Here is a 144,179-nt window from a genome sequence, read left to right as displayed (position 1 = left end):
GTGGGTTGGACTGCAGTCCTGCTCTCCGGTGGGTCTGGGGTTCTAGTCCCGCTTGGGGTGCCTTGCGACGGACTGGCATCCCGTCCTGGGTGTGTCCCCTCCCTCTCTCCAGCCTTACGCCCTGTGTTGCCGGGTAGGCTCCGGTTTCCCGTGACCCCGTATGGGACAAGCGGTTCTGAAAATGTGTGTGTGTGTGTGTGTGTGTGTGTGTGTGTGTGTACATGAATTTGCTGGGTAGTTTCAGTGCTGGATAAATCTGTAATACATAACTATAGGCTACAAGACATTTTAATGTTATTTTTTAACTTCAAGTTACACACACACACACACACACATTTTCAGAACTGCTTGTCCCATACGGGGTCACGGGGAACCAGAGCCTACCCGGCAACACAGGGCGTAAGGCCGGAGGGGGAGGAGACACACCCAGGACGGGACGCCAGTCCGTCGCAAGGCACCCCAAGCGGGACTCGAACCCCAAACCCACCAGAAAGCAGGACCGTGGTCCAACCCACTGCGCCACCGCACCCCCCCAAACTAATATTTAGTGTCAACTATTGAACATAAATATGTACACCATTTGTCATCTTGTTATTAATCAGGACTCACAAACGTTAGTTACAAGCTGGGACATCTGGCAGTGTAGTAGTTAGAGCTGCTGCCTGTAGACCCAGAGGTTTGAGCCTCTTCTCCACCTGTAGTACCCTTGAGCAAGGTACTTACCCTACTTTGCTCCAGTAAAATTACCCTGCTGTGCAAATGGGTAAGTAATTGTAGCCACTACACTGTAAGTTGCTTTGGAGAAAAGTGTCGTAAAATGTACAAGCTTGAAACCAGGTGAATTATTCTAGTCTCCCTTCCTGTTGTCTTTTCCTGCTATTTACTGACAAATAATGTCTGCTTGCGAAAACCCAGCTAACATTAACTTAGCAAACAGGCAGTATGGTGCCACAGCAAGTAGCGCTGTTGTCTCACAGCTGCCTGGGTGGTTGTGAGTGGACATGGGTTTGATCCCCACTCAGTCTGTCTGTGTGGAGTTTGCATGTTCTCCCCATAGGGTGGGTTTCATCCCACAGTCCAAAGACATGCTGTTCAGGTTCACTCATGTTATGTAAGAGACAGAGAGAGTGTATTTCAGTGATTTATGGAGGAGTGACACGTTGTAAGTAATGCATACAGTAATGTAAGCCACCTTGCAGAATAAGGTGCGGGCTGATAGCACTACATAGAATTGAGCTGAATACTTAATTGTCATTGTACTGCTGTGCAATACAACAAAATTATAGTGGTACTCCCTGAGTTCTTTAGACAACAATATAAAACACTTCACCTAAATAAAAAAATAAAAATTAAACAGTTGAAACATAACAGATGACTCCCTGTTAATTTTGGAGGCTCTGCTCTGACATCTGGACAGATAAATGTCCTTGACTGCTGGTAGCTGTGTGCCAATGATGTTCTGAGCTCTCCTGATGACCCGTTGCAGAGCCTTCTGTTGTTCTCCTGTGCAACTGGCATACCATGCTGTAATGCAGTACATCTGTACATTGGTAGAAATTCACAAGATCCCGGGCCAGTCTCACTCTCAGTCTTCTCAAGAAACAGAGGTGTGTCTGTGCCTTTCCAATGACAGTAGAGGTGTGTGTGGCCCAAGAGAGGTCTTCTGTAATGTTCACGCCCAGGAATTTGAAACTGGGGGCTTTCTCCACAGCCTCGTCATTTATAAGCACAAGACTGAGGTCAGTTCTCCTTTTCTTCCTGAAGTCCACCACAATCTCCTTTGCCTTCCTGGTGTTAAGATTGAGATGGTTGGTGGAGCACCAGACTGTCAGGTTTCGTACCTCGTCCCTGTATTCAGGCTCATCATTGTTTGTAATCACACCAATGACTGTCGTGTCATCTGCAATGGTGTTTGTTGCATGCGCAGGTAGACACTCATGGGTGAAGAGTGCATACAGCAGAGGACTCAACACACATCCCCGTGGAACACCAGTGTTCAGGGTGAGAGTGGAGAATGTGTGCTTCCTTAACCTAACGTTGTGGGGACGGTTGGCCAGGAAGTCCAGAGTCCACCAGACGGCTGTAATTAGGTCTAGGTTCTGGAGTTTGGACACCAGTACGTTGGGGATGATCGTGTCGTCCCCTCCCCTTTCGCTCTGTGTTGCTGAGTTGTCTCCGGTTCCCTGCGACCCTGTATGGGACAAGCGATTCTGAAAATGTGTGTGTGAGTTCAGAGTCTATTTGTGCACCAAGCATTGTTCACGTATATACAAAGTCTGCCACCTGTTTTCTTGCTGGCGAGGAACAATGCGCAGCCTGTTAACTCCACTGCAGATTCGGGAATGTTGTGGTTTAACCATGTCTCTGTCAAGATCAGGATACAATAGTTCTTTGTACCTCTCTGCATTGTTATCCTAAGTTGTAGTTTGTCCATCTTGTTACAAAGGGATCGAACATTTATGACAAATATGGTTGGGAGCGGTATTTTGTATGGTTTAGCCTTTAGCTTTGCTTGTAGCCCCTCTCTCTTCCCTCGCTTCTGCTTTCATTCCCTTCACCGCCACCGGCGCCTTCCTGATGGAATAGTAGCCAAAGTTAATCCCAGCAGTGTGGCAATCTCTGCTGGTATTTGTTTACAGTCAAGCCTGAGGTGATTGAATATAGTTCCAATACTTAGAAGATCAAGACGGGTATACAATAAGCGTGTCGCTTTGGAGAAAAGCGTCTGATAAGTGAAATAAAATAAGTAAGCATATCCATCTTTCTATCCATTTTCAAGAACCGCTTGTCCTTATCAGGGTCAGAGTGATCCCAAGCCTATTCTGGAAGCACCGAGCACAATGACTCGACAACCACAATTAAAAATAAATCAATAAAGTGAGAATGTCGTTATCCTCAAAAATTTGTAAATGTTCATAATGCAGGGCCCTGTTGTAAATGACCAATAACCTTAATGCTACCACATGCACTGTTTTATGTAAATTCATAAGCATTCCACCTCTGCTTCTGTTTTCTGCAAAAGTGTCCCTTAAAAGGACACACGAGAAAGTGAAGGAGTGGATGAAATTCAATATGTATTATAAAAAACAAACAAAAAAACAAAGATGTGAAAAAAATCTGTTGTCTTTTTTTTTTTCTCTGTTGATCCTTTTACTTGAATAATAAAAGAAAAGACTTTAGCTGCCATGTGGTAAGGCAGAATTTCCCCATTCACATATTTCCCCATATACCGCACCATAAAAAAATATCATGTACAGAAGTCAGAAATATAAGTCTATCAGAAATATCTTCTTGATAATAGGGAAACAATGCATTGGTGTTTCTCCTATTGCACACACATATTTCATACCCTGTTCTAAAGGAAATCACTTTAATCACCAGTCATCTTTAAAAAATATCTTTCATTAAAAGAAAGAAATACAGGCAGACCCCGAGCTACGAACATTCGACTTACGCACAACTTGTACTTACGAGCCACCCCCTTACTGACGAGAAGTAGATTTTTTTGTCACCCTTAACTAACAATCAAATGAAAAATTCTTAATTAAGCCGATTATATAATAAATTGAAGTTACTGTATATACACTGGTTCATAATAAGAAACAGGCAATACTTTGCAACGCGCATCAAAACACTGCGTGTCTACAGTGGTTTGTCGGCTCGTGGGCGGGGCACATGACCCCAAGTTAGGACAGACTTCCTTCTTGTCCTGTTAAGAGTGTCTAGTGTGTTATTGCATTTGCCTGAATTTTTTTTTTTTTGGTTTTCCGTCCTAACCATGACACCAAAGCATAACTGTGATGCAGGTGATGGTGATGCATCCAAGAAAAGGAAAATGATCATGACTGAAACTAAAGTGGAAATAATAAAGTGAAAGGTGAAATGCCAACAAACATTGGAAAAGCAAATATGAAAATTTCTTTAATGTTTGCGTGCACCCACAAACACACTGTCCCTCTCTCTCTCTCAAAGAGCACTTGGCTACAAAAGACACTTTTTTCCAGTTGCGGAATCTCACTCCAGACAACCCCCCCCGGCACATTCTCAAACCTCCTCCTCTCTGCTTTTCCAAGTCCTGTCCCTCATGGTTCCCCAGTCCTGTTCCGCATGTCTTTGATAATGACCTCTCGCCTTGTCTCTTGACCCCGATTTCGGATCCTTGCCTCTGTTAGTTCACCGATCAACCGACCAACCATTAGCCCGTCCCCGACAACAAGAACATGTCTAGTCCTTTGATTCTGAACAAACAACCCTGCACTTGGGTCCAGCCTCCTCCGTGTCCTCTTTTCATCATGGCATTTTTATTATTATTACTACTGTACTGTTATATTGAATATGTTTTAGTGTATCCGAAATGTTTCTTTAATGCTTTTTATGCATAGCAAGATACATGATATACTATGTACTAAGACAAACATTTGACAAACTGATGTTAGATACCCATTGTACCTAACTGTTCCGACTTCCGTCAAAATCCAAATTAAAGACAGACTGAGGGCACAGAACTCGTTTGTATTTCGGGGACTGCCTGTACCATGATCACCATCCTCAATATCAGATTTGAAGTGACTACAATAATAACATTCCACAATGACATCATCAATCTACTTAAGATCATGTGACAAGAGCCTTATCATAAAGCTTTGAACTTCACACCTTCTCAGTCTTAAAGACAAGTTTCTGCAAGTCCCACAACTACAGCCAGAAACCTGTTGAACTTCAGAAAGGCGAAAGCTAGGTATGTAATATTTGCCTTCATAAAACTCATATTCCAAATTCTTTATTGCATTCAATTTTTCAATTTCAATGAAAGAAGCTGATTTTTCAGAAAACAGAATCATAAAAAAACAAACCTAATATGATTTTGATTACTGTTTAAAGTCACAAACTTTCACTGAATCTCTTCATTAACTTAGTTAATATCTTTTGTTATCATAAAATCCATCTTTGACCATAAGGTAGTCTTGGATGGGAGGCATTATAACCTGCACCATCCCTTACCTCTTACAAGGCTACCATGTATATAATACGATGAACTTTGAACATCTACACTGAATATAATTACACCAAGTATGTATGGATCTATCTGAGGACAGTCTGTTATGCACTTCTCCATTCCTACCTCCTCATATACTTTTCTCACCTCTGTCTTCATTTTTCCTTAGCCCTTCTGTACAGCCTCAACAATGACTTAGTCTACATGCTACAACATGCTTTGCACATAATTTTAGGACAACTTCAACTGCATTTTAATGGGCAGACCTGTCATAAAATGTTATACAGAGAAAGGGTCAGTTTCTAAAAAAATGCAAACAACCAAAATAACTTTCTTAAACTTGAACAAAATGCAAACTATTAAAGAAAACTTGCTTCAGAGAAGAGAGCAGCTTTTCATCACGAACAGTACTAAGATTTACTGAGATTCCTGTATTTGATTTAAAAGTTAAAAATTCTTTTTAAAGCAGGGAAAATAAATTATGTGTGCTTTAACTTTGTTTTCACATTGAACCAGAGAATATGGATAAAATACCAGTAGTGACGACCTTCATATTCAGTCATAGAATACATGAAACTAATACATGAAATACATGAAAACTGAAGATGACCTAGCTTGGCAGCTTAAATATGCTGTCAGTATATTTTATATGTTTGTCACATAAAGGCTAATAAACCGTGACACAATGCTTTTGATGTTAAGTGTTAAATATATATATATATATATATATAGCATTAAATAAATATAATAAATATAATATAATAAATATAAAGGTATACATATTAAGATTTATGTCTTTATATAAATTTCAGGTTTGTGGCAAAATGCAGACAGTCAAAAGTACTTTGCAGTACTTACCATACATTTTATAAAACGTAACCAGAAGATGAATTTGATAAAGTAAAAAGAGTCCAAGAAGAACACCCAATAATCTTTCATAGTTTTAATGAAAGCCAGTTGTTTTAAAACAATTCTTTTTTGTGGCTTATTTTTGTTTTTTGTATCAGTACTTTGAAAACAGTTGCATATGGTGTAAAAATATTAAAAAATGGGAGAAAATGAGATAGGGAACACAAAGGAATGGTAATTAAATCAGAAAAGAAAATAATAAAATCACAAACTCCTTTGCAGTTTTTTACAGTGTTCCTAATACAACCAGAAGACAATGGAAAACGTTTCAGCAGTGACCTCCTTCATATTGATTGAATACATAGAAATGGAAGATCTTAAATACCTGTACTTCATAGTATTCATTTTACTTTACATCCTGATATTATGTCTAAACCTACTTCTCATTGGTGTAATTTACTTTGAGAAAAGTCTCCATGAACCCATGTACATCTTTGTGTGTAACCTTGCAGTGAATGGAATGTATGGAAGCTCCATATTAATTCCTTCCTTTCTTGGGCAGTTGCTGTCTCGCTCACATGAAATCTCTCTGGGACTCTGTCTGGCACAGATTTACTGTTTGCACACATACGCTATTGCTGAGTTCTCTGTTTTAGCAGTTATGGGCTATGACAGGTTCATTGCAATTTGTCACCCGTTACACTACCACATTGTCATGTCCCCTCAAAAAGTGATTGGTCTTATTGCCTTGTCCTGGATGTATCCCCTTATTGCTTTTGGAATGTATTTTATACTTACAATTAAGCTTACTTTCTGTAGCAGGATCATACCTAAAGTTTACTGTATCAATTTTCTATTAGTTCGACTGTCATGTTTTGATACCTCAGTTCATAGCATTGTTGGCCTAGTTGCAACTGTATTCTTAATTGTTCCTCAGCTCTTGATGGTAATGTTTTCCTATGCACAAATACTCAGAGTCTGTCTGCTTGCCTCCAGGGACTCTCGTGTCAAAGCTCTGCAAACATGCACTCCTCATCTACTGGCTGTTGTAAATTATTCAGTTGGAGTCTTTTTTGAAGTTATTCAAAGCAGGTTCAACATGAGTCATGTACCTTATGGGTCTCGAATGTTCATGTCCCTTTATTTTCTAATATTTCCTCCTTTGCTAAACCCTGCTGTGTATGGAATAAGTGTTCAAAATATAAGAGTTCGGATTTTAAAAATTTTTCTTGTTAGGAAATAAACTGGGATTCATGAAATAGACAAGAAATTTTGCATTGTGACTTCTTGCTTTACTAAATAATAGATTTTTATAAGTAAAACATTCATTGAAATTTATTGAAATATGGCTATTATATACCTAATCAAAATAGTAACATATATCACTAGGTTTCTTTCTAGCCAGTCAAAATGCACAATCTATAACTTAAGACCATTGCAAATATAAGTATAGCTATAGGTACAGATTTAAATTTAATAAATACGCCAATCATTTTTAGCCTTTGGTTATTTGTATAAGTAATTTTTGTAGTATGTTGAATGACTAACAAAATTCTGTGTATGCATTTATTGTTATATTTTTGACAAAACTGATGAGATGCTAATCAAGGATTGTGATCAAGATTGTTTCCAATACCCTGTGGTTGTCAAAAATGTCCCTGATTATTTCTGTTTCATTTATTAATTCAAAGAAACATTTGAACTTAGAATGTAAATTTGAAGATGTGATGAATAATGTTTTGTTACATATTCATTTTCAGTTTGAAAATATATTTGAAAGGGATATGGAAACAAATGAATAGAAATAAAAAAGCTAAATTTTTAATGACAAGCAGTATTCTTTCACAGGTAACGCTGAATATTCAGGGCATTCAGATGACTTGCTGCCTTAATTTACACTTCATTACTCCTTTGTACAATAGCTGGGCAGAAACCGGAGCATGAACTGACATCACAATGAAAATTTCACAAGGTCACTGAAATGAAGGAAGAAACACAGAAAGCCTATGTTCCAATGAACCTGGATAAGTTCATTAAACCCCATTTCTTTTGACTTTCTGTTTGTTAAAAAAACAGTTGCAGAAGGCAGGGTTACATTTATAAACAAAGTATGTATTCAGTTCAACCATCCCCTCTCTCTGCTTCTGCAGCATGACTTCACTTATCCGTAATGTAAATATTTTATTTAAATATTCACATATAACCACATATTACTTTCCATGGTGAATGCAGAAATGGGGTTATGAATCATTTTGTGTACTGGAGTTTAACTAAACTCTGTTGGAGCTGGAGAGCTCTCTTTCTGTTGCCTATATACAAAGAGAAACATTATGACATTTAGATGTATAAATCTAATATCAATCTTTAAATAAATGAGCCATTTTACGCCTCATTCTGCAACCATTGCTAAGGCTACAGCTGTGGTTCCTCTTTGAAATTGGAAAGGAATTGAAAGGAGAGGAGTAAAATGTATTGGTGAACAAACAGGCACACCCCAGAGAATCCACAATGGATTTGTAGTGTGAAGCGACACCCACGGAAATACAGAATGAGGAGCACAGCAGGGCATGGGAGAAGGATTGAAGAGAAAATGGACTAAAGAGCATGGCTGCGCATGCCTGCCAGGCCCTCCTACTTTTGTCTGCAGCCTGTTAAGTGTTTCACATCAATTGACATTGGTTTCTTCAATTGTCCTGTACTTACAGTTTACCTTTATTCATCTAGATGCTATTGTCCAAAGCAATAACTTACCAACTAATGAACATAATTCTCTTCCCATAGGGTTAGGATCAAATTAAATCTGTAAAAGGCATGGGGTAAAAGAAGATACCAACGAGCCATGAGTTTACACCAGCTACCTTGTCTAGCTCTGCTTTATTGGGATTTCCTGTTAGCAGGTCAGCAAAAATACAATGCCAGAGGTCCAGAAACACTTAAGAAACAAAAATACAAGAGCTGACTCAGTCTCAGACATGCTGTTTGCTCAGATTCTGTCTCAGCTTGCCAGAGGGAGTGTCCACCTTGATGTCAGCATCCCCTTTTTTCGCTGCTATTGGTGCTGCTGGCGCTTAGGAAGAACAGTGGAGAGAAACAATTTACTGTACCACTCTGATCACCCATGAAGCTCTGATACATCCCTCAAGTCCTTTTATTTGTCCAAATAATGAAGTAAACTTTGTCAGGTGTGGCACTTCACACACTACAGTGTCACATGGAGTCCCCCTCAGTGGCAGGCCAGCAGTCACTGCTATCACAACCCAAAACCACCACCCAAGCTATGCTTTTATGAGGTCAGGAAAAGTAGGTTGACTAATGTTGCACATCAGGCAAATTAAGGTGTTATGCGGTGCTTGAGTTCACAACAGAAGCTTTGTCTTACATGCATTTGGTTGCCGAAAGTCACTATATTTTTTTTCATTAGAATAGTTAAGGCTTGAGCTGCATGACAGTTCAGATCAATTTTGCTCACCCTCTTGGAATTTCTAAGACTGTCTTACATGACTTTCTCAGCTAAATATTGTACCCTTCTTACCCTTGTTTGGCATAACGTATCACATGGATTGTATACCTTATTTTAAATAAGATTCTTAAGTCTGATTTTAAATAAAGTATAAAAAATGTAACGGGGGCCATGGTGGCGCAGTGGGTGGGACCGGGTCCTGCTCTCTAGTGGGTCTGGGGTTCGAGTCCTGCTTGGGGTGCCTTGTGGCGGACTGGCGTCCCGTCCTGGGTGTGTCCCCTCCGGCCTTACGCCCTGTGTTGCCGGGTAGGCTCCGGTTCCCCGCAACCCCATATGGGACAAGCGGTTCAGAAAATGTGTGTGTGTGTGTGTATAAAAAATGTAAAAGGTTATATGTGAATATTTAAATAAAATATAAATATATATATACTACATTTATATATAAATATAAAAAATTGCCTAAAGTGTAAAATGAATTTATATAATGAAAAATAACATAACTACCATCATCAACATCCTCAGCCTTATCTATGAAATTATTTCATGCATTTACATCATCTTATCATGACATCACCATTTTACTTATGATCATGTGACCAGGACCTTATCAAAAAGATGCTGAACTTTCCCTCTTAACAAGGCAGTTTTTGGAAAGACCACTAATACAGTCAAAACCATCCTGACATCAGAAGATCACAAGCTAGGTATGTAGTACACTTTACAATGTTCATCATCCCTTACATACTTATTACAGTAATTGTATGAAGTCATATCTACATGCAGATGTTTTCTTTTTTAACAAAGTTAAGGAAACTTAAAACATATGAGATTTCTCTCACATATATAACAAATCTATTGATTATTCTGATAAATTCTGATAAACTCCTGATAAACTTATTCTGATGAATTCTGATAAACACTGTATTTACAGTGTATTTACTTGTATTTACTTGTATTTACATAATTGTATAAACAGGACATCACTGCAAATAGCTTAAGAAATCATTTATGAAAAAACCATCAATTAAATTAACGAGAAGTTCTAATACTTGAATCTAATAGGTGGTTCAGTCGTGGATAGAGATGTCAACTCTGTACATCTGTCATAAAACAATTGTCTGATACAAGCAATTTTACAGAATAAAATACCAACTGTGGAAGTAAAATAACCATGTAATTAAGCAAAAGGCTGTTAGTCTGAGAATTAAGTCTAGCTGTTTGAAAAATCGATACGTTTTTTGATAAGCCCCTATAATGGCTCTCCATTATAAAGGAACCTGTAATATGAAGGCTGAGTGTACCTCAGTTCTGGGTTTCTTAGTCTGGGGCCATTGTTCAAATATTTCAACGGAGAGGTCTGTGAAATCACAATTTTATTTAGATAATACCACTATCAAACGAAACAAAATTAAAATATCACTGCACTACTACTATTTCCGATATGTTTCTATTTCGATTCTCGAGATTGTTAGCTGTTATTAAATTCTGAAAGGGCCCCATGGCCTAGAAAGAAGTCAAGATTCTCTGATAAATTAATATCTTCAAAAATAATTTATTTGTGTTTGAAAGGAGGGTGCCATAATATCCCTAACGTGTTATAATTATCACTACAAGGCTAAGGTGGCCAGTAGGGTACAGATCACAAATTTTCAATTTTTTTGCCTTAATGCTGAAAAGAACACTAATGAAAATATATGAAACGGGGCATGGTGAGTAAGCTGCAACACACTGGTTCACTGTGTACGCAGAAATCTGTTGAGGGCAAACATGTGTGCTGTGCATTTTTCCTCTTCTTCTTGCTTTCTTTTCACATCTCTGCCTTTCCTTTCCAAAATTCTGTATCCTATTTTATAACTTCTGCAATGACCAAGTCTCGGAGCATAAACATGATTTCAAGATAATTTTATATGATCATCCTAAAGGTGCCAATAAACCAGTGCTTGTATTTTTTAATGTTAATTAAATATAACTTTCAGTTTTATCAAGAAATGCCAGAATCCACAAGTACTTCACATTTCATAAAATTTGAACAGAAGATGGATTTGATAATGTAAAATGAGTCCAGGAAGAACATTTCATAAAAATTAACGGTATTAATGAAAAATCTGTTACTTGTTTTTAAAAAAGTCTGCTTTGCAGCTTATTTTATTGTGTCAGAATTTTGAAATCTGTAGCATATGGTATAAAAAGACCTACATTCTAATGATTAGTACATTAATTATTTAATGATTAGTACAATTCTAATGATCAATGAATTCAGAAATCAAAATAATTAAATCACATGTCCCTTGCATTTTTTTACAGTGTTCGTAATACAACCAGAAGACAATGGAAAACGTTTCAGCAGTGACCTCCTTCATATTGATTGAATACATAGAAATGGAAGATCTTAAATACCTGTACTTCATAGTATTCATTTTACTTTACATCCTGATATTATGTCTAAACCTACTTCTCATTGGTGTAATTTACTTTGAGAAAAGTCTCCATGAACCCATGTACATCTTTGTGTGTAACCTTGCAGTGAATGGAATGTATGGAAGCTCCATATTAATTCCTTCCTTTCTTGGGCAGTTGCTGTCTCGCTCACATGAAATCTCTCTGGGACTCTGTCTGGCACAGATTTACTGTTTGCACACATACGCTATTGCTGAGTTCTCTGTTTTAGCAGTTATGGGCTATGACAGGTTCATTGCAATTTGTCACCCATTACACTACCACATTGTCATGTCCCCTCAAAAAGTGATTGGTCTTATTGCCTTGTCCTGGATGTATTCCTTCATTGCTTTTGGTAGTTATTTCATACTAACAGCTAAGCTTACTTTCTGTAGCAGGATCATACCTAAAGTTTACTGTGCCAATTTTCTGTTAGTTCGACTGTCATGTTTTGATACCTCGGTTCATAGCATTGTTGGCCTGATTGCAATTGTTTTCTTAGCTGTTCCTCAGTTCTTGATGGTAATGTTTTCCTATACACAAATACTCAGAGTCTGTCTGCTTGCCTCCAGGGACTCTCGTGTCAAAGCTCTGCAAACATGCACTCCTCACTTACTAGCTTTTGTTAATTATTCTATAGGGTGCTTTTTTGAAATTATTCAAAGCAGGTTTAACATGAGTCATTTCCCGTATGGGTTTCGTATGTTCATGTCACTTTATTTCTTGATATTTCCTCCTCTGTTAAACCCTACAATATATGGAATAAGTGTCCAAAACATAAGAGTGCGGATTCTAAAAATTTGTACTGCTAAAAAGTAAGTTCACCGAACTTCATGACAAGATTGTATTATGATTTATGAAAACTTGTATGCTATTCAAGATTTCATAATGATTTTTGTTAACAGACTTGTTCTGAATTGCATACAACTGCCACTTTACTCTCCGAATATCTGATCTTTTAATTAACAGAAACATTCCTGTAATTCCAGTAATCGTAATCAAGTAAAAATTTTAAAATATTATGTATACCATCCGTCCATCTTCTGACCCGCTTGTCCTAAAAGGGTCGCGGTGGCAGCAGGGAGAGCAGAAAGGCCCATCCGCCCCTGTCCCCCCGCAACTTCCTCCATCTCAACCTGGGGGATCCCCAGCCGTTCCCAGGCCAACTGTGAGATATAATCCCTCCAGCGGGTCCTGGGCCGACCTCGGGGCCTCGTCCTAGTTGGCCGTGACTGGTATACCTCCAAAGGGAGGTGTCCAGGGGGCATCCTTATCAGATGCCCGAACCACCTCAGCTGGCTCCTCTCAATGTGAAGGAGTAGCGGCTCTACTCTGAGCTCCTTCTGGATGTCCAAACTCCTCACCCTGTCAGGGAGCGTGAGTCCCAGCACCCTGCGGAGAAAACTCATTTCAGCCGCTTGTATCTACGATCTTATTCTTTCGGTCATCACCCAGAACTGATGACCATAGGTGAGGGTAGGGTTGTAGATCGACCGATAAATGGAGAGCTTCACCTTATGGCTCACCTCCCCCTTCACCACCATAGTCTGGTACAGCGACCGCATTACTGCTGCCGCTGCTCCCAGTCTGTGGCCGATCTCACACTCCTTTCTTCCCTCACTCGTGAACAAGACCTCAAGATACTTGAACTCCTCCATCTGGGGCAAAAACTCTCCCCTTACCTGGAGGGGGCATACCATCCTTTTCCGTAACAGAACCATGGATTCAGACTTTGAGGTACTGATCCTCATCCCCACCACTTCACACTCGGCTGTAAACTGTTCCAGTGCGTGCTGGAGGCAGCCATGTGACGGTGCCAAAAGGACAACATCATCTGCAAAAAGCAGAGACGTCACCTTCCGACTCCCACACAGAATGCCCTCCTGACCTCGACTGCACCTTGATATCCTGTCCATGAAAACCACAAACAGGAGTGGAGACAAGGCACAACCTTGGCAGAGTCCAACACCCACACTGAACAGGCTTGACTTAATGCCGAGTATACGGACACAGCTTTCGCTCTGTATGTACAAGGACCGAATGGCCTGCAGTAGTGGCCCCGGTACCCCATACTCCCGAAGCACCTGCCACAGAATTTCCTGAGGAACACAGTCATAGGCCTTCTCCAAGTTCACAAAACACATGTAGACTGGATTAACAAATTCCCATGCCCCTTCAATGATCTGTGAGAGGGTAAAAAGCTGGTCCACTGTTCCACAGCGAGGGCGGAATCCGCATTGTTCCTCTTCAATCTGAGGTTCAACTATCGGCCGGAGCCTCCTCTCCAGCACCCCAGCATAGACTTTCCCAGGGAGGCTGAGAAGTGTGATGCCCCGATAGTTAGCACACACTCTTCGGTCCCCTTTCTTAAAGATAGGGACCACCACCCCGGTTTGCCAATCCAAGGGCACTGTTCCCGAGGTCCATGCAACATTGCAGAGGCGTGTCAACCATGACAGCCCTGCAACATCCAGGGCCTTAAGCATTTCCGGGCGGATCTCATCCACCCGTAGTGCTTTGCCACTGTGTAGCTTACCAACTACCTCAGTGACTTCCACCAGGGAAATGGACTCTGACAGCCTGAAAGCCTCTGGCCCTGACTCCTGTAAGGGAGTCATATCACTCAGGTTTAAGAGTTCTTCAAAGTGCTCCTTCCACCTCCCGACAATGTCCTCATCAGAGGTCAGAGTTTCTTCACTCCTGCTAAACACAGCCTGAGCGAAACTCCTTCGACCCCTTCTGAGCTGCTGGATGGTTCTTCAGAACCTCTTTGAAGCTGACCGATAGTCGTTTTCCATGGCCTCTCCAAACTCCTCCCATGTCCGGGATTTTGCTTCTGCTACCGCAGCCGCTGCTGCCTTTTTCGCCTTCTGGTACCTGTCTGCTGAGTCAGGAGTCCCCAGAGCCAACCAGGCCCTAAAGGTCTCCTCCTTCAGCTTGGCGGCTTCCCTCACCACCGGTGTCCACAGCGGGTTCTCGGGTTGCCGCCCTGGCTGGCACCAACAAGCTTTTGGCCATAGCTGCGCCTGGCTGCTTCCACAATGGAGGTTTTGAACAGGGTCCATTCTGACTCCATGTCCCCTACTTCCTCTGGGACATGGGAGAAGCTCTCCCGGAGGTGTGACTTAAAATCATTCCGGACAAGGTCCTCTGACAGTCGTTCCCAGCACACCCTCATTAAACATCTGGGGCTACCGGGTCTGTCCATCAGTTTTCCCCGCCATCTGATCCAGCTCACCACCAGATGGTGATCGGTTGACAGCTCAGAACCTCTCTTCATCCGAGTGTCCTAAACATGTGGCCTCAAGTCTGAAGAAATGACTACAAAGTCGATCATTGACCTTTGGCCCAAGGAGCTCTGGTACCAAGTACACTTTTGAGCATCCTTGTGGTCGAACATGGTGTTTGTTATGGACAAACCATGACTAGCACAGAAGTCCAATAACATTTTACCGTTCGGGTTCAGATCGGGCAGGCTGTTCTTCCCAATCACCCCCCGCCAGATTTCCCAGTCATTGCCAACGTGAGTGTTGAAGTCCCCCAGTAGAACAATGGAGTCTGTAGGTGGGACCCTGTCCAGAACCCCTCCTACCTTCTCCAAGAAGGCCGAATACTCTGAACTGCTGTTTGGTACATAAGCACACACAACAGTCAAAGTTTTCCTCTCTGCGATCCTAAGTCGCATCGAGGCAACCCTCTCGTCCACCGGGGCAAACTTCAACTGTATGGCAGCCAGCCGGGAACTTGTGAGTATCCCCACACCCGCCGAGCACCTCTCACCTCGTGCAACTCCTGAGTAGGAGAGGGACCACCCCTTATCAAGGAGTTTGGTTCCAGAGCCAACACTGTGAGTGGAGGTGATCCCAACTATATCTAGTTGGCATTTCTCAACCTCCCGCACCAGTTCCGGCTCCTTCCCCCCAAGTGAGGTGACATTCCATGTACCAAGAGCCAGTTTTCATCGCGAGGGGCCATGCCGCCATGCACCACCCCGCCCCCTCCAACCGCTACGTATACATTGCACCCAACCTCCATGCTGGACCTTGCAGGTGGTGGGCCCACATGGTCCCCCCACGATGCCTTTTCGGGCTGAGCCCGGCTGGGCTACGTGGACTACCTGGCCACCAGGCGCTTGCCTAGGAACACTATCCCCAGGCCTGGCTCCAGGGGTAGGTCCCGGTGACCATAATCCAGGCAGGGTAAACGTTCTTCTGTTTCCATTTTTCATGGAGGTTTTTGGATCGTGTTAGTCTGGATCTTCACTCCAGACCTGTTCGCCTTGGGAGACCCTACCAGGAGCGTAATGCTCCCGATGACATAGCTCTGGAGATCCCTAGATCACGCAAGCCCTTCCGCCACGCCAAGGCCCCGATCCAGGAAGGGCTGTATACCATAGAAATGAAAAACACTACAGCCACAGTTTTCAACTTCATCATCATCATCACCATCATGTATGAAATAATGTTTGAAAACCTTTCTATAATAATGTCATATTTTCATGATATCACCATTTTATGATCATGTGCTGAGAACCTCATCATTAAAGCACAGAACTTCATGTGATTTCATTCTTATGTTTACATTTACATTTATTCATTCAGCAGACACTTGCTCCAAAAGGACGTACATCTCATAGAAATACAATTTGTGCATTACCTTAGGAGAAAGAGACATAGGTGCAGATCTGTGACTCTTAAGTACAGTTAGTTTGTTTCCTTCACAATATGCACTGACATTCATCACACAAGTAGCTGCATAAAACTTGACCAGAATATCGCTGATTCCTAATCACCTTCCTAGTATTTTTTTTTTAATTGTACAAAAATTTTAATTAATGTCTTGAATATAGCGGGGGGCGCAGTGGCGCAGTGGCGCAGTGGGTTGGACCAGGTCCTGCTCTCCAGTGGGTCTGGGGTTCGAGTCCTGCTTGGGGTGCCTTGCAATGGACTGGCGTCCCGTCTTGGGTGTGTCCCCTCCCCCTCCGGCCTTACGCACTGTGTTGCCGGGTAGGCTCCGGTTCCCCGTGACCCCGTATGGGACAGGCGGCTCTGAAAATGTGTATGTGTGTGTGTCTTGAATATACAGAAATAAACATGCAGACTTCTAATTTGCACAGCATTTATTATTTAATCTTTTTTTCTGGATTGTCACTTAGATAAACATGTTCTTCCTGCGTCTCTGTGTGTTTCCTCCAGGTGCTCTGGTTTCTTCTCACAGTTCAAAGTCAAGCTTTCAAGTGAATTTGTGACTAATTTGCGAACAGTGTATGTGTGAGTGGGTCACAGAGTGTGTGTTTTACTAGTATATGGATGGGTGACTCATTTTAAGTAATGTATCTAGCATTGTATGTCAAATTAGGTGAATAAGTTGTGGAGAGATAACACTAAATAGTATTCTTTGGAAGTCGCTCTGGAGAAAGGCTCCTGATAAATCGATACATTAATAAACAAAAAGTATGAAATGTCTGCAACATGCAGAATAGCAAAAACTGTAAGAGCAAATCTGTAGCAGCAAAAGTTCTGTGGATAAATAGTATAAGGCTATGAGCACATACACCATACAGACCATCCATCCATCCATCTTCCTCCGCTTTTATCCGGGGCCGGGTCGCGGGGGCAGCAGTCCGAGCAGAGTACTCCAGACCTCCCTCTCCCCGCACACCTCCTCCAGTTCCTCTGGGGGAACCCCAAGGCGTTCCCAGGCCAGCCGGGAGACATAGTCTCTCCAACGTGTCCTGGGTCTGCCCCGAGGCCTCCTCCCAGTGGGACAAGCCCGGAACACCTCCCCAGGGAGGCGTCCAGGAGGCATCCGGAACAGATGCCCGAGCCACCTCAACTGGCTCCTCTCGATGCGGAGGAGCAGCGGCTCTACTCCGAGCTCCTCCCGGGTGACTGAGCTCCTCACCCTATCGCTAAGGGTGCGCCCAGCCACTCTGCGGAGGAAACTCATTTCTGCCGCTTGTATCCGCGATCTCATTCTTTCGGTCATGATCCAGAGTTCATGACCATAGGTGAGGGTAGGAACGTAGATCGACCGGTAAATTGAGAGCTTCGCCTTACGACTCAGCTCCCTCTTCACCACAACAGACCGGTACAATGACCGCATTACTGCGGACGCCGCACCGATCCGTCTGTCGACCTGCCGCTCCATTTTTCCCTCACTCATGAACAAGACCCCGAGATACTTAAACTCCTCCACTTGAGGGAGCAACTCCCCCCTAACCCGGAGGGAGCAATCCACCTTTTTCCGACTGAGAACCATGGCCTCGGATTTGGAGGTGCTGATTCTCATCCCCGCCGCTTCGCACTCGGCTGCAAACCTCCCCAGTGCACGCTGCAAGTCTTGACTTGATGAAGCCAACAGGACCACATCGTCCGCAAAAAGCAGAGACGAGATCTCGCGGCCACCAAAGCAGACACCCTCCGTTCCCTGACTGCGCCTAGAAATTCTGTCCATAAAGATAATGAACAGAATCGGTGACAAAGGGCAGCCCTGGCGGAGTCCAACATGCACCGGGAAAAAGTCTGACTTACTGCCGGCAATGCGAACCAAGCTCCTGCTCCGGTCATACAGGGAACGAACAGCCCGTAGCAACGAGCCCCGAACCCCATAATCCCGAAGTACCCCCCACAGGATGCCACGAGGGACACGGTCGAATGCCTTCTCCAGGTCCACAAAACACATATGGACTGGTTGGGCAAACTCCCACGAACCCTCCAGCACCCTAGTGAGGGTATAGAGCTGGTCCAGTGTTCCACGGCCAGGGCGAAAACCGCATTGCTCCTCCTGGATCCGAGGTTCGACTATCGGTCGGATTCTCCTTTCCAGTACCCTGGCATAGACTTTCCCAGGGAGGCTAAGGAGTGTGATCCCCCTGTAGTTGGAACACAATCTCCGGTCCCCCTTCTTAAAAAGAGGGACCACCACCCCGGTCTGCCAGTCCAGAGGCACCGTTCCCGAACTCCACGCGATGCTGCAGAGGCGTGTCAGCCAAGACAGCCCCACAACATCCAGAGACTTGAGAAACTCGGGGCGGATCTCATCCACCCCCGGAGCCTTGCCACCGAGGAGTTTTTTGACTACCTCGGCAACTTCAGCCAGGGTAATGGACGAGTCCCCCTCCGAGTCCCCAGCCTCAGCTTCCTCGCGGGAAGGCGTGTCGGAGGGGTTGAGGAGATCCTCAAAGTACTCCTTCCACCGCCCGAGAACATCCTCAGCTGAGGTCAGCAGCGCACCACTTCCACTGTAAACAGTGTTCGTGGAACACCGCTTCCCCCCTCTGAGTCGCCGGACGGTTTGCCAGAATCTCTTTGAGGCCGACCGAAAGTCTTCCTCCATGGCCTCACCGAACTCCTCCCAAGCCCGAGTTTTTGCCGCGGCGACTGCCAGAGCCGCGCTCCGTTTGGCCCGTCGGTACCTGTCAGCTGCTTCAGGAGTCCCATGAGCCAGCCAGGCCTGATAGAACTCCTTCTTCAGCTTGACGGCATCCCTTACTTCCGGTGTCCACCACCGTGTTCGGGGATTGCCGCCGCGACAGGCACCGGAGACCTTATGGCCGCAACTCCGAACCGCCGCACCGACAATGGAGGAGCGGAACATAGTCCATTCGGACTCAATGTCCCCCACCTCCCTCGGGACCTGGTTGAAGCTCTGTCGGAGGTGGGAGTTGAAGACCTCTCTGACAGGGGCCTCCGCCAAACGTTCCCAACAGACCCTCACTATGCGTTTGGGCCTGCCAGGTCTATCCAGCTTTTTCCCCCGCCATCGAATCCAACTCACCACCAGGTGGTGATCAGTTGACAGCTCAGCCCCTCTCTTCACCCGAGTGTCCAAGACATATGGCCGAAGGTCAGAAGAAACGACTACAAAGTCGATCATCGACCTCCGACCTAGGGTGTCCTGGTGCCAAGTGCACTGGTGGACACCCTTATGCATGAACATGGTGTTCGTTATGGATAAACCGCGACTAGCACAGAAATCCAATAACAACTCACCGCTCGGGTTCAGATCAGGGAGGCCGTTCCTCCCAATCACGCCCCTCCAGGTATCACTGTCGCTGCCCACGTGGGCGTTAAAGTCCCCCAGTAGAACGACAGAGTCCCCAGTGGGAGCGCGTTCCAGCACGCCCCCCAAGGACTCTAAAAAGGCCGGGTACTCTACACTGCCGCTAGGCGCATAAGCACAAACGACAGTGAGAGACCGTTCCCTGACCCGAAGGCGTAGGGAGATGACCCTCTCATTCACCGGGGTAGACTCCAACACATGGCGGCTGAACTGGGGGGCTATTAGTAAGCCCACACCAGCCCGCCGCCTCTCACCTTGGGCAACGCCAGAATAGTGGAGAGTCCACCCTCGATCGAGTAGAGTGGTTCCAGAACCCAAGCTGTGAGTGGAAGTGAGCCCGACTATATCTAGACGGTATCTCTCAACTTCCCGCACCAGCTCAGGCTCCTTCCCCGCCAGTGAGGTGACATTCCAAGTCCCAAAAACCAGAGTTGGCGCCCGAGGTTTGGGTCGGCCGGGCACTCGGCCCCAACCACCGCCCAACTCACAATACAGACCTGAAGTGAAAACATGCACATGTGCAAAGTTATGATTAGAGCACAACAAATGTGGTCACAGCAAAAGTACGAGGACCTGTAGAAGGGAGGAGGCATTTCATTTGGTGAGTCAACCGGGATAATGGTGTATGGGAGCTCTCTCCTGTAGTGTCCTCCCTGTGAAAAAGCTGCAACGCCAGCATCGGCAGAACTTGGTTAACTCGCTACCCAGCAAATCCTTCCATATCATGTGCTGTCTGCTGCTGTCCAGGGTGCTGAAAGCTGTCTCAATGTTTAACAGTGTGGCAATGGGCCAATAACATATTTCTGAAACATTATTGCAGTAAAAGGTATTGATAGTGACAACGAAGAGACCTGGTTGATCGCCCGGTGAAATGTATTAATTAGCACCCAGAGGAGTAGGGGAAACAGCCTGGAAGAAGAAAAAAAAAAATGAAATATTGCCCTTTCAACACTAGGAATTGTTCTGAATGAATTCCTTTTAAACAGAGAAGCCAGGATTGAAGCAACCCCTAAATAAAGTTTTGTTTTTATTTATTTATTTTTATTTTTTTTTAAGGTGTGCTCAATTTAAAGTCAGTGTGGAAAAAAAAAGTTTTCCCTTTCCCCTTTCAGCCATAGGAGACACTGAAGAAACACACTCAGACACACAAAAGACTTTTCACGACAACATCGGCCGATGGGAGAACTCCGGATGGGTGTCTCCCCTATCAGCCTTTATTACCTGCTTTTATTTGTCATGTTCATACATAATTCATTACAGGGTGTTACAAAAGGTGTGTTCAGTGTTTTCCCGCCTTTTTTGCCTAGTAGCTTTCCACTTCTTTTGTTCTCAAAACCCTTCACCCTAAAGCCAAACCATCCAACCCCCATCATCCAGCTTACCTTAAACTGACCTCACTCCAGGCATGGCAGGATCATCAGCCCTGTATGACATGCTCTTGGTGTCCACAGGTTGCCTTTCTCAGATAACCTCTAACCTGGTGCCTGGTACAGCCTGCTTCTCCTACAATCGTCTTACATTCCACAGCACAGAGCACAGCCCTTTAACCCAGTACAAAAATATCTCCAGTTACAATGCTTAACAATTTCTATAACTATTAAGTTTTAACACCACAACAGCAACCAGAATTCTAACCTGGGCACACCTTTACTGTGAGACCTGAAACTGATGGTCAAAGTCAGCCTTACCAAGAACGAAGCTGGCACTTCTGCATTAGGTGTGCATGTCTCCTGCTTTCCTGTTAGTAATTAATCCATATAGCTGAAACATAAGACTCACCCATTGTAAAGAATATACAAAACTCCGTCATATTTCAACTCAAGCAGGACCACAGCAATAAACTGGTGCTTATCTACCTGACATTCATGGTAGACATGGAAGTTGATGCCAGTGTGTGTGATGTGTAATGTGTGATGACATTTCCAATATGCAGATACCAGAGAGACTGCTTCAATCATCAGCCATCTCACACAGCAGCTTGGGTAGTCTTATCCATTACCTGGAGCAATTTTAACTATATCTTGGAAAAAGGAATAAAGGAATGCTGCATTCTTTGCAAATCTATGTGGTCTGGGGTAGGATCATGCTCGACTGAATATGTCAGTTCACTTTTTTCCATGTAACACACACACACACACACACACACACACACACACACACACACAGAATCACTACTAGAAACTAAAAAATGGTCAAAGAAGTCAGTGATCTCCAGTAAGCCTTTTGATTTTGAGAAGCTTGAGCGGGTTATTAGTACGGCAGCAAGAAGGTGGCTGGGAGTGCCACGCTGTTTAAGTAGTGTACCGTTATATGGTAAGAGTATGTTGGAGCTGCCGGTGACAAGTTTCGTGGAAGAGTACAAGTGTGTGAAGGTGGGTCTGGAGCTGACTTTAGCAGAGTCAAAAGATGAGGTCGTCAAAAAGATGGTGTCGTTGGTGAGGACAAGTAGGGGGTGGAACCCCAGAGATGCGGTCCAAAGCGCTAAAGGGGCGCTAATGTTGTCGAATGTGGTTGGACACATGCCGGGGGGGGGAAGGCAAGATTTGGCTCAGGCCGTAGGCAGCAGTTGTGAAGTGCTGCACCAGAAGCAGACAAACAGCAGCTGGTCATTGCGCAGGTCTGGGGGCAGGAAGAGGAATTGAGGCATGCAAAGGTGGTCACATTAGTTAAGCAGGGAGAATGGGTTAACGGGTTACTTCATTGCATCCGTACATGGTGTTATATTCGGAATGTGAGTGCCATCTGAGGATGCCATCAAGGAGGCTTATGAGCGGAAGCTGTCAAAGTATGCAGATCTGGTGGCAGAGGCAAGAGACCATGGATGGTGGGCTCAGGTGAGATCAGTGGAGGTAGGTGTTAGAGGACTTGTGGCTAATCAGTTACATCATTGTTGGGGGAATTTGATATTAGAGGCCACTCATTAAAGGCAGCTGTGAAGGAGCTCTCTGAGGTAGCAGAGTAGGCAAGTCAGTGGTTATGGTGGAAAAGAGAGCAGAGTAGTTGGGGTTGCAGGTTGGATGGAGGTGAGTAATTGTGGAAAATTAGTGGCAGGTGGGTAGTAATGGGAAGCAGGTGGCAGTGATTAAGGAGGTGTGGCCTTAAATTAGAGTAGTTCAAGTTGGTGGAGTGTTGCATTAGCAGTTTCTGCTGCTGGGTATGAAGGTGCAGTGTCTAGAAGTTATGTATGGAGCTGTTGTTTCAGTGCTTGTTGAGTTAGTGGAGGTGCAGTATTGGTTGAGGGTGAAGGGCATCTAACATGTGTATGGAGTGGGGTGGGTCTGGGATGCCAGACCCCACCGTTGAACCTCCCGGAGGTGTTATAATTCAACAAAACACTGACGAAGAGAGGTGCGCACTTGACAGCCTCAATGAAGTACTCATGTTGGTACCCTGCTGGTTTGGCTGGTAGATTTCTTGGTTTGGTTTGTGGGTTTGTGAGGGGTGCGGTGGCGCAGTGGGTTGGACCACAGTCCTGCTCTCCGGTGGGTCTGGGGTTTGAGTCCTGCTTGGGGTGCCTTGCGATGGACTGGCGTCCCGTCCTGGGTGTGTCCCCTCCTCCTCTGGCCTTACGCCCTGTGTTACCGGGTTGGCTCCGGTTCCCCGTGACCCCGTATGGGACAAGAGGTTCTGAAAGTGTGTGTGTGTGTGTTGGTTTGGTTGGGGGGCATGTTAGCTTGGGTGGTGGGTTTGGTTTGGTTGGTGGGTGTGTTGGTTTTGCTGATGGGTTTGACATGTTGGGTTGGTTGGTGGGTTTGGTGTGGGTGTGTTGGTTTGGTTGGTGGGTGTGTTGGAGAAGGTAGCTAATCTTTTTGATCTTGGGTCATGTAGATGTCTGTTGGCTATGCTGGGTGTTCTTGGTGGCTTCATGTTGGTTGGACTTGGTCTTTGTAAAAAATACGCATGGGATATAACATCTTGTCCTGTGTATCTTGAATGTATGATCTGTGTGACTTATCTGAGATGTCTTGCTTAAAATTTCTACTGGAGAGCATATTGAAAATCAAATTACAGTGATAGTTTATTAATTTATTCTTTTTCTTCAGAAAAGACATTTTGCTCAGTTGAATTTTGAGATTTTGTAGAGCTGTAATACTTTCAACATGAGTATTACAGTCAGTTAAATTTATTTCTCATGTACAGATGCAAAGCTTTACATGTTTTAATAACTTACAGTTAATGAAGAACTGTGTGAAGTGTCAAAAATGTTAAATTGTCTTTAGGACCAATATTACAGAGATCCGTAGAAAACAATAAGAGATTTAATCTTTAATGTACAGTGTTTAGGAATGATCACAGTGAGCAAAAGTTTTAAAACTGATTCAAACATTCAATTACATATTTTAACCATTACAGGTTATGGACCATGATGATTGCAAAAAGTGAACTCACAGAGCTTCTTCTGTGACTAAATCCTGTACCCATCCATACGTCCATATTCACCCATCTGTACTCTGTGTTTCTCTTCTGTATTATTCCAAGGACATGTTAAAGACAAAGTGTTTACACCCTGCAGTGTACTGGTGTCCTATCCAGCATGTACCAGGCCTTCTGCCTTGTGTTTCCTGAGCATGGTTACAGATGTATATGATGCACAGTTTGCAAGTTCCAGCAGTGTTGATAGCTGAATTTATTTTAATTAATCTAAATTTTTTTTTATTCTACAATTTACAGAAGTGAGAATAAGTAATCCTGAAACCATACCTTATGTTTTTTTTTTTTTTTTTACACAGAACAGGTCAGTGTCTTTACTAGAGCAATTATTGAAAATGAGCTTTTTTTGTGATGACTTCCATAAATGCCATTATTTATATTTATTAATTTAGCCAACACTTTTCTCCAAATGAACTTATAATGTTAAGGTTACAATTATTATAGTTACAAGCTTAGAATTATTTTCCCATTTATACAGCTGGGTAATTTTCCAGGCACAGTTATAGAGTAAGCATCCCTTACTCAAAAGTACTACAGCTGGAGGTGGGGATTAAACCTCCAACCTTGGGGAACAGTGGCAGCAGTGCTAACTACTCTACCATGTACAGGAATGCAATTGTTATTACTATTGTTATTGTTTTTGCTACATACAGTAGTTTGTCATAGTATGTCCTTTATTTGTCCATAATATAGGACAGTTTATTTACTCACTGAAAGGAAAACACTTAAAATCTGGACTCATATGTTATGAACACTCAGTCCATAAACTACAGGTTTTAGCAAAGGAAGAAACATTAGGAAGAGACATGAACATGCATAATTTGTAAGGTAAATAATTCATATCAAACCGACTCTAGATAATTTCAAAAGGCTTCCAACAGAATAATTCATAACAGCTAACAGGTGAGTTTTTAGGTGCTAGTTTTTAGAGCTTTGAAATGAGATTCCTTCAAGGTGAGGAGACAGATTCTGACAATTTGAATACAGGAAAACAATATCATCAAGAGTAGGAGAAGAACAATTGCGATCAGACCAGCAATACTATGAACTGTAATGTCAAAACATGACAATCTAACTATCATAAAATTTACACAGTAAACTTTAGGAATGAACCTGCTACAGAAAGTGAGTTTATTTGTGAGTATAATTACACAAGCCAAAAGCAGTAAGGAGATAAGTCCAGGACAAGACGATCAGACCAACCACATTTTGAGTAGACACGAACATATGATAGGGTAACGGGCAAACTGCAATGTACCTGTCATAGCTCATAACTGCTAATATACAGAACTCAATAAATCCATATGTGTGTAAACAGTAAATCTGTGCCAGACAGAGTCCCAGAGCAATTTCATGTGAGCGAGACATCAGCTGATAAAGAAAAGAAGGGATTAAGGGATGCGATAGTATTTACACATAGTCTATAAAGATAATTTGAACTGGACACTATAATTTCCCTGAAAGCAAAACCAGGATTATGAAAAGTGACGTGACATACCTGGCTTCAGAAGCCGAGCAGCTTTAACCGTTGCAATGGTTCTTACGAAATCTCTTCCATTAAGAAGAGATTTCTGTCCTGCTAAAATTTAAGACCCTGGTTATGGCCTACAAATGCATCAGTAGTGCTACCAGCTATCTACAAGACTTTATTATTCAGTACAACTTGTCATAATGGGAAATCAAAGTCATTCATTACATTCGTCTCGTTGACTGGAAGACCTGACTCCAGTTAAATCATCATCTAAGTAGTTCATACAGAAATACAGGTTATTCTGTTTAAAGGCTTGTAAGAGAGACAGGAGACAAGAGGTGCAGTTATCTGTTGACGAAGGCTTTAATTTCCCCTTACAGCAGGGAGAAGGAAGGGGATGGAAAAGGGGGACCAGGGAACAGATAGGATGAGGTTTTATGCGGGTCAGGGGGGTTGGGAGAGTCGGGTCGCTCGGGACTCGGGCATCGTCTCTGGGATCGGTTTTGTCTCTGTCTCATTCTCCTCCTCAGTCTCTTTCCTCTACTGCTGGGTGCCAGGGAAGAAATAGGGAATGCGATCAGCCCCAGCTGTGGCTGCTTTGCCCCCGTCTCCGCCCCCTGCCTGGGTGGCCTCGGCGTGCTACAAGGCTTCATAAACATTTTTTTCCAACTGTAGCTTACACATCAAGGTGTTTATGCTGATGCCATTATGCACAAACTTAACACTGCTACCACAAGCAGCCACATGATCTGCAAGCGATCTGCAAGGGAAGCCCCGAAACCTCATGGAGAATTAAAAATGCCCGCTTAGCTTGGTCTTGTCATTACAAAATTGCAAAAAACATTAGCAGAAAGGATTAATTATAATGAAAACCAACTGAAACTGCTTGTCCCAAGTGGGGTTGCAGCAGCAGAGGGTTTAGGGCTAGAGGACACACCCAGGATGGGTTGTCAATGCGTTGCAGGGTACCCCAAGTGGGACTCAAACCCCAGACCCACCACAGAGCAGGACCCAGCCAAGCCTGCTGCATCACCGTGCCCCCCAGGAACAATTAAAATTATATATGTATGTAGGTACTCAGGGGGTGCAGTGGCGCAGTGGGTTGGACCGCAGTCCTGCTCTCCGGTGGGTCTGGGGTTCGAGTCCCGCTTGGGGTGCCTGGCGCCGGACTGGCGTCCTGTCCTGGGTGTGTCCCCTTCTCCCTCTGGCCCTATACCCTGTGTTGCTGGGTAGGCTCCGTGACCCCGTGAGGGACAAGTGGTTCTGAAAGTGTGTGTGTGTGTGTGTGTGTGTGTGTGTAGGTACTCATGTTTGTATTTTCTGGTATTTTCCTACACAAAAACATCCACATCCACCCTTCTGCGAAATACAGAAATACAGCAATAATAAGAATACATGAAATAATGACAATTGAATCCGAGGACTTCCAACATATGAACAGAGTAGCCACAAAGTCTCTGTCCATGCATTTGCATTCTTTGTTCATCATTTGTTCTTATTATTTTTTCCAATCTTAAGTGTGGCAGACACCAATGTATTTGGCAGAGAAAAATATAGAAAAATTTGTGCAGAGAATGGAGGGCAGCATACAGCCCCTTTCGAAGAAAGTTCATTTAGCATTCATAAGGTCTTTGTGACCACTCCATATATTACAATATATACATATGCAAAACCATAAATAGAAATGATGTGGAATTATAAAGACATAACAATGAACAAACCATACATTTACACGGCTAAACATTCTAGTAAATGTCACATGTGCATTTTGTTTTGGTCATGACCCTAATGTATTTAAGACCTAAAGGATACCCAAAGACTAAATCCTGTACATGTTTTGGAGGCACACTTTGGTGACTGAAGGAGGCTTATCCCAGGAGGACACATAGAACACCTGCAGCCAGACATTCACAATTTTTCCCTTTGTACACCCAGTATGTTCCAGAAAATCAGATAAATCAAAATGTTCAAACGTGACCCACACATTTTGATTCTTCTTGCGTTTGAACCATCATAATACAAAGGACTTACAAGTTATAAACTGGAACCTGACATTCACCTGAACAGTATCCAAAGATCCAGTGAAAACTCTTCTCCTTATTATTTTTTGCAATGCACTGCCCTTTCTGACAAGTCCTGAAGCCCTATATTAAAGGATTCAACAAAGGTGGGATAAGGATGATAGAAACATGCCTGTCATAGGCCATTGCAGTTAAAATTGCATATGCACTAGACGGATAGAAATTAATAAAAAACATCTGCTCAAGGCAGTCTTCATAGCAGCTCTCTTCTGTGTTCGAGATTAGAAGGTCCATAATTTTTGGACAAACACTTGTGCTTCCAATTACTCCATTTATCGCCAAGTGGAGCAGAAAAATGGGCTTGTGAAGGTTTGGTTTCATACTGATTATCAGAAGTTGTGATAATGTGAAACCAGCCAGAGCCCCTTGAGTGAACCTCATGAAGGAATTTACATTTATTCATTTAGCTGATGCTTTTCTCCAAAACAGCTTACAATGTTAAGGTCACAATTATTACATGCTTACAACCATTTACCCATTTTTACAGTGGGGTAATTTTACTGAAGCAATTTAGGGTAAGTACCTCACTCAAGGATACTACAGCCAGAGATAAGGATCAAACCAGCAATCTTTGGCTCTAAAGGCAGTAGTTCTAACCACTAGGCTAGTAGCTGCCCCCGTAACAATTATTTCCACCACTGGGTAACTCTACTAGAGCAATTTAGGATAAATACCAGTCTCGCATGTACTACAGCCAGCGGTAATACTTGAACCTGTAACTTTTGGGTTCAAAGGCAGTAGCCTGCAACACAATACTACCACCTTTAACACAGGTGGTTTGAACACTGCTTGGAGAGAAATGCTTTTTTTTTTTTTTTTTGCAGGTTGATATGAAAGGGTTCTTTGGGTTTAACTAAATCGTGGTGCTAATTATTAAAGCTGCTGTTGAATGTAACTTTTAGATACATGGCAGCAGTTCATAGTGTAGTGGAAAGTGCTGCTGCTTTTGGCTACAAAGTTTGCAGATTCAAAGCCTGAGTACTGGTGTAGTACACTTGAGCAAGGTACTAACCCTGCATTGTGCCCATAAAAATTACCCAGCTGTATAAATGGGTAAATAAATTACAGTTGCTTAAAATTGTATGCTGCTTTAGAGGAAAGTGTCAGTTAAATTAGTAAATGCTGTGAACACATTTTCCTAATTTTATATTAAAGATGGCTTTATTTTTCATAGTAGTTCAGTAGTGATAGACAACTATATCTTATTGGAACCAACAGACTGGTTATTTGACGTGCAAGTTACAGCGGCTAAACATCCATAACCATAATTCCGAAAGCATCCCCGGATACAACCTTTATTCAGCCATTACTCTGGTATTGTACTGCTCATTTGTGTATCTTATAATATTTAATTAAAAAAAATGTAAAAAAAAAATAAATTTGGTGTGGGTATCAGGATTGTCTATCCTGTGTCTTAGGCACCTTCTTGAATGATGAACCTCGGTGCAGCAAGTGGTAGGCGACAAACTAGGTTTACCTGAGTCACATGTCTGCAGCCATGTCTCTTTCTCTTAATGTAATGCATAAATTGTACTTTTGCTGAGATGTACGTCACTTTGGAGTGTCTGCTAAATTAATAAATATAAATGTAAATAACAAACAGATTTCTCATTCCTCCCTCCTTCCCATTTCTACCAAATTGCTCTTTAAATGTGCATCCTGCTGGTTATTAATTGCTATGTCTCTGAGTTTTTGTATTTGTACTTTGTTTTCTCTATTAATTGTCCCAGGGTTACTGGTTCTCATAGGGTTTAACTATATTGTGGATAAATGAGGGTGACAAACTGGAGTATGCCTGGTGTGATCAAGAAGGTTGGTCAGTACGATACCCGCTTCATCAGAGAGTTGCACAAATTGAGCCATTATATTCCTCAGGTGAACTGTTGTACCAGGCACACAGGCATGAAATGTGGTTGGCAGAATCTATCTGAAATGGAGAGGAATTGGAGAGGAAAGACCACTCCAAACGGGCAGCTGGGTTTGCCAAAAAAAAAAAAAAAAAAAAAAAAATCTTGGTGAAATGTTTCCTTCAGCTTTTTCTCGCAAATCCACTATTTTGAAATTATTGCTCTAGATTTTATTTTGAAGTTAGTCAATTTTCTCTTTGAATTTTTTCCTTCTATTTTTAGAACAGCATTCAATTTAACTGCGTGTCAAAAGCAGTTAAACTTTTCTTCAGTCTTGTAATTGAAGCTCAATTAAGCTCGCAAGTCTTGTTTCTGTGACAGAGGTTTGGTGAGACCTCAGCTGAATAGTTACACTCTGAAGCCCAATCTTAACATCATCAAGCTTTACGAGCTGACCATCCATGCTATTCACTCTATTTTTCATCCACAGACCAAATTCTTTATTAAACGAAGGGTTCGCTGCACGCTCTCCTTTCACGTCCACAGCAATGTCCCCAGCAACATCCTCAGATGTTGGGACTTTACTCAATTTATTCTACACCCATTTTGGTCAAATTACCTTTCATTCAACAATTCAGATAATTTCATATTTTCCTAATATCCTAAGATAAAAAATTGGGATGAATTTAATACTTATTTAACACATAAATATTTCACACATAAAAAAACATTGGTTTTATAAAATGTTTCTGAAAGAAACATTATTTTATATTGTATTTTGCTGTAGAGGTCAAAGATCAAGGTAACTGAGGCTCTTTGTGTCTTTTTAAATCAGGCTTCTGTGAATGTATAATTTCCTTCAGTTTCTTTCTTTTGCAATTTTAATAATACTTTTCCTACTCAATATAGGTAACTTGGCAGCATAGCAGGTAGCACCGGTGCCTCACAGCTCCTGAGCTGTGTGTTTGAATGGGATTTTGAATCCATATCTGTGTGGAATTTGAATGTTTTCCATGTGTTGGAACAGATTTCCTCCAGGTACTCCTTTTTCCTTCTACAGTCCAAAGACATGTTTCAGGTGAACTGGCTGTGGTTTCGAATCTATTTCTGTCAGTTTCTTGTAGATTCTTTCCTTGCTCATATGGCTTTTTCCAGAGTGCCCTGGTTTCCTCCTGTCATGTGGGGCAGAGAGAAGGCAGGACCCAAGTGCGGAGTCATTGGTTTGGATTCAGGAGATCAGGCAGGTTCTCGGTGTCGGGGACAGGGGAATGGTCGGTCGATAGGCGGTTGGGGTCAGAGCGGGGATCCATGGGCGAGGTCAGGAGAGAAAACGAAGAGTCAGTCGATCGGCGGTCGGCGTTGAAGCGAAGATCCGTGGACGTGGTCGGGAAACAAAGCGAAGGGACGAAAATCGGAGGACGAAAACTGAGAACAAGGGTTACGAGTGAACTGGACGTCACGAAGGAGGGCAGCTGTCTCTAACGAGATTCCGCAAAGGTATGGGAGCTGAGGAGGGTCTTTTAAAAGGTGAGCAGTTAGTCAGGTGCTGGACCAGAATCAGATGCTGTCAGTTGAGTTGTGGGCATGGACGTGACATCTCCCTCTATGCAAAGAGCAATTAAACAATGTATTTTTATGTTCAGCTACCTTTCTTCTTGTAATTTTAATGAATGTTAAAGTCCATAAAAATGTTAAAATAAGCTCTCCAAAGTATTTTTATAGCGACATCTAAGAATTTTACAGAACTTTACCAGATGTCAGAATGAATTTATTTAGCTGGTGACTCAAGATTGTGCTTACTGCAAATTAGTAACTGTACAGCACACAGTGTATCCACTCTGCCCTGTGATGGACTGCTATCTCATCCACTGTGTACCCTGCCTTGCTCTCTGTGCTTGTGCAATAGGCTTCAGACCACCACCATCCTGTACAGGACAAACTATTAGTAAAAATTAATGGACGGATAGTTTTGAATTAGATTTTTTAGTGTTTAAAAGAAAAGGTTAGAATTTTGCATGTTTTGTGGCCCAAGAACACTATATATTTTCCCCATTTAAATTTTACACAAATTTTCTTCATGAGCAGACCTTCGTAAAGAAATTATGCCTCTTATGAGGGGGACTACAAAGTCACCATTTAGTTATGTTCTTTTAACGGAGTTTACACACCTAAGAGTTAAGAGTTGTTGACAGCAGATGAAGAGACCTTACATCCTTTGTAACAGGTGAACACTGGAAAAAAATGAATCTTTTAAATTATTTTTAAAAACCTGATGTCATCTTCAAGCTCTGGTATAGAATTACTTTGAAAAGCAACATCATGGCATAATGACCAACCTATTAACGATCATGTGATCAGAATCTTACCATAAAGGCACACAGCTTCATCCACTTTGACTCTTCATAGGAAGTCTTACCTAAGGTTCACTGCCACAGTCAAAAACTGTACAACTTCAGAAGCACAAGGACTAGGTATGTAAAAACACTCATTTTGCTTCTTTTCAGAAATAGTTGGTGTGTAAATGTACTTTCACTATAACTCTCTATGATTAATGAGGGGTGTATTCATATTTCAGTGAACTGAAATGAAAGAAACTTAATGAAACCACATCTACTATTATTTTTTTTACAGACTTCCTTACATATCCAGAGAACCATGGAAAATACATCAGTAGTTACCTCCTTCATACTGACAGCGTACAAAGAAATGGAAGATCTAAAATATTTCTACTTCACTGTATTCTTTCTGCTTTACCTCCTAACGTTATGTTTAAACATACTTATCATTGGAGTGATTTACTCTGAGAAAAGTCTGCATGAACCCATGTACATCTTTGTGTGCAACCTTGCAGTGAATGAAATGTATGGGAGCACTTCATTAATCCCTTCCATTCTTGGTCGACTGATATCTTCCTCACAAGAAATCTCTCTGGGACTCTGTTTGGCACAGATTTACTGTTTGCACACGTATGGTATTGTTGAGTTCTCTGTTTTAGCAATCATGAGCTATGACAGGTACATTGCAATATGTCACCCGTTACATTACCGCATAATGATGTCTTCTGAAAAAATAAGTTTCCTTATTGCTTTTTCCTGGATTTATCCCTTCTCTGCTTTTGGCATGTGTTTTATCTTAACAGCTAAACTTACTTTCTGTAGCAGGTACATTCCTAAAGTTTACTGTATGAATTTTGCATTAGTCAAATTGTCATGCTTCGATACTTCTGTTCATAATATTATTGGCCTGATCGCAACAGTTTTATTTGTCCTTCCTCCACTCCTGATGATATTGTTTTCCTATGCACAAATACTCAGAATCTGTCTGCTCATCTCCAGAGAATCTCGTATCAAAGCTTTGCGAACTTGCACTCCTCACCTCCTAGCTGTTCTCAATTACTCCATCGGAGGCCTTTTTGAAATTATTCAAAACCGATTCAACATGAGCTATTTACCTTCCACTTCACGTATGTTCATGTCTGTTTACTTCCTCGTATTTCCTCCTTTGTTAAACCCTGCAATTTATGGACTGAGTGTTCAAAGCGTAAGAGTTCGGGTTTTAAAACTTCTTCCTGTTTGGATGTAAATTAAAAATTTTTGTCTGAATTCAACCATCGGTTAGGATGTTTGATCACGATTTGATCTTGATTCTGTAAATTGTATATAAAACTGATTCAACAAAAAACTTATTTCTATAAATAGAGGCATTATATGGCTAACTCCAAACAACACTGGTTAAATCGATACAGAGAAATAAACCTCAGAAAAAGTATTCCTTTTAAGATATAATTCTTAAAGAAGCATATCGGAAGCAGAGTTGTAAAAAAGCAGGTCTGGAGTCAGGCAATTGCCAGTATTGCTAGTCCAGTGCAGGGTACTGATAGTCTATTCCAAAAGCATAGGATATGTTGCAAGGTACACCCTGGATGGAATACCATTTCAATGCAAGAAAAAATCATGTACTCATTCACGACACATACACAGCAAAAGCTAACATATGGAGTCATAATTTAACCTGATACTTGTTTTTGATTTCTGAAAGAAAGCCTGGAGGAAACCTATGCAAACACCTGCAATATCAGGCAGTCTCAGCATATACTGAGCCATATTCTAAGCCAGGCCCAACCCCACAGCTTAGGAGCTGTGAGATACCAGTGGTATCATCCCAACCAAATATAACATAAAGAAAAATCAAGTCAATCCAAAATGAAGTTACAAATACCTAAATGAATTATGCATAAGAAAGTATGAGTGCAACATTGAAAAAGTGATACATGTAATACTACCATATGTGATTTTTATTTTCTTTATTCGTAGCACCATACTATCTGATCTAAAAAACTGACAACCACTGTAGCCCTCTCTAAATCAGGGGTTCTGAACCTTTTCCTGGCCGCATAGCCCTTTAAGAATATAAAGAACGCTAAGGACTCGCTCCTTGAAAAAAACCACAAAACGATTTAAGGAAACATTGTGTTTAATTTATATTACCGAAATATGATTAACTTCACTTAAAAGTATGTCATAGATAGTAATAGCATAGTGTAATGCTGCTGAGAAGCGCTGGTGTAAACAAATGTAAATAGCTGGTGTTAATATCTGTTCTGGTACATAGTCCTGTGTTCTGTTCTGATTGGTTGTCACGTTATTGATGATCTCTTTGTCACTGGAGAATTCTGGGGGGTCCAACACCTGACCCACCAACCATTGTGTGGAGTAGGGGGCATCAGAGTGACCTAGGGGATCTCTTTGGTATTTACCAGACTATCACATAGTGTCTGTTGTAATTTTGTTAATGCTGCTATTGAAAGACATGTATTTGTTTAATAAAAAGCAGCTTTTCCGAAACCCTCTCTTCAATAGCTCTATGGGGTGATGTTATAATAGTAGTGTTTTTATTGTTAACATTTTTTTCTTTGAGTTATTCTTAAAATTGTCCAGTACTCAATGGGTCCTCTGAAGGCCATCTCACATTACAAACCCCTAGTGCAAATGAATTTAGATTTTTGAAAAAAATGATATTTTGCAGGGAAGTACTAGGCCAAATCCCAGACATGCCCAGCTGTCAGCCATGTTCCATATATAATATGTGTGTGTGTGTGTGTGTGTGTGTGTGTGTGTGTGTGTGTATGTGTTGCGACAGACTGGCGTTCTTTCCTGGGTGTGTCCCCTCCCCCTCCAGCCTTACGTCCTGTGTTGCCAGGTTAGGCTCTGGCTCCCCCGTGACCCCGAATGGGACAAGCGGTTCAGAAAGTGTGTGTGTGTGTGTGTGTGTGTGTGTGTGTGTGTGTGTGTGTGTTATGTTCCTCCTTGTATCACATTCCAAAAAATCAAATTATGAACAGACTTCAAGGTCAGCTGTGTTGATTAATCGAGAACCCAGTGTGCGTGTGTGTGTGTGCGTGGCTGTGTGTGTGTGTGTGTGTGTGTTTGTGTGTGTGTGTGTGTGTGTGTGTGTGTGTGTGTGTCTGACACTTGGGGGCTGTGGTGCTGTAGGTGGGAAGCAGGGTTGGTTGGGGCCTGCTCTATGGTGGGTCTGGGGTTTGAGTCCTGCTTGGGGTGCCTTGCAGTAGACTGGCATCCTGTCTGGTGTGTTTCCCCTCCTCCTCCAGCCTTGCACCCTGGGGTACTGGCTATGCTCCGGTTTGCTGCAACCACGCTTGGGACAGGCAGTTGTGTGTGTGTATCTGACACCACCAGCTTTGAAGTGTTTTACTGCTAAGAGCAATCAAACCTTGACTATGCAGTAAGATGATTAATTGCTTATTGGACAGCAGACTAAAAGGACACACGAGAAAGTGAGGGAGTGGATGAAATGCAATATGTATAATAAAAAGCAAACAAAAAAATAGAGATGTGAAAAAAATCTTTTTTTTTTTTTTCTGTTGATCCTTTTTCTTGAATAATAAAAGAAAGGACTTTAGCTGCCATGTGGTAAGGCAGAATACCCCATTCACATATTTCCCCATATACCACACCATAAAAATGTCATGTGCAGAAGTCAGAAATATAAGTCTATCAGAAATATCTTCTTGATAATAGGGAAACAGTGCATTGGTGTTTCTCCTATTGCACACAAATATTTCGTACCCTATTCTAGATGAAGCTGAATTTTTTTGTCAACCTTAAGTAAGAATCAAACGAAAAATTCATAATTAAGTCAATTATATAAAAAATTTGAGTTACTGTATATACAATGGTTCATAATAAGAAACAGGCACTACTTTGCGACGCGCATCAAAACATTGCGTGTCTACAGGGCACATGACCCCAAGGTAGGACATTTACATTTATTCACTTTGCAGATGCTTTTGTCCAAAACGACTTAGAACAGATACTGTATAGTGTTAGTAGCCCACACACATTATTCACCAAGGTGGCTACATTGCTAGATACACTACTTACAAGGGGTTACTCCTCCATGCATCAGTGAAACACACTCACTCTGTGACACTCACACACTATGGCGGAACCTGAACAGCATGTCTTTGGACTGTGGAAGGAAACCAGAGCACCCGGAGGAAACCCACGCAGACATGGGGAGAATGTGCAAACTCCACACAGACTGAGCGGGGGTCAAACCCATGTTTTCTTGCCCCACCCAGGTGTTGTGAGACAACAACGCTATTCGCTGTGCCACTGTGCAGCCCTGACTTCCTTCTTCTCCTGTTAACAGTATTTCGTGTGTTATTGCTTTAATTTTTTTTTGGTTTTACCCTCCTAACCATGACATCAAAGCATAAATGTGATGCAAGTGATGGTGATCCATCCAAGAAAAGGAAAATGATCATGACTGAAACTAAAGTGGAAATAATAAAGTGAAAGGTGAAATGCCAACGAACACTGGAAAAGCAAACATAAAAGTTTCTTTAATATTTGCGCGCACCCACAAACACACTGTCCCCCTCTCTCTCTCTCAAAGAGCACTTGGCTACAAAAGACACTTCTTCCCAGCTGCGGAATCTCACTCCAGACAACCCACCCTCCGCCCCCCCGGCACATTCTCAAACCTCCTCCTCTCTGCTTTTCCAAGTCCTGTCCCTCATGGTTCCCCAGTCCTGTTCTGCATCTCTTTGATAATGGCCGCCCGCCTTGTCTCTTGACCCCGATTTCGGATCCTTGCCTCTGTTAGTTCACCGATCAACCGACCAACCATCAGCCCGTCCCCGACAACAAGAACATGTCTAGTCCTTTGATTCTGAACAAACAACCCTGCACTTGGGTCCAGCCTCCTCCGTGTCCTCTTTTCATCATGGCATTATTATTATTATTACTACTGTACTGTTATATTGAATATGTTTTAGTGTATCCAAAGTGTTCCTTTAATGCTTTTTATGCATAGCAAGATACACAATATACTATGTACTAAGACAAACATTTGACAAATTGATGTTAGATATCCACCATATGGGGGTGCGGTGGCGCAGTGGGTTGGACCGGGTCCTGCTTTCCAGTGGGTCTGGGGTTCGAGTCCCGCTTGGGGTGCCTTGCGACGGACTGGCGTCCCGTCCTGGGTGTGTCCCCTCCCCCTCCGACCTTACGCCCTGTGTTGCCGGGTAGGCTCCGGTTCCCCGCGACCCCGTATGGGACAAGCGGTTCTGAAAATGTGTGTGTGTGTGTGTGTGTGTGTGTGTGTGTGTGTGTGTGTGTGTGTGTGTGTGTATATCCATCCACCATACCTAACTGTTCCAGCTTCCTTCAAAATCCAAATTAAAGACAGACTGAGGGCACAGAACTTGTTTGTATTTCGGGGACTGCCTGTACCATGATCACCATCCTCAATATCAGATTTGAAGTGACTACAATAATAACATTCCACAATGACATCATCAGTCTACTTAAGATCATGTGACAAGAGCCTTATCATAAAGTCTTGAACTTCACACCTTCTCAGTCTTCAAGACAAGTTTCTGCAAGTCCCAGAGCTACAGCCAGAAACCTGCTGAACTTCAGAAAGGTGAAAGCTAGGTATGTAATATTTGCCTTCATAAAACTCATATTCCTAATTCTTTATTGCATTCAATTTTTCAATTTCAATGAAAGAAGTTGATTATTCAGAACACAGAATCATAAAAAAACAAACCTAATATGATTTTGATTAATGTTTAAAGTCACAAACTTTCACTGAATCTCTTCATTAGCTTAGTTAATATCTTTTGTTATCATTAAATCCATCTTTGACCTTCTTGGATGGGAGGCATCATTACCTGCACCATCCCTTACCTCTTACAAGGCTACCATGTATATAATACGATGAACTTTGAACATCTACACTGAATATAATTACACCAAGTATGTACGGATCTATCTGAGGACAGTCTGTTATGCACTTCTCCATTCCTACCTCCTCATATACTTTTCTCACCTCTGTCTCCATTTTTCCTTAGCCCTTCTGTACAGCCTCAACAATGACTTAGTCTACATGCTACAACATGTTTTGCACATAATTTTAGGATGGCCTCAACTGCATTTTAATGGGCAGACCTGTCATCAAATGTTATACAGAGAAAGGTTCAGTTTCTAAAAAAATGCAAACAACCAAAATAACTTTCTTAAACTTGAACAAAATGCAAACTATTAAAGAAAACTTGCTTCAGAGAAGAGAGCAACTTTTCATCACGAACAGTACTAAGATTTACTGAGATTCCTGTATTTGATTTAAAAGTTAAAAATTCTTTTTAGAGCAGGGAAAATAAATTATGTGTGCTTTAACTTTGTTTTCACATTGAACCAGAGAATATGGATAAAATACCAGTAGTGACGACCTTCATATTCAGTCATAGAATACATGAAACTAATACATGAAATACATGAAAACTGAAGATGACCTAGCTTGGCATCTTAAATATGCTGTCAGTATATTTTATATGTTTGTCACATAAAGGCTAATAAACCGTGACACAATGCTTTTGATGTTAAGTGTTAAATATATGTAAGTAGCATTAAATAAATATAATAAATATAAAGATATACATATTAAGATATATGTATTTATATAAATTTCAGGTTTGTGGCAAAATGCAGACAGTCAAAAGTACTTTGCAGTACTTACTATACATTTTATAAAACGTAACCAGAAGATGAATTTGATAAAGTAAAAAGAGTCCAAGAAGAACACCCAATAATCTTTCATAGTTTTAATGAAAGCCAGTTGTTTTAAAACAATTCTTTTTTGTGGCTTATTTTTGTTTTTTGTATCAGTACTTTGAAAACAGTTGCATATGGTGTAAAAATATTAAAAAATGGGAGAAAATGAGATAGGGAACAGAAAGGAATGGTAATTAAATCAGAAAAGAAAATAATAAAATCACAAACTCCTTTGCAGTTTTTTACAGTGTTCCTAATACAACCAGAAGACAATGGAAAACGTTTCAGCAGTGACCTCCTTCATATTGATTGAATACATAGAAATGGAAGATCTTAAATACCTGTACTTCATAGTATTCCTTCTGCTTTACATCCTGATATTATGTCTAAACCTACTTCTCATTGGTGTAATTTACTTTGAGAAAAGTCTCCATGAACCCATGTACATCTTTGTGTGTAACCTTGCAGTGAATGGAATGTATGGAAGCTCCATATTAATTCCTTCCTTTCTTGGGCAGTTGCTGTCTCGCTCACATGAAATCTCTCTGGGACTCTGTCTGGCACAGATTTACTGTTTGCACACATACGCTATTGCTGAGTTCTCTGTTTTAGCAGTTATGGGCTATGACAGGTTCATTGCAATTTGTCACCCGTTACACTACCACATTGTCATGTCCCCTCAGAAAGTGATTGGTCTTATTGCCTTGTCCTGGATGTATCCCCTTATTGCTTTTGGAAGTTATTTCATACTAACAGCTAAGCTTACTTTCTGCAGCAGGATCATACCTAAAGTTTACTGTGCCAATTTTCTATTAGTTCGACTGTCATGTTTTGATACCTCAGTTCATAGCATTGTTGGCCTGGTTGCAACTGTATTCTTAATTGTTCCTCAGCTCTTGATGGTAATGTTTTCCTATGCACAAATACTCAGAGTCTGTCTGCTTGCCTCCAGGGACTCTCGTGTCAAAGCTCTGCAAACATGCACTCCTCATCTACTGGCTGTTGTAAATTATTCAGTTGGAGTCTTTTTTGAAATTATTCAAAGCAGGTTTAACATGAGTAATTTCTCTTATGGCTCTCGTATGTTCATGTCCCTTTATTTCTTGATATTTCCTCCTCTGCTAAACCCTGCTGTGTATGGAATAAGTGTTCAAAATATAAGAGTATGGATTTTAAAAATTTTTCCTGTTAAGAAATAAACTGGTATTCATGAAATAGACAAGAAATATTGTATTGTGACTTTTTGCTTTGCTAAATAATACGTATTCATATGTAAAAAAAACTGATTGAAATTTATTTAAATCTGGCTATTATATAACTAAATCAAAATAGTAAAATACATAACTTGGTTTCTCTCTAACCAAACAAAATGTAGAATCTGTAACTTAAATTGACTGAATCTACAACAATCTGGGCCACTGTAAATATAAATATAGCTAACGGTACAGATTTAAAACTAATAAGTATGTCAGTCATTTCTAAAAGTGGTTTCTGTAGTATGTTGAATGACTAACAGAATTCTGTGTATGCATTTATTTTAATGTGTTTGACAAAACTGAAGGGATGCTAATCAATATTTGTGATCAAGATTGTTTCCAGTACCCTATGGTTGTCAAAAATGTCCCTGATTATTTCAGTTTCATTTATTAATTAAAAGAAATATTTGAACTTAGAATGTAAATTTAAAGGTGTGTTGAAAAATTTTTTATTACATGTCCATTTTCGGTTTGAAAATATATCTGAAATGGATATGGAAACAAATGACTAGAAATGACAAAGCTACATTTTTAATTCCAAGCAGTATTCTTTCACAGGTAACGTTTAATTTTCAGGACACTCAAATAGCTTGCTGCCTTAATTTACACTTCATTACTCCTTCTCACAATAGCTGGGCATAAACCAGAGCATGAACTGACGACACAGTGAAGACTTCAGAAGGTCACTGAAACGAAGGAAGACACACAGAAAACCTATGTTCCTATAAACTTGGATTAATTAATTAAACCCCATTCTTTTGGCTTTCTGATTGTTAAAAAACAGTTGCAGAAGGCAGGGTTACATTTATAAACAAAGTATGTACTCTGGTCAAGCATCCCCTCTCTCTGCTTCTGCAGCATGACTTCACTTATCCGTAATGTAAATACACACACACACATTTTCAGAACCGCTTGTCCCTTACGGGGTCACGGGGAACCAGAGCCTACCTGGCAACACAGGGCGTAAGGCCAGAGGGGGAGGGGACACACCCAGGACGGGACGCCAGTCTGCCACAAGGCACCCCGAGCGGGACTCGAACCCCAGACCCACTGGAGAGCAGGACCCGGTCCAACCCACTGCGCCACCGCACCCCCCCGTATGTGAATATTTAAATAAAATATTTACATTACGAAGGGGGTGCGGTGGCGCAGTGGGTTGGACTGCAGTCCTACTCTCCGGTGGGTCTGGGGTTCGAGTCCCCCTTGGGGTGCCTTGTGACGGACTGGCGTCCCGTCCTGGGTGTGTCCCCTCCCCCTCTGGCCTTACGCCCTGTGTTGCCAGGTAGGCTCTGGTTCCCCGTGACCCTGTCTGGGACAAGCGGCTCTGGAAAGTGTGTGTGTGTGTATTCACATATAACCACATATTACTTTCCATGGTGAATACAGAAATGGGGTTATGAATCATTTTGTGTACTGGAGTTTAACTAAACTCTGCTGGAACTGCAGAGCTCTCTTTCTGTTGCCTATATACAAAGAGAAACATTATGACATTTAGTTGTATAAATATAATACAAACACATACACACACTTTCTGAACCTCCTGTCCCATACAGGGTTGTGAGGAACCAGAGCCTACCTGGTAACACAGGGTGTAAGGCTAGAGAGGGAGGGGACACACCCAGGACAGGACGCCAGTCTGCCGCAAGGCACCCCAAGCAGGACTCGAACCCCCGACCCACCAGAGAGTAGGACCTGATCCAACCCACTGTGCCACTGCGCCACCACACCACTGTGCCACCGCACTCCCATAAATGTAATACACACACACACACACATTTTCAGAACCGCTTGTCCCATACGGGGTCACGGGGAACCGGAGCCTACCCGGGAACACAGGGGCGTAAGGCCGGAGGGGGAGGGGACACACCCAGGACGGGACGCCAGTCCGTCGCAAGGCACCCCAAGCGGGACTCGAACCCCAGACCCACCAGACAGCAGGACTGTGGTCCAACCCACTGCGCCACCGCACCCCCTAAATGTAATATCAATCTGTAAATAAATTAACCATTTTACACCTCATTCTGCAAACCATTGCTAAGGCTACAGCTGTGGTTCCTCTTTGAAACTGGAAAGGAATTGAAAGGAGAGGAGTAAAATGTATTGGTGAACAAACAGGGACACCCCAGGGAATCCACAATGAATTTGTACTGTGAAGCGACACCCACGGAAATACAGAATGCGGAGCACTGCAAGGCATGGGAGAAGGACTGAAGAGGAAATGGACTAAAGAGCATGGCTGCGCATGCCTGCCAGGCCCTCTTACTTTTGAGTTACGTGCTTCACATCAATTGACATTTGTTTCTTCAATTGTCCTGTACTGACAGTTTACCTTTATTCATCTAGATGCTATTGTCCAAAGCAATAACTTACCAACTAATGAACATAATAAATGCTTTTATGAGGTCAGGAAAAGTAGGTTGACTAATGTTGCACATCAGGCAAATTAAGGTGTTATGTGGTGCTTGAGTTCACAACAGAAGCTTTGTCTTACATGCATTTGGTTGCCGAAAGTCACTATATTTTTTTCCACTAGAATAGTTAAGGCTTGAGCTGCATGACAGTTCAGATCAATTTTGCTCACCCTCTTGGAATTTCTAAGACTGTCCTACATGACTTTCTCAGCTAAATATTGTACCCTTCTTAGGCATAACGTATCACATGGATTGTATACCTTATTTTAAATAAGATTCTTAAGTCTGATTTTAAATACACACACATTTTCAGAACCGCTTGTCCCATACAGGGTCACGGGGAACCGGAGCCTACCCGGCAACTCAGGGCGTAAGGCCGGAGGGGGAGAGGACACACCCAGGACGGGATGCCAGTCCGCCGCAAGGCACCCCAAGCGGGACTCGAACCCCAGACCCACCGCAGAGCAGGACTGTGGTCCAACCCACTGCGCCACCGCGCCACCCTGATTTTAAATAATGTATAAAAAAATGTAAAAGGTTATATGTGAATATTTAAAAAAAATATAAATACACACACACACACATTCTCAGAACCGCTTGCCCCATACGGGGTCACGGGGAACCGGAGCCTACCCGGCAACACAGGGCGTAAGGCCAGAGGGGGAAGGGGACACACCCAGGACGGGACGCCAGTCCGTCGCAAGGTACCCCAAGCGGGACTCGAACCCCAGACCCACCGGACAGCAGGACTGCGGCCCAACCCACTGCGCCAAAATATAAATATATATATACTATATTTATATATAAATATAAAAAATTGTCTAAAGTGTAAAATGAATTTATATAATGAAAAATAACATAACTACCATCATCAACATCTTCAGCCTTATCTATGAAATTATTTCATGCATTTACATCATCTTATCATGACATCATCATTGTACTTATGATCATGTGACCAGGACCTTATCAAAAAGACGCTGAATTTTCTCTCTTAACAAGGCAGTTTTTGGAAAGACCACTAATACAGTCAAAACCTTCCTGACATCAGAAGATCACAAGCTAGGTATGTAGTACACTTTACAATGTTCGTCATCCCTTACATACTTATTACAGTAATTGTATGAAGTCATATCTACATGCAGACGTTTTCTTTTTTAGCAAAGTTAAGGAAACTTAAAACATATGACATTTTTCTCACATATATAACAAATCTGTTGATTATTCTGATAAATTCTGATAAACACTTGTATTTACATAATTGTATACACAGGACATGATTGCAAATAGCTTAAGAAATCACTTATGAAAAAACCATCAATTAAATTAATGAAAAGTTCTAATACTATTGAATCTAGTTGTAATATGAAGGCTGAGTGTACCGCAGTTCAGGGTTTCTTAATCTGGAGCCCATTGTTCAAATATTTCAACAGAGAGGTCTGTGAAATCACAATTTTATTTAGAAAATACCACTATCAAACGAAACAAAATTAAAATATCACTGCACTACTACTATTTCTGATATGTTTCTATCTGAAGGTATTCAGTTTCCAGAACAATAAATAGTGCAATATTTTCTCCAAATTTATTTATGAACAGTGTTCTAAGAGAAATTGTTAGCTGTAATTTGATTCTGAAAGGATCCCATGGCCTAGAAAGAAGTCAAGAATCTCTGATAAATTAAAATCTTCAAGAATAATTTATTCATATTTGAAAAGAGAGTGCCATAATATCCCTAACATGTGTTATAATCACCGCTACAAGGCTAAGGTGGCCAGTAGGGTACAGATCACAAATTTTCAATTTTTTTGCCTCAGTGCTGAAAAGAACACTGATGAAAATATATGAAACGGGGCATGATGAGTAAGCTGCAACAAACTGGTTCACTGTGTACGCAGAAATCTGTTGAGGGCAAACGTGTGCTGCGCATTTTTCCTCTTCTTCTTGCTTTCTTTTCACATCTCTGCCTTTCCTTTCCAAAATTCTGTATCCTATTTTATGACTTCTACAATGACCGAGTCTCAGAGCATAAACATGATTTCAAGATAATTTTATATGATCATCCTAAAGGTGCCAATAAACCAGTGCTTGTATTTTTTAATGTTTTATAAAGAAATGTCAGAATCCACAAGTACTTCACATTTTATAAAATTTGAACAGAAGATGGATTTGATAATGTAAAATGAGTCCAGGAAGAACATTTCATAAAAATTAAGGGTATTAATGAAAAATCTGTTACTTGTTTTTAAAAAACGTCTGCTTTGCAGCAGTAGGTGGGCACAGTGGGTTGGACCAGGTCCTACTTTCCCGTGGGTCTGGGGTTCGAGTCCCGCTTGGGGTGCCTTGTGGTGGACTGGCATCCCGTCCTGGGTGTGTCCCCCTCCCCCTCTGGCCTTACGCCCTGTGTTACCGGGTAGGCTCCGGTTCCCCGCCACCCCGTATGGGACGAGCAGTTCAGTGTGTGTGTGTGTGTGTGTGTGTGTGTGTGTGTGTGTGTGTGTGTGTGTGTGTGTGTGTGTGCTTTGCAGCTTATTTTATTGTGTCAGAATTTAGAAATCTGTAGCATATGGTGTAAAAAGACCTACATTCTAATGATTAGTACATTAATTATTGAATGACTAGTAGAAGGGGATGCGGTGGTGCAGTGAGTTGGACCAGGTTCTGCTCTCTAGTGGGTCTGTGGTTCGAGTCCTGCTTGGGGTGCCTTGCGGCGGACTGGTGTCCTGTCCTGGGTGTGTCCCCTCTCCCTCCAGCCTTACGCCCTGTGTTGCTGGGTAGGCTCTGGTTCCCCATGACCCTGTATGGGACAAGCGGATCAGAAAGTGTGTGTGTGTGTGATTAGTACAATTCTAATGAATTCAGAAAATAATTTAATCACATGTCCCTTGCATTTTTCACAGTGTTCCTAATACAACCAGACAACCATGGAAAACATATCAGCTGTGACCTCCTTCATATTGATTGAATACATGGGAATGGAAGATCTAAAATACTTGTACTTCATAGTATTCCTTCTGCTTTACATCCTGATATTATGTCTAAACCTACTTCTCATTGGTTTAATTTACTTTGAGAAAAGTCTCCATGAACCCATGTACATCTTTGTAGGCAACCTTGCAGTGAATGGAATCTATGGAAGCACCATATTAATCCCTTTCCTCCTTAGTCAACTGATGTCTTACTCACATGAAATCTCTCTGGGACTCTGCTTGGCACAAATTTACTGTTTGCACACATACGCTATTGCTGAGTTCTCTGTTTTAGCAGTTATGGGCTATGACAGGTTCATTGCAATTTGTCACCCGTTACACTACCACATTGTCATGTCCCCTCAGAAAGTGATTGGTCTTATTGCCTTGTCCTGGATGTATCCATTTATTGCTTTCGGTATGTATTTTATACTCACAGCTAAGCTTACTTTCTGTAGCAGGATCATACCTAAAGTTTACTGTGCCAATTTTGTATTAGTTCGACTGTCATGTTTTGATACCTCAGTTCATAGTATTGTTGGCCTGATTTCAGTTGTATTCTTAATTGCTCCTCAGCTCTTGATGGTAATTTTTTCCTATGCACAAATACTCAGAGTCTGTCTGCTTGCCTCCAGGGACTCTCGTGTCAAAGCTCTGCAAACATGCACTCCTCATCTACTGGCTGTTGTAAATTATTCAGTTGGAGTCTTTTTTGAAGTTATTCAAAGCAGGTTTAACATGAGTAATTTCCCTTATGGCTCTCGTATGTTCATGTCCCTTTATTTCTTGATAGTTCCTCCTCTGTTAAACCCTACAATATATGGAATAAGTGTCCAAAACATAAGAGTGCGGATTCTCAAAATTTGTACTGCTAAAAAGCAAGTTCACCGAGCTTCATGACAAGATTATATTATGATTTATGAAAACTTTTATGCTGTTCAAGATTTCATAATGATTTTTGTTAACAAACTTGTTCTGAACGGCATACAAATGCCACATTACTCTCAAAATATCAGATCTTTTAATTAACAGAAACATACCTAAAATGCTACTTTAACCCTCAAAATATCTAAAAAATTAAGCTATGAAAAAGCACACAATTCATTACTGATTTTCAATGTTTTGTATGCTTTTTACTAAAATGCATCTATTAAATCTTTGCGGTGGTCCTTTTTAATTTCCTGCTTTTCATTTTTAATCTTAAGAGTGCTGAGAAATCATTTCATATTCAAGAATGAAATAAATACACTACCACCTTATTAATATATAGAGTTCAAAATTATATTGTGTTCATTGGTATAGGGAACATCATTTCCAAGATAAAATACAGCAATAGTAAAGCCTTTTACAAATCTAGAATTTACTCTAAGGACAACGGCAGAACATGATATGCCTCCTAGATATTGACGGTAAAACCTGAGTTAACTACCAATAGTAGTCATCCAACAGCATCAACAGTATCTTTGGGGCTGTTTAACTCTGCTCGTGTGTGGCAGACCAAAGGGACAGAGGGAAAGCAAGTGGGAGAAAGTTGCAGTAAGCACTGTTAAATGCCAGAAAAACTCACAGTTAATTAACAAACACACACACACACACATTTTCAGAACCGCTTGTCCCATACAGGGTCACGGGGAACCGGAGCCTACCCGGTAACACAGGGCGTAAGGCCAGAGGGGGAGGGGACACACCCAGGACGGGACGCCAGTCCATCGCAAGGCACCCCCAGCGGGACTCGAACCCCAGACCTACCGGAAAGCAGGACTGTGGTCCAACCCACTGCGCCACCGTGCCCCCCTAATTAACAAACAGATACAGGAATTAATAAGTTACTTGAAAAAACCCAACACATCATCTTCACAGTATGTAACAACTGTCATAAGTTTTGTTTTTTTTTTTTTTTTTTGAAAGCCCTTAAAGAATAGACTCCCAGCCATTTATTCCAGGTGGCAACTAGTCTGTAAAATCCTGCTCTCCTGAGTATGAAGAGCAATGATGGATCAAGAATCGGGAGAGGAGGGAGTTTTCCCAATGGGCTGATGAGGTTTTCATTGAGTGGACTGAAGGTTACTGGCCACTAAAACCAGATGGATTTCATACTCAGCTTCTATACCATTCCATTCATTGAGATGCCAGGTAATTGAATTTAGTGGAGTGAGGAAGTCCACATATGAAACAGTATGCATAACATAATAATGAAAAACACTACACCTACAGCTGTCGACTTCATTGTCATCATCATCATCATCATCATCATCGACTATGAGATTAGGTTTTAAAAAATTTGTAGAATAACATCATATCTTGATGACATCACCATCCAGCTCATGATCATGTGATGAGAACTTCATCATAAAAGCACAGAACTTCATGTGATTTCATTCTTACTGGAAGATATTTTGTAAGAAGCATTTTAACAGTTAGAAGTACTCCGCTTCTGAAGCCAGGTAATGTCACTTTTCGTAACACTTGTTTTGCTTTCAGTGCAATTATAGTGTTAAATTCAATTTATTTTTATAGAGTATGTTTAAATACTTTCGCTATTGCTGTGTAATTATGACTTTCCCTGCAGGCATTAATACATTACCATCCAATCCAATGTGAGGTTAAAGGAGAATATCTTCCAGTGTAATTAACTATTTTATACTCTGCATTATTTTTATTTACTGTACTTGAACTCTGCCATCATTTCCTTGAATGTTTAATAAAGAAAATCATCCCAGTTTTACAGAAGAGTTTATTCAGAAATGAAACATAAAATGTATTTCTTACATATGAAAAAAATACATTAAATAAGAAGTCAACCTTCCTTGTTTTACAGTGTTCCATGTACATCTGGGAGAGGATATGCAGAATATATCAGCTGTGACTTCTTTCATATTGGTAGCATATACAGAAATGGAAAAACTTAAATATCTTTATTTCACTGTATTCCTTCTGCTTTACCTCCTAATATTATGTTTGAACCTACTTGTCATTGGTGTGATTTATTCACAGAAAAGTCTACATGATCCCATGTACATATTTGTGAGCAACCTTGTGGTGAATGGAATTTATGGGAGCACATCCTTAATCCCCTATCTTCTTTATCAGCTGATGTCTCACTCACATGAAATCTCTCTGGGGCTCTGTCTGGCACAGATTTACTGTTTGCACACATATGGATTTATTGAGTTCTGTATATTAGCAGCCATGAGCTATGATAGGTACATTGCAATTTGTCACCCGTTACACTACCACATTGTCATGTCTCCTCAAAAAGTGATTGGTCTTATTGCCTTGTCCTGGATGTATCCCCTTATTGCTTTTGGAAGTTATTTCATACTCACAGCTCAGCTTACTTTCTGCAGCAGGATCATACCTAAAGTTTACTGTGCCAATTTTCTATTAGTTCGACTGTCATGTTTTGATACCTCAGTTCATAGTACTGTTGGCCTGATAGCAACAGTTTTGTTCAGTGGTCCTCAGCTGTTAATGGTAATGTTTTCTTATGCACAAATACTCAGAGTCTGTCTGCTTGCCTCCAGGGAATCTCGTGTCAAAGCTCTGCAAACATGCACTCCTCACTTACTAGCTTTCGCCAATTATTCTATAGGGTGCTTTTTTGAAATTATTCAAAGCAGGTTTAACATGAGTAATTTCCCTTCTGGGTCTGATACGTTTATGTCCCTTTATTCCCTGATATTTCCTCCTCTGCTAAACCCTACAATATATGGAATAATTGTTCAAAACATACGAGTGCGGATTTTAAAAATATATACTGCTAAATAGTAAGTTATCTGAGCTTCATGACAAGATTATATTGTTGATTCATGAAAACTTTTATACTTTTCAAAATTTTCTAATGTTTTTTTTTTCTTAAATATGGACTTGCACTAAATAGCATACAAATGCTACATTACTCTGATAATTTCTCATCTTTTAATTAACAGAAGCCTTCCTCAAATGCTAATATAACCCTCAAAATAGCCCAAAAATTAAGCTATTAAAAAGCACACAATTAATTATTGATTTTTAATGTTTTGGATGCTTTTGTTGTACTGTATCTATTAAATGTTTGCAGCTGAGTTTTTTAAATTTCTTGGCTTTAATTTTTAATCTTAAGACTGCTAAGACATCATTTCTTAATCAAGAATAAAGAAAAATACACTACAACCTTATTAGTATACAGAGCTCAACAATATATTGTGTTCATTGGTATAGGGAACATCATTTTCAAGATTAAATACAGCAGTTGAAAAGCCTTTGACAAATTTAAAATTTACTCTAAGGACAACTGCAGAACATCATATGCCTCCAAGAATTTGACGGTAAAACCTATGGTGACTGACAGTAATAGTAATCAAAGAGCATTAACAGCATCTATGGGGCTGTTTAACTCTGCTCATGTGTGGCACAGCAAAGGGACACAGGGGAAGCGACTGAGAGAAATTGGTGCAGTAAGTACTATAAAATGGCAGAAAAAAGTCACAGTTAAATTATTAAACAGAAACAGGAATTAAGTTACTAGAAAAAACCCAACACATCTTCTTCACAGTATGTAACAATATTATACTACAATATTTATTGAACTATATCATTTTTTTTTTCCGCTTTTGGATAGGTCAGCTGTTCTTTAGTTAAATTTCTGAGGTATTTCTTTTGTTGGTATTTATCCAGTTCACTAACTTTATGCTTTAACCTAAAGGGGAAATGTCCTTTTTTTCGTCTGTTGTCTCCATGGCAATAAGAGTCTTACGTTGTGCAAAAGCATTAAGTGTCCGTTCTCGCTCATGTGACCAGTGCACAGCATAATTCACCCTTCATTTCATTAACCCTTTGCCCTGATCAAGGGCCTGGTGGTCTGGAGCCTTTCCTGGGATCACTGAGTACAAGTTTAAGGGGGTTATGGATGGACGTGGTGCAAGTCCATCACAGGGCAACATAATTCATATTATTTTGAAACTTTATTTGATATTGGAGCAGTGCTTTTATCTGATTTGTTTTTTGTTTTGATAAAAGAAGAAAATGTCAAGGGTTGACGGAACAGAATTCCCTCATTCCGCTCCAAAAATGTCGAATACAGAAGAGAGAAACTTGAGTGCTGTGGCTATAAGACCAGTGAAATGATTTCTTTTGTATTTTTCTCAGTAAGCTTTTCAGAGTCACAAGGAAATGTGATGTTTCATCTGGGTTAAACAAAGGACTGTAAAAGTTAAAATGTGGTGTTCAATATCAGAGTTTCTTAGATAAATAAAAAAAAAGTTTTGAGATATTATTCCCGCTTCTGTCAGAAGTTTTTTTTCCTTTTCAGAAAGTCCTAAACTACAGGCAATCACCGAGTTATGAACGTTTAAGTTACGTAGAACCCACAGTTATGAACTACTGACTTGCTGACCGGAAGTTGATTGTTTTGTCACCCTTAAGTAACAATCAAATGAAAACTTCATAATTAAGCCTACCATATTGAAAATTCGAGATACTGTACATACGATGGTTCATAATAACAAATGGGTGCTACTTTGCCACACACATAAAAAAAAGTGCTCACCTACGGTGGTTCGTTACCTTGTGGGTGGGGCATGTTACCCCAAGGTCGGACAAACTTCCTTTTTTTCCTGTTAAGTGTCTTGTTTGTTACTGTATTTGGCTTTTTTTTTTATTTTTCTTTTTATTACCATTAGGGGGTGCGGTGGCGCAGTGGGTTGGGCCGGGTCCTGCTCTCCGGTGGGTCTGGGGTTCAAGTCCCGCTTGGGGTGCCTTGCGGCGGACTGATGTACCCGTCCTGGGTGTGTCCCCTCCCCCTCTGGCCTTACGCCCTGTGTTGTCGGGTAGGCTCCGGTTCCCCGCGACCCCATATGGGACAAGCAGTTCTGAAAATGTGTGTGTGTGTTTTTACCGTTCTGCATCATAGAAAAGGGAAATGAAAAATAAAGCGAAAGGTAAAATGCCAATGAACATTGGAGTGCCTTTAATGTTTTGAACACACACATAGACACACACACTCTCGCTCTCTCTCTCACTTCTTCCCATTTGCGGAATCTCACTTGAGACAAACCCCCCCCCGACCCCTCCACCCGGCCTTCTCAAGCCTACCTTGCTTTGCTCTTTCAAGTCCCTCATTGTTCCTCATTCCCGTTACATGTCTCTGTGATAATGACTGTCATTGTATGTCAAATTAGGTGAAAAAGTTGTGGAGAGATAACACTAAATAGTATTCTTTAGAAGTCGCTTTGGAGAAAGGCTCCTGATAAATCGATACATTAATAAACAAGAAGTATGAAATGTCTGCAACATGCAGAATAGCAAAAACTGTAAGAGCAAATCTGTAGCAGCAAAAGTTCTGTGGATAAATAGTATAAGGCTATGAGCACATACACCATACAGACCTGAAGTGAAAACATGCACATGTGCAAAGTTATGATTAGAGCACAACAAATGTGGTCACAGCAAAAGTACGAGGACCTGTAGAAGGGAGGAGGCATTTCATTTGGTGAGTCAACCGGGATAATGGTGTACGGGAGCTCTCTCCTGTAGTGTCCTCCCTGTGAAAAAGCTGCAACGCCAGCATCGGCAGAACTTGGTTAACTCGCTACCCAGCAAATCCTTCCATATCATGTGCTGTCTGCTGCTGTCCAGGGTGCTGAAAGCTGTCTCAATGTTTAACAGTGTGGCAATGGGCCAATAACATATTTCTGAAACATTATTGCAGTAAAAGGTATTGATAGTGACAACGAAGAGACCTGGTTGATCGCCCGGTCAAATGTTTTAATTAGCACCCAGAGGAGTAGGGGAAACAGCCTGGAAGAAGAAAAAAAAAAATGAAATATTGCCCTTTCAACACTAGGAATTGTTCTGAATGAATTCCTTTTAAACAGAGAAGCCAGGATTGAAGCAACCCCTAAATAAAGTTTTGTTTTTATTTATTTATTTTTATTTTTTTTAAGGTGTGCTCAATTTAAAGTCAGTGTGGAAAAAAAAAGTTTTCCCTTTCCCCTTTCAGCCATAGGAGACACTGAAGAAACACACTTAGACACACAAAAGACTTTTCACGACAACATCGGCCGATGGGAGAAATCCGGATGGGTGTCTCCCCGATCAGCCTTTATTACCTGCTTTTATTTGTCATGTTCATACATAATTCATTACAGGGTGTTACAAAAGGTGTGTTCAGTGTTTTCCCGCCTTTTTTGCCTAGTAGCTTTCCACTTCTTTTGTTCTCAAAACCCTTCACCCTAAAGCCAAACCATCCAACCCCCATCATCCAGCTTACCTTAAACTGACCTCACTCCAGGCAAGACAGGATCATCAGCCCTGTATGACATGCTCTTGGTGTCCACAGGTTGCCTTTCTCAGATAACGTCTAACCTGGTGCCTGGTACAGCCTGCTTCTCCTACAATCGTCTTACATTCCACAGCAGAGAGCACAGCCCTTTAACCCAGTACAAAAATATCACCAGTTACAATGCTTAACAATTTCTATAACTATTAAGTTTTAACACCACAACAGCAACCAGAATTCTAACCTGGGCACACCTTTACTGTGAGACCTGAAACTGATGATCAAAGTCAGCCTTACCAAGAACGAAGCTGGCACCTGTGCATTAGGTGTGCATATCTCCTGCTTTCCTGTTAGTAATTAATCCATATAGCTGAAACATAAGACTCACCCATTGTAAAGAATATACAAAACTCTGTCATATTTCAACTCAAGCAGGACCACAGCAATAAACTGGTGCTTATCTACCTGACATTCATGGTAGACATGGAAGTTGATGCCAGTGTGTGTGATGTGTAATGTGTGATGACATTTCCAATATGCAGATACCAGAGAGACTGCTTCAATCATCAGCCATCTCACACAGCAGCTTGGGTAGTCTTATCCATTACCTGGAGCAATTTTAACTATATCTTGGAAAAAGGAATAAAGGAATGCTGCATTCTTTGCAAATCTATGTGGTCTGGGGTAGGATCATGCTCGACTGAATATGTCAGTTCACTTTTTTCCATGTAACACACACACACACACACACACACACACAGAATCACTAATAGAAACTAAAAAATGGTCAAAGAAGTCAGTGATCTCCAGTAAGCCTTTTGATTTTGAGAAGCTTGAGCGGATTATTAGTACGGCAGCAAGAAGGTGGCTGGGAGTGCCACGCTGTTTAAGTAGTGTACCGTTATATGGTAAGGGTATGTTGGAGCTGCCGGTGACAAGTTTCGTGGAAGAGTACAAGTGTGTGAAGGTGGGTCTGGAGCTGACTTTAGCAGAGTCAAAAGATGAGGTCGTCAAAAAGATGGTGTCGTTGGTGAGGATAAGTAGGGGGTGGAACCCCAGAGATGCGGTCCAAAGCGCTAAAGGGGCGCTGATGTTGTCGAATGTGGTTGGACACGTGCCGGGGGGGCAAGATTTGGCTCAGGCCGTAGGCGGCAGTTGTGAAGTGCTGCCCCAGAAGCAGACAAACAGCAGCTGGTCATTGCGCAGGTCTGGGGGCAGGAAGAGGAATTGAGGCATGCAAAGGCGGTCACATTAGTTAAGCAGGGAGAATGGGTTAACGGGTTACTTCATTGCATCCGGACATGGTGTTATATTCGGAATGTGTAGTGGAAAGTGCTGCTGCTTTTGGCTACAAAAGGTTGCAGATTCAAAGCCTGAGTACTGGTGTAGTACACTGGAGCAAGGTACTTACCCTGCATTGTGCCCATAAGAATTGCTGGGTAGCTGTATAAATAGGTAAATAAATTACAGTTGCTTAAAATTGTATGCTGCTTTAGAGGAAAGTGTCAGTTAAATTAATAAATGCTGTGGACACATTTTCCTAATTTTATATTAAAGATGGCTTTATTTTTCATAGTAGTTCAGTAGTGATAGACCACTATATCTTATTGGAACCAACAGACTGGTTATTTGACGTGCAAGTTACAGCGGCTAAACATCCATAACCATAATTCCAAAAGCATCCCCAGATACAACCTTTATTCAGCCATTACTCTGGTATTGTACTGCTCATTTGTGTATCTTCTAATACATACACACACACACACACACACACACACACGCACTTTCTGAACCGCTTGTCCCGTACGGGGTCGTGGGGAACTGGAGCCTACCCGGTAACACAGGGCAGAAGGCCAGAGGGGGAGGGGACACACCCAGGACAGGATGCCAGTCCGTCGCAAGGCACCCCAAGCGGGACTCGAACCCCAGACCCACTAGAGAGCAGGAACCGGTCCAACCCAGTGCGCCACCGCGCCCCCTATAATATTAAAATAAGCTCTCCAAAGTATTTTTATAGCGACATCTAAGAATTTTACAGAACTTAAGCAGATGTCAGAATGAATTTATTTAGCTGGTGACTCAAGATTGTGCTTATTGCAAATTAGTAACTGTACAGCACATAGTGTATCCACTCTTCCCTGTGATGGACTGCTATCTCATCCACTGTGTACCCTGCCTTGCTCTCTGTGCTTGTGCAATAGGCTTCAGACCACCACCATCCTGTACAGGACAAACTATTAGTAAAAATTAATGGACGGATAGTTTTGAATTAGATTTTTTAGTGTTTAAAAGAAAAGGTTAGAATTTTGCATGTTTTGTGGCCCAAGAACACTATATATTTTCCCCATTTAAATTTTACACAAATTTTCTTCATGAGCAGACCTTCGTAAAGAAATTATGCCTCTTATGAGGGGGACTACAAAGTCACCATTTAGTTATGTTCTTTTAACGGAGTTTACACACCTAAGAGTTAAGAGTTGTTGACAGCAGATGAAGAGACCTTACATCCTTTGTAACAATAATCTTTTAAATTATTTTTAAAAACCTGATGTCATCTTCAAGCTCTGGTATAGAATTACTTTGAAAAGCAACATCATGGCATAATGACCAACCTATTAACGATCATGTGATCAGAATCTTACCATAAAGGCACACAGCTTCATCCACTTTGACTCTTCATAGGAAGGCTTACCTAAGGTTCACTGCCACAGTCAAAAACTGCACAACTTCAGAAGCACAAGGACTAGGTATGTAAAAACACTCATTTTGCTTCTTTTCAGAAATAGTTGGTGTGTAAATGTACTTTCACTATAACTCTCTATGATTAATGAGGGGTGTATTCATATTTCAGTGAACTGAAATGAAAGAAACTTAATGAAACCACATCTACTATTATTTTTTTTTACAGACTTCCTTACATATCCAGAGAACCATGGAAAATACATCAGTAGTTACCTCCTTCATACTGACAGCGTACAAAGAAATGGAAGATCTAAAATATTTCTACTTCACTGTATTCTTTCTGCTTTACCTCCTAACGTTATGTTTAAACATACTTATCATTGGAGTGATTTACTCTGAGAAAAGTCTGCATGAACCCATGTACATCTTTGTGTGCAACCTTGCAGTGAATGAAATGTATGGGAGCACTTCATTAATCCCTTCCATTCTTGGTCGACTGATATCTTCCTCACAAGAAATCTCTCTGGGACTCTGTTTGGCACAGATTTACTGTTTGCACACGTATGGTATTGTTGAGTTCTCTGTTTTAGCAATCATGAGCTATGACAGGTACATTGCAATATGTCACCCGTTACATTACCGCATAATGATGTCTTCTGAAAAAATAAGTTTCCTTATTGCTTTTTCCTGGATTTATCCCTTCTCTGCTTTTGGCATGTGTTTTATCTTAACAGCTAAACTTACTTTCTGTAGCAGGTACATTCCTAAAGTTTACTGTATGAATTTTGCATTAGTAAAACTGTCATGCTTCGATACTTCTGTTCATAATATTATTGGCCTGATCACAACAGTTTTATTTGTCCTTCCTCCACTCCTGATGGTATTGTTTTCCTATGCACAAATTCTCAGAATCTGCCTGCTTGTCTCCAAAGAATCTCGTATCAAAGCTTTGCGAACTTGCACTCCTCACCTCCTAGCTGTTCTCAATTACTCCATCGGAGTCCTTTTTGAAATTATTCAAAACCGTTTCAACATGAGCTATTTACCTTCCACTTCACGTATGTTCATGTCTGTTTACTTCCTTGTATTTCCTCCTTTGTTAAACCCTGCAATTTATGGACTGAGTGTTCAAAGCGTAAGACTTCGGGTTTTAAAACTTCTTCCTGTTTGGAAGTAAATAAAAATTTCTGTCTCAATTCAACCATCAGATATTATGTTTGATCACGATTTGATCTTGATTCTGTAAATTGTATATAAAACTGATTCAACAAAAAACTTATTTCTATAAATAGAGGCATTATATGGCTAACTCCAAACAACACTGGTTAAATCGATACAGAGAAATAAACCTCAGAAAAAGTATTCCTTTTAAGATATAATTCTTAAAGAAGCATATCGGAAGCAGAGTTGTAAAAAAGCAGGTCTGGAGTCAGGCAATTGCCAGTATTGCTAGTCCAGTGCAGGGTACTGATAGTCTATTCCAAAAGCATAGGATATGTTGCAAGGTACACCCTGGATGGAATACCATTTCAATGCAAGAAAAAATCATGTACTCATTCACGACACATACACAGCAAAAGCTAACATATGGAGTCATAATTTAACCTGATACTTGTTTTTGATTTCTGAAAGAAAGCCTGGAGGAAACCTATGCAAACACCTGCAATATCAGGCAGTCTCAGCATATACTGAGCCATATTCTCAGCCAGGCCCAACCCCACAGCTTAGGAGCTGTGAGATACCAGTGGTATCATCCCAACCAAATATAACATAAAGAAAAATCAAGTCAATCCAAAATGAAGTTACACATACCTAAAATGAATTATGCATAAGAAAGCATGAGTGCAACATTGAAAAAATAATACATGTAATACTACCATATGTGATTTTTATTTTCTTTATTGGTAGCACCATACTATCTGATCTAAAAAACTGACAACCACTGTAGTCCTCTCTAAATCAGGGGTTCTGAACCTTTTCCTGGCCGCATAGCCCTTTAAGAATATAAAGAACGCTAAGGACTCGCTCCTTGAAAAAAACCACAAAACGATTTAAGGAAACATTGTGTTTAATTTATATTACCGAAATATGATTAACTTCACTTAAAAGTATGTCATAGATAGTAATAGCATAGTGTAATGCTGCTGAGGAGGGCTGGTGTAAACAAATGTAAATAGCTGGTGTTAATATCTGTTCTGGTACATAGTCCTGTGTTCTGTTCTGATTGGTTGTCACGTTATTGATGATCTCTTTGTCACTGGAGAATTCTGGGGGGTCCAACACCTGACCCACCAACCATTGTGTGGAGTAGGGGGCATCAGAGTGACCTAGGGCATCTCTTTGGTATTTACCAGACTATCACATAGTGTCTGTTGTAATTTTGTTAATGCTGCTATTGAAAGACATGTATTTCTTTAATAAAGAGCAGCTTTTCCAAAACCCTATCTTCAATAGCTCTATGGGGTGATGTTATAATAGTAGTGTTTTTATTGTTAACATTTTTTTCTTTGAGTTATTTTTAAAATTGTCCAGTACTCAATGGGTCCTCTGAAGGCCATCTCACATTACAAACCCCTAGTGCAAATAAATTTAGATTGTTGAAAAAAATGATATTTTGCAGGGAAGTACTAGGCCAAATCCCAGACATGCCCAGCTGTCAGCCATGTTCCATATATAATATGTGTGTGTGTGTGTGTGTGTGTGTGTGTGTGTGTGTGTGTGTGTGTGTGTATGTGTTGCGACAGACTGGCGTTCTTTCCTGGGTGTGTCCCCTCCCCCTCCAGCCTTACGTCCTGTGTTGCCAGGTTAGGCTCTGGCTCCCCCGTGACCCCGAATGGGACAAGCGGTTCAGAAAGTGTGTGTGTGTGTGTGTGTGTGTGTGTGTGTGTGTGTGTGTGTGTGTGTTATGTTCCTCCTTGTATCACATTGCAAAAAATCAAATTATGAACAGACTTCAAGGTCAGCTGTGTTGATTAATCGAGAACCCAGTGTGCGTGTGTGTGTGTGCGTGGCTGTGTGTGTGTGTGTGTGTTTGTGTGTGTGTGTGTGTGTTTGTGTGTGTGTGTTCTGGTTTGTACACATAAGACAGGGTTATATTCCTCCTTGAATCAGGTGGCACAGGACAATGTAACTGGAGTAAAGAAGAGTCAGCTGGATGGAGGGTAGTGGGTGGGAGAGAACAAGGTTTGACCTTAAATAGTGACTATATGTCTTATTTGAGGGGACACAGTGGATGATGTCACATAATGCCTACAAAGTGTGAGAGAATGTGAGTTCAGTGCCTGATCAGTTCTTGCTTTCCTCCAGGTGCTCTAGTTGCCTCCCACAGTCAAAAAGCTTGCATATGGTGCCATTGCTGGCAGCCTGGGCGAATTGTCCCTTGAGGATTAATTAAGTATTATTATTTGTGCCTGAAGGAGAGCACAGTGGTGTGGTGATGCAGTGGGTTTGGCCTGTGCCTGCTCTCTTGTGGGTCTGAGGTTCAAGTCCTGCTTGGGGTGCCTTGTGATAGACTGGCATCCTGTCCTGGGTGTGTCCCCTCTCCCTCCAGCCTTGTGCCTTGTGTTGCTGGGTTAGGCTCCAGTCTGCTTCAACCCTGCTTGGGACAAGTCGTTTCAGACAGTATGTTTGTGTATTTTTGCCTGAGGATACAAAAGACTGATGATGACTATAGGACCAGTTGACAGCATGAGCAATGTTCATTAGAACCTTTTCACTCTCAGTTTGCTTTATAATTTAGAGAGTAAAAAAAATTAATAATATACATGAATTTGCTGGGTAGTTTCAATTTCAGTGCTGGATAAATCTGTAATAAATAAAGATAGGCTACAAGACATTTTAATGTTTTTTTTTACTTCAAGTTACCTTAAAATATAAAGCAATTCATCATAGCAGAAAAAAAAAAAGTTAAAATCTCTTCCCAAACTAATATTTAGTGGCAATTATTGACAATAAATATGTACACCATTTGTCATCTTGTTATTAATCAGGACTCACAAGCTTTAGACACAAGCTGCAAACACTTGAAACCAGGTCAATTATTCTAGTCTCACTTTCCTGTTCTGTTTTGCTGCTCTTTACTGACAAATAATGTCTGCTTGCGAAAACCCCGCTAACATTAATTTAGCAAATGGGCAGCATGGTGCCACAGCAAGTAGCGTTGTTGTTTCGCAGTGCCTGGGTGGTTGTGAGTGGACATGGGTTTGATCCCCACTCAGTCTGTCTGTGTGGAGTTTGCATGTTCTCCCCATAGGGTGGGTTTCATCCCACAGTCCAAAGACATGCTGTTCAGGTTCACCCATGTTGTGTAAGAGACAGAGAGAGTGTATTCCATTGACTTCTGGAGGAGAGACACGTTGTAAGTAATGCATACAGTAGTGTAAGCCACCTTGCAGAATAAGGTGCGGGCTGGTAGCACTACATAGAATTGAACTGAATACTTAATTGTCATTGTACTGCTGTGCAATACAACAGAATTATAGTGGTACTCCCTGAGTTCTTTAGACAACAATATAAAACAATACACTTAAATATAAAAATAAAAATTAAACAGTTGAAACACACACATTTTTTGAACTGCTTGTCCCATACAGGGTCGCTGGGAACCGGAGCCTACCCGGCAACACAGGGCGCAAGGCCGGAGGGGGAGGGGACACACCCAGGACGGGACGCCAGCCCGCCGCAAGGCACCCCAAGCAGGACTCAAACCCCAGACCCACTGGAGAGCAAGACCCAGTCCAACCCACTGCGCCACCGCACCCCCCAGTTGAAACATAACACAGTAAATAAATAGATAACACCATATAATACAATAAAAAATAAGCAGTGTTCAGCTGTGTCACAGCTCTGGGGAAGAAGCTGTTTTACATTCTTGTTGTGTGTGAGTGAATTGTCCTGTATCGCCTTGCAGAGGAGAGCAGTTTGAAAAGGTGGTGTGCAGGGTGACTGGAGTCCCTGATAACTTTGGAGACTCCTCTGACATCTGGACAGATAAATGTCCTTGACTGCTGGTAGCTGTGTGCCAATGATGTTCTGAGCTCTCCTGATGACCCATTGCAGAGCCCTCTGTTGTTCTCCTGTGCAACTGGCATACCATGCTGTAATGCAGTACATCTGTACATTGGTAGAAATTCACAAGGTCCCGGGCCAGTCTCACTCTCTCTCCTCAGTCTTCTCAAGAAATAGAGATGTGTCTGTGCCTTTCCAATGACAGTAGAGGTGTGTGTGGCCCAAGAGAGGTCTTCTGTAATGTTCACGCCCAGGAATTTGAAACTGGGGGCTTTCTCCACAGCCTCGTCATTTATGAGCACAAGACTGAGGTCAGTTCTCCTTTTCTTCCTAAAGTCCACCACAATCTCCTTTGCCTTCCTGGTGTTAAGATTGAGATGGTTGGTGGAGCACCAGACTGTCAGGTTTCGTACCTCGTCCCTGTATTCAGGCTCATCATTGTTTGTAATCACACCAATGACTGTCGTGTCATCTGCAATGGTGTTTGTTGCATGCGCAGGTAGACACTCATGGGTGAAGAGTGCATACAGCAGAGGACTCAACACACATCCCCGTGGAACACCAGTGTTCAGGGTGAGAGTGGAGAATGTGTGCTTCCTTAACCTAACGTTGTGGGGACGGTTGGCCAGGAAGTCCAGAGTGCACCAGACGTCTGTACTTAGGTCTCGGTTCTGGAGATGTGACACCAGTACGTTGGGGATGACTGTGTTAAAGGCCGAACTGAAATCAAAAAAGAACATTCTGAAATATGTGTTCGGACCATCCGGGTGCTCCAAGGCAGTGTGGAGGATGAGGCTGACTGCATCCTCTGTTGATCTGTTTGCCCAATAGGCAAACTGACACTGATCCAGAGTGGCAGGGATGATGTTTTTAATATGTGCCAGAATCAGCTTCTCAAAGCACTTGAATAAATGCAATTGGGTGAAAGTCATTAAGGAAACTCACATTTTGCTGTTTGGGAGTGGGCACAAACGTTGTAGCTTTGAGGCAGGTGGGGAGAACAACGCTGGTCAAGGAGAGGTTAAAAATGCTGGTGAAGACTTCTATCAGCTGGTCGGCAAACATGTGACAAACACAGCATGGGACACCATCAGGACCAGCCACTCTCCTCACATTGACACTGCACAGAACCCTTCTGACCTTGTTAGTGTCCAGTGTCAGCAGTTGATGTTGATCAGGTGGCAGTGCAGGCCTAACTGTTTCCCTACTATTGCTGTCTTTGTCAAAGCAGGCAAAGTGCGAGTTAAGTTCCTCTATTATGGATAAATGACTATCTATAGGCAAATTATCATTCCTTTTGTAGTCTGTGAGAGCTTGTATGCCTTGCCTCATAAGTTGGGGGTTGTAGTTATTAAAACTGCCCTCAATCCTGAGTTTAAGGTTGAGTTTTGCTGCATTAATGCCTCCCCTTAGATTAGCCCTGGTTAAACTATAGGCTGGGGGTCACCTGCCCTGTAAGCAGCATCTCTTTGTTTTAGCAAACTCCTGGTCTCTTTAGTCATCCAGGGTTTCTGGTTAGGGAACAAACGGTTTTTTTTTTAAGTGTGGTGGCATTCTCTATGCAGTAATTAATGTAGACAGAACAGATGAGGTGTATTGCTCCAGAGTGTTGTTTTTGCCAAATGCACTGCCCTCTGTGCGCTCAAAACAGTCCTGTAGCTGTAACATTGCGCCCTCAGGCCATACTTCAACAATTTTGCTTGTTAGTTTAATCCTGTTAATGAGTGGCTCGTAAGCAGGCAACGTTTACAAGGAAAGATGGTCAGACTGTCCTAGATGGGGACAGGGCAGGCCTTATATGTATTATCAACATTTGTGTAAACATGGTCCAGTGTGTTCTTACCCCTGGTTGAGCATTTAATGTTCTGGTGGAATTCTGGAAAAACTGACCTGAGGTTTGTTGATTAAAATCCCCTGCTACACTAAAGACTCCTTCCGGATGTGAGTTCTGTTGTTTGCTAATAGCTGAGTGTACTAACTGAAGTGCTATCTTAGCATTAGCATGTGGTGGTGTGTAGACTGCAATTAAAAAAACCACAGAGGATTCCCTAGGAAGATGGAAAGGCCTGCACTCCACTAAAGTGTATTCTAAAACAGGAGTTCAGAGTCTATCCGTGGCAATTGCATTCGTGCACCAAGCATTGTTCACGTATATACAAAGTCCGCCACCTGTTTTCTTGCCGGCAGCAGATGTCTTCCTGGCGAGGAATAACGTTCAGCCTGTTAACTCCACTGCAGATTCGGGAATGTTGTGGTTTAACCATGTCTCTGTCAAGATCAGGATACAATAGTTCTTTGTACCTCTCTGCATTGTTATCCTAAGTTGTAGTTTGTCCATCTTGTTACAAAGGGATCGAACATTTATGACAAATATGGTTGGGAGCGGTATTTTGTATGGTTTAGCCTTTAGCTTTGCTTGTAGCCCCTCTCTCTTCCCTCGCTTCTGCTTTCATTCCCTTCACCGCCACCGGCGCCTTCCTGATGGAATAGTAGCCAAAGTTAATCCCAGCAGTGTGGCAATCTCTGCTGGTATTTGTTTACAGTCAAGCCTGAGGTGATTGAATATAGTTCCAATACTTAGAAGATCAAAACGGGTATACAATAAGCGTGTCGCTTTGGAGAAAAGCATCTGATAAGTGAGATGAAGTAAGTAAGCAAATCCATCTTTCTATCCATTTTCAAGAACCGCTTGTCCTTATCAGCGTCAGAGTGATCCCAAGCCTATTCTGGAAGCACCGAGCACAATGACTCGACAACCACAATTAAAAATAAATCAATAAAGTGAGAATGTCGTTATCCTCAAAAATTTGTAAATGTTCATAATGCAGGGCCCCGTTGTAAATGACCAATAACCTTAATGCTACCACATGCACTGTTTTATGTAAATTCATAAGCATTCCACCTCTGCTTCTGTTTTCTGCAGAAGTGCCCCCTCAGGGTAGTTCTGCAGCATTGCTCGACAGCACATGCAAGCCCTCCAGGAGACTCTGAGCCAGTGCATAATGTCTTAACCATTTACCTAAATTCACAGCTACTATCTGACATTTGGGAGGGGGGTGCGGTGGCGCAGTGGCGCAGTGGGTTGAACCACAGTCCTGCTCTATGGTGGGTCTGGGGTTCGATTCCTGCTTGGGGGGCCTTGCAGTGGACTGGCATCCTGTCTGGTGTGTTTCCCCTCCTCCTTCAGCCTTGCACCCTGGGATACCGGCTATGCTCCGGTTTGCCGCAACCACGCTTGGGACAGGCAGTTGTGTGTGTGTGTGTGTGTGTGTGTGTGTGTATCCGACACCTCCAGCTATGAAGTGTTTTACGGATAAAAGCACTGAAACCTTGACTATACAGCAAGATGATAAATTGCTTATTGGAAATGCAATATGTACTGTATAATTAAAAAAAAAAAAAGAGAGATGTAGAAAAAAAAATTTGTTTTTTTAGTTTTTTTTTTTTCTGTTGATTCTTTTTCTTGAATAATACAAGAAAGGATTTTAGCTGCCATGTGGTGAAGTAGAATTCCCCCATTCACATATTTCCCCACATACTACACTATAAAAATGTCATCTACTGAAGTCAGACATATAAGTCTATCAGAAATATCTTCTTGATATTAGGAAAACAGTGTGTTGGTGTATCTCCTGCTGCACACAGATATTTCATACCCTATTCTAGATGAAATCACTTTAATCACCAGTCATCTTTAAAAAATATCTTTCATTAAATGAAAGAAATACAGGCAGTCCTAGAGTTATGCACGTCCGACTTACGTACAACTTGTACTTACGAAACCCTCCCTTACTGACCAGAAGTTGATTGTTTTGTCACCCTTAAGTAAAAATCTAATGAAAAATTCATAATTATGCCAATTATATAAAAAATTAGAGTTATTGTATGTACAATGGTTCGTAGTAAGAAACATGTGCTACTTTGCAACGTGCATTAAAACGTTACATTTCTACAGTGGTTTGTTGGCAGGGAACATGACCCCGAGGTAGGACAGACTTACTTCTTACCGTGTTAACAGTGTCTTGTGTGTTGTTGCACACACACATCATCTGAAACCGCTTGTCCCATACAGGGTTGCGGGGAGCCAGAGACTAACCTGGCAACACAGGGCGAAAGGCTGAAGGTGGAGAGGACACACGCAGGACAGGATGCCAGTACGCCGCAAGTCACTCCAAGCAGGGTGTGAACCCCAGACCCACTGGAGAGCAGGAGCTGGTTCAACCCAATACCCACTGCACCACTGCGCTGCCAAACCCCCCTTGTGTGTTATTGCATTTGGCTTGAATTATTTTGGTTTTACCCTCCTAACCATGACACCAAAGCATAAATGTGATGCAGGTGATGGTGATCCATCCAAGAAAAGGAAAATGATCATGACTGAAACTAAAGTGGAAATAATAAGGTGACGGTGAAACGCCAACAAACATTGGAAAAGCAAACATGAAAATTTCTTTAATGTTTGGCGCATACACAAACACAGTGTTCCCCTCTCTCTCTCTCAGCACTTGGCTACAAAAGACACTTCTTCCCAGTTGCGGAATCTCACTCCAGACAATCCCCCCCCGGCACATTCTCAAACCTCCCCCTCTTTGCTTTTCCAAGTCCTGTCCCTCATGGTTCCCCAGTCCTGTTCCGCATGTCTTTGATAATGACCTCTCGCCTTGTCTCTTGACCCCGATTTCAGATCCTTGCCTCTGTTAGTTCACCGATCAACCGACCAACCATCAGCCCGTCCCCGACAACAAGAATGTGTCTCGTCCTTTGATTCTGAATAAACAACCCTGCACTTCGGTCCAGCCTCCTCCGTGTCCTCTTTTCATCATGGCATTATTATTATTATTACTACTGTATTGTTATATTGAATATGTTTTAGTGTATCCGAAATGTTTCTTTAATGCTTTTTATGCATAGCAAGTTACATGATATACTATGTACTAAGACAAACATTTGACAAACTGATGTTAGATACCCACCGTACTTAACTGTTCCGACTTCCGTCAAAATCCAAATTAAAGACAGACTGAGGGCACGGAACTCGTTTGTATTTCGGGGACTGCCTGTACCATGATCACCATCCTCAGTATCAGATTTGAAGTGACTACAATAATAACATTCCACAATGACATCATCAGTCTACTTAAGATCATGTGACAAGAGCCTTATCATAAAGCTTTGAACTTCACACCTTCTCAGTCTTAAAGACAAGTTTCTGCAAGTCCCACAACTACAGCCAGAAACTTGTTGAACTTCAGAAAGGCGAAAGCTAGGTATGTAATATTTGCCTTCATAAGACTCATATTCCTAATTCTTTATTGCATTCAATTTTTCAATTTCAATGAAAAAAGTTGATTTTTCAGGAAACAGAATCATAAAAAAACAAACCTAATATGATTTTGATTACTGTTTAAAGTCACAAACTTTCACTGAATCTCTTCATTAATTAATATCTTTTGTTATAAAATCCATCTTTGACCTTCTTGGATGGGAGGCATCATAACCTGCACCATCCCTTACCTCTTACAAGGCTACCATGTATATAATACGATGAGCTTTGAACATCTACACTGAATATAATTACACCAAGTATGTACGGATCTATCTGAGGACAGTCTGTTATGCACTTCTCCATTCCTACCTCCTCATATACTTTTCTCACCTCTGTCTCCATTTTTCCTTAGCCCTTCTGTACAGCCTCAACAATGACTTAGTCTACATGCTACAACATGTTTTGCACATAATTTTAGGATGGCCTCAACTGCATTTTAATGGGCAGACCTGTCATCAAATGTTATACAGAGAAAGGTTCAGTTTCTAAAAAAGTGCAAACAACCAAAATAATTTTCTTAAACTTAAACAAAATGCAAACTATTAAAGAAAACTTGCTTCAGAGAAGAGAGCAGCTTTTCATCACAAACAGTACTAAAATTTACTGAGATTTCTGTATTTGATATAAAAGTTAACAATTCTTTTTAAAGCAGGGAAAATAAATTATGTGTGCTTTAACTTTGTTTTCACACTGAACCAGAGAATATGGATAAAATACCAGCAGTGACCACCTTCATATTCAGTCATAGAATACATGAAACTAATACATGAAATACATGAAAACTGAAGATGACCTAGCTTGGCAGCTTAAATATGCTGTCAGTAAATTTTATATGTTTGTCACATAAAGGCTAATAAACCGTGACACAATGCTTTTGATGATAAGTGTTAAATATATGTAAGTAGTAGGGAGTGCGGTGGCGCAGTGGGTTGGACCATAGTCCTGCTCTCCGGTGGGTTTGGGGTTCGGGTCCCGCTTGGGGTGCCTTGCGGTCGGACTGGTGTCCTGTCCTGGGTGTGTCCCCTTACGCCCTGTGTTACCGGGTAGGCTCCGGTTCCCCGTGACCCCGTATGGGGCGAGCGGTTCTGAAAATGTGTGTGTGTGTGTGTATTTATAGAAATTTCAGGTTTGTGGCAAAATGCAGACAGCCGAAAGTACTTTGCAGTACTTACTCTACATTTTATAAAACTTAATCAGAAGATGAATTTAATAAAGTAAAGAGAGTCCAAGAAGAACACCCAATAATCTTTCACAGATTTAATGAAAGCTAGCTGTTTTTTTTTTTTTTTTTAAAAAAAATCTATTGTGCAGCTTATTTTAGTTTTTTGTATCAGTACTTTGAAAACAGTTGCATATGATGTAAACATATTAAAAAATGGGAGAATCTGAGATAGGGAACACTAATGAATGCTAATTAAATCAGAAAAGAAAAAAATTAAATCACAAACTCCTTTGCAATTTTTTACAGTGTTCCTAATACAACCAGAAGACAATGGAAAACGTTTCAGCAGTGACCTCCTTCATATTGATTGAATACATAGAAATGGAAGATCTTAAATACCTGTACTTCATAGTATTCCTTCTGCTTTACATCCTGATATTATGTCTAAACCTATTTCTCATTAGTGTAATTTACTTTGAGAAAAGTCTCCATGAACCCATGTACATCTTTGTGTGTAACCTTGCAGTGAATGGAATGTATGGAAGCTCCATATCAATTCCTTCCTTTCTTGGGCAGCTGCTGTCTCACTCACACGAAATCTCTCTGGGACTCTGTCTGGCACAGATTTACTGTTTGCACACATATGCTATGATTGAGTTCTCTGTTTTAGCAGTTATGAGCTATGATAGGTACATTGCAATTTGTCACCCGTTACACTACCACATTGTCATGTCTCCTCAGAAAGTGATTGGTCTTATTACCTTGTCCTGGATGTATCCATTTATTGCTTTTGGAATGTATTTTATACTTACAGCTCAGCTTACTTTCTGCAGCAGGATCATACCTAAAGTTTACTGTGCCAATTTTCTATTAGTTCGACTGTCATGTTTTGATACCTCAGTTCATAGCATTGTTGGCCTGGTTGCAACTGTTTTCTTAGTTGTTCCTCAGCTCTTGATGGTAATGTTTTCCTATGCACAAATACTCAGAGTTTGCCTGCTCGCCTCCAAGGATTCTCATGTCAAAGCTCTGCAAACATGTACTCCTCACTTACTAGCTTTTGTTAATTATTCTATAGGGTGCTTTTTTGAAGTTATTCAAAGCAGGTTCAACATGAGTAATTTCCCTTATGGGTCTCGTATGTTCATGTCCCTTTATTTCCTGATATTCCCTCCTCTGCTAAACCCTGCTGTATATGGAATAAGTGTTCAAAATATAAGAGTTCGGATTTTAAAAATTTTTCCTGTTAAGAAATAAACTGGGATTCATGAAATAGACAAAAAAAGATTTTATTGTGACTTTTTGCTTTGCTAAATAATAAGTATTTATAGGTAAAAAAAACTGATTGAAATTTATTTAAATCTGGCTATTACATAACTAAATCAAAATAGTAAAATATATAACTTGGTTTCTCTCTAGCCAGACAAAATGCAGAATGTGTAACTTAAGTTGACTGAATCAACAACAGTCTGGAACATTGTAAATATAAATACAGCTAACGGTACAGATTTAAAACTAATAAATATGTCAGTCATTTTTAGCCTTTTGTTATTTGCAGAAGTAATTTTTGTAGTATGTTGAATGACTAACAAAATTCTGTGTATGCATTTATTTTAATATGTTTGACAAAACTGAAGGGATGCTAATCAATATTTGTGATCAAGATTGTTTCCAGTACCCTATGGTTGTCAAAAATGTCCCTGATTATTTCAGTTTCATTTATTAATTCAAAGAAATATTTGAACTTAGAATGTAAATCTGAAGATGTGTTGAAAAATTTTTTATTACATGTCCATTTTCAGTTTGAAAATATATCTGAAAGGGATATGGAAACAAATGACTAGGAATAAAAAAGCTAAATTTTAAATGCCAAGCAGTATTCTTTCACAGTTTAATTTTCAGGTCACTCAGATAGCTTGCTGTCTTAATTTACACTTCATTACTCTTTTTAACAATAGCTGGGCAGAAACCAGAGCACGGACTGACAACACAATGAAAACTTCACAAGGTCACTGAAATGAAGGAAGAAACACAGAAAACCAATGTTCCTATAAACTTGAATTAATTAATTAAACCCCATTTCTTTTTACTTTCTGTTTGTTAAAAAACAGTTGCAGAAGGCAGGGTTACATTTATAAACAAAGTATGTATTCAGGTCAAGCATCCCCTCTCTCTGCTTCTGCAGCATGACTTCACTTATCCGTAATGTAAATATTTTATTTAAATATTCACATATAACCACATATTACTTTCCATGGTGAATACAGAAATGGGGTTATGAATCATTTTGTGTACTGGAGTTTAACTAAACTCTGTTGGGGCTGGAGAGCTCTCTTTCTGTTGCCTATATACAAAGAGAAACATTATGACATTTAGATGTATAAATCTAACATCAATCTTTAAATAAATGAGCCATTTTACGCCTCATTCTGCAACCATTGCTAAGGCTACAGCTGTGGTTCCTCTTTGAAATTGGAAAGGAATTGAAAGGAGAGGAGTAAAATGTATTGGTGAACAAACAGGCACACCCCAGGGAATCCACAATGAATTTGTACTGTGAAGCGACACCCACGGAAATGCAGAATGAGGAGCACAGCAGGGCATGGGAGAAGGACTGAAGAGAAAACGGACTAAAGAGCATGGCTGCGCATGCCTGCCAGGCCCTCCTACTTTTGTCTGCAGCCTGTTAAGTGTTTCACATCAATTGACATTTGTTTCTTCAATTGTCCTGTACTTACAGTTTACCTTTATTCATCTAGATGCTATTGTCCAAAGCAATAACTTACCAACTATTGAACATAATTTTCTTCCCATAGGGTTAGGATCAAATTAAATCTGTAAAAGGCATGAGGTAAAAGAAGATACCAACGAGCCATGAGTTTACACCAGCTACCTTGTCTAGCTCTGCTTTATTGGGATTTCCTGTTAGCAGGTCAGCAAAAATACTATGCCAGAGGTCCAGAAACACTTAAGAAACAAAAATACAAGAGTTGACTCAGTCTCAGACATGCTGTTTGCTCAGATTCTGTCTCAGCTTGCCAGAGGGAGTGTCCACCTTGATGTCAGCATCCCCTTTTTTCGCTGCTATTGGTGCTGCTGGCGCTTAGGAAGAACAGTGGAGAGAAACAATTTACTGTACCACTCTGATCACCCATGAAGCTCTGATGCATCCCTCAAGTCCTTTTATTTGTCCAAATAATGAAGTAAACTTTGTCAGGTGTGGCACTTCCCACGCTACAGAGATGTCCTGACTGCTGACATCTTTCTTCCCTGATCAGTGTCACATGGAGTCCCCCTCAGTGGCAGGCCAACAGTCACTGCTTTCACAACCCAAAACCACCACCCAAACTATGCTTTTATGAGGTCAGGAAAAGTAAGTTGATTAATGTTGCACATCAGGCAAATTATGCGGTGATCATTGCTCAAATACCTAGACTGGATTTTTATAAATTAATAGAAATGTATTTAATTTGTGGGGGGTGTGGTGGCGCAGTGGGTTGGACCACAGTCCTGCTGTCCAGTGGGTCTGGGGTTCGAGTCCCGCTTGGGATACCTTGTGACGGACTGGTGTCCTGTCCTGGGTGTGTCCCCTCCCCCTCTGGCCTTACGCCCTGTGTTGCTGGGTGGGCTCCGGTTCCCCGTCACCCCGTATGGGACAAGCGGTTCTGAAAATGTGTGTGTGTGTGTGTGTGTGTGTGTGTGTGTGTGTGTGTGTGTGTATTTAATTTGTCAACCGAAACATTTTGATAGTATAATCCATGTTCTCCTAACATAGATCACACAATGAAACATATATAGAGAATTTTACTCCACACACTTTTAAGTAAAAACAATATCACTAATAATTTTGAAAATCGTACAGTTTCAAAATTACTATCATTATACCGATACTGTACTATATACAATGGTATTTACACACACACACTTGTATTTACATAATTGTATAAACAAGACATCATTGCAAATAGCATAAGAAATCACTTATGAAAAAACCATCAATTAAATTAACGAGAAGTTCTAATACTATTGAATCTAATAGGTGGTTGTGGTCGTGGATAGAGATATCAACTTTGTATATCTGTCAAAAAACAACTGTCTGATATAAGACATTTTACAGAGTAAAATTCCAACTGTGGAGGTAAAATAGCTATGTAATTAAGCAAAAGGCTGTTGGACTGAAAATTAATTCTAACTGTTTGAAATATGGATACATATTTTGATAAGCCCCTATAATGGCTCTCCATTATAAAGGGACCTGTAATATGAAGGCTGAGTGTACCTCAGTTCAGGGTTTCTTAATCTGGGGCCCATTGTTCAAATATTTCAATGAAGAGAGGTCCGTGAAATCACAATTTTATTTCGAAAACACCACTGTCAAACGAAACTAAATTAAAATATCACTGCACTACTATTATTTCCGATATGCTTCTATCTGAAGGTATTCAGTTTCCAGAAGAATGAATAGTACAATATTTTCTCCAGATATATTTATGAACAGTGTTCTAAAAGAAATTGTTAGCTGTAATTGTATTCTGAAAGGGCCCCATGGCCTAGAAAGAAGTAAAGAATCTCTGTGTCACACCCTCTGCTTCATCACAAAAAGGAACACCTACGGCGGCTCACAGGGCAATCATATAAAGGGGGAACTTGGCGCCCAGGCATAAGGTATGATCTCGCGTACCGAGCGCGCGCAGGATGCACCCCTCTCTCCCTTCCTGCACCAGAGCCCGAACAAGAACAGCGGCTGGAAACCCCTGCAAGGTATGATGGCACCCCTATCCGCTGCACAGGGTTTTTGCTACAATGTGAACTCATCTTTGGGAGCCGGTCCTGGCTATACCACTCCTCCCTGAGCTGAATTACGTACCTGGTCTCCCTTCTCACGGGTTGGGCTCTGAAATGAGCAACCGCCACTTGTGGGCGCTGTTCTGCACTAACCTATAGTGAATTCAAGAGCCACTTCCAGGCAGTTTTCGGGCTCTCGCATTTCGACCAGGACACCAGCAAACGCCTCATGAACCTACAACAAGGAGACCGCTCCATGGCTGACTATGCGATCGACTTCCGGATCCTCGCCAAACGCTGTGGTTGGGACCAAAAGGCACAGCTAGCCTGTTTTAGGAGTGGGTTGGCGCCCAGGCTTCGGAAGGAATTAGCTTTTCGGAGAGAAAACTGGACGCTTGACAGCTTTGTCCACACAGCTGTTATGCTGGACACTCTCACCTAGGATCGTGACCCAGACACTCAGATGACCCCGACACTGCAGGACCGACCTGCCTCCCTGCCGGTTGGGCACGGCCGCCTCACACCCGCCGAGCGACAGCACCGACTCAAGGACTGGCTCTGCCTCTACTGTGGGAATCCTGGCCATGTGCTACTTTAGTGCCCGAACCGCCCCGAAATGCCAAACACATACACCACACAAGGTGGTTCACGAAGTTAGACCTGCAAAGTGTACATAATCTCATCTGAATCAGGGAGGGAGATTAATGGAAGGCTGCCTTTAGCACCACCATGGGCCATTACGAATACCTGGTCATGCCTTTCGGTCTTGCTAATGCCCCTAGTGTCTTCCAGGCCATGTCTTAGGAGATCTCATCAACCACAGTGTTTTGGTGTACCTGGACGACATCCTTATTTACTCCTCAACTCTTGAGCAGCATGTGATCCTGGTGCAGCAGGTCCTGCAGCGGTTACTACAACATCGTCTCTTTGTTAAGGCGGAAAGATGTCAATTCCACCAGACACAGGTAGCCTTCTTGGGGTACATACTGCGCCAGGAGGAAATCACTATGGACCCAGGTAAGGTACAAACATTCCTCCAGTGGCCTCGTCCACCACTGTGAAGGCCTTACAAAGGTTCCTGAGCTTCTCCAATTTCTATCGCCAGTTTATTTGGGACTTCAGTGCCATAGCTGCCCCTTTAACAGCTCTGACCACTCACAAATCAACAAAACTTTCCTGAACCCCGGAGACACAACGTTCTTTCGTTGCCCTTATGACCTGTTTTGCTTCTGCCCCTATCCTCCACCACCCAGACCCCGAGTTAGCATTCCTAGTGAAAGTAGATGTGTCAGAGACAGGCGTAGGGGCTGTCCTATCCCAATGCCATGGTGTCCTGGCAAGGTTATTTCCTTGTGCAGTTTTCTCCAAGAAAATGTCCCTGGCAGAACGACATTACGGCATAGGAAATCGGGAGCTCCTAGCCGTTAAACTGGCCCTAGAAGAATGGAGGCACTGGCTAGAGGGAGCCAAGCTTCCCTTCGTAGTTCTCACAGACCATAAGAATTTGGAGTATCTTCAGTCGGCGAGGAATCTGAATCCCTGTCAAGCCAGGTGGGCCCTTTTCTTCACCCATTTTAATTTCACTGTCACTTACAGGCCAGGCAGGAAGAACACAAAAGCTGATGCCTTGTCCCGCATGTACAAGAAGGAACCAGCTGAACGCCAACCGGACTTCGTGTTGCCCAGGTCCTGCATAGTGGCACTCATGCACTGGACATTCGACCAGGACCTCTCGCAAGCCCAAGCCTCCGAGCCTGAACCCCCAGGTAAGCCTGCGGGAAAGCAGTATGTTCCCGTCAGTATGCGAACAACCCTTCTACAGTGGGTTCACGAACATCCTGCAGCTGGTCACCCTGGGTTTAGCAAAACTCAGGCTCTCCTACGGAGGTGCTACTGGTGGCCTTCTATATGTGAGGACACACAAGACTACATCTGGGCTTGCAGGGTCTGCGCCCAGGCAAAATCCTTGACCCAGAAACCGGTAGGGCTTCTGGAACCCCTGCCGGTGCCCAATTGCCTTTGGTCCCATATTGCCCTGGACTTTCTCGTTGATCTCCCCGTTTCTGATGGTAAAACCACCGAAATGACGGTGATGGATTAGTTCTACAAGGCCTGCCAATTAATACCCCTCTCCGAGCTCCCAACCGCCCTAGAAACAGCCAAACTTCTTTTTCTGCATGTGTTTTGTCTGTTTGGGCTCCCTGAGGACATTGTCTCAGATCGGGGCCGTCAATCCACCTCGAGGGTGTGGAAGGCCTTCTGGCAGAAACTGGGTATATCCATCAGCCTGACATCTGGATACCACCCTCAGGCAAACAGAAGGTGGAACGCCTCCAACAGGACATCAGCCGGTTCCTCCATAGTTATTGTGCAGATAAACCTCAACACTGGGTACGGTACCTACCATGGACTGAATATGCACATAATGCATTAAAGCATACCTCCTCAGGCTGTTCTCCATTTCAGTGCCTGCTAGGATCCCAGCCACCATTGTTCCCGTGGCAATCCGGTTCGAGTGATGTACCTGCGGTGGACCCCTGGTACAAGCTCAGTGCCAAGGTGTGGCTGAATATGCATATAATGCATTAACGCATTCCACCTCAGGCTGTTCTTCATTTCAGTGCATGCTAGGATACCAAATACCATTGTTCCCATGGCAACCCGGTTCAAGTGATGTACCTGTGGTGGACTCCTGGTACAAGGCCAGTGACAAGGTGTGGCGGAACATCCAGAAACATCTCCTCTACAGCCAGGCCTGGATCAAACGTCAGGCCGACCAACATCGACGCCCTTTCTCCTTCTTACCAGGTCAGAGGGTCTGGCTATACACGAGAGGCCTCCAGGGAGCCTACCTGTCAAAGAAGCTCAGCCCCAGCTACATTGGCCCTTTCAAAGTCCTTCGCCAAGTCTCACCCGTGTCGTATCATCTCCAGCTGCTGCAGCACCTAAGGGCACATCCCACCTTCCATGCCTCCTTCCTAAAACCCTGCGCCGTCTCCCTGCACCAGCCCCAGCTCGACACACCACCGCAGCTCACCCTGCAAGATGGAGATGCCCCGACATATGCAGTGCGAGCTCTCCTGGATTCTCGTCATCGAGAAGGGGTTCTCCAAAACTTGGTCAACTGGGAGGGTTACGGACAAGAAGAACAGTCTTGGGTCCCAGCCCGGGACATCTTAGACCATGAGCTGATAGCCTTCTTCCACATAGACCATCCCGACCGTCCCGCACCCAGGCCCCGAGGTCGTCCCCCAGGCCGCTGCGGTGGAGGGGGGACTGTCACGCCCTCCGCTTCATCGCAATAAGGAACACCTGCAGCGGCTCACAGGGAAATCGTATAAAGGGGGAACTCGGAGCCCAGGCAAATGCGAAACCTAGTTCAGCCTTAGCTCTCTCGCTTGCGTGACTTACCTTCGCTCCTGTTTTCCTCAATTCCCCGTCCCCGTCCTTGTCTTCATCCTCGCCTTAGTGCCTGGTCCCCTTTCCTAGATATCTACGTCTTCCTGGTTTGCATCAACTCATTGCCTGTATCCTCGACAGCGATTCTCTTATCCTCCCTTGTGACTACGCTTGCGCCTCGGTGACCACTGCCTGTTTACTCGACAATGTCTTTCGGATTTCCCTCTGAGAAGCGTTCCTGTGCTCCGCAATTGGGTCCGGCTCTTTTTCCAGAGGACACCATGACACTCTGATAAATTAATATCTTCAAGAATAATTTATTCATGTTTGAAAAGAGAGTGCCATAATATCCCTAACATGTGTTATAATTACCTCTACAAGGCTAAGGCGGCCAATAGGGTACAGATCTCAAATTTTTCATTTTTTCACCTCAATGCTGAAAAGATGACTGATGAAAATATATGAAACAGGGCATGATGAGTAAGCTACAACAAATTGGTTCACCGTGTATGCACAGATCTGTTGAGGGCAAACGTGTGCTGTGCATTTCTCCTCTCCCTCTTTCCTTTCTTTTCTGATTTCTGCCTTTCCTTTCCAAAATTCTGTATCCTATTATATGACTTCTACAATGACAGTCTCGGAGCATAAACGTGATTTCAAGATAATTTTACATGATCATCCTATGAGTGCCAATAAACCAGTGCTTCTGTTATTTAATGTTAATTAAATATAACTTTCCATTTTATAAGGAAATGCCAAAATCCACAAGTACCTCACATTTCATAAAATTTAAACAGAAGATGGATGTGATAATGTAAAACAAGTCCAGGAAAAACATTTAATAAAATTTAAGGATATTAACGAAAAATCTGTTAATTGTTCTTAAAAAACATCTGCTTTGCAGCTTATTTTATTGTGCCAGAATTTTGAAAGCTGTAGTATGTGGTGTAAAATGACCTCTATTCTAATGATTAGGACATTAATATTTAATGATTAGCAGAATTCTAATGACCAATAAATTCAGAAAAAAAAAAATTAAAACACATGCCCCTTGCATTTTTACGGTGTTCCTAATACAACCAGAAGACAATGGAAAACATATCAGCAGTGACCTCCTTCAAATTGATAGAATACATGGAAATGGAAGATCAAAAATACCTATACTTCATAGTATTCCTTCTGCTTTACATCCTAACATTATGTACAAACCTACTTCTCATTAGTGTAATTTACTTTGAGAAAAGTCTCCATGAACCCATGTACATCTTTGTAGGCAATCTTGCAGTGAATGGAATCTATCGAAGCACCATATTAAACCCTTTCCTCCTTAGTCAGCTGATGTTTTACTCATATGAAATCTCTCTGGGACTCTGTTTGGCACAGATTTACTGTTTGCACACATATGCTATGGTTGAGTTCTCTATTTTAGCAGTTATGGGCTATGACAGGTTCATTGCAATTTGTCACCCGTTACACTACCGCATTGTCATGTCTCCTCAAAAAGTGATTGGTCTTATTGCCTTGTCCTGGATGTATCCATTTATTGCTTTTGGAATGTATTTTATACTCACAGCTAAGCTTACTTTCTGCAGCAGGATCATACCTGAAGTTTACTGTGCCAATTTTCTATTAGTTCGACTGTCATGTTTTGATACCTCAGTTCATAGTATTGTTGGCCTGGTTGCAACTGTTTTCTTAGTTGTTCCTCAGCTCTTGGTGGTAATGTTTTCCTATGCACAAATACTCAGAGTCTGTCTGCTTGCCTCCAGGGACTCTCGTTTCAAAGCTCTGCAAACATGCACTCCTCACTTACTAGCTTTTGTTAATTATTCTACAGGGTGCTTTTTTGAAGTTATTCAAAGCAGGTTCAACATGAGTAATTTCCCTTATGGGTCTCGTATGTTCATGTCCCTTTATATCTTGATATTTCCTCCTCTGTTAAACCCTACAACATATGGAATAAGTGTTCAAAATATAAGAGTTCGGATTTTAAAAATTTTTCCTGTTAAGAAATAAACTGGGATTCATGAAATAGACAAAAAAAGATTGTATCGTGACAACATGAGTAATTTCCCTTATGGGTCTCATATGTTCATGTCCCTTTATTTCTTGATATTTCCTCCTCTGTTAAACCCTACAATATATGGAATAAGTGTTCAAAACATACAAGTGCGGATTCTAAAAGTTTTTACCGCCAAGAAGTAAGTTCACCGAGCTTCATGAAAAGATTGTATTGTTGATTTATGGAAACTTTTATGCTTTTAAGGATTTCATAATGATTTTTTTTTATATATATAGACTTGCACTGAATGACATACAAATGCCACATGACTCTCAAAATATCTAATCTTTTAATTAACAGAAACATACCTAAAATGTTACTTTAACTCTCAGAATAGGTAAAAAATTATGCTATTAAAAAGCACACAATTCATCACTGATTTTTAATGTTTTGGATGCTTTTGCTGTGGCATATTTATTAAGTGTTTGCAGTGGACCTTTTTAATTTCATGGTTTTCATTTTCAAGCTTAAGACTGCTGAGAAATCATTTTTTATTCAAGAATGAAACAACTACACTACAACCTTATTAATATATAGAGCTCAAAAATATATTGTGTTCATGGGTATAGGTGGGGGGTGCGATGGCGCAGTGGGCTGGACCTCGTCATGCTTTCCGGTGGGTCTGGGGTTCAAGTCCCACTTGGGGTGCCTTGTGACAGACTGGTGTCCTGTCCTGGGTGTGTCCCCTCCCCCTCCAGCCACATGCCCTGTGTTGCCAGGCAAGGCTCCGGCTCCCTGTGACCCCGTATGGGACAAGCGGCTCAGACTGTGTGTGTGTGTGTGTGTGTGTGTGTGTGTGTGTGTGTGTGTGTGTGTGTGTGTGTGGGGTATAGGCAGCATCATTTCTGTCATGCCCACAAGCCAAGCTGCTGCACTTGACAGTAATCAAGGCCAAGGATAAAGGCAGCATCATCCCAGCACAAGGTTGCAGAATCTTGCAACACCTTGGCTTGCCAATTCAGTGCTTTGTCCCTCATGCCCTGTTCCTAGTTCTTATGGTCACCTGGCTTTCAACCTCTGCTTGCTTTCTCGAATACTTAGAATTGTCTTGCCCCAGAAATGACGTTTGCACCCCAGAAGACTAATGCCTGTCCCAGACCATCAATTTTGTCTGCCTCTGTGTTTTTTGGATCCAGAATAAACCCACCCGCACTTGGGTCCAAAACACCTACCTCCTGTCTCCCATCCCTAACCGTGACAATTTCCAAGATAAAATACAGCAACTGTAAAGCCTTTTACAAATTCAGAATTTACTCTTCGGAAAACTGCAGAACATGATATGACTCCTAGGAATTGATGGTAAAACCTTAGGTGACTGACCAGTAGTAGTGATCAAGAACATCAACAGCATCTTTGGGGCTGTTTAACTCTGCTTTTGTGTGGAACACCAAAGGGACACAGGGGAGGTGAGTGGGAGAAAGTAGTACAGTAAGTACTGTTAAATGCCAGAAAAAAAAAAACTCAGTTAATTTTCAAAAAGAAACAGGAATTAATAAGTTACGAGAAAAAAAAAACCAAACACATCTTCGTCACAGTATGGTACAATATTAATTTAACTATAAATTTTTTTTTTCACTTTTGGATTGGTCAGCTGTTCTTTAGTTAAATTTTTGGAGTATTTCTGTTGCTGGTATTTGTCCAGTTCAGTAACTTCATGCTTTAAGTTAAAGAGGAAATGCCCTTATTTTCTTCTGTGGTCTCCATGGCAGTAACAGCCTTACTTTATGCAAAAGCATTAAGTGTCCATCCCGCTCATGTGACCAGCGCACAACATAATTCGTCCATCACTTCATTAACGCCTTGCCCTGATCAAGGCCTTGGTGGTCAGGAGACTTTCCCAGAATCACTGAGTGACATGGATGGATGGGGTGCAAGTCCATCACAGGGTAGCATAATTCATATTACTTTGAAACTTTTTTTGATATTGGAGCAGTGCTTTTATTTTATTTGTTTTTTGTTTTGATAAAAGAAGAAAACGTCAAGGGTTGACAGAACAGAACTCCCTTATCATGATGCTCCAAAAATGTCAAATACAGAAGAGAGGAACATGAGTGCTGTGACTATAATACCAGTGAAGTGATTTTTTTTTTTTGTATTTTTCTGTCAGCTTTTCAGAGTCACAAGGAAATGTGATGTTTCATCTGGGTTAAACAAAGGACTGTAAAAATTACAATGTGGTGTTAAATATCAGAGTTTCTTACATAAACGATAAAGTTTTTGATGTATCATTCCTGCTTCTGTCATAGTTTTTGTTTTTTTTTTTTTTTTTTCAGAAAGCCCTGAACAGACTCCCAGCCATTTCTTCCAGGTGCAAACTGGTCTGTAAAATCCTGCTCTCCTGAGTATGAAGACCAATAATGAAGAGGGAATCGGGAGAGCCGGGACTTTTCCCTATGGGCTGATGAAGTTTTCACTGAGTGGACTGAAGGTTACTGGCCACTAAAACCAGCTGGATTTCACACTCAGCTTATGTACCATTCCATTCATTGAGTAGTCAAGTCACTGAATTTAGTGGAGTGAGGAAGTCCCCATCTAAAATAGTATGCATAATGTAGAAATGAAAAACACTACACCTACAGCTGTCAACTTCATCATCATCATCATCATCATCATCATCATCAAGTATGAGATTAGGTTTGAAAAACTTTGTAGAATAACATCATATCTTGATGACATCACCATCCAGCTCATGATCATGTGATGAGAACTTCATCATAAAAGCACATAACTTCATGTGATTTCATTCTTACTGGAAGAGATTTTGAAAGAACCATTGTAACAGTTAAAAGTACTCGCCTTCTGAAGACAGGTCTGTAATGTCACTTTTCATAATACTAGTTTTACTTTCAGTGCAAGTATGGTGTTAAATTCAATTTATTTTCATAGAGCATGTTTAAATACTATCGCTATTGCTATGTAATTATGATTTTCCCTACAGGAATACATTACCATCCAATCCAATGTGAGGTTAAAGGAGAATATCTTCCAGTGTAGTAAACTATTTTTTACTCTGCACTATTTCTATTTCATGTATTTGAACTCTGTCATTGTTTCTTTGAATGGTTAAAAAAGAAAATCATCCCAGTTTCCCAGAAAAGTTTATTCAGCAATGAAAAATAAAATGTATTTCTTACATATGAGAAAAACATTAAATAAGTATTCAACCTTCCTTATTTTACAGTGTTCCATGTACATCTGGGAGAGGATATGCAGAATATATCAGCTGTGACTTCCTTCATATTGGTAGCATATACAGAAATGGAAAAACTGAAATATCTTTATTTCACTGTATTCCTTCTGCTTTACCTCCTAATATTATGTTTGAACCTACTTGTCATTGGTGTGATTTATTCACAGAAAAGTCTGCATTATCCAATGTACATATTTGTGTGTAACCTTGCGGTGAATGGAATTTATGGGAGCACATCCTTAATCCCCTATCTTCTTTATCAGCTGATGTCTCCCTCACATGAAATCTCTCTGGGACTCTGTCTGGCACAGATTTACTGTTTGCACACATATGGATTTATTGAGTTCTGTATATTAGCAGTCATGAGCTATGATAGGTACATTGCAATTTGTCGCCCGTTACACTATCATATGTTCGTGTCTACGCAAAATGTGATTGGTCTGATCGTCTTGTCCTGGACTTATCCCCTTACTGCTTTTGGCCTGTGTATTATACTTACAACTAAACTCACTTTTTGTAGCAGGTTTATTCCTAAAGTTTACTGTGCAAATTTTATGCTAGTTAGATTGTCGTGTTTTGATACTACAGTTCATAATGCTGTTGGCCTGGTCACAGTGAGTTTTTTTGTTCTTTTCCCAATCTCAATGATATTGTTTTCCTATATACAAATTGTCAGAATCTGCATTCTCGCCTCGAAAGAATCTCGTTTCAAAGCTCTAACAACTTGCGCTCCTCACCTGTTAGCTTTTGTGAATTTTTTAGTTGGAAGCATTTTTGAAATTATCCAGAGCCGGTTTGAAATGAATTATTTACCTTACGAATTTCGCATGTTCATATCTCTTTATTTCCTAATATTTTCTCCTTTGCTAAACCCTGTAATTTATGGACTGAGTGTTCATAACATACGAGTCCAATTTTTAAAAGTTTTTCCTGTCACTGAGTAAATGAACAACAATATTAATAATTGAATTACTGTGCATGGTTAAATCATATGAGCTAGTAGCAAGTAGTTAGTGCTGCTGCCTCTTGTCCCCAAGGTTGGAGGTTTGATCCCACCTTGAAGTTTTGCCGGAGTGAATAAATGAACTATCCTATACAATGGACAAATTAAAGACATACTGTAACTAACTATATAACAACAACAACAACAATAATAATTGCATTACTGTGGATGGTTAAGTCAAAACAGCTGGTAGCACTGTGGTTAGAGCTGCTGCTTCTGATCTCCAGCTATACTACTTTTGAGCAAGGTACTTACTCTATAATTGCTCTAAGAAAATTACCGAGTTGTATAAATTGGAAAATAATTGTAAGCTTATAACTATAATAATTGTAACCTAAACATTGTAAGTTGCTTGGAGAAAAGCATCAGCTAAATTAATACATGTAAATAATGGTATTTATTCAAGTCATTACAAAAAAACTCATTTTCAAAAATTGCTCTAGGTAAGACACTGACCAGTTATTTCAAAGAAACACATATAAGGTATGGTTTCATGATTACTTATTCTTACTTCTGTAAATTTTAGACTAAAAAAAAATTAAATTAATTAAAATAAATTCAGCTGTCAGCACCGGTGTACCTTGCAAACCGCACATTCAGTTCAGTCATATCTATCTGTGACCATTCCCAGGACACACAAGGCAGAAGGCCTGGTACATGCTGGATAGGACACCAGTACACTGCAGGGTGAAGACACTTTGTCTTTAACATGTCCTTGGAATGATACAGAACAGAAACACTGAGTACAGATGGGTGAATATGGATGCATGGATTGGTACAGGATTTAGTCACAGAAGAAGCTGTGAGAGTTCACTTTCTGCAATCATCATGGTCCATAACTAGTAATGGTTAAAATATGTAATAGAATTTTTGAATCAGTTTTAAAACTTTTGCTCACTGTGATCATTTCTAAACACTGTACATTAAAGACTAAATCTGTTATTGTTTTCTACACATCCCTGTGATATTGGTCCAAAAGATAATTTAACATTTTTGATACTTCACACAGTTCTTCATCAGCTGTAACTTATTAAAAAATGTAAAGCTTTGCATCTGTACATAAATAAATAAATTAAACTGTGACAGTAATACTCATATTCAAAGTATTACAGCTCTACAAAATCTCAAAATTCAATCGAGCAACTTTTTTCAGCAAAATGTTTTTCCTGGGGAAAAAGTATGCATAAATAAATTGTCACTGTAATTCAATTTTCAATATGCTCTCCTGTAAAAATTTTAAGCAGGTCCTCTCAGATAAGTCAGACAGATCAAATTAAATCAAAAGGGCTTTCTGAAGTTCATCGAGTTCTTTGACCATTTTTCAGTTTCTGTAGTAATTCTGTGCGTGTGCGTGTGTGTATTATACAAGGAAAAAAGTGAACTGACCCAGTCGGGCATGATCCTACCTCAGATCTCATAGATTTGTAAAGAATGCGGCTTTCCTTTGTGTTCTGTGTCAAGATATAGTTAAAATTGCCCTAGGTAATGGAGAAGACTACCCAAGCTGCTGTGTGAGATGGTGGATAATTGAAGCAGTCTCTCTGGTATCTGCATATTGGAAGTGTCATCACACATTAGATAGCACCAGTTAAAAGCTATGGTCCTACTTGACTTCATATCTGACAGAGTTTTGCACGTTCCTTTACAATGGGTGAGTTTTATGTTTCAGCTATATGGATTTGTTACTAACAGGAAAGCAGGAGACATGCACCCCTAATGGACAGGTGCCAGCTTCATTCTTGGTAAGGCTGACTTTGACCATCAGTTTCATTGATGGAGCAGGATTTTGCTATGTAGCACATTTCAGTTCTCACTTACAGTAAAGGTGGCCCAGGTTGGAATCCTGGTTGCTGTCTTTAAAATGAGCACACCTTAAAAAAAAAAAAAAAAACTTAATTTAGGGTTTGCTTCAGTCCTGGCTTCTCTGTTTAAAATGAATTCGTTCAGAACAATTCCTAACGTTGAAAGAGCACGATTTCCATTTTTTAAATCTTCTTTCCGGCTGTTTCCCCTACTGCCTTGGGTACTAATAAATACATTTCACTAGGAGAGCAGTCAGGTGTCTTCATTGTCACTATCAATAGCCTTTACTGCAATAATGATTCAGAAATATTTTACTGGCCCATTGCCATGCTGTTAAACACTGAAACAGCTTTCAGCACCCTGGACAGCAGCAGACAGAACACGATATGGAAGGATTTGCTGGGTAGCAAGTTAGCCAGGTTTTGTCAGTGCTGCCATTGCAGCTCCTTACAGGGAGGACACTACAGCAGAGAGCTCCCATTATCCCAAATGACTCACCGACTGAAATGCCTCCTCCCTTCTACAGGCACTCACTTTTCCTGTGACCACATTTGTTATGCTTTAATCATAACTTTGCAAATGTGTATGTGTTCACCTTAGGTCTGTATGGTATGTGTGCTCATAGCCTTATACTATTTATCCACAGATCTATTGCTGCTACATATTTGTTCTTACGGGTTTTACTATTCTGCATGTTGCAGACATTTCATACTTTTTTCCTTATTAACATATTCATTTATCATATGCTTTTCTGCAAAGTGATTTGCAAAGAACACTATGTAGTGTTGTCAGCTCACACCGTTTTCACCCTATTTGGCTTACAATGCTAGATACACTACTTAAAATGAGTAACCCATCCATATACCAGTAAAGCACACACACTCACACACATATGCTGTGGGCAAATCAGAGTCACTAATTCACCTGAAAGCTTGTCTTTGAACTGCAAGAAGAAACCAGAGCACCTGGAGAAAACACACAGACACAGGAAGAACATGCTTATCTAAGTGATAATCCAGAAAAGAATTCTGTGGGTATTTCTTTGAATATCTTCTTTCATTATAAATTTTGCGCTGTACAAATTACAAAGCTGCAAGTTATTTCTGTATATTGGAGAAATAAATTATATGATAGTCTCCTCACAAACAGAATGGCAATGCTGTCTATTAATTCTGAATCACCCGTGAAGTTCTCAACACTGTTCTGTCACTCTACCTTAATCACACACACACACACACACACACACACACACACACACATTTTCAGAACCGCTTGTCCCATACGGGGTCACGGGAAACCGGAGCCTACCCTGTAACACAGGGCGTAAGGCCGGAGGGGGAGGGGACACACCCAGGATGGCTACCTTAATCATATTTTTGTTATTTCATGCATTTTTAACTTCTCTATGAGCTTTTAGTATGGGCTAAAAAGCACCCTTTGCTCTCGCAGTATAGTGTCATTTTATTCATAACACAGGCTAGAAAAAGACTCCAATACCAAGGAAAATACAGCCGTGATCTTAATTATTGTTTTACTTATGCTCATAAAGAAACATGATTGTGTAACCCTGTTATACCCCCCATATTGCACAATATATTACATGATTAGACTGGATTTTTATAAATTAATAGAAATGTACTTAATTTGTCAACCGAAACATTTTGATAGTATAATCAACGTTCTTCTAACATAGATCTCACAATGAAACATATATAGAAAATTTTACTCCACACACTTTTAAGTAAAAACAGTATCACTAATAATTTTGAAAATCGTACAGTTTCAAAATTACTATCATTATACTGATACTGTACTATATACAATGGTATTTACACACACACACTTGTATTTACATAACTGTATAAACAAGACATCATTGCAAATAGCATAAGAAATCACTTATGAAAAAACCATCAATTAAATTAACGAGAAGTTCCAACACTATTGAATCTAATAGGTGGTTGTGGTCGTGGATAGAGATATCAACTTTGTATATCTGTCAAAAAACAACTGTCTGATATAAGACATTTTACAGAATAAAATTCCGACTGTGGAGGTAAAATAGCTATGTAATTAAGCAAAAGGCTGTTGGACTGAAAATTAAGTCTAACTGTTTGAAATATGGATACATATTTTGATAAGCCCCTATAATGGCTCTCCATTATAAAGGGACCTGTAATATGACAGCTGAGTGTACCTCAGTTCAGGGTTTCTTAATCTGGGGCCCATTGTTCAAATATTTCAATGGAGAGAGGTCTGTGAAATCACAATTTTATTTCGAAAACACCACTGTCAAACGAAACTAAATTAAAATATCACTACACTACTAGTACTTCCGATATGCTTCTATCTGAAGGTATTCAGTTTCCAGAACAATAAATAGTACAATATTTTCTCCAGATTTATTTATGAACAGTGTTCTAAAAGAAATTGTTAGCTGTAATTGTATTCTGAAAGGGCCCCATGGCCTAGAAAGAAGTAAAGAATCTCTGTGTCACGCCCTCTGCTTCATCACAAAAAGGAACACCTGTGGCAGCTCACAGGGCAATCATATAAAGGGGGAACTTGGAGCCCAGGCATATGCGGAACCTAGTTCAGTTTAGCTCTCTTGCTTGCGTGACTTACCTTAGTTCCTGTCTTCCTCGATTCCTCAATTCCCCGTCCCCGTCCCTCTCCCTGTCCTCATACTTGTCCTCGCCTTAGTTCCTGGTCCCCTTTCCTAGATATCTACCTCTTCCTGGTTTGCATCGGCTCATTGCCTGTATCCTCGACAACGATTCTCAGATCCTCCCTTGTGACTACGCTTGCACCTCGGCGACCACTGCCTGTTTATTCGACAATGTCTTTCGGATTTCCCTCTGAGAAGCCTTCCTGTGCTCCGCAATTGGGTCCGGCGCTTCCGCTTCCGGAGGACACCATGACGGAAGGTTCCACCTTACATTCGGACCCAGTGGAGACAGAGTGCGTCCAGCACGCAACCGCCTCACAGGGAGTGTTGCTGGGTGTGCATGAGCAGGCACTTAAGTGCCTGCAAAACTCTGTTCAGACTCTGATCGAAGCACTGCGCTCCAAAGGTATGACCTCGCGTACCGAGCGCGTGCAGGACGCACCCCTCTCTGCCCTTCCTGCACCAGAGCCCGAACAAGAACAGCGGCTGGAAACCCCTGCAAGGTATGATGGCACCCCTACCCGCTGCACGGGGTTTTTGCTACAATGTGAACTCATCTTTGCGAGCCGGCCCCGGCTATACCACTCCTCCCTGAGCTGAATTACATACCTTGTCTCCCTTCTCAGGGGTTGGGCTCTGGAATGGACAACCGTCACTTGTGGGCGCTGTTCCGCACTAACCTATAATGAATTCAAGAGCCACTTCCAGGCAGTTTTCGGGCTCTCGCATTTCGACCAGGACACCAGCAAACGCCTCATGAACCTACAACAAGGAGACCGCTCCGTGGCTGACTATGCGATCGACTTCCGGATCCTCACCAAACGCTGTGGTTGGGACCAAAAGGCACAGATAGCCTGTTTTAGGAGTGGGTTGGCGCCCAGGCTTCGGAAGGAATTAGCTTTTCGGAGAGAAAACTGGACGCTTGACAGCTTTGTCCACACAGCTGTTATGCTGGACACTCTCGCCCAGGATCGTGACCCAGACATTCAGATGACCCCGACACCGCAGGACCGACCTGCCTCCCTGCTGGTTGGGCACGGCCGCCTCACACCCGCCGAGTGACAGCGCCGACTCAAGGACCGGCTCTGCCTCTATTGTGGGAATCCTGGTCATGTCCTACGTGAGTGCCCGAACCGCCCCGAAACGCCGGTAAGTGGCACTCTTCACTGCAATCGCCTTCTGGTTCCAGTGGTCCTGTCTTGCGGAAAAAGTACAATATAAACTCAAACTCTGGTAGACTCAGGAGCAGCTGGGTGTTTCATGGACATTAAGTTTGCTAATACCCATCAAGTACCCCAGCAACCGTGCAAGGTTCACTTGAGGGTTAGCACCTTAGATGGGCAACCCTTAGGGAAAGGTTTTGTTGATACCCAGACAGAAGCTGTGCATCTGACCGTGGGGCTATGCCATAAGGAGCGGATGCAATTCTACTTAGTTGCTTTGCCCGAGACCCCGGTGATCTTGGGTTTTCCCTGGCTATCCTTCCACGATCCTGTTTTCAAATGGAGTACTGGAGAGTTAGTGTCATGAGGCCCCCAGTGTGAGGCCAAATGCTTGTGGTTACCCTGCAGAGCTACATCTATAGAGGGCTCTGAGTCTCCACTGCAGGCGGACATCACCTCTGAATATCGAGACCTGGCCGAAGTCTTCAGTAAAGAGCAAGCCGCGGTGCTTCCCCCTAACCGACCCTGGGATTGTGCCATCGACCTTCTGCCTGGGACAACACCCCCCCGGGGACGGATCTACCCTCTTTCCCTGCCTGAACAACAAGCCATGCAGCAGTACATCACGGAGGCCTTGCCACAGGTATCATCTGCCCTTCCACCTCTCCAGCTGCTGCCGGCTTCTTCTTCATTGAGAAGAAAGATGGGGGCCTCCGTCCATGCATCGACTCCCGTGGTCTTAATTGGATCACCATCAGATATCCTTACCCCCTTCCTTTAATCACAGCCGCACTTGAACACATACACCACACAAGGTGGTTCACGAAGCTAGACCTGCAAAGTGTACATAATCTCATCCGAATCAGGGAGGGAGATTAATGGAAGGCTGCCTTTAGCACCACCATGGGCCATTACGAATACCTGGTCATGCCTTTCGGTCTTGCTAATGCCCCTAGTGTCTTCCAGGCCTTTGTAAACCATGTCTTAGGAGAACTCATCAACCACAGTGTTTTGGTGTACCTGGACGACATCCTTATTTACTCCTCAACTCTTGAGCAGCATGTGATCCTGGTGCGGCAGGTCCTGCAGCGGTTACTACAACATCGTCTCTTTGTTAAGGCGGAAAGATGTCAATTCCACCAGACACAGGTAGCCTTCTTGGGGTACATACTGCACGAGGACGGAATCACTATGGACCCAGGTAAGGTACAAACATTCCTCCAGTGGCCTCGTCCCACCACTGTGAAGGCCTTACAAAGGTTCCTGAGCTTCTCCAATTTCTATCGCCAGTTTATTTGGGACTTCAGTGCCATAGCTGCCCCTTTAACAGCTCTGACCACTCACAAATCAACAAAACTTTCCTGAACCCCGGAGGCACAACGTTCTTTCGTTGCCCTTATGACCTGTTTTGCTTCTGCCCCTATCCTCCACCACCCAGACCCCGAGTTAGCATTCCTAGTGAAAGTAGATGTGTCAGAGACAGGCGTAGGGGCTGTCCTGTCCCAATGCCATGAAGTCCTGCCAAGGTTATTTCCTTGTGCAGTTTTCTCCAAGAAAATGTCCCTGGCAGAACGACATTACGACATAGGAAATCGGGAGCTCCTGGCCGTTAAACTGGCTCTAGAAGAATGGAGGCACTGGCTAGAGGGAGCCAAGCTTCCCTTCGTAGTTCTCACAGACCATAAGAATTTGGAGTATCTCCAATCGGCGAGGAATCTGAATCCCTGTCAAGCCAGGCGGGCAGCTCTAGTCGGAAATCCTTAGTGGACAGCTATGCTCTTTGATCTGGCACAATAGAGAGCAAATGCTGGTGTCGGTCTATTTGTTGCGTGTACCTAAGGGTGCATCTTAGGAGATTGTCTCAGACTGCTCGCCAGGTCTTTGCACTCTCCTTATACCAAACATCCACTGCAGGCATGTCGCTCAAGTTGGGATGCCGAGGGAATAATCGGGGTTGATATCCCAGGACACACTGGAAAGGTGAAAGCCAAACGGTTGTGTGGGTCAATGTGTTGTGTGAATCTTCGGCCGGGGCAAGTACCGAGTCCACTGATGTTGTTTATAGCCGCAATAGCTACCCAAAAGGCGACGGATGTCTTGTTAAAGTCACCCTACTTGCCTGTTAGCCTGAGGGTGATAGCCCAACGTAAGAATCACTGAAATCCCCAGCTTTCACCAAAAGGCTTTCCACACATGGGAGGTGAACTGGGGCCCTCTGTCTGAAGCGATGTCCTCAAGTAGGCCATAGAGATGAAACACGAGGTGAGGCGGGTACTCTTACCTGCGGTGAGAGCAAAGAGCGGTGCGGTGACAGAACTGTAGCCCCTGATAAGCCACCTGTAGAAGTTAGCAAACTCCAAAAATCTCTGCAAGGCCCTCACTGTCCTCGGATGGGTCTATTCTGTTACTGCTTGCACCTTCCCTGAATCCATGGCCTCTCTCTCATGGCCAAGGAAGGTTATCTGCTCTTAGTGGAACACACATTTTTCTGCTTTCCCAAACAGGTGAAGGCTAAGCAGTTGTTGGAAGTCTTCTCTTACTTGCGCAATGTTTTATTGGACCTGGAATAGATTAGAATGTCATCCAGGTACATGAGAACACCGTTGTTCACCAGGTCCCCCAGTGGATGGTTCACGAAAGCCTGAAACACACTGGGTGCGTTAGCTAGGTCGAAAGGCATCACGAGGTACTCATAGTGGCCTAGGGTGGTGCTGAAGGCTGTCTTCCATTTGTTCCTCTCCCGGATCCGAACCAGGTTGTATGCACTGTGGAGATCCAGTTTGCTAAATATCTGCGCCCCATACATTTGTTCAAGCGCCGTGGTGATCAAGGGTAAGAGATGGGGATACTTGACCATGATGCTATTGAGACCCCAATAATCAATACACGGACGGAGGCCCCCATCCTTCTTGCTAATAAAAAAGAACCCAGCAGAGGCTGGAGAGGTTGAAGGTCCAATGATGCCAGCTGCTAAAGCCTCTGTTACGTACCACTGCATTGCCTCCTGCTCTGGTAGTGAGAGGGGTTAGACCCGTCCTCAGGGAGGTGTAGTACCCAAGAGTAGGTCAATGGTGCAATCTCAGGGTCTGTGTGCTGGCAGCACCACTGCCTGCTCTTTACTGAAGACCTCCTGGGGGTCTTGGTATTCTACCGGGACAACCATCTGATGAGGGTAGATCTGCATGGATTCCAGTGCCTCTCCTTGGTATTGGAGCTCGGCCTGTATCCGAGGGTTCAGCTCGTGCCGAAAATTCACCAGGAGGGATGTCTCATTCCAGCCGCTTTGCTCTGCCAGGGTCCGGAATTTGAGGGAGTAGTCAGCCACTGAGTGGTTCTCCTGTCAGATCTACATTAAGTGATCACTGGCGGGGGGTCCTGACAGAAAGGATTAATTATAATGAAAACCACTGAAACAATTAAAACTATAAATGTATTGTTTGTATTTTCTGTTATTTTCCTACACAAAAACACTTCCATGAGCCATTTTTCAGTGTAAATCAATTAATTTTTTAAAACTATTCAAAAAACGTTTTGTACTTCTGAAAACACATACTCCTTTTGCTTTCTGCATTTCTGGCTGTTTTGTAATGCAACCCTAATGCTAAGGTAAAAATGGAAAAAAGCATACATCTACAGTAGCTTACACTTGTGAAGAAAAAAGATTAGTAAAACTAGCAGTATTGCTATTTAACTTTACAATGAAAAAGGTTAAAAACTGAGGGTAAAAAGGATAAAAAGCTGCAAAATGCAATAATAACAGAGCAATAAGAAGTACACACACACCACCTGAAACCGCTTGTCCCATGCAGGGTCCCAGGGAGCCAGAGCCTAACCTAGCAGCACAGGGCATAAGGCTGGAGGGGGAAGGGACACCAGTCTGTCATAAGGCACCCCAAGGGGGACTCAAACCCCAGACCCCCCGGAGAGCAAGACCTAGTCAAACTCACTGCGCTACTGCACCCTCCTTCAATAACATGTAACAACAATTAAATTTGAGGATTTTACATATGTACAGAATAGCCACAAAGTTCCTATCCATCTATTTTTCAGTTCTTTAGTGTGACAGACACCAGTGTATTTGACAGAATAAAAAATATATTAAAAGTTGTGCAGAGAATGGAGGGCAGCATACTGCCACTTTGTAATAAAGTTAATTTAGAATTCATAAAGACTTTGTGACCAGTCTATATATTACAATTTATACAATCATATTCAAAACAATAAATAGAAGCAATGTGGAATTATAAAGATATGAAACTTAAAAAAAACCATACATTTCCAATACTAAACATTCCAGTAAATATTACACGTGCATTTTGTTTTGGTCATACACCTAATGTATTTAAAACAAAAAGTGTACCCAAAAACTAAATCCTGTACGTGTTTTGGAGGCACACTTTGGCGACTGAAGCAAGCTAATCCCAGGAGGACACATAGAACAGCTGCAGCCAGACATTCACGATTTCTTCCTTTGTGTACCTAGTATGTTCCAGAAACTCAAATACATGAAAATGTTCAGATGTAACCCACAAACTTTGATTCTTTTTTTTGTAATACAGTGCCTTGTCTGACGAGTCCTGAAGACCTACATTAAAGGACTCAACAAAGGTGGGATAAGGATGACATGTAAACACATAGATATGTTAATTTGGCTTGGAAGATTATCACTAGATCGATTGTAGATGACAGAGAAGGGTGATGCAATGGAAAAGTTGACAAATGTGATTAATAGGGGTTTGCATGTGCTTGAAGCTTTCTTTTAAACCTCTTTTGAGGTTTTTAAGCACACAAAAATTATTTTGACATAACAGATCACTACAAAGAATAATGGCAAAACAGCAACACAAATATTTATACATATACCATAAATATTGCCCAAGCTATTTTTAACACAAGACATGCTAACAATCATCAGATTTTCACAAAGCAACTTTTTGATATTGTTCTTGCAAAATAGAAGCAGTGAAGTTAGGTACACACACACACACACACATTTTCTGAACCGCTTCTCCCATACAGGGTCATGGGGAACCAGAGCCTACCTGGTAACACAAGGCATAAGACCAGAGGGGGAGGGAACACACCCAGGATGGGACGCCAGTCCGTCGCAAGGCACCCCAAGTGGGAATCGAACCCCAGACCCACTGGCGAGCAGGACCCGGTCCAACCCATCGCGCCACCACACCCCCCTGAGTTAGGTACACTTCAACAGATATAGTTGTGACGTGCAAGAAATAAACCACAACCAGCAGCTTTTTAACTTTGTCAGAAGTAATGATGGTGTGATACTAGAGGGGTTTACAGATGGAAACATACCTGTCATAGGCCATTGCAGTCAAAACTGCATATGCAGAAGATGCACAGAAACTGATCAAAAATACCTGGAGTAGACATCTCTCGGAAGAACCCTCTTTCTTGACTGAGATGACAAGCCCCAGTATTACTGGGCAGGTACTTGTGCTTCCAGTTACACCATTTTTTGCCAAGTGGAGCACAGTTATCTACGTGGGTATGTGAATGCTGGATTCCATAATAATGACAAGCACAAGAAAAAGAGTTACGTAAATTATGACAATGTGAGCCAAAAAAGGTAAGAGTGAAAAGCATGTGGACGAGAGGGCCAGGAGGTCCATATGCAGTAAATATCAATATGGTATCTATTCCCCCCGATTCATTGTGAAACTTTTCCAGAAAAAGTTTGCCCCCCCAACCCGCTACCCCGCCGATTGGTTATGTATGCTGAGGTGTGTCACGCACCATATTCAATACTTCCAGTGGATTAAAGCAATCTTTATTCAAGTGACCTGTGGCTTTCTAAGTCAAGCAGTTTCTTTGTTTCCATGTTCTACTGTGCTTCTTTCCTCCAAATGCCCTGGTTTCTTTCAGAGCCCAAAGAGGTGTGTTTCAGGTGGACTGGTGACTCTAAATGTCCTTCAGAATGTGTATGCGTGAGAGATTGAGAATGTGTGTGATTGTCCTGGACATTACTGAAATTCTGTCTAAGCTGTATCCTGCTTCATGTCATGCCCTATACTTCCAGGATAGGGTCCAGACAATGATGACCCTGCACTGCACAAGTGGTTACTGGAATGGAATAAATGGGTTAAAATTTATACTTTGCTTATCCATTTCATGACTTAACTTTTGAGTCTGTCATTGTGATACAAAGTTTTTAAGGCACAGTTTTATATGGAACCTCCCATACTGCAAATGAATATCATCATCATCATCTTCCTCCGCTTATCCGGGACCGGGTCGCGGGGGCAGTAGTCCGAGCAGAGCCCCCCAGACTTCCCTCTCCCCGCACACCTCCTCCAGTTCCTCTGGGGGAACCCCAAGGCGTTCCCAGGCCAGCTGGGAGACGTAGTCTCTCCAATGTGTCCTGGGTCTGCCCCGAGGCCTCCTCCCAGTGGGACAAGCCTGGAACACCTCCCCAGGGAGGCATCCAGGAGGCATCTGGAACAGATGCCCGAGCCACCTCAACTGGCTCCTCTTCATGCGGAGGAGCAGCGGCTCTACTCCGAGCTCCTCCCGGGTGACTGAGCTCCTCACCCTATCCCTAAGGGTGCGCCCAGCCACTCTGCGGAGGAAACTCATTTCTGCCGCTTGTATCCGCGATCTCATTCTTTCAGTCGTGATCCAGAGTTCATGACCACAGGTGAGGGTAGGAACGTAGATCGACCAGTAAATTGAGAGCTTCGCCTTACGACTCAGCTCCTTCTTCACCACAACAGACCGGTACAATGACCGCATTACTGTGGACGCCGCACCGATCCGTCTGTTAACCTGCCACTCCATTTTTCCCTCACTCGTGAACAAGACCCCGAGATACTTAAACTCCTCCACTTGAGGGAGCAACTCCCCCCTAACCCGGAGGGGGCAATCCACCTTTTTCCGACTGAGAACCATGGCCTCGATTTGAAGGTGCTGATTCTCATCCCCGCCGCTTCGCACGCGGCTGCAAACCTCTCCAGTGCACGCTGTAAGTCTTGATTCGATGAAGCCAACAGGACCACATCGTCTGCAAAAAGCAGAGACGAGATCCTGCGGCCACGAAAATAGACACCCTCCATTCCCTGGCTGGGCCTAGAAATTCTGTCCATGAAGATAATGAACAGAATCGGTGACAAAGGGCAGCCCTGGCGGAGTCCAACATGCACCGGCAACAGCCCCGAACCCTATAATCCCGAAGTACCTCCCACAGGATGCCATGAGGGACACGGTCGAATGCCTTCTCCGGGTCCATAAAACACATATGGACTGGTTGGGCAAACTCCCATGAACCCTCCAACACCCTAGTGAGGGTATAGAGCTGGTCCAGTGTTCCACGGCCAGGACGAAAACCGCATTGCTCCTCCTGAATCCGAGGTTCGACTATCGGTCGGATTCTCCTCTCCAGTACTCCGGCATAGACTTTCCCAGGGAGGCTAAGGAGTGTGATCCCCCTATAGTTGGAACACAATCTCCGGTCCCCCTTCTTGAAAAGAGGGACCACCACCCCAGTCTGCCAGTCCAGAGGCACCGTTCCCAAGCGCCACGCAATGCTGCAGAGGCATGTCAGCCAAGACAGCCCCACAACATCCAGAGACTTGAGAAACTTCCAGCTTCCTCTACGGAAGGCGTGTCGGAGGGATTGAGGAGATCTTCAAAGTACTCCTTCCACCGCCTGAGGACACCCTCAGTTGAGGTCAGCAGCGCACCACTTCCACTGTAAACAGTGTTGGCGGAACACCGCTTCCCCCTTCCTCCATGGCCTCACCGAACTCCTCCCAGGCCCGAGTTTTTGCCGCGGCGACTGCCAGAGCCGCGTTCCATCTGGCCCGCCGGTACCCATCAGCTGCTTCAGGAGCCAGCCAGGCCCGATCGAACTCCTTCTTCAGCTTGACAGCATCCCTTACCTCCGGTGTCCACCACCATGTTCGGGGATTTGGGGAAGTTCTGTCGGAGATGGGAGTTGAAGACCTCTCTGACAGGGGCCTCCGCCAAACGTCCCTCCAGGGACTCCAAAAAGGCCGGGTACTCTGCACTGCCACTAGGCGCATACGCACAAACGACAGTGAGAGACCGTTCCCTGACCCGAAGGCGCAGGGAGACGACCCTCTCATTCACCGGGGTAGACTCCAACACATGGCGGCTGAACTGGGGGGCTATTAATAAGCCTACACCTGCCTGCCGCCTCTCACCCTGGGCAACGCCAGAATAGTGGAGAGTCCACCCCTGGTCGAGAAGAGTGGTTCCAGAACTTAAGCTGTCAGTGGAAGTGAGCCCGACTATATCTAGACGGTATCTCTCAATCTCCTGCACTAGCTCAGGCTCCTTCCCCGCCAGTGAAGTGACATTCCATGTCCCAAAAGCCAGAGTTGGCGCCCGAGGTTTGGGTCGGCCGGGCACTTGGCCCCGACCACCGCCCAAATCACAACGCACCGGCCCCTTACGGCCTCTCCAGCAGGTGGTGAGCCTACCGAAGAGTGGCTCCACGTCTTGGCTTCGGGCTGAGCCCGGCCAGGCCCCGTGGGCGTAGACCTGGCCACCAGATGCTTGCATGCAAGCCCCTCCCCCAGGCCTGGCTCCAGGGTGGGGCCCCAGTGACCCCATACCGGGCAGGGTGAATGAGAACCTTGATTTTATACTCATAAGGGGGTTTTGAACCGCGCTTTGTCTCATCTGTCACCCAGGACCTGTTTGCCATGGGAGACTCTACCAGGGGCATATAGCCCCAGGCAACATAGCTCCTGAGGTCATTCAGGCACTCAAACCCCTCTACCATGTTAAGGTGGCGGTTCGCGGAGGGACAAATGAATTTCATATTTTGTGAATTTCACAGGAGACATATTTGGGGATGCTGAGAAGAAAGGGTTTTCAAATTTTCCTTTTATTTAAATGAAATGGATTTTCACCAGAGAAATTCGGTTTGCAATGTTTCTCATTAATAACAGGAGGACCAGGCATGTTCATAGCACAGTGGCACAGCAGGGAATGCTGATGCTTCACTGAGGCATAGTGTTTGTATTTGAGTTTGAATTTGGAATCCTGCCTGTGTGGACTTTGCCTGTTCTCCATATGTTTGCATAGGTTTCCTCCCACAACACAAATATGTGTTTCAGGTGAACTGTGGAATCTGAATGGCTCATAGTGTGTGTTTGTGTAAATGAGTGTCTTCATTGCTCTGCTGTATAAATAAGTGAATGAAAACCACGTGTCCTTAATTATCATAGGTTTTGGTGTTAATATTTACAATCGATAGTGCCACTCAGTGTGAAGAAGAAATGAAGCAGGAAAGAAGATACCAGTAAATTAAACTTATTTTTAATAGGTCAAATACATTTATTCCACTCACCTAAAATGATGGTTCAAGGTCAAAGCTTAAAATTCAAACTGCAGTCGTTTCAAAGCTCAGATCAAACTAATAGAACTTCTCACAGATTTTCAGGTGACCTTTGATAATTAGTCAAATTGAGAGAAAAAGAAAACTAATTCTGTTTTCTAGATAAAAATTATTCTAAGGTCTTCAGTGATTAAAATATCTTAAACGTATTGTTTGGGTTTCTTGAGTCCATAAACATATAAAACTATTGTGGGCACAAATAATTAATTAATTTCTTTGTTTGTGGCAATTTCCTTACTGTTTTTGCATCAGACCATTATGCACCAAATAAAAAAATGCACAAAACTATAATTCACAGCATTTACAGACTTTGCTTCAGTAAATCCACCAATATAATATTATGACCTGAGTAATTCATAAAAATGCTCATACACAGTACATATCTGTATTTTTGAACAAAATACTCCGATATTTCTCTTAATTAACTTTGATGTTCAACATGAAAATTTCAGAAAAATACAAGTTGGTTATGTGGTGCTAAAGTGAAAGACAAAATGCAAACAAAGCACACTACATGGCATGTTTAATGTTCTAACCTGAGCACTTTCTTTCACTCATACAGTTTATGCGTGCAAAATAAATCCTGGAAAGTAAAACACTTAAATCCTTTGAAACTAATCTGTGATCATATTCATAATGATTGCATTCTGGCCATATCTGCCTCTGATTCACACTATGTGATTCCTGGAAGACACCTACAGTAGCTGCAAAAAGAAGCAAAAAATCTCCCTCTGGATGGAAATAAAAAGTCCAAATATAATAATGATACTATATCCTGGAATTAACAAATTCTGATTCTCTCATCTCATCACTTATCAAAACACTTTGTAGGTGTGATCTAAGACCTGCTATTCACAAGAACAATTGGTAATGAATCAGTAAATACTCTTTTCCTAAGTATTTTTGCAATACACTTCCTAATTTCAAGGGTCCTGATCCCATATATTAAAGGATGCAAAAGTGGGGGTAGTAGGATGAAATGTAAAGACATAAAAAAATTAACATGGCTTGGAATATAATCATTGAATCGATTATAGATGACAGAAAAAAGTGATGCAATGGAGAAGTTAACAAATGTGATTAAGTGGGGTGTGCATGTGCTTAAGGCTTTCTTTTGTGCATCTTTTGAGGTTTTCAAGCACACAGCAAGTATTTTGATGTAGGAGATCACAACCAGGATTAATGGAAGAACGACAAGAAAAATAATTATGAATATACCAAAAATATTTCCCAGGTTACTTTTAACACAAGACAGGTTAACAATTGCTAAATTATCACAAAACAGCTTGTTAATATTGTTCTTGCACAAAGGGAGCTTTGAAGTGAGGTACACTTGAGTGGACAAAGCAGTTATGGGAAAGAAATAAATCACAAAAACTAGCTGTTTCACTTTGCCAGAAGTCATGATGGTGTGATACTGTAGGGGTTTACAGATAGAAACATACCTGTCATAGGCCATTGCAGTTAAAATTGCATATGCACTAGATGCATAGAAATTAATAAAAAACACCTGCCCAAGACAGCCTTCATAGGAGCTCTCTTTTGTGCTCGAGATTAAAAGATCCATAATTTTTGGACAAACGCTTGTGCTTCCAATTACTCCATTTATTGCCAAGTGAAGCATAAAAACATACATGGGCTTCTGAAGGCTTGGTTCCATAATGATGACAAGTGCAAGAAAAAGATTAGCCAAAATTGTGATAAGGTAGACCAAAAAGGTTAAAATGAAAAAAAAAGTGTTGACTGCACTAGGAGGTCCATATGCAGTAAATATCAATATAGCATTCATAGAGGACTGGTTCATTGTCAAAAAACTTTGAAAAGTGAAATCCTTCACAAATCAACCTAAAACATACATCCACATTTGAAAAGATATGCATGCAGAATAACACACATGGTACATTAATTCAAAATAACTTCTTGCGCAGCATGAAGTAATAGCTGAATATGTTCATCTCTTTTTTATTTAAGGGGACTTTTAAGTGCAAAACTGACCAAAACTGTGGATATTTTATTGGAAAGATACACGCTTGCCTGGCAGTGACTGACTTGATCATGAAGCAGTGTGAAGCCACTGACAGACAGATCTGCTTTTATCTTTCTTCCCATGTCAGTGGGTGTTGGGGGGCAGTGCATCCACTGAAACCATCAAGGGACAGCACTCCTCAATGGCTTAATTATACAGTATAGTCTCACATTCATGCTTTCCAAATGAGATGAAGTGTCAAGTTCAAGTTTCAAGTTTACTGTCATAGATACAAGAACCATGTACATGTATCATTAAATTCTTCCTGAATGCTTCTCCACAGACTATGGACAAAGACAGAGACAATAGAAATACTGCACAAACAAAACAATGACAATGACAGTGAATAGTGCAACAGCAATGGCAATAAATAATGGTAACAGTAGTAACAATAGTACCAGTTGATAGCCAGAGAACTCAGAACAAGAGAATGAGAATGAGAATGCTTAAAGTCACAGTGTAATTTACCAATGTTCTTGGGTGGAGCAGTCCAACTCTAGTTACTAAAGGTAGCACATCAGTTAGTGCTGTGTATTCTTACAGCAGTGGGGTAAAAACTGTTCCTGTACCTAGCAGTGCGGGTTCGAATAGACCTAAGCCTTTTTGCAGATGGCAGGGAAGAGAAAAGTGCCTGTGCGGGGTGACTATGATCTCTCATATGCGCATTGTCTTTCTGAGGCGGCATGTAGTGTAGGTGTCCTAGACTGCTAATAACTGTGTGTCAATGATTTCCTCAGCTGTTATGACCACCCTCTATAGGGCTTTCTTGTCCTGTATGGAGCAGCTGTCACCCCAGGATGTAATACATCCTGTGAGGACGGACTCTACAGCACACCTGTAGAAAGTGGTGAAGACTGTAGTGGACATCCTGGCTTTCTTAAGACGCCTGATGAAGTGGAGGCATTGATGAGCCTTTTGATGGTTGATGCTGTGTGCTCAGTCCATGTGAGTTTGGCAGTGAGGGTGAACCCTAGGAATTTGAAGCTGTTGACCCTCTCTACAATGTCCCCTGCTATGTATATGGGTGCATGAGCCGTCTCCTATTTCCTGTAGTCAATCACCAGCTCCTTAGTTTTACTGACATTGAGAGACAGGTTGTTGTCCTGGCAGCACTCTGCCAAGAGCCTCACCTCCTCTCTGTAGGCCGTCTCATCGTTGTTGGTGATCAGACCCACAATGGTGGTATCGTCAGCAAACTTCATGATGGTGTTGGAGCTGTGACTGGCCGTACAGTCATATGTGAACAAGGAGTACAGCACTGGGCTCAGGATGCTTCCCTGTGGAGTGCCAGTGTTGAGGATCAGTGGGGAGGAGGTATTACTGCCAGTCCGCACACGCTGGGGTCTGTTGGCAAGTTAATCCAGGATCCAGTTGCACAGTGTGGCACTCAGTCCCAGCCCTAGTAATTTCTGGATCAGCTTGGTTGGGATGACAGTGTTAAATGCTGAGCTATAGTCTACAGATAATAGCCTTGCATAGCAGTTTTTATTATCCAGGTGAGACAGAACGGTGTGAATTGTGTGCAATATTGCATCTTCAATGGATCTGTTGTGGCGGTAGGCAAACTACAGTAGGTCCAGAGTGTCTAGGATGGTGTCCTTAATGTGTTCTAGCACCAGCCTTTCAAAGCATTTCATTGCAATGGGGGTCAGTGCCACTGGGCGATAGGCATTCAGGCAGCTCACTTTGTTTTTCTTAGGAATGGGGATAATGGTGGTGTTTTTGAAACAGGTGGGTACAGTTGAGCTTTTTAAGGAGGTGTTAAATATGTCCATGAAGACAGCAGCCAGTTGCTCACTGCATGTTTTTAAAACTGAAATTCCATCCAGACCAGCAGCTTTGCGGATGTTGACACGGCTAAAAGTTTTTCTCACCTGTGCCACATAGACAGTGAGACTGGCGTTATCATGTAGCACTGTGGGAATTTGCACCGGGGGGTCTTAGTTCTCGAACTCGAAGCGGCCATAAAACGCGTTCAGTTCGTCAGGGAGAGACGCAGCGGCAAATGTCAATGACTGCCTCTGTGGTTTATAATCTGTTAATGCTTGGATTCCCTGCCACAGTCTATGTGCATCTTGAGTGTAGTAAAACTGTGATTCCACTTTCCTGCCATATCCCCATTTCGCACTGGCGATGGCTTTACGGAGCTCATACTTGCTCTTCTTGTACGCGTCCCTGTCTCCGGACTGAAACGCATAAGTTTGCACGTGGATCTTATTTTGGATTTCGGTGGTTATCCACGGTTTTTTGGTTGGGGAATGAGCAGACTGTTTTATGTGGTATGCAGACATTTACAGAGTACCCGATGAAGTCCGTGACCACTGTGGCATACTCGTCCAGATTGGAGGATGAGTTTCTGAACATGTCCCAGTCCACGGAGTCAAAGCAGTCCTGGAGCCTTTCCTCCACTTCTGGTGTCCAGGGCTGCACACTGCACGTCACAGGCTCCTCTCGCTTCAGTTTCTGCTTGTAGACCGTGAGCAACAGAATTGAAGCGTGGTCTGACTGCCCGAGGTGTGGATGCAGCAGGGAGCAGTACGCACCTTTGTGTGAAGTGTAGCAGTGGTCAAGGGTCTTTGAGCCTCTGGTGGGACAGGAGATGTGCTGATGGTACTTGGGGTACATGTTCCTGAAATCGACTTGGTTAAAGTCCCCAGAGATAATGAACAGTCCATCTGAGTGCTTGTTCTCATACTTAGTGATGACGTGGTACAGTTCCTTCAGAGTGCTGTGTGTGTTCCTTTGGGATGGGATGTAAACTGCAGCCATGAGCACAGCTGAGAACTCCCTGGGCTGGTAGAACAGTTGTATGTGGCTTGCAACACTGAATCTGAAAAACTTTCAGGTCAAGCCAAGCACATTGTAATATGTTTGTAGCACAGGAGTACATGGCACAATGAATTTGTTGCTGGCAAGTCCTGTGGGGGACTGTAAAAGTTATAAACGCGAACTAGGCAATACATACAGAGGCAGTATATACAAGACCAATGAAGAAATAACAATAAATAAAACACTTAAAATTTACACAGGAAACCAAAACAATATTTACAGAAACACAGAGCAGGTGAATCTTTTCGCTCAGCTGTAAGTGTGGTCAGTGTTGAGTAACTTTATGGCTTTCAACTGGGTCGTAAGTGTTGTGTAGAGATTAATTCTAGAGAGACTATACTACATTGCTGTTTCTTGTCACAACCAGTAAAGTGGCAAATTTCCAAAGGTACAAATATTCCCCAGTTTACATCTTTTCATTGTATTTTCTTCACTTTTTCCTTCATTTTCTTCAATTCATTTTTGTTATGGAACAAATGTCACCAGTGATTGTAATCCTAGCTAGTTCATGTCAGTAAAACACACCAAAATAAAATAGGAATGTAGGACTTGCTCCATACATGTCAATCAATAACAAGACAAAAACTCTGTATGTTTGGAAGATGACACTCTCAACGGTCAACATTAAAGAAGAGTTAGTGGAGAAAATGTCTTTTATTTTCAGCTACTTATTTTATCCATTCATCCATCCATCCATTTTCTTGCCCACTTGTCTTTCTAGTGTTGCGGTGGCAATAGGGAGATCTGAGAGGCCCAGCTGCCCCTGTCCCCCGCAACTTCCTCCAGCTCAGCCCAGCCATTCCCTGGCCAACCGGGAGATATAATCCCTCCAGCAGGTCCTGGGCCAACTTCGGGGCCTCATCCCAGTTGTCACGGAGAGTGAGTCCCAACACCCTGCAGAAAAGACTCAATTCAGCCGCTTGTATTTGCAAACTTATTCTTTCAGTCATTACCCAGAGTTCATGACCATAGGTGAGGGAAGGGATGTAGACCAACAGGTAAATACAGAGCTTTGCCTTACAGCTCAGCTCCCCCTTCATCACTACAGTCCAGTACAGCAACCTCATTACTGCTGCCGCTGCTCCCAGTCTACAGCCAATCTCACATTCCCTGTTCCCCTCACTCATGAACAACACCCAAAGATACTTAAACTCCTTCACCTGGGGCAAATTCTCTCCCCTTACCTACAGGAGGCATGCCATCCTTTTCCGTGAGAGAACCATGGACTCAGACTTGGAGGTGCTGATCCTCATACTAATTGCTTCACACTCAGCTGCAAACCGTTCCAGTGCGTGTTGGAGGCAACCATGTGACGGTGCCAAAAGGACATCATCATTCGCAAAAAGCAGAGATATCACTTTCCAGCTCCCACATAGAATGTCCTCCTGACCTTGACTGTGCCTTGCCTTGATATCCTGTCTGTGAAAACCACAAACAGGAGTGAGGACAAGGCACAACCTTGGCAGACTCCAATACCCACACTGAACGGGCTTGACTTAATTCCAAGTACGCGGACATAGCTCTCACTCCATGTGTACAGAGACCGAATGGCTTGCAGTAGTGGCCCCGGCACCCCATATTTCCTAAGCACCTCCCACAGAATTTCTTGGGGAACACGGTCATAGGCTTTTTTCAAGTCCACAAAACACATGTACACTGGATTAGCAAATTCCCATGCCCCTTCAATGATCTGTGAAAGGGTAAAAAGCTGGTCCACTGTTCCATAGCCTGGACGGAATCTGGATTGTTCCTCTTCAATCTGAGGTTCAGCTATCGGCAGGAGCCTCCTTTCCAGCACCCTGGCATAGACTCTCCCTTGGAGGCTGAGAAGTGTGATACTCCGATAGTTGGAACACACTCTCTGGTCCCCTTTCTTAAAGATAGGGACCACCACCCCAGTTTGCCAATCCAAAGGCACTGTCCCCAAGGTCCATGCAATATTGTAGAGGCGTATCAGCCATGGCAGCCCTACAAAATCCAGGCCCTTAAGCAATTCCAGGCAAATCTCATCCACCGCCGGTGCAGTGCCACTATGGAGCTTTCCAACTACCTCAATGACTTCCATCAAGGAATTGGACTGTGATACCCCAGAAGCTGTATGGGAGGCATATTTCTCAGGTTTGGAGTTCCTCAAAGTGCTCATTTGAGGTCACTTTCTCCACTTTTCCTGAACACAGCTTGAGCGAAGCTCCTCCGACCCCTCCTGAACCGCCGGATGGTTCTCTGGAACCTCTCTGAGGCCGACCGATATTCATTTTCCATGTTTTCTCCAAACTCCTTCCATGCTCTGGATTTTGCTTCTGCAACTGCAGCCGTTGCAGCCTTTTTTGTCTGCCGGTGCCTATCTGTTGAGTCAGGAGTCCCCAGAGCCAACCAGGCCCTAAAGGCCTCCTTCTTCAGCTTGATGACTTCTCTCACCTCCGGTGTCTACCAGCGGGTTCTTGGGTTGCTTCCATGACAGGTACGAAAAAGCGTCTAGCCACAGCTGTGCCTGGCTTCTTCCACAATGGAGGTGTTGAACATACACACACACACACACACACACACTTTCTGAACCGCTTGTCCCATTCAGGGTCGCGGGGAACCGGAACCTACCCGGCAACACAGGGCGTAAGGCTGGAGAGGGAGGGGACACACCCAGGACGGGACACCAGTCCGTTGCAAGGCACCCCCAGTAGGACTTGAACCCCAGACCCACTGGAGAGCAGGACCCAGTCCAACCCACTGCACCACCACGCCACCGTGCCCCCCTGTGTGTTGAAAGAAGGGGAAGATGTGATCTTCCACTCATCCCCTTATCTAATTAGATTATAGGCAGTCTGGAAGTCCATCTTAATGAAGATGATTGCACCATGAAACTGTTTCCACCATTATGGAAATTTATATGGCCAAAGGCCACAATCTTCCTTTTCGACAGAAAATAAAATGGCTGACACAGGGAAAGTAGAAGGCTGAATAAGACCAGAGGTTAAAGCTTCAGTAACAAAACTCTCTGTGGCTTCTTGTTCCAGTTGGGAGAGTGGATACACTCTTCCCCTAGAGGGTGTGGTACCAGGCAACAAGTCAATGTCACAATCCTAAGACCAATACGGGGGAAGTTCTGATACTTGCATCTTACTGAAAATCCGCAACAAGTCATGATACTAAGCGGGAATCTCCAATTGGGTTCTTGCATGTGTGCTTTCAGTTGAAGTGGCGTCACACAAAACCCTAAAACATTTATGAAAACATTGTTTTCCCAGGGACACAATTCACCTGTGCTCCATGACAATACAGGATTGTGAGCTAAGAGCCAGGGAAGGTCTAGTATTATAGGATTATAGGGATACAGTGGAATCTCGGAACTCAAACTTAATTTGTTCCAGAAGGGCGTTCGAGTTCTGAAAAGTTTGAGTTCTGAATCAATTTTTCCCATAAGAAATAATGTGAACTGGATTAATCCTTTCCAGACCCCCAAATGATTGCCTATTTAAATCTATATACATACATACCTGTTGCTAAAACCATAAATAAAAAGTGTAAAACCCATAAATACATGAAATAAAATAAAATGAAATACATTTTATTACATGCATTCCATACTGTGCAGCCAGATCAACCACGCGAGCATCTCTATCGTGTTTTTCAATTATTTCCTTTTTTAGCCTCTATCGTGGCTCTCACTATTTTCCTTTTTGGCTGATTGCTTTCACGATCAGAGATATGTTCACTCAGCGAGTTTTCAGGCAAGACTGATTCATACCGAGTCATTCGCACGGTTTGTTTTACTGGAAAAAAGACGAGTCACGTGTCCGACAGGTTTTAACCTGAAAGGTTCATCATTTTGAGTTCCGAAATTTCGTTCGAGTTCTGAGACATTTTTTTCTCAATCAACTGCTTCGAGTTCCAAATTGTTTGAGTTAAGAAGCGTTCAAGTTTCGAGGTTCCACTGTACTTGGATTATTTCGAAACAAAATGTTTCAGTATGAAGCAAAACAACCTGGAGAGTAACAGGCACTGTCCCAGTGTCAACAACTCCAGTCCCAATAGGTTACCTATCTAGTGATCTGATATTCAGATTCAGCAACATGGATGCTACTGGTATTCCCCATGTTCTAGCACCAGCAATATCTAAGAAGTTCCCTACAGCTCCAGAGTCAATTAGAGCCTCCACTTCCCTTTCCTGCTCTGCCTATGTGACCATGAAAGCAAGAAGACAAGGTTTCTGAATGAGATTCTACAACCACTGTAGGTTCCTTTCCAGTGTGTTTTAATGAGGTGCAGGTATTTCTCATGTATGGACCTCTGGTGTAATCTCCCCAAGGTTGTGACACACACACACACACACACACACACACATTTTCAGAACCGCTTGTCCCATACAGGGTCACAGGGAACCAGAGCCTACCCGGCAACACAGGGCGTAAGGCCGGAGGGGGAGGGGACACACCCAGGACAGGACGCCAGTCCGTCGCAAGGTACCCCAAGCGGGACTCAAACCCCAGACCCACCGGACAGCAGGACTGCGGCCCAACCCACCGCGCCACCGCACCCCCAAGGTTGTGGCATTCATGATAATTAGACCATAATTAGAGACTAAGTTCAAGTGCCTAAGCCTTCTGCCAACAGGTTCCACTACCACTTTTTTCTCTCCCTTTTGAAGCCTTTTGAGATAAGCGTTAGAGCATATTACTCAATTTTGATCCAACAGTTTTGATTGTAACCCTACCCCCAACCCTGACCCAAAGAGGCAACTGTCACAGATTTCCTTATTGAAAAATTGCATATTTCAGTCAGTTACTGCAACACACATGAAAAAGTAAACACAAATTGTACAACATGAATGCTTTTGCCCCTTATGACTCATGCTCAGGTTATTATAGACTGTTCTGATAAATTATATTTGTTTTGTGCAATGTCCCTGCTGCACACCTGTTCATTATTTTTCAATGAGCTCAAATAGACTGTTAGTTTCACTGCAAAATGATTTTAAAGACTAATAAAAGAAGACCGTGTGGGTGCTTGGTGCTTTCAGTATCACAAACAATAGACAAGACAAGCAGCTGACACAGACACTGAATAAATAAAGAGCATATTTACAGAGTAAAAAGAATAAATACAAAAAAAAACAAGTAAATTATAAAAGTGATGGGATACATTCTAGTGACAGGAGATGTAAGGAAAGGCAGGGGTGCAACAACAATCCTCTCAGCTGTATTGACCGTCCTTTGCAGCCTAATTCTGTCCAATTTGGTAACCAAGTCAAACCAGACAGTTATAGCAGTGTACAGGACAGACTCAGTGACAGCTGAGTAGAACAAGACCAGCAGGTCCGGTGGCAGGTTGAACTTCTTCAGTTGGTGAAGGAAGAACATCCGCTGCTGGGCCTTTCTCATGAAGGAGTCAATATAGGTGTCCCCCTTCAGGTCCCAGAAGATTATAGGACCCGGGAGTACATGTACAGATAATTAAAATAAAACATCAAAAGTGTAGTATAATGTAGACAATGTTTAAGAGAGAGCAAGAATCAAAGATTTTCCAATTTCATCCAAGCTGCCATTATTCATTTGAGGATGGTAAGGATTTTAAAATCATGGTTTTTAAAATCAGTGTTTCGGCTCCATCTTGTGCCAAATGTCTCACATTACATGGCTATTTTTACATACTTGACAACTTCTATGTGTGGTCTGTATTTATTTGCATGATATAAATATGACTTCCTACATTAGAGGAAATTAATACAACTGAAATAATTGTGTTGCTTACAATGATGTTGTACAAAACATGCAAATTGGCTTATGAATTGTTTGGGCTGGGTGAAGACATCAGTTACAAACATGATATGTGTGAAATATCTATTTGTAATAGATTTAAAATTACCAGAACAGCTTTTTGGGCAGATTATTATTTCTATGTTGTAGAAATACCTAGCTGTAAAAATGGGTAAATATTACATAACTCATTATATAAGCCTAATACTGTAAATCACACTGGATTTTTTGTTTTTAAATGGAACAATTCAAGGTAGAGAACTACAGCAGTGAGATTCAAGCTAACAACCTTTGTATGCAAAGTCAAGAACTCTAACCACTACACTACCAGATGCCTCTATTAAAAAAAACCAAGGGAACATTTTTTTTTCTGTTAGTTTCTTTTTTGGTGGTCATCAAATTGCAGTTATCTTTGCTGTGACACTGCCAAATAACATCAGTGTGCCTTTGGTGTCAGGAGACCTCACTAGATGGCACAAGGTTGCTGTTTGTGTGTGTTCTATGTTTGATTGCTCACTTCATTGTTCACAGACCTGTTCTCTATTCCTTTATCATTGTTTGGTCAGTGCCTTCCAGTTTCAGACAGTGTGTGTGTGTGTGTGTGTGTGTGTGTGTGTGTGTGTGTGTGTGTGTGTGTGTGTGTGTGTGTGTGTGTGCGTGCGTGCGTGTGTCTTCTCATTTGTTTCACTTTGACATTAGAGACTACTTTGTTAAATACATCATGGTTCCATGCTGGACTCTGCAAGCTTTCAGCAACTGCTTCCAGCAGTTACTTACATTCAAATCAGTTTTTTTGAATATTCTTAGAATTTTGACCTCTAGCATGATTGAAAGCCTCTGTTTTTAAACATCAGAGCAAGGCTGTTAACTTTTCATGGCTCTATTGTGTTTATTCATTTATTTATTAATTTCTACAGCTGGAACAATTTAAGATAGGCTACCTTGGTCAAGGGTACTACAGCAGTAGGTGAGATTCAGTCCAGCAACCGCTGAATACAAAGGCAGCAACTCTAGCCATGATGCTACTGGCTGTCTCTGTTAGATAATAACCAAGTGAAAATTTTTTTTTCTGTTAGTTTCTTTTATGGTGGTCATCAAATTGCAGTTATCTTTGCCGTCCCAGTGCTAAAAGCATAAGTGTGCCTTTGATCACAATAAAGAAGAGTGTCACAACCACTGGGGGTAATACATAGAATTTCCACAAGGGGCGCCATCCTGGGTTTTTTTTCCTTCATTGTTCACACACCTGTTCTCTATTCCTTTATCATCATTTGCTCCCCTTAGTCACATGTTTGGTCAGTGCCTTCCAGTTCATGTTCTGATTGTCAAGGTTGAAGATCTTGTAGTAAACATCAACTATGTACTTTATTTTCACTACTGCTTTGTAACAGTTAAGCTCTCCTCAATTCACACTGACCATTCATTCTGCTTTTCATTCATTGGAAATTCTTTGTTAACAACAATATGACATGGTGTTTGTGTATATTTCTTCTTGATGTTACATGGAGCTTCTGTGATAAAGATTAAAGTTTTTTGTGAATTGTTAGTTCCATTGCATCTGAATTTTTATGTGTTAATATCGCACACCACAGTACACCTAGCTCCCTTGGATTATTCGACTCCCCCTTCTCTAGTTTCCAGTCTGTGCCATCATGCCTCTTCAGCTGATGTAGGAAGCAGTAGCACAAGTTGTGACTGACCTGTGGAGGAGTTTCTGCCTATCTTTGTGGCTTGCATGATATGCACAGACACACATTGCCCGAAGCCACTTGTACTAAGCAGGGTCGCAGTGAACCAGAGCCTAACTGTCAACACAGGGCACAAGGCTGGAGGGGAAGGGGATACACCCAGGACAGAACAGAAGTCTGTTGCAAGGCATCCCAAGTGGGACTCAAACCCCAGACTGACCAGAGAGCAGGCCCTGGCTAAACCCACTGTGCCACTACACCCTCCAAAACAAAATGTACGATAACAAATTACCTTTACCAAATATCATGCACACATACAGTAAAACCTACAACTGCTTACCATGCTGCAAACTATGCCACCCTAACACATACACCTAACAACCATAAACAAACATTCAGTTGCCATGACTCCCCTCTTTAAGTCCTTCCTTGACAGTGAGAAGCGACTTGCCCTGGAGCAAGAGACCAAGGACGTTAAACACTGTCCTCATTCTCCTCTTTCCGATACCTTGTGCAGACTCAGAGTTACAGAAAAAAAAGACTTTTGAATCCAGAAATCTTAAGTTACAGTACTCTTCTCTCAAGACCTAGCACATTTGTCACAGCCCCCAGACATTGGCTTCCTGCAGCCTACTGGTTACAACCAAAAATGGTAAAAAAGGACCTGCACCCAGCAGCCTACCATAACTTCTGTGCTTTCTCCACCTCTGGCCACTCGCTGACCCAACTCATGAATGGTCCAAAATCAAAGGCTGTCAAGACCATTTTTATGGAGCAACCTTCCTTGTTTGCTTTGATAACCTCATCATATTCTTATGATACTGCATAATCTATCCTGAAGGCACTGCTTTCACAAAGAGAAAAAATAAAAGAGTAATCAAGGAACCAATAGCTGACTAACACAAATTTGAATAAATGTTAAATTTAAATTTAAAAAAATTTTTGAAGTATTAAAAAAAATTAGTCAATGTACAAAACAGTCAGTACTAATTCACTTCAGAGTGAAAATTTGGTATTTCTTGTTAAATGTATTTCTGTGTATTTTCAGTTAAATGTCTGCCAAAAAAAAAAAAATAAATAAACTATGTAGTTAATAAACTATGAGAAACACATGTACTTGTTCTTTCACACTCAAGATGTCATCCAGCACATAGAACTGCCAGGTCCAAGCCAGTCCATGAGAGTTGAACTCTTGTTTACTCTCGTCTTCAACCAGAGAGCCAGCACTCTACCAAGGGAATACAAAACTGTAGATTTAAGGAGCAGGAGGTAGCACTTGTTGGTGTATCAGGGACCTGAAAGTGAAGAGGGCTTTGGTTTTGGACTGCAAGACCCACAACTTTCAACAGTGGAACTTCAAACGTAAAACACTTCTTTTAATTTCTCTCTATATGAAGAAGAAAATGTATAATGCTCTTTATATGATTTTTTTTCTTTTGAATGAAATATACAGTGATTAGGAGATCATATATAAAAAAATCCTGGGTTGCTTTTTCCAAATCATTAATATTATCAATCAGTAGCTATTTCAAAGATATAATTATAAATTAGATTAGTATTTTTTTTTACTCTTTATTGTGCTTAATATGTATGTATCATGTATATCGATGTTTGGGTACGTGACACTCAAAAGCAGTGTAGAAAGTTCTGCTGTATACCTGTAGTTAGAATTTGAACGTGTACAGCTGTTTGTGCTTTATGATTTACATTTTGAAAAAAATGCTTCTCTTCAATACATGAAATAAAGTAAGTGCTGGAAATTAATTTAAACATTTACTTTCTCGCTTTCTCAAGGTGTTTTTGAAAGTGCCACACAGTGCAGCAAGATGTCGGAATATGCAGCAAGAAATATCTCTCACACGGACTTCATACTAAGTGGCTTCTCTGGACACAAAGAGTGGAAACAACTTCTCTTCATCCCATTTTTCCTCTTATTTGTAATGTCAGTCACTGCAAACTCCATGATTATATTTATAATTTTATCTCACAGGGCTTTGCATTCTCCAATGTACCTGCTGATTTGTGTGATGGCTTTTGTTGATCTAGTTATACCAATATTCTTTGTTCCAAATATGCTCTTTAATCTCCTGTTCAACTGGAGCCATATATCTCTTATGGGTTGCCTGGTTCAGATGTTCTGCATTCACTTTTTTGGGTCAATGCAGACTACTGTTTTGCTGTGGATGGCCCTTGATCGTTTCTACGCCATCTGCACTCCACTCCATTACAATGAACACATGAGAATCTCTGCATTCCTGAAATTTGTAATTATACCTTTGCTCAGAAATGCAGTTTTCATTTCAGCAATAGTAGGTCTGGCTCGATCTTTGTCATACTGCCAGTCCAACGAGATTAAGCACTGCTTCTGTGAACACATGGCACTGGTCACCCTTGCATGTGGTCCCATATATGTTAACAGTGTTGTTGGACTATCTGCTGCTTTCTTCATCCCAGCAGCTGATGCCCTTTTTATTGCTTTTTCCTATGTTAGAATATTTGTCTCTCTTTTTAAATCAGGCAGATCGAGTCAAAAAACTCTCAGTACATGCATCACTCATATTATTGTCTTGTTTGTGACTTTAATTTTTGCCTTAACATCGTTTCTTTCCTACAGAATAAAAAATGAGATGTCATCAAACAGTCATATGGCGATCAGTACAATGTATTTGCTTGTGCCTGCCTGTTTAAATCCAATAATTTATGGTATCAGGACAAAAGAAATAAGACAGCAAGTAATAAAAGCAATGAAGTGTAGAAAAACTTCCACATAGCACTGAAGTAAGACAGTTTAAATAAAAATTACGGATTTACAAACATGTGTCTTAACTGTGTCTTTTTTTAAATATCTTTTTAAAGATGCACATATTTGGTTGGCTTATTAAATACTCTTAACTTCAAATTCTCTCAAGGGTGAAATAATCTTAAAATCATTTAATTATATTTTTTCCAGAAGTCAATGGATCAAAACAATACAGCAAGCTGTGATACATCTCACTTCATCTCATCTTCTTTCCCGCTTGTCCTAAAAGGATCGCGGTGGCAGCAGGGAGATCAGAGAGTCCCAGCCACCCCTGTCCCCCGCAACTTCCTCCAGCTCAACTTGGGGGATCCCCAGCCGTTCCCAAGGCCAACTGTGAGATATAATCCCTCCAGTGGGTCCTGGGCCGACCTCGGGGCCTCGTTCCAGTTGGCCATGCCTGGTATACCTCTAAAGGGAAGTGGCCCGGGGGCATCCTTATCAGATGCCCGAACCACCTAACTGGCTCCTCTCAATGTTGAGGAGTAGCGGCTCTACTCTGAGCTCCTCCCGGATGTCCGAACTCCTCACCCATCACGGAGAGTGAGTCCCAACACCCTGCAGAGAAAACTCATTTCGGCTGGTTATATCCGCGATCTTATTCTTTCGGTCATTACACAAAGTTCATGACCATAGGTGAGGGAAGGGACGTAGATCGATTGGTAAATGGAGAGCTTCACCTTACGGCTCAGCTCCCCCTTCACCACTACCGTCTGGTACAGCGACCGCATTACTGCTGCCGCTGCTCCCAGTCTGCGGCCGATCTCACGCTCCCTTCTTCCCTCACTCGTGAACAAGACCCCAAGATACTTGAACTCCTCCACCTGGGGCAAAAACTCTCCCGTTACCTGTGATACATCCTGAAAAAAAAAGATTTTGTCATTTTTGTCGTATTATTGGGGACTTTTAATTTTTTCAACAAAACAGAAAAAATACAACACATCCTTATGCATCACTGTTAAATAATAGGGGGTGCAGTGGCGCAGTGGGTTGGACCAGGGTCCTGCTCCCGGGTGGGTCTGGGGTTTGAGCCCTGCTTGGGGTGCCTTGCGACGGACTGGCGTCCCGTCCTGGGTGTGTCCCTCCCCCTCCGGCCTTACGCCCTGTGTTGCCGGGTAGGCTCCGCGACCCCGTACGGGACAAGCGGTTCTGAAAGTGTGTGTGTGTTAAATAATGGTTTCAACACCAGATTATTATTTTGCACAAATGATTAACCAAAATAATAACAATATTATATTGTAAAAAACAAAACAGTCAATCAATAATACACAGAGCAGCCAACAAACTTAAGTCCATAGCTTTCATAGACTGAAGTTCATGAATTAATACAATTTTTATTTGCAGTCTGGTCTAGGAAGCATGCTGTGCGGCGATGGCCAGGTCTGTCAGCAGCATGTCTATAGAGATGAATTGACCATTCTTTTTCCTCTGTGTGCTTGTGGCTTAAGTCTGTAGCTTTTATACAAGGTTGTCGAGAGAAAGGCTGATTGACTTGTTTAAAGTCGCACTGGAATATTTGCTTTCCTCTCATCACAAGCATGATTCACTGACATTCTGCAATTAGGAAAAAGAGAATACTAGTGTCTTAATTAAGTCTGGCATTTTACTTTCCAAAACAATTGTTTTCCAAAACAATTTCATATGGACTGGACTATGCAGAAAGAGGGGGTGCAGTGGTGCAGTGGGTTGGACCGGGTCATGCTCTCCGGTAGGTCTTGGGTTTGAATCTCACTTGGGGTGCCTTGCGACAGACTGGTGTCCCGTCCTGGGTGTGTCCCCTACCCCTCCAGCCTTGCGCCCTGTGTTGCCGGGTTAGGCTCCAGCTCCCTCTATGGGACAAGCGGTTCAGAAAATGTGTGTGTGTGTATGTGGACTATGCAGCATGTTTAATACAGTTTAACTCTCAATCTAGGTGTAACAATGGGCAGGTGGGAGAAGGCATGACTATGCATGTCTTATTCCCTATCCCCCCACAAACCCCACATATCTGAAAAGTTACACCCTAAACCTCTGTGTCATATTTTTCTCTGTCAAGCACATTTCAGATCAAGAAACCAAAGTGACATTGCTGAAGAACTTCAACAAACCAACTTGTCACATACACCAGGTTTATTTTTGTAGGATTTCCAGAACTCTACAAGTACAGGCGATTGCTTTTTTTACCATTTTCTTTAATTTTTCAGCCTTATATATATATATGTATTGTAACAAGAGTATATGTATTACAATATATATAATAGAAATTTTCTGGCCTTGTTTGGCAATTTATTAATAGTGATTGTGATTAAAAAGTCAGAATTTCCACAGTCCCATCTATTTCCTTATGTACTTACATATGTATCATCTTTGGCCATTGTGAACATAGTTGTCCCTACAGTGATTGTGCCAAATATGCTTTTAGGTTTTCTGTTTGACTGGAATGAAATCTCCTTGGAAGGATGCTTAACTCAGATGTTTCTCACTCACTTCTTTTCCTCCGTGGAGTCCATCGTCCTCCTGGTTATGGGGATTTTTAGCGTTGTTCTGCACACTGCAGAAGTTGAGGACTGCTGGAAAGCATTCCACACCTGGAGTACTCACTTGCTTGTTATGATGTCTTTCTACCTGGTAGGGAGCGTTACATTTCTGTCACATAACATCGGCATTGACATTGCAACGGACATTAACACCTTTTTAGGTGAAGAGAAGAGAATCTGTAGTAGTTTGACAAAAGGTTCAGCTTGGCTGTGGTATGCTGTACCAGTGTGAACTCATATCACAGTTCCATCACTGACATCAAGCATTGTACCAATACTGGCTGAAGTTTAACCTCCTTCGCTTTACAGTGCATACACGGACTTTATTTGAAGCCCTATCCAACACAATTACTGTCACACGGAATTGAGAATTGTTGTTGTCACTAACCCCGTTGCAGCTTCTTAAGTTCGCAAATGATGAGACCGACTACTGGGTTTTCTAATAACAGCGTTACACTTAATTAAAAATACCAAAAAACATCCGTCGCTCCACTCGTATACTCTGAGGCAAAATTCTTCTTCTCTACTACTATCACATTTACGCTAAAACAAAGAACGTAATTAACGTATGAACATCTAGTGGCAGTTCTATAAATTGCGTTCCAAATCGTACAATCCAAACTCAGTGCCAATCACTCATCAGCAATTACAAGTTGGCAACCAAATACGAACAACACCTTTCCACAGATCAAACAGCACCAATTCAAAAAATAAAAGATACGCTTTTATTATACGCAAATATGCTTTTAGGTTTTCTGTTCAATTAGAATGCTATGGGGGGCATGGTGGCGCAGTGGGTTGGACCTAGTCCTGCTCTCCGGTGGGTCTGGGGTTCGAGTCCCGCTTGGGGTGCCTTGCGGCCGACTGGTGTCCCATCCTGGGTGTGTCCCCTCCCCCTCTGGCCTTATGCCCTGTGTTACCGGGTAGGCTCTGCGACCCCGTATGGGACAAGTGGTTCTGAAAATGTGTGTGTATCTGGAATGAAATCTCCCATGAAAGGATCCTTAACTCAGATGTTTCTCAATCACTTCTTTTTCTCCTCAGAGTCCACCGTACTCCTGGTTATGGCCTTGGACCGATTAGTGTCAATTTTCAATCCATTGTGCCATGTGGAAATTGTGAACACCACTGCGCTCATAAAATTTGTAGCCCTGAACTTGATAAGGAGCAGCTTGTTCATGTCCATCTTAGTGGCTTTGGCCTTCTCTTTTACATGCTGCAGGTCAAACTTCATCATGCACAGCTACTGTGACTATATGGCCCTTGTTAGACTGGCATGTGGAAATAAGGATAAGAATGACAGCATAGGCCTGGCAATGATTGTTGTTTTTGTTGGCATTGACATTCTCATCATTGCCTTCCCATACATGCAGATTTTCAGCATTGTTCTGCATGCTGCGGAAGGGACCGCTGGAAAGCATTCCACACCTGCAGTACTCACCTGCTTGTTATGATGTCCTTCTATTTGTACATTTCTGTCACAGAGCATCAGCATTGATAGTGCACCGGACATTAACACCTTTTTAGGTATGCTGTACATAATTTTTCCTGCTACTGTAAACCCCATTATTTATGGAGTCCGGACCAAGGAAATAAGGAATGCCATTCTAGAAATGTTCAAAGTGAGGTCAAATAAAGTGATAAATATAAATGTGTCAGCAGTGAAACTTTAATCTACTCTACTGTATTTTTACAGTGAAATATTGTAATTGATACCACCCACCCCTGCAGATACTAGCTTCAGTTTCTTTGTTGCCTGCATTCAGAATATTTGCATGACATTACAAGTACAAACAAAAACCATATGCTATTAATTTGAAAAATATACTAAGAAGAAACTGAAACATAAAAGGAATTATGTTTTATTCCCCCTTTTTCAGTTTCCTATGTCAAATAAAGTATACACATACACACACTGTCTGAACCGTTTGTCCCATATGAAGTCACGGGGAGCCGAAGCCTAACCCGGCAACACAGGGCATAAGGCTGGAGGGGACACACCCAGGATGGGACACCAGTCCCTCACAAGGCACCCCAAGCGGGACATGAACCCCAGACCCACAGGAGAGTAGGACCCAGCTCAAGCCACTGCGCCAAGGCACCCCCCTCAAATAAAGTATAAAATTTTTTATGAGAAACATTGAGGTTTCACAAATAAGTAAATCTGTGTCTCTCTCTGTTTACTCTCATACAATCACATCAAAATAGTTTTTGGATAGAGAGAATCTGTAGTAGTTTGAGAAAAGGTTCATCTTGACTGTGGTATGCTGTACCAGTGTAACCTTGTGTATCACATTTCCATCAATGGCATCAAGCAATGTACAGATACTGGCTGGAGTTTACCCTCCTTCTCCTTACAGTGCATACACTGACTTTAGTTGAAGCCCTATCCAATATAATTTCAACACATGATATCCCTAATTACCAGCGTGGCCTAAACACCAGAGCTCATATTAACTAAAACCAAATGGTACAGAGAAATGATTGCACTGAAACTAAAACAAAACCTAAAATTCCAGTCTTTTACAGATGGGATATAAACCAACACATCCCTGGGCATCAGCAACTTTTCTCTATAAAATGCTTCAACTGATCACACAATGAATACATTGTTACAGCACAGTTTAAAATTCAGTAGGAGCTGAGACTGAAGTTAGTCAGATTTATGAATGAATTTTTTTAAAATAGCTGGTCATTCGAAACTTGTAGTACAGAAAAAAAAAACACAAATGTTCACAAAAAGAAATGAATTTAAGGGTAAAATGATTTCTAATGCTTACTGTGAATTATTATGTGCTCATATGTTAGAAAACCTTGACAAAATTAACTAGAGCACAAATTCCCTTGCATTAAATCAGTGTCTTTACATTCATACAAATTCTATTACTTAATGGCTTTGGCTTTAATTTCAGCTGTAGGCCGAAGGCTGAATGACACCTATGTTTTGTCAGCTGACCCCCCACAAGAAATGTCTCTCGTGAAGTCAAAAGTTTCATCTCAAGACTAATTTTTTTGCAAGTTAAAGTATTAACTTCTGGTGAAAGAATCTGAAAAAAAGATATTTTTTATAAGCCAGACATTGACTGAAACAACTGGTCCTAAATGGGGTTGCGGCGAACCAGAGCCTAACCCGGCAACACAGGGTGTAAGGCTGAAGGGAGAAGTGACACACCCAGGAAGGGACAGTCCATCGCAAGGCACCCCAAGTAGGTCTTGAACCCCAGACCCACCAGAGAGCAGGCATTGGCCAAACCTGCTGCACCACCACACCCCCTTTTTTTTTACAACACAAATATATTTTGAGCTAGATTTAAGTACTTGTTCAAAGCCCATCCTGTAAACTTAAAAATGCCAGTTTATTTTAATGTATAATATAGAAATGAAATCTGAAATCATTGCTCAACTTCTAGGCATGCAGGGCCTTTCTGAGAGCAAAACTCTTCCCAGCCGATAAATAGGACGATGGTCCTGTGTTTCTGTCTGAAACCCCTCTTCTAGGGACTACCACAGGTAAAAAAAAAAAGGGAAATCTTAGGGACTCAATGCACAGCACACAACAGATACTGTAGGTAATGAGGATCAGTGATAAACAAGGATGTGTCCTAATCACTTCTTGCACCACTGTTAACACAATTAGGCTGCAACTTTTAAATGACTAGCAGAAGGAGAAACAACACTCATGGGCAATCCTTGAGGGCAGAAAACTACTTCCATCAAAACACCTGAGCCTAATTTTCCAAAACCCTTATACATTAATCAGGGAACACTTGTTAAAGACAGTGCTGACTTGGGAAGAAGGAAACAACCCAGGAAATCAGGACAATTTACATCGAAACACAGATCAGGTTATTCTTTTCATGCTACTGTAACTGCACTCGGTTTGGAGTAACCTTATGCCTTTTAACCGTGTCATAAGAGTTGTGTACAGACTAATACCAAAGAGATTTTACTATGTAAAACTGCTGCCAATTGTTACAACAAGTGGCAAATTTCCAAAGATATAAATATTTCCCAGTTTACCTCTTTCAGTTGTATTTTCTTCACTTTCCCCTTCATTTTCTTCTATACATTTTTGTTGTGTAACAAATGTCACCAGTGGTTACAATGCTAGCTAGTTGATGTCAATAAAACAAACCAAAATAAAATAGGAATCTAGGACTTGCTCCACACGTCAATCAATAATGAGACAAAAAAACAGCCTCTTCGTAAGATGATTCTCTCAACAGTCAGCATTAAACAAAACCAGAGATAATGTGTTTTTATTTTCATCTACTTTATACTTGTTTTAATCTTAATGTATTTCAAAGTCCATATACATATTACAATAAGCCTTACAAAGTACACTTGTAGCTGCAAAAAAAATTACATAACTTAAGCAGGTCTTTAAATGAATTCATCTAGCCGATGCTATTCTCCAAAGTTTGAGTTGGTGTGAGGCACCACACGGGCAGAGATGAAGTTGCATTGATGGAAAGCTCTTCAAATCCCCTGCCTTATAATTATTAATGAAAATCAGTTGCAGCCTCTTGAGTGAACTTCATGAAGGACATTAAAGTAGCTGGTCTGAAAACTGTTGGAGAGGACTGCTTGGGGAAAGTTTTTTTTTTTTATTTTTTGCAGGTTCACGTGAAAGGGCTCTTTTGGTTTAACTAAATCTGCCGGGGGGGGGGTACATTGTCAGTAATTTATCTAGCAGTGTAAATCACCTTGGTGAATAAGGTGTGTGGAATGACAACACTACATAGAATTAATTGGGAATCACTTTGGAGGAAAGCATCTGCTAAATAAATAAATATAAATTTAGTGTTATGATGAGGGTCCAGAAAAAGCAAGGGACACAGGTGTGGGCTCATTCATTTATTGAAAGGACGAGGCACAAGAATGGTCGAGACTTGTTCAGGGGTTGATTGATTGGCAAACGTCATACAAAAGAAACGGCAATACTCATGGTACAGAAACAATCCACTTTAAACAACTAGAAAGTCACAGTCAGGATACAAAAGAGAAGAGCGCTCCAGTTTTCCTCCCAAGGTGCTGTGATGAGATACATCCGGTGTGCCCTTTTAAACTGTGTTCCCTAGATTACCCGCAGGTGTTGCCAATCGGCTGCTAGAAGAGGGCGTGACATTTAGAATCTCTCTGTATGCCTTTACGTGTACAGAAACTAAAATAAAACTTTAAAAGTGCAGTACAATGTAGACTGTGTTCAAGTGCAAGAAGTAAAGATTTTCAGGTGTTCACCTAGGTGCCATTATTCTTTTGTAGATGGTGACTGTCATGACCACACCTGCACTTCAACCAGCAGCACCTGGCTCCAGTTAAGCACCTGGCTTCAATCGGAACACTCAACTACAAAAGACACTTCTCAGCCTCTTGCCAGTTGTGAGATCTCATTGAGATAACTGGTCTCTCTGCACTCACAGCAGTCATCACAGCCCCCTGTCCTGGTCCTCCTTGTACCTGGTTCTTGACCATTCATCTTGGTTCTTGACTTAGTCCACGAATCTTCCTTCTGTTTTCACTCAGATTGCTGATCGACTGACCATTCACTTGTCCCTGACAATGAGAACAAGTCTATCCCCTTGCCCTTGACTGAGTGATCTTGCACTTGGTTGCTGCCTTCTCTGTGTCTTCTGCTTTGCAGGACAGTAACAACATCAAAATTGCTGTTTTCAAAGTCAGTGTTATATCTCCATGTTGTGCCAAATGTCTCACATTATGCTGCTATTTTTACATACAAGACAACTTGTATTTGTCATGGCGAAGTCGAGGAGGCTGAACCGAAGTGCACAATCGTTTATTCAGTACCAAAGGATTAGATATGATCTCATGGTCAGGGACAGGTCAAGGACAAGCATTTGGCCAGTCAATCGATGACTGAGCAGAGATGAGGATCTCTAGTCATAGTTGGGGGACAAGGCAGGCAGTCGTTACCAAAAAGATGTGGAACGGAACTGGGGAACGATGAGGAACAGAAGTTGGGAAAAAAGAGGTAGGTTAGAAAGCGTAGTGGGGAAAGTTGTCTCAGGTAAGATGCCGCAACTGGGAAGTGGTGGAGTGGGGGTTTCTGTAGCCAAGTGCTCCAATTGAAGTCAGGTGCTTAACTGGAGCCAGGTGTTGCTTGTTGAGGTGTGGGTGTGGTCATAACATTAAGCATTAAGTCAAGCCTGTTCAGTGTGGGTGCTGGACTCTGCCAAGGTTGTGCCTTGTCTCCACTCCTGTTTGTGGTTTTCATGGACAGGATATCAAGGCACAGTTGAGGTCAGGAGGGTATTCTGTGTGGGAGTCGGAAGGTGACATCTCTGCTTTTTGCGGATGATGTTGTCTTTTTGGTACCGTCACATGGCTGCCTCCAACATGCACTGGAACAGTTTGCAGCCGAGTGTGAAGCGGTGGGGATGAGGATCAGCACCTCAAAGTCTGAGTCTATGGTTCTGTCATGGAAAAGGATGGTATGCCCCCTCCAGGTAAGGGGAGAGTTTTTGCTCCAGGTTGAGGAGTTCAATTATCTTGTGGTCCTGTTCATGAGTGAGGGAAGAAGGGTGAATGAGATCGGCCACAGACTGGGAGCAGCGGCAGCAGTAATGTGGTCGCTGTACCGGACGGTAGCGGTAAAGGGGGAGCTGAGCCATAAGGTGAAGCTTTCCATTTACCAGTTGATCTACGTCCCTACCCTCACCTATGGTCATCAACTTTGGGTGATGACTGAAAGAATAAGATTGCGGATACAAGCAGCCGAAATGAGTTTTCTCTGCAGGGTGTTGGGACTCACTCTCCATGACAGGGTAAGGAGTTCAGACATCTGGGAGGAACTCAGAATAGAACTGCTACTCCTTCACATTGAGAGGAGCCAGTTAGGTGGTTCAGGCATCTGATAAGGATGCTGCTGGAGCACCTCCCTTTAGAGGTATACCAGGCATGGCCAACTGGAACGAGGCCCCGAGGTCGGCCCAGGACCCACTGGAGGGATTATATCTCACAGTTGACCTTGGGAAAGGCTGGGGATCTCCCAAGTTGAGCTGGAGGAAGTTGCGGGGTACAGCTGCGGCTTCGCCTCTCTGCTCTCCCTGTTGCTACCGCGACCCATTTGGGACAAGTGAGACAGAAGGTGGATGGATGGGCCCAATGTAGCGGGGACTGAGTTTTCTAGAGGGAAGCTTGAGGTGGATATCACGGGTAGACAGCCACATGTTTTATTCTCATTGGAAGGTCAGGGTGCAGTGATGTTTGTCCACCTGCTGTTTTTAGCAGTGGGTAATTTTGCAGAGGTGGTCCTGAACCACACACCAGGCCTCCTTGCTTTTCTGGAACCAGGAATCAAAACGAAGGGCATGAGAGGAACCAGAGTACCATGGAAACGGGGGCAGTTGATACCCGAACAGACACTGTAACAGGGAGAGACCTGTCAAGGTCTCTCTTGTGAGAGAGTTATGTGTGTATTTGGCCCATGGAAGGAACCGTGCCCACTGGTCCTGGTATTGGCTGCAGTAGTTCAGCAGGAAGTGGCCGAAGTCCTGGTTCAGCTATTCTACTTGCCCATTAGCCTGAGGGTGGTACCCGGAGGTGAGGCTGACGGAGGTATCGAGTTTCTGCTAGAATACCTTCCACACCCTGAACACAGGATTACGGTGTTGCCAAGACAAGTCCAAAAGGAAATCCGCTGCTATGTGGGACCAGGGCCGGGATGGCACCGGGAGCAGTTCCAGTAACCTTCTGGGCTTTTGGTTCGGGGTTTTAGATTGGGCACATGTCTCGCATGCCTCCACAAATTCTTGTACATCCTGATGAAGGAAGAGTCACTAGTGCCTCTTTTCCAATAGGGAGAGAGTCTGTCAGCACCCATGGTGGCCAGCCACCAGGGCATCGTGTACCTAGTGGAGCAGCTGGGATTTATTTCTTGCCCTTGGAAGTGTCTGCTACTCCAGGGTGTTTGGACTCTCTGGAAATCCTGCGTGAACTGCCACCACACAGGAGCCACAAAGCACAACCTCGGCAGGGTGGTTTCCGGCTCGACAGGGGCTGGGTCTTTATCGTACGGCCTGGAAAGGCCGTAGGCCTTGGTGTTCCTCTATCCCAGGGAGTACGATATATGGAATTGGAACCTGGTGAAAAAGAGAGCCCATCGGGCTTATCAGGAGTTTAGTTGACGAGCTGTTCTTAGATATTTCAGATTCCGGTGGTCTGTAAAGACCAAGAATGGACGAGCGGTCCCCTCCAACCAGTGCCCCCATTCCTTGAGCACCAGCTTAATAGCCAATAACTCCATATGCCCAATGTCATAATTGCACTCGGTGGGCAACAGCTTACAGCAAGGTTGGAGTTTTGCTGGGGATCCCTGTCTCTGTGGGACAACTGCTCCGACGTCCATGATCAAAGAATTCACCTCAGCAACAAAAGGCAACAAGGGAATAGGGTGCCTGAGTACTGGGGGAGTTGTCAACCATTCTTTGAGATACTGGAATGCCTCCAGGGCTGCCATGAGCTGGAACCCCTTCCCCTTGAGCCTGGGGCGGACTGGCCATCTGGACTTTCTGGAGAAGTCCAGAACGGCCGTCCATCCGACGGCTGTTGGCCTGGTTGGCTCATCATCAAAGAAAAAGTGTCAGATTGAGTGACGTTGACAGCCGACAAAAGGGGGCACTAATGCAATCTTTTTTTGCTTATAATAAACCGAAACTGACGCAAAGGAGAGTGGGCTCATGATGGCAAGCAAAAAATGTAAAGATAAAGGCGGTTGGGAGAAGCTAAAAGTAAAAAAAAAAAAAAAAAAAAAAAAAAAAAAAAAAAAAAAAAAAAGTGAAGTCCTTAGAGACCGACGCTACAAAATGCAAAAAAATAACAGAGATGTTTGGCAATAGTGTTGCCAGCAGCAGTGCAACTGCAGGTAGCAGTAGCCCTAATCGTGAGCCTGATGAGGGAGAGACAGCAGCAGTTGCTCCTGAGTCAATGGTTCTGGTGAGTTGCCTGTCAGGACAGTTACATCAGGTTACCTTTGCCTGTCTCTCTCACTATAGAGCATGTAGCCTATGAATAGCACTATAGTAAAATCCCGGGACATTCCTAGTTCGAACGTTCAATGCTATTTATCACTCTGCATTGTCTGACGTGAGTATTCCATTTATTCATAACGAGACAGCAGCGATTCTACAATGGGTTACATTGCTACCGAGTTAGAAAATAAAGTAAATGAAGTAGCCTAAGGTGATTGCTCCGATTAACATGTAACATGAGAATGAGCGAGTTTGGAAATAATTTGTGCACACATGGTCGCTCTCACTCAGCTTGGCTGCAGCATGACTTTTGTCATTGCGTGGCAACAGACACAAAAATGATATTTTGATCGTGGCATGTAGGCTAACCCAGGCAATATCCAAATTCATAGTTCATACAATAATAAATTTATTTCAATCACCATGGGTTTTGTGATGTTATTTGCCATAAATGCGATACATCGACTGCTGTAATATTGTGAGATAGTAGCGGCTGTTTGTAGTTGTGGTGGAGCCTATTTGGGGGAAAATCCAGGGCTGTTTTTTACTCCCAGTCCATCCCTGCCTTGAGCACAGAAGTGAGAGGAGCAGCGATACTACTGAAGTCACAGATGAATCAGCAGTAGAAATTTACAAACCCTAAGAACCTCCTTAGAGCCTTAACAGAGGTCAGATGGGACCAATAAAGGACTGCCTGTACCTTAACCGGGCCCATTGCCAACCCATCTGGGCCCAGAATGAAGCCCAGGAAGTCTACATGCTCCTGGTGGAAGAGGCATTTTCCGCCCTTGACAAAGAGACTGTTATCCAACAGACGGCGAAGAACCTGACTTATGTGCTCCTCATGCTCTGCTGCAGGAAGAACAGGAGATCACCAGAATGTCATCCAAGTACATAAGGACACATTTGTTCAACAAGCTCCCCAACACATGGGTCACGGAAGCATGAAAAATGGAAGGAGCATTTTCCAGTCCGAACAGCATTACCAAATATTGGAATGAACCAGGGCGGTGCTAAACACCATCTTCCACTCATCCCTCTCCCTAATATGTATCAGGTTAAATACGCTGAGTGGGTCTAACTTGTTGAAAACCTGTTCCCCATGAACCTGTTCCAGGGCCGCTGTGATCAATGGCAAGAGATGAGGGTTTTTCATCATTATCTCATTGAAATTGCGATAGTCTAGAAAAGGACTATGGAAGTTTGGTGCTTAATGGAAGCCAGGTGCTGCTGGTTGCGGTGTGGGTATGGTGGTGACAGTATTATGTGTGGTCTGTGTTAATTTGCGTAACATAATATAGATGTGACTACTGACACTAGAGGAAATAGACAACTGAAATAATTGTGTTGTTGAAATACAAAACATGCAAATTTGGATGTAAATTATTTGAGCTGCGTGGAGGTTCAGCCAGTTAATACATCATTTATAACATGCTGTATGTCAGAAATCTGAATATAATAGATATATAATTTCCAGAACACTTATTCAGGTGGATAAGCATTAGCCTGAGCAAGCCTTCATCTGTATGAGCAGCAGTTCTGCTCCAAGGGCCTCAGATTGCTGAGTTTTTAACCTTGTGACATTGAGACTGTGAGTCTCAGTAGGCTAAGTCTGGACTCCATTTATGAACAAGGTACGTTTCAATGTTTCACTTTGACATTACACATGCGCACACACACACTGTCTGAAACCAATTGTCCCAAGTGGGGTCGCGGTGAGCCGGAGCTTAACCCAGCAATACAGGGTGCAAGGCAGAAGGGTGAGAGGACACACCCAGAATGGGACGCCCGTCCATCGCAAAGCACCCCCTGCAGGGCTGGAAGCAAAGACACACCAGAGTGGGACCCCGCTAAGCCCGCTGCGCCACCGTGCCCCCCAACGTTAGAGATGACTTTGTTAAATACGTCATTGTTCCATGCTGGTCTCGGCAAGCTTTTTTTGCTTTCAGCAGTTATTTACATTGAGGTCAGTTTTTTAGAGTATTCTTAGAATTTTTACCTCCAACAATGATTACTAACCTCTGTTTTTTAAAGAGGTTCTTGTCTTTTCTTGCCTCCATAGCATTTATTCATTTAGCCAACACTTTTCACCAAAGCAACAATTATTTATCCATTTATGTGGCTAGGCTTTTTTAAGTGGAGAAATTTAGGGTAGGGTGCCTTGCTCAAGGCTACTACAGCAGTAGGTGACATTCAATCCAGCAACCATGGATCCAAAGGCAGCAACTCTAACCACGACACTACCGGCTGCCTCAATTAAACAAGCAACTGAACATTTTTTTTCTGTTAGTTTTCTTTTGTGCTGGTCATCAAAACGCAGTTATCTTTGTGACACTGCCAAATTACATCGGTGTGCCTTCGGTGTCAGGAGACCTCACTAGGTGGCTCAAGGCCCCTGTTTGTGTATGTTCTACATCTGATTACGCACGTCATTGTGCACACACCTCTTCCCAATTCCTTTATCATCAATTAACGTTAACTATGTACTTTATTTTCACTACTGCTTTCTAACAATTAAACTCTCATCAGTTCACACTGACCAGCTCTTCTTTCTGCTTTTCATTCCTTGGAAATTCTTCAACAACACTATGACATGTTTGTGTATATGCCTTGTTGATGCTACATGGAGCTTCTGTGAAGAAAATTCTACTTTTTCATAAATCGGTAAATTGTGCAAAATGTTTGTTCCATTGCATTTGTGTTTTTATATGAGCAAATATCTCACACTCCGGTACACCTAGGTCCCTTCGATTATTCGACTCCCTCTTCTCTCGTCTCAGGCTTGCGCCATCACGCCTCTTCATCTGATGTAGAAACCTGTAGCGCAAGTTGTGACTGACCTGCCAAAGACTTTCTGCATGTCGTTGTGACTTGCAGGATATGCAGACATACAGAATGTACGATAACGCATTACCTTTACCAAATATGGAACATCATGCACGCATACAGGAAACTCTACACCTGCTTGCCATGCTGGTGACTATGCCATCGTAACACATACACCTAACAACCACAATCCAGAAATCCTAATTTACTAGTTCTTCAGATAGGAGGACTGTACATTTGTCACAGCCCCCAGACACTGGCTTCCTGCAGCCTACTGGTTACAACCAAAAATGGTCAAAGGACCAGCACCCAATACCTGCAGAACCTGGTCAATCCCTACACCTTACCATAACTTCTGTGCTTCTCCACCTCTGGCCCCTTGCTTGTCCAATTCATGAGGGACCTCAGATTTGTTAAATAAACTCCATTGTTTGCTTTGATAACCATATCATATTGTTACGGTGCATCATAATCTATCCGGAAGACACTGCTTTCATATGTCACAGATGAAACATAAGACTGAACAAAGCACCAATAGCTGACAAACACAAACTGGAAATATTTAAAGCACAGCAAATTTGTCCATGTATGAAACAGTCAATAGTAATGCACTTTTGAAGGATAATTAGGTGTTGAACTTCCACAATTTGTTCGTATTTCTCTACATTAACGGTGCCCTCATAGATACATAATTTACCCATACCATAAGTACCGACACATCCCCATATCATGACATGCACTGGCTTTTGGACCGCTGATACCAGCTTGGATGGCCCTTTTCCTCTTTGGCCCAGAGGACAATGACAGCTGTTTTTTTCCAAACCTATTTGAATTTTTGACTTGTCAGACCACAAACATGAGTGTACTGTGGTACTGTCTGTCTAAGCTGACACCAAGCCCAGAGAAGTCAGCGGTGCTTCTAGACAGTGTGGATTTATGGCTTCTGCTTTGCAAAAAACTGCCAGAAACACAAGTACATATTCTTAGTTCTCACTCATGATGTCATCCAGGACATAGAGCTCCCAGGTCCAAGCCAGTCCTTGAGAGCTGAACTCTTGTTTACTCTTGTCTTTAACCAGAGAGCCAGCAGTCTGCCAAGGGAATACAGAACAGCAGATTTAAGCAGCAGGAGGTCAGACTTGTTGGAGTATCGGGAGCCAGAAAGTGAAGAAGGGTTTGGTTTTGGACTGAAAGGCCTACAGCTTTCAACAGTGGAACCTGGAACGTAAAACACTTTTGCCGTTTTGGTATTTCTTTCTGCACAAAAAATAAAATGCATAATTCTCTTCCTGTGAATTTTTTCTATTGATGAAAATTTATAGAGATTTCAAGATCATATATAAAATGAATCCTGGGCTCTCTTTTAAAAATCATTAATATTGTCAATAAATAATTACTTCAAAACATAATTATATCTTATAAAAAGTATATTTTTCACTTCTTATAGTGTCTAAAATGTATGTATCATGTATATCAATGTTTGGGTACATGACACCCAAAAGCAGTGCAGAAAGTTGAGTTGTATACCTATACTTAAAACTTGACCGTGTACAGCTTTTTGTGCTTTATCATGTACATTTTGAAATAATGCTTTTTTTTTCAACACATGAAATAAAGTAATTGCTAGAAACAAATTTGAAAATGTACTTTTCTCGCTTTATTTAGGTGTTTTTCAAAGTGCCACACTGTGCAGCAAGATGTCGGAATATGCAGCAAGAAATATCTCTCACACGGACTTCATACTAAGTGGCTTCTCTGGATCCAGAGAGTGGAAACAACTTCTCTTCATCCCATTTTTCCTCTTGTTTGTAATGTCAATCATTGCAAACTCAATGATTATATTTATAATCCTATCTCACAGGGCTCTGCATTCTCCAATGTACCTGCTGATTTGTGTGATGGCTTTCATCGATATGGTTATGCCAACATTCTGTGTTCCACACATACTCTTCAACCTCCTGTTTAATTGGAACCATATATCTCTGATGGGTTGCCTGGTTCAGATGTTCTGCATTCTTTTTTTCGGGTCAATGCAGGCTACTGTTTTTCTGTGGATGGCCCTGGATCGTTTCTATGCCATCTGCACTCCACTCCATTACAATGAACACATGAGAATCTCTGCATTCCTGAAATTTGTAATTATACCTTTGCTCAGAAATGCAGCTTTAATTTCAGCAATAGTTGGCCTGGCTCGATCTTTGTCATACTGCCAGTCCAACGAGATTAAGCACTGCTTCTGTGAACACATGGCACTGGTCACCCTTGCATGTGGTCCAATATATATTAACAATGTTGTAGGACTATGTGGCGCCTTCTTCATCTTAGCGGCTGATTTCCTTTTAATTGTGTTTTCCTATGTTAGAATATTTGTCTCTCTTTTTAAATCAGGCAGATCTAGTCAAAAAGCATTCAGTACATGCATCACTCACATTATTGTCATGTTTGTGACTTTAATGTTTTCCTTAACATCGTTTCTTTCCTACAGAATAAAAAATGACTTGTCATCAAACAGTCATATGGCAATCAGTACAATGTATTTGCTTGTGCCTGCCTGTTTAAATCCAATAATTTATGGTATCAGGACAAAAGAAATAAGACAGCAAGTCATAAAAGTAATGAAGTGCGGAAAATGTCCACATAGCACCGACGTAAGACAGTTTAAATAAAAAATATTGATTTCCAAACGTGTCTTAACTGTTGATTTTTAAAATATCTTTTTAAGATGCACATGTTTGGGTGGCTTACTAACTACTCTCTTAAAATTTTCTCAAGGGTAAAATAATCTTAATATCATTTTAGTATATTTTTTGCAGAAGTCAATGGATCAAAACAATAAAGCAAGCTGTGATACATCCTAAAAAAAAATAGTTTTTCCATTTTTGTCATATTTTTGGAGACTTTTAATTTTCTCAGCCAAGCAATTTTTGGGTACATTGCTCAGGAACATGTGCTCTTTCATTCATTCATGTCAGACACGTTCGAAAAAAAGGAGGACAGGCAGATTGAATTGAAAGATAAGGTCCTGTTATTAGGGGGTGTGGTGGTGCGGTGGGTTTAGCCTGTGCCTGCTTTCTGGTGGGTCTGGGGTTCAAATCCTGCTTAGGGTGCCTTGTGATGGACTAGCATCCCGTTCTGGGTGTGTCCTCGCCCCCTCCAGCCTTGTGCCCTGTGTTAGGCTCCGGCTTGCAGGGACCCTGCTTAGAACAAGCAGCGTGTGTGTGCGCGTGTGTGTGTGTGCGCGCGTGTGTGCGAGCGTGTGTGCGCGCGTGTGTGTGTGCGTGTGCGACTATTATTCCCCACCTCTAACTCCAAATGACTTGCTGAGTTTAAAGGACCCTTTGCAGTCACACAATGAGTAAAGGATGTAGATTATGAGGTCAATAAGAATGACAGGTAATGTGTAAAAGTTGGATCATCTCACTCTGTTAAAAAAATAGTATAACACAAGTGAAATGCGGAATAGGGCCTTTCCTCTCAGCACAAGCATGATTTACTGACATTCTGGAATAGGTGAAAATAGAATTCTGCTATGTTAAGTCTTGCATTTTACTTAGATTTCAAAAACAACTGCATATGCACTGGAATATGCAAGTTGTTTAATATGGTTTAAATCTCAACGTAGGTGCAAAAATGGGCAAGTGGGAGAAGTAATGATCACGTATGTCTTATCCCCTAACCACCCCCCACAATACTGTCACATAACATCGGAATTGACATTGCAACGAGTTTGCAATGCCAACTCATGCCAACCTCCCCTTCAGTTACGAGTTTCAGTTTCTTTGTTGCTGGCATTCAAAATATTTGCATGACATTGCAAGTACAAACAAAAACCATGTGCCATTAATTTGAAAAATATACCGAGAAGAAACTGAAACATCAAAGGAATTACACTTTATTCCCCCTTTTTCACTTTCCTATGTCAGATGAAGTTTCAAATTTTTTTAAAACAAAACATTGAGGTTTCTCAAATAAGTAATTTTGGGTCTCTGTCCGTCAACTCTCAGACAATCCCATCAAAACAGTTTTAGGATGAAGAGAGTCTGTCGTAGTTTGAGAAAAGGTTCATCTCGACTGTGGTATGCTGTACCAGTGCGAACTGCTGCCTTAGATTTCCATCAATGACATCAAGCATTGTACCAATACTGGCTGAAGTTTAACCTCCTTCTCCTTACAGTGCATACACTGACTTCAGTTGAAGCCCTATCCAATACAATTACAACACATGATATCCCTAATTACAAAACGTGGCCTAAACACCAGAGCACATATTAACTAAAACCAAACGGTACAGAGAAATGATTGCATTTTACTTTTTCCATTAAAATAAAACAATACCTAAAATTCCACTCTTTTACAGATGGGATATAAACCAACACATCCCTGGGCATCAGCAACTTTTCCCTATAAAAAGCTGCAACTGATAACACAATGAATATATTGTTACAGCACAGTTTAAAATTCAGTAGGAGCTGAGAATGAAATTAGTCAGATTTGCACAGCATATTAAAAGAATTCATTCTTTTAAAATAGCTGGTCATTTGAAACATGCAGTATACAGAAAAAACACAAATGTTAATAAAAAAAAAAACAACATGAATTTTCATGAGGAAAACGTTTTCTAATGCTGAATGTGAATTATTATGTGGTCATATGTTAGAAAACCTTGACAAAATTAAGTAGAGCAGAAATTCACTCGCATTAAATCAGTGTCTTTACATTTGTACAAATTCTATTTGGGTGGCACAGTGAGTAGCGCTGCTGTCTCACAGGGCCTCGGTGGTGTGAGTGGACGTGGGTTCGATCCCTGCTCAGTCTGTGTGGAGCTTGCATGTGTCCCCCCCCCCCCCCCCCCCCCCCGTCTGTGTGGGTTCCCTCCCACAGTCCAAAGACATGCTGTTCAGGTTCCCCATAGTGTGTGAGTAACACAGGGAGCGTGTGTTTCACTGATGTATGGATGAGTGACCCAGTGTAAGTATTGTATCTAGCAGTGTAAGTCACCTTGGTGAATAAGGTGTGCGGAGTTAGAGTTTTAAGTACTTGTTCAAAGCCCATCCTGTAAACTTAAAAATGCCAGTTTATTTTAATGTATAATATAACAATGAAGTCTGAAACCATTGCTCAACTTCCAAGCATGCAGGGGCTTTCTGAGAGCAAAACTGTCCGCTGTCGATAAATAGGATGATGGTCCTGTGTTTCTGTCTGAAGCCCCTCCTCTAGGGACTACCACAGGTAATAAAAAGGGAAATCTTAGGGACTCAATGCACAGCACACAACAGATACGTAATGAGGACCAGTGATAAACAAGGATGTGTCCTAATTACTTCTTGCACCACTGTTAACACAATTAGGCTGCAACTTTTAAATGACCAACAGAAGGAGAAACAACACTCATGGGCAATCCTTGAGGGCAGAAAACTACTTCCATCAAAACACTTGAGCCTAATTTTTCAAAACCCTTATACATTAATCAGGGAACACTTGTTAAAGAGAGTACCAGGGTATTAACTATGAATTGAGGTTGTAGAAAGTACCTAGCTGTAAAAATGGATAAATACTGTATTATGTATTATACAAACCTAATACTGTAAGTTACAATGAAAAAGGTGTCACAATCACTGGGTGTTAATAAGACAGATGAAAAATTCAAGGGGTGCCACCCTGGGTTCACCTAGCTCCATCAGTGCAGGGGAGCTCAGTATACTCAAAGCGCAATTCCCAGCCCTGTAAAGGGTTGAAAAGCTCATTTCATTTCACAGATTGTTGATCAGCCTTCTATTGAATCACCTCCAATTTGTGTTGCATAGTGACTCCTGTTCTTCTGTAATTACGTTTCTTCAAGTCCAGTTCACAGTGCGCTCCCATGAATCATCTCACAAGCCCTAGACTCTCCTTGTCACCAGATCTGTGTTCCCTTGTCTGGCAAGCTGTCTAGTCTCATCCTTGTGTAAATAGTGCATATATTGTCACTCCAGTGAAAGAGAAGGCCATAAAACTGAATAGAATTTATTTTCCCTTGTTGGTGTCGCTCTTGCTTTTCTCAGTTGTTGCTGTAGTGCGCAGTAGTGCTGAGACCTGGAAGGGACATCTACAAACATACACCAAAAGTCACTCTTGGAGTGGCTTAAAAAGCAACATGGGTGATGTAATGTAATGTGATGGAGTAGCCCCCGTCAGAGGCCAGACCGCAGTCCAGTTGAGAATCAACAGCACAAAAAAGTATTGATTGGGTCAATCTTTCTGCGTTCAGTTCCATTTTTAATTTTGTAAACTATCTGTGTATGTTTCACTTTGACATTACACGCGCACACACACACTGTCTGAAACCAATTGTCCCAAGTGGGGTCGCGGTGAGCCGGAGCCTAACCCAGCAATACAGGGTGCAAGGCAGAAGGGTGAGAGGACACACCCAGAATGGGACGCCCGTCCATCGCAAAGCACCCCCTGCAGGGCTGGAAGCAAAGACACACCAGAGTGGGACCCCGCTAAGCCCGCTGCGCCACCGTGCCCCCCAACGTTAGAGATGACTTTGTTAAATACGTCATTGTTCCATGCTGGTCTCGGCAAGCTTTTTTTGCTTTCAGCAGTTATTTACATTGAGGTCAGTTTTTTAGAGTATTCTTAGAATTTTTACCTCCAACAATGATTACTAACCTCTGTTTTTAAAGAGGTTCTTGTCTTTTCTTGCCTCCATAGCATTTATTCATTTAGCCAACACTTTTCACCAAAGCAACAATTATTTATCCATTTATGTGGCTAGGCTTTTTTAAGTGGAGAAATTTAGGGTAGGGTGCCTTGCTCAAGGCTACTACAGCAGTAGGTGACATTCAATCCAGCAACCATGGATCCAAAGGCAGCAACTCTAACCACGACACTACCGGCTGCCTCAATTAAACAAGCAACTGAACATTTTTTTCTGTTAGTTTCTTTTGTGCTGGTCATCAAAACGCAGTTATCTTTGTGACACTGCCAAATTACATCGGTGTGCCTTCGGTGTCAGGAGACCTCACTAGGTGGCTCAAGGCCCCTGTTTGTGTATGTTCTACATCTGATTACGCACGTCATTGTGCACACACCTCTTCCCAATTCCTTTATCATCAATTAACGTTAACTATGTACTTTATTTTCACTACTGCTTTCTAACAATTAAACTCTCATCAGTTCACACTGACCAGCTCTTCTTTCTGCTTTTCATTCCTTGGAAATTCTTCAACAACACTATGACATGTTTGTGTATATGCCTTGTTGATGCTACATGGAGCTTCTGTGAAGAAAATTCTACTTTTTCATAAATCGGTAAATTGTGCAAAATGTTTGTTCCATTGCATTTGTGTTTTTATATGAGCAAATATCTCACACTCCGGTACACCTAGGTCCCTTCGATTATTCGACTCCCTCTTCTCTCGTCTCAGGCTTGCGCCATCACGCCTCTTCATCTGATGTAGAAACCTGTAGCGCAAGTTGTGACTGACCTGCCAAAGACTTTCTGCATGTCGTTGTGACTTGCAGGATATGCAGACATACAGAATGTACGATAACGCATTACCTTTACCAAATATGGAACATCATGCACGCATACAGGAAACTCTACACCTGCTTGCCATGCTGGTGACTATGCCATCGTAACACATACACCTAACAACCACAATCCAGAAATCCTAATTTACTAGTTCTTCAGATAGGAGGACTGTACATTTGTCACAGCCCCCAGACACTGGCTTCCTGCAGCCTACTGGTTACAACCAAAAATGGTCAAAGGACCAGCACCCAATACCTGCAGAACCTGGTCAATCCCTACACCTTACCATAACTTCTGTGCTTCTCCACCTCTGGCCCCTTGCTTGTCCAATTCATGAGGGACCTCAGATTTGTTAAATAAACTCCATTGTTTGCTTTGATAACCATATCATATTGTTACGGTGCATCATAATCTATCCGGAAGACACTGCTTTCATATGTCACAGATGAAACATAAGACTGAACAAAGCACCAATAGCTGACAAACACAAACTGGAAATATTTAAAGCACAGCAAATTTGTCCATGTATGAAACAGTCAATAGTAATGCACTTTTGAAGGATAATTAGGTGTTGAACTTCCACAATTTGTTCGTATTTCTCTACATTAACGGTGCCCTCATAGATACATAATTTACCCATACCATAAGTACCGACACATCCCCATATCATGACATGCACTGGCTTTTGGACCGCTGATACCAGCTTGGATGGCCCTTTTCCTCTTTGGCCCAGAGGACAATGACAGCTGTTTTTTTCCAAACCTATTTGAATTTTTGACTTGTCAGACCACAAACATGAGTGTACTGTGGTACTGTCTGTCTAAGCTGACACCAAGCCCAGAGAAGTCAGCGGTGCTTCTAGACAGTGTGGATTTATGGCTTCTGCTTTGCAAAAAACTGCCAGAAACACAAGTACATATTCTTAGTTCTCACTCATGATGTCATCCAGGACATAGAGCTCCCAGGTCCAAGCCAGTCCTTGAGAGCTGAACTCTTGTTTACTCTTGTCTTTAACCAGAGAGCCAGCAGTCTGCCAAGGGAATACAGAACAGCAGATTTAAGCAGCAGGAGGTCAGACTTGTTGGAGTATCGGGAACCTGAAAGGGAAGAAGGCTTTGGTTTTGGACTGCAGGACCTACAGCATTCAACAGTGGAACCTGGAATGTAAAACACTTTTGCCGTTTTGGTATTTCTTTCTGTACAAAAAATAAAATGCATAATTCTCTTCCTGTGAATTTTTTCTTTTGAAGAAAATTTATAGAGATTTCAAGTTCAGATGTAAAATGGTGGGGGGTGCAGGGACACGGTGGTGCGGTGGCGCGGGGCTGCGGTGGTGCAGTTAGTTGCACCGGGTCCTGCTCTTGGGTGGGTCTGGGGTTCAAGTTCTGCTTGGGGTACCTTGTGACGGACTGGTGTCCCATCCTGGGTGTGTCCCCTCTCCCTCCGGCCTTACGCCCTGAGTTACTGGGTTAAGCTCCGGCTCTTTGTGACTCCCTATGGGACAAGCGGTTTGGACTGTGTGTGTGTGTGTGTGTGTATATAAAATGAATCTTGGGCTCCCTTTTCCAAATAATTAATTAATAATTAATAATAAATAATATTGTCAATAAATAATTATTTCAAAACATAATTATAACTTAGATCAGTATACACACACACATTCTCAGAACCGCTTGTCCCATACGGGGTCGCGGGGAGCCGGAGCCTTCCCGGCAACACAGGGCGTAAGGCCGGAGGGGGAGGGGACACACCCAGGTCCAAGCCAGTCCGCCGCAAGGCACCCCAAGCGGGACTCAAACCCCAGACTCGCGGGAGAGCAGAACCCGGTCCAACCCACTGCGCCACCGCGCCCCCCTAGATCAGTATATTTTTCACTTTTTATAGTGTTTAATGTGTATGTATCATGTATATCAATGTTTGGGTACATGGCACTTCAAAGAAGTACAGAAAGTTCTGTTGTATACTTGTAGTTAAAACTTGAACGTGTACAGCTTTTTGTGCTTTATCATGTACATTTTGAAATAATGGGTTTTTTTTTCAACACATGAACAAAGTAACTTGTAGAAACAAATTTTAAAATGTACTTTTCTCGCTTTCTCAAGGTGTTTTTGAAAGTGCCACACTGTGCAGCAAGATGTCGGAATATGCAGCAAGAAATATCTCTCACACGGACTTCATACTAAGTGGCTTCTCTGGATCCAGAGAGTGGAAACAACTTCTCTTCATCCCATTTTTCCTCTTGTTTGTAATGTCAGTCACTGCAAACTCCATGATTATATTTATAATCTTATCGCACAGGGCTCTGCATTCTCCAATGTACCTGCTGATTTGTGTGATGGCTTTTGTTGATTTGGTTATACCAATATTCTTTGTTCCAAATATGCTGCTTAATCTCCTGTTTAACTGGAACCATATTTCTCTGATGGGTTGCCTGGTTCAGATGTTCTGCATTCACTTTTTTGGGTCAATGCAGGCTACTGTTTTTCTGTGGATGGCCCTGGATCGTTTCTATGCCATCTGCACTCCACTCCATTACAATGAACACATGAGAATCTCTGCATTCCTGAAATTTGTAATTATACCGATGCTCAGAAATGCAGTTTTCATTTCAGCAATAGTTGGCCTGGCTCGATCTTTGTCATACTGCCAGTCCAACGAGATTAAGCACTGCTTCTGTGAACACATGGCACTGGTCACCCTTGCATGTGGTCCAATATATATTAACAATGTTGTAGGACTATGTGGCGCCTTCTTCATCTTAGTGGCTGATTTCCTTTTAATTGTGTTTTCCTATGTTAGAATATTTGTCTCTCTTTTTAAATCAGGCAGAACTAGTCAAAAAGCATTCAGTACATGCATCACTCACATTATTGTCATGTTTGTGACTTTAATGTTTTCCTTAACATCGTTTCTTTCCTACAGAATAAAAAATGAGATGTCATCAAACAGTCATATGGCAATCAGTACAATGTATTTGCTTGTGCCTGCCTGTTTAAATCCAATAATTTATGGTATCAGGACAAAAGAAATAAGACAGCAAGTCATAAACGTAATGAAGTGCGGAAAATGTCCACATAGCACTGACGTAAGACAGTTTAAATAAAAAATATTGATTTCCAAACTTGGGGGTGCGGTGGCGCAGTGGGTTGGACCACAGTCCTGCTGTCCGGTGGGTCTGGGGTTCGAGTCCCGCTTGGGGTACCTTGCGACGGACTGGCGTCCCGTCCTGGGTGTGTCCCCTCCCCCTCCGGCCTTACGCCCTGTGTTGCCGGGTAGGCTCCGGTTCCCCGTGACCCCATATGGGACAAGCGGCTCTGAAGATGTGTATATGTGTGTGATTTCCAAACATGTGTCTTAACTGCTGTTAATTTTTAAAATATCTTTTTAAGATGCACATGTTTGGGTGGCTTACTAACTACTCTCTTAAAATTTTCTCAAGGGTAAAATAATCTTAATATCATTTTAGTATATTTTTTGCAGAAGTCAATGGATCAAAACAATAAAGCAAGCTGTGATACATCCTAAAAAAAAAATAGTTTTTTCCATTTTTGTCATATTTTTGGAGACTTTTAATTTTCTCAGCCAAGCAATTTTTGGGTACATTGCTCAGGAACATGTGCTCTTTCATTCATTCATGTCAGACACGTTCGAAAAAAAGGAGGACAGGCAGATTGAATTGAAAGATAAGGTCCTGTTATTAGGGGATGTGGTGGTGCGGTGGGTTTAGCCTGTGCCTGCTTTCTGGTGGGTCTGGGGTTCAAATCCTGCTTAGGGTGCCTTGTGATGGACTAGCATCCCGTTCTGGGTGTGTCCTCGCCCCCTCCAGCCTTGTGCCCTGTGTTAGGCTCCGGCTTGCAGGGACCCTGCTTAGAACAAGCAGCGTGTGTGTGCGCGTGTGTGTGTGTGTGCGCGCGTGTGTGCGAGCGTGTGTGCGCGCGTGTGTGTGTGCGTGTGCGACTATTATTCCCCACCTCTAACTCCAAATGACTTGCTGAGTTTAAAGGACCCTTTGCAGTCACACAATGAGTAAAGGATGTAGATTATGAGGTCAATAAGAATGACAGGTAATGTGTAAAAGTTGGATCATCTCACTCTGTTAAAAAAATAGTATAACACAAGTGAAATGCGGAATAGGGCCTTTCCTCTCAGCACAAGCATGATTTACTGACATTCTGGAATAGGTGAAAATAGAATTCTGCTATGTTAAGTCTTGCATTTTACTTAGATTTCAAAAACAACTGCATATGCACTGGAATATGCAAGTTGTTTAATATGGTTTAAATCTCAACGTAGGTGCAAAAATGGGCAAGTGGGAGAAGTAATGATCACGTATGTCTTATCCCCTAACCACCCCCCACAATACTGTCACATAACATCGGAATTGACATTGCAACGAGTTTGCAATGCCAACTCATGCCAACCTCCCCTTCAGTTACGAGTTTCAGTTTCTTTGTTGCTGGCATTCAAAATATTTGCATGACATTGCAAGTACAAACAAAAACCATGTGCCATTAATTTGAAAAATATACCGAGAAGAAACTGAAACATCAAAGGAATTACACTTTATTCCCCCTTTTTCACTTTCCTATGTCAGATGAAGTTTCAAATTTTTTAAAACAAAACATTGAGGTTTCTCAAATAAGTAATTTTGGGTCTCTGTCCGTCAACTCTCAGACAATCCCATCAAAACAGTTTTAGGATGAAGAGAGTCTGTCGTAGTTTGAGAAAAGGTTCATCTCGACTGTGGTATGCTGTACCAGTGCGAACTGCTGCCTTAGATTTCCATCAATGACATCAAGCATTGTACCAATACTGGCTGAAGTTTAACCTCCTTCTCCTTACAGTGCATACACTGACTTCAGTTGAAGCCCTATCCAATACAATTACAACACATGATATCCCTAATTACAAAACGTGGCCTAAACACCAGAGCACATATTAACTAAAACCAAACGGTACAGAGAAATGATTGCATTTTACTTTTTCCATTAAAATAAAACAATACCTAAAATTCCACTCTTTTACAGATGGGATATAAACCAACACATCCCTGGGCATCAGCAACTTTTCCCTATAAAAAGCTGCAACTGATAACACAATGAATATATTGTTACAGCACAGTTTAAAATTCAGTAGGAGCTGAGAATGAAATTAGTCAGATTTGCACAGCATATTAAAAGAATTCATTCTTTAAAATAGCTGGTCATTTGAAACATGCAGTATACAGAAAAAACACAAATGTTAATAAAAAAAAAAACAACATGAATTTTCATGAGGAAAACGTTTTCTAATGCTGAATGTGAATTATTATGTGGTCATATGTTAGAAAACCTTGACAAAATTAAGTAGAGCAGAAATTCACATCGCATTAAATCAGTGTCTTTACATTTGTACAAATTCTATTTGGGTGGTACAGTGAGTAGCGCTGCTGTCTCACAGGGCCTCGGTGGTGTGAGTGGACGTGGGTTCGATCCCTGCTCAGTCTGTGTGGAGCTTGCATGTGTCCCCCCCCCCCCCCCCCCCCCCCCCCCGTCTGTGTGGGTTCCCTCCCACAGTCCAAAGACATGCTGTTCAGGTTCCCCATAGTGTGTGAGTAACACAGGGAGCGTGTGTTTCACTGATGTATGGATGAGTGACCCAGTGTAAGTATTGTATCTAGCAGTGTAAGTCACCTTGGTGAATAAGGTGTGCGGAGTTAGAGTTTTAAGTACTTGTTCAAAGCCCATCCTGTAAACTTAAAAATGCCAGTTTATTTTAATGTATAATATAACAATGAAGTCTGAAACCATTGCTCAACTTCCAAGCATGCAGGGCCTTTCTGAGAGCAAAACTGTCCGCTGTCGATAAATAGGATGATGGTCCTGTGTTTCTGTCTGAAGCCCCTCCTCTAGGGACTACCACAGGTAATAAAAAGGGAAATCTTAGGGACTCAATGCACAGCACACAACAGATACGTAATGAGGACCAGTGATAAACAAGGATGTGTCCTAATTACTTCTTGCACCACTGTTAACACAATTAGGCTGCAACTTTTAAATGACCAACAGAAGGAGAAACAACACTCATGGGCAATCCTTGAGGGCAGAAAACTACTTCCATCAAAACACTTGAGCCTAATTTTTCAAAACCCTTATACATTAATCAGGGAACACTTGTTAAAGAGAGTACCAGGGTATTAACTATGAATTGAGGTTGTAGAAAGTACCTAGCTGTAAAAATGGATAAATACTGTATTATGTATTATACAAACCTAATACTGTAAGTTACAATGAAAAAGGTGTCACAATCACTGGGTGTTAATAAGACAGATGAAAAATTCAAGGGGTGCCACCCTGGGTTCACCTAGCTCCATCAGTGCAGGGGAGCTCAGTATACTCAAAGCGCAATTCCCAGCCCTGTAAAGGGTTGAAAAGCTCATTTCATTTCACAGATTGTTGATCAGCCTTCTATTGAATCACCTCCAATTTGTGTTGCATAGTGACTCCTGTTCTTCTGTAATTACGTTTCTTCAAGTCCAGTTCACAGTGCGCTCCCATGAATCATCTCACAAGCCCTAGACTCTCCTTGTCACCAGATCTGTGTTCCCTTGTCTGGCAAGCTGTCTAGTCTCATCCTTGTGTAAATAGTGCATATATTGTCACTCCAGTGAAAGAGAAGGCCATAAAACTGAATAGAATTTATTTTCCCTTGTTGGTGTCGCTCTTGCTTTTCTCAGTTGTTGCTGTAGTGCGCAGTAGTGCTGAGACCTGGAAGGGACATCTACAAACATACACCAAAAGTCACTCTTGGAGTGGCTTAAAAAGCAACATGGGTGATGTAATGTAATGTGATGGAGTAGCCCCCGTCAGAGGCCAGACCGCAGTCCAGTTGAGAATCAACAGCACAAAAAAGTATTGATTGGGTCAATCTTTCTGCGTTCAGTTCCATTTTTAATTTTGTAAACTATCTGTGTATGTTTCACTTTGACATTACACGCGCACACACACACTGTCTGAAACCAATTGTCCCAAGTGGGGTCGCGGTGAGCCGGAGCCTAACCCAGCAATACAGGGTGCAAGGCAGAAGGGTGAGAGGACACACCCAGAATGGGACGCCCGTCCATCGCAAAGCACCCCCTGCAGGGCTGGAAGCAAAGACACACCAGAGTGGGACCCCGCTAAGCCCGCTGCGCCACCGTGCCCCCCAACGTTAGAGATGACTTTGTTAAATACGTCATTGTTCCATGCTGGTCTCGGCAAGCTTTTTTTGCTTTCAGCAGTTATTTACATTGAGGTCAGTTTTTTAGAGTATTCTTAGAATTTTTACCTCCAACAATGATTACTAACCTCTGTTTTTTAAAGAGGTTCTTGTCTTTTCTTGCCTCCATAGCATTTATTCATTTAGCCAACACTTTTCACCAAAGCAACAATTATTTATCCATTTATGTGGCTAGGCTTTTTTAAGTGGAGAAATTTAGGGTAGGGTGCCTTGCTCAAGGCTACTACAGCAGTAGGTGACATTCAATCCAGCAACCATGGATCCAAAGGCAGCAACTCTAACCACGACACTACCGGCTGCCTCAATTAAACAAGCAACTGAACATTTTTTTTCTGTTAGTTTCTTTTGTGCTGGTCATCAAAACGCAGTTATCTTTGTGACACTGCCAAATTACATCGGTGTGCCTTCGGTGTCAGGAGACCTCACTAGGTGGCTCAAGGCCCCTGTTTGTGTATGTTCTACATCTGATTACGCACGTCATTGTGCACACACCTCTTCCCAATTCCTTTATCATCAATTAACGTTAACTATGTACTTTATTTTCACTACTGCTTTCTAACAATTAAACTCTCATCAGTTCACACTGACCAGCTCTTCTTTCTGCTTTTCATTCCTTGGAAATTCTTCAACAACACTATGACATGTTTGTGTATATGCCTTGTTGATGCTACATGGAGCTTCTGTGAAGAAAATTCTACTTTTTCATAAATCGGTAAATTGTGCAAAATGTTTGTTCCATTGCATTTGTGTTTTTATATGAGCAAATATCTCACACTCCGGTACACCTAGGTCCCTTCGATTATTCGACTCCCTCTTCTCTCGTCTCAGGCTTGCGCCATCACGCCTCTTCATCTGATGTAGAAACCTGTAGCGCAAGTTGTGACTGACCTGCCAAAGACTTTCTGCATGTCGTTGTGACTTGCAGGATATGCAGACATACAGAATGTACGATAACGCATTACCTTTACCAAATATGGAACATCATGCACGCATACAGGAAACTCTACACCTGCTTGCCATGCTGGTGACTATGCCATCGTAACACATACACCTAACAACCACAATCCAGAAATCCTAATTTACTAGTTCTTCAGATAGGAGGACTGTACATTTGTCACAGCCCCCAGACACTGGCTTCCTGCAGCCTACTGGTTACAACCAAAAATGGTCAAAGGACCAGCACCCAATACCTGCAGAACCTGGTCAATCCCTACACCTTACCATAACTTCTGTGCTTCTCCACCTCTGGCCCCTTGCTTGTCCAATTCATGAGGGACCTCAGATTTGTTAAATAAACTCCATTGTTTGCTTTGATAACCATATCATATTGTTACGGTGCATCATAATCTATCCGGAAGACACTGCTTTCATATGTCACAGATGAAACATAAGACTGAACAAAGCACCAATAGCTGACAAACACAAACTGGAAATATTTAAAGCACAGCAAATTTGTCCATGTATGAAACAGTCAATAGTAATGCACTTTTGAAGGATAATTAGGTGTTGAACTTCCACAATTTGTTCGTATTTCTCTACATTAACGGTGCCCTCATAGATACATAATTTACCCATACCATAAGTACCGACACATCCCCATATCATGACATGCACTGGCTTTTGGACCGCTGATACCAGCTTGGATGGCCCTTTTCCTCTTTGGCCCAGAGGACAATGACAGCTGTTTTTTTCCAAACCTATTTGAATTTTTGACTTGTCAGACCACAAACATGAGTGTACTGTGGTACTGTCTGTCTAAGCTGACACCAAGCCCAGAGAAGTCAGCGGTGCTTCTAGACAGTGTGGATTTATGGCTTCTGCTTTGCAAAAAACTGCCAGAAACACAAGTACATATTCTTAGTTCTCACTCATGATGTCATCCAGGACATAGAGCTCCCAGGTCCAAGCCAGTCCTTGAGAGCTGAACTCTTGTTTACTCTTGTCTTTAACCAGAGAGCCAGCAGTCTGCCAAGGGAATACAGAACAGCAGATTTAAGCAGCAGGAGGTCAGACTTGTTGGAGTATCGGGAACCTGAAAGGGAAGAAGGCTTTGGTTTTGGACTGCAGGACCTACAGCATTCAACAGTGGAACCTGGAATGTAAAACACTTTTGCCGTTTTGGTATTTCTTTCTGTACAAAAAATAAAATGCATAATTCTCTTCCTGTGAATTTTTTCTTTTGAAGAAAATTTATAGAGATTTCAAGTTCAGATGTAAAATGGTGGGGGGTGCAGGGACACGGTGGTGCGGTGGCGCGGGGCTGCGGTGGTGCAGTTAGTTGCACCGGGTCCTGCTCTTGGGTGGGTCTGGGGTTCAAGTTCTGCTTGGGGTACCTTGTGACGGACTGGTGTCCCATCCTGGGTGTGTCCCCTCTCCCTCCGGCCTTACGCCCTGAGTTACTGGGTTAAGCTCCGGCTCTTTGTGACTCCCTATGGGACAAGCGGTTTGGACTGTGTGTGTGTGTGTGTGTGTATATAAAATGAATCTTGGGCTCCCTTTTCCAAATAATTAATTAATAATTAATAATAAATAATATTGTCAATAAATAATTATTTCAAAACATAATTATAACTTAGATCAGTATACACACACACATTCTCAGAACCGCTTGTCCCATACGGGGTCGCGGGGAGCCGGAGCCTTCCCGGCAACACAGGGCGTAAGGCCGGAGGGGGAGGGGACACACCCAGGTCCAAGCCAGTCCGCCGCAAGGCACCCCAAGCGGGACTCAAACCCCAGACTCGCGGGAGAGCAGAACCCGGTCCAACCCACTGCGCCACCGCGCCCCCCTAGATCAGTATATTTTTCACTTTTTATAGTGTTTAATGTGTATGTATCATGTATATCAATGTTTGGGTACATGGCACTTCAAAGAAGTACAGAAAGTTCTGTTGTATACTTGTAGTTAAAACTTGAACGTGTACAGCTTTTTGTGCTTTATCATGTACATTTTGAAATAATGGGTTTTTTTTTCAACACATGAACAAAGTAACTTGTAGAAACAAATTTTAAAATGTACTTTTCTCGCTTTCTCAAGGTGTTTTTGAAAGTGCCACACTGTGCAGCAAGATGTCGGAATATGCAGCAAGAAATATCTCTCACACGGACTTCATACTAAGTGGCTTCTCTGGATCCAGAGAGTGGAAACAACTTCTCTTCATCCCATTTTTCCTCTTGTTTGTAATGTCAGTCACTGCAAACTCCATGATTATATTTATAATCTTATCGCACAGGGCTCTGCATTCTCCAATGTACCTGCTGATTTGTGTGATGGCTTTTGTTGATTTGGTTATACCAATATTCTTTGTTCCAAATATGCTGCTTAATCTCCTGTTTAACTGGAACCATATTTCTCTGATGGGTTGCCTGGTTCAGATGTTCTGCATTCAATTTTTTCAATCAGTGCAGTCTACTGTTTTGCTGTGGATGGCCCTGGATCGTTTCTACGCCATCTGCACTCCACTCCATTACAATGAACACATGAGAATCTCTGCATTCCTGAAATTTGTAATTATACCGATGCTCAGAAATGCAGTTTTCATTTTAGCAATAGTTGGTCTGGCTCGATCTTTGTCATACTGCCAGTCCAATGAGATTAAGCACTGCTTCTGTGAACACATGGCACTGGCCACCCTTGCATGTGGTCCAATATATGTTAACAATGTTGTAGGACTATCTGGCGCCTTCTTCATCTTCGTGGCTGATTTCCTTTTAATTGTCTTTTCCTATGTTAGAAT

General features: G+C 42.1%; 14 protein-coding genes and 1 pseudogene across 14 annotated transcripts in view; 14 read left to right on the top strand and 1 right to left on the bottom strand.

Annotated features, from left to right (window-relative positions):
• Positions 1-6,161: 6,161 nt before the first annotated feature.
• LOC108922418 (olfactory receptor 52K2-like) lies at positions 6,162-7,088 on the top strand. The gene has a single exon (XM_029255871.1). It carries the CDS (start codon positions 6,162-6,164, stop codon positions 7,086-7,088), a length of 927 nt encoding a protein of 308 aa, XP_029111704.1.
• A 4,545-nt stretch (positions 7,089-11,633) lies between these two features.
• On the top strand, positions 11,634-12,560 carry LOC114911699 (olfactory receptor 1044-like). The gene has a single exon (XM_029255870.1). It carries the CDS (start codon positions 11,634-11,636, stop codon positions 12,558-12,560), a length of 927 nt encoding a protein of 308 aa, XP_029111703.1.
• Positions 12,561-32,290: 19,730 nt separating this feature from the next.
• LOC114911698 (olfactory receptor 52E8-like) lies at positions 32,291-33,217 on the top strand. Its single transcript, XM_029255869.1, has one exon. The coding sequence runs from the start codon at positions 32,291-32,293 to the stop codon at positions 33,215-33,217; it is 927 nt and encodes a 308-aa protein (XP_029111702.1).
• Positions 33,218-38,990: 5,773 nt separating this feature from the next.
• Positions 38,991-39,917, top strand: LOC108922421 (olfactory receptor 52K2-like). The gene has a single exon (XM_029255868.1). It carries the CDS (start codon positions 38,991-38,993, stop codon positions 39,915-39,917), a length of 927 nt encoding a protein of 308 aa, XP_029111701.1.
• Positions 39,918-45,309: 5,392 nt separating this feature from the next.
• LOC114911697 (olfactory receptor 52Z1-like) lies at positions 45,310-46,254 on the top strand. Its single transcript, XM_029255867.1, has one exon. It carries the CDS (start codon positions 45,310-45,312, stop codon positions 46,252-46,254), a length of 945 nt encoding a protein of 314 aa, XP_029111700.1.
• A 1,944-nt stretch (positions 46,255-48,198) lies between these two features.
• LOC108922419 (olfactory receptor 52L1-like) lies at positions 48,199-49,122 on the top strand. The gene has a single exon (XM_029255866.1). It carries the CDS (start codon positions 48,199-48,201, stop codon positions 49,120-49,122), a length of 924 nt encoding a protein of 307 aa, XP_029111699.1.
• A 6,422-nt stretch (positions 49,123-55,544) lies between these two features.
• LOC114911696 (olfactory receptor 52K2-like) lies at positions 55,545-58,459 on the top strand. The gene is made up of 2 exons (XM_029255865.1): positions 55,545-56,429; positions 58,406-58,459. The coding sequence occupies exons 1-2, from the start codon at positions 55,545-55,547 to the stop codon at positions 58,457-58,459; spliced, it is 939 nt and encodes a 312-aa protein (XP_029111698.1).
• A 17,603-nt stretch (positions 58,460-76,062) lies between these two features.
• LOC114911695 (olfactory receptor 52K2-like) lies at positions 76,063-76,989 on the top strand. The gene has a single exon (XM_029255864.1). It carries the CDS (start codon positions 76,063-76,065, stop codon positions 76,987-76,989), a length of 927 nt encoding a protein of 308 aa, XP_029111697.1.
• Positions 76,990-80,242: 3,253 nt separating this feature from the next.
• Positions 80,243-81,169, top strand: LOC114911694 (olfactory receptor 52K2-like). Its single transcript, XM_029255863.1, has one exon. It carries the CDS (start codon positions 80,243-80,245, stop codon positions 81,167-81,169), a length of 927 nt encoding a protein of 308 aa, XP_029111696.1.
• Positions 81,170-89,941: 8,772 nt separating this feature from the next.
• On the bottom strand, positions 89,942-98,051 carry or60a1 (odorant receptor, family 60, subfamily A, member 1). Its single transcript, XM_029255862.1, has 2 exons — positions 97,134-98,051; positions 89,942-90,199 (listed from the first exon to the last, which is right to left on the bottom strand). The coding sequence occupies exons 1-2, from the start codon at positions 98,049-98,051 to the stop codon at positions 89,942-89,944; spliced, it is 1,176 nt and encodes a 391-aa protein (XP_029111695.1).
• Positions 98,052-110,366: 12,315 nt separating this feature from the next.
• Positions 110,367-111,311, top strand: LOC108922423 (olfactory receptor 52D1-like). Its single transcript, XM_018732529.2, has one exon. It carries the CDS (start codon positions 110,367-110,369, stop codon positions 111,309-111,311), a length of 945 nt encoding a protein of 314 aa, XP_018588045.2.
• A 1,946-nt stretch (positions 111,312-113,257) lies between these two features.
• LOC108922424 (olfactory receptor 51E2-like) lies at positions 113,258-121,562 on the top strand (annotated as a pseudogene).
• A 5,804-nt stretch (positions 121,563-127,366) lies between these two features.
• Positions 127,367-128,335, top strand: LOC114911693 (olfactory receptor 52K2-like). Its single transcript, XM_029255861.1, has one exon. The coding sequence runs from the start codon at positions 127,367-127,369 to the stop codon at positions 128,333-128,335; it is 969 nt and encodes a 322-aa protein (XP_029111694.1).
• Positions 128,336-134,326: 5,991 nt separating this feature from the next.
• Positions 134,327-136,288, top strand: LOC114911692 (olfactory receptor 52K2-like). The gene is made up of 2 exons (XM_029255860.1): positions 134,327-134,349; positions 135,288-136,288. Exon 2 carries the CDS (start codon positions 135,320-135,322, stop codon positions 136,286-136,288), a length of 969 nt encoding a protein of 322 aa, XP_029111693.1. The 5' UTR covers positions 134,327-134,349; positions 135,288-135,319.
• A 6,230-nt stretch (positions 136,289-142,518) lies between these two features.
• The window catches only part of LOC114911691 (olfactory receptor 52K2-like), a 1,962-nt gene continuing 301 nt past the window's right edge, over positions 142,519-144,179 (top strand). Inside the window, exons 1-2 of the mRNA XM_029255859.1 lie at positions 142,519-142,541; positions 143,480-144,179. The exon at positions 143,480-144,179 is cut by the window's right edge and continues 301 nt beyond it. Of these exons, the coding sequence (XP_029111692.1) occupies positions 143,512-144,179 (668 nt within the window). The 5' untranslated portion in view covers positions 142,519-142,541; positions 143,480-143,511. The remainder of the gene's footprint in view (positions 142,542-143,479) is intronic.

Source organism: Scleropages formosus, chromosome 10 (genome assembly GCF_900964775.1).
Source record: "Scleropages formosus chromosome 10, fSclFor1.1, whole genome shotgun sequence".
Classification (NCBI taxonomy): Eukaryota; Metazoa; Chordata; class Actinopteri; order Osteoglossiformes; family Osteoglossidae; genus Scleropages; species Scleropages formosus.
This window is presented reverse-complemented; position numbering and strand designations above follow the sequence as displayed.

Coding starts and splice junctions, on each gene's coding strand:
- LOC108922418 (XM_029255871.1), top strand. CDS start 6,162: ATGGAAAACGTTTCAGCAGTGACCTCCTTCATATTGATTGAATACATA.
- LOC114911699 (XM_029255870.1), top strand. CDS start 11,634: ATGGAAAACGTTTCAGCAGTGACCTCCTTCATATTGATTGAATACATA.
- LOC114911698 (XM_029255869.1), top strand. CDS start 32,291: ATGGAAAATACATCAGTAGTTACCTCCTTCATACTGACAGCGTACAAA.
- LOC108922421 (XM_029255868.1), top strand. CDS start 38,991: ATGGAAAACGTTTCAGCAGTGACCTCCTTCATATTGATTGAATACATA.
- LOC114911697 (XM_029255867.1), top strand. CDS start 45,310: ATGGAAAACATATCAGCTGTGACCTCCTTCATATTGATTGAATACATG.
- LOC108922419 (XM_029255866.1), top strand. CDS start 48,199: ATGCAGAATATATCAGCTGTGACTTCTTTCATATTGGTAGCATATACA.
- LOC114911696 (XM_029255865.1), top strand. CDS start 55,545: ATGGAAAATACATCAGTAGTTACCTCCTTCATACTGACAGCGTACAAA. Junction 56,430..58,405: donor ATGGACTGAGTGTTCAAAGC/GTAAGACTTCGG, acceptor TCCTTGAATCAG/GTGGCACAGGACAATGTAAC.
- LOC114911695 (XM_029255864.1), top strand. CDS start 76,063: ATGGAAAACATATCAGCAGTGACCTCCTTCAAATTGATAGAATACATG.
- LOC114911694 (XM_029255863.1), top strand. CDS start 80,243: ATGCAGAATATATCAGCTGTGACTTCCTTCATATTGGTAGCATATACA.
- or60a1 (XM_029255862.1), bottom strand. CDS start 98,051: ATGAACCAGTCCTCTATGAATGCTATATTGATATTTACTGCATATGGA. Junction 90,200..97,133: donor CAAAAATACTTAGGAAAAGA/GTATTTACTGAT, acceptor TAGATCTGACAG/GAGAACCACTCAGTGGCTGA.
- LOC108922423 (XM_018732529.2), top strand. CDS start 110,367: ATGTCGGAATATGCAGCAAGAAATATCTCTCACACGGACTTCATACTA.
- LOC114911693 (XM_029255861.1), top strand. CDS start 127,367: ATGTCGGAATATGCAGCAAGAAATATCTCTCACACGGACTTCATACTA.
- LOC114911692 (XM_029255860.1), top strand. CDS start 135,320: ATGTCGGAATATGCAGCAAGAAATATCTCTCACACGGACTTCATACTA.